Source organism: Salmo salar, chromosome 16 (assembly GCF_965601325.2).
Source record: "Salmo salar chromosome 16, fSalSal1, whole genome shotgun sequence".
In the NCBI taxonomy this organism is placed as follows: Eukaryota; Metazoa; Chordata; class Actinopteri; order Salmoniformes; family Salmonidae; genus Salmo; species Salmo salar.
Genome location: NC_138306.1, coordinates 43,933,189 through 44,043,592, shown reverse-complemented (window position 1 = coordinate 44,043,592; position 110,404 = coordinate 43,933,189). Strand labels below are relative to the sequence as shown.

General features: G+C 42.0%; 6 protein-coding genes across 11 annotated transcripts in view; 4 read left to right on the top strand and 2 right to left on the bottom strand.

The window, feature by feature from the left end:
• Nucleotides 1-1,461: 1,461 nt before the first annotated feature.
• arid3a (AT-rich interaction domain 3A) lies at nucleotides 1,462-62,137 on the top strand. Of its 4 annotated transcripts, XM_014149310.3 has the most exons (10): nucleotides 1,462-1,685; nucleotides 5,086-5,123; nucleotides 24,798-25,528; nucleotides 27,356-27,638; nucleotides 52,176-52,248; nucleotides 54,212-54,395; nucleotides 54,633-54,883; nucleotides 55,266-55,532; nucleotides 57,696-57,785; nucleotides 60,452-62,137. In XM_014149310.3, exons 3-10 carry the CDS (start codon nucleotides 25,179-25,181, stop codon nucleotides 60,544-60,546), a joined length of 1,593 nt encoding a protein of 530 aa, XP_014004785.3. In that variant the 5' UTR covers nucleotides 1,462-1,685; nucleotides 5,086-5,123; nucleotides 24,798-25,178; the 3' UTR covers nucleotides 60,547-62,137. The 4 variants fall into 4 exon arrangements, with proteins under 4 accessions (XP_014004785.3, XP_014004784.3, XP_082818861.1 ...); XM_014149309.3 differs by lacking the exon at nucleotides 5,086-5,123; XM_082962735.1 differs by lacking the exons at nucleotides 1,462-1,685; nucleotides 5,086-5,123 and adding an exon at nucleotides 7,444-7,480.
• A 3,956-nt stretch (nucleotides 62,138-66,093) lies between these two features.
• ctdspl3 (CTD (carboxy-terminal domain, RNA polymerase II, polypeptide A) small phosphatase like 3) lies at nucleotides 66,094-71,202 on the top strand. 2 transcript variants are annotated; one of them, XM_014149314.3, is made up of 11 exons: nucleotides 66,094-66,382; nucleotides 67,557-67,689; nucleotides 67,783-67,917; nucleotides 68,380-68,491; nucleotides 68,863-68,974; nucleotides 69,204-69,290; nucleotides 69,463-69,525; nucleotides 69,667-69,746; nucleotides 69,995-70,121; nucleotides 70,237-70,332; nucleotides 70,747-71,202. In XM_014149314.3, exons 1-11 carry the CDS (start codon nucleotides 66,284-66,286, stop codon nucleotides 70,810-70,812), a joined length of 1,110 nt encoding a protein of 369 aa, XP_014004789.2. In that variant the 5' UTR covers nucleotides 66,094-66,283; the 3' UTR covers nucleotides 70,813-71,202. The 2 variants fall into 2 exon arrangements, with proteins under 2 accessions (XP_014004789.2, XP_082818859.1); XM_082962733.1 differs by lacking the exon at nucleotides 66,094-66,382 and adding an exon at nucleotides 67,260-67,367.
• A 1,279-nt stretch (nucleotides 71,203-72,481) lies between these two features.
• Nucleotides 72,482-76,582, top strand: LOC106573882 (uncharacterized). The gene is made up of 5 exons (XM_014149313.3): nucleotides 72,482-72,638; nucleotides 73,339-73,626; nucleotides 73,761-74,315; nucleotides 75,258-75,471; nucleotides 75,857-76,582. The coding sequence occupies exons 2-5, from the start codon at nucleotides 73,362-73,364 to the stop codon at nucleotides 76,113-76,115; spliced, it is 1,293 nt and encodes a 430-aa protein (XP_014004788.1). The 5' UTR covers nucleotides 72,482-72,638; nucleotides 73,339-73,361; the 3' UTR covers nucleotides 76,116-76,582.
• Nucleotides 76,510-91,623, bottom strand: LOC106573879 (proprotein convertase subtilisin/kexin type 4). Its single transcript, XM_014149305.3, has 15 exons — nucleotides 91,282-91,623; nucleotides 91,066-91,170; nucleotides 90,867-90,962; nucleotides 90,579-90,701; nucleotides 90,123-90,199; nucleotides 89,917-90,005; nucleotides 89,633-89,805; nucleotides 89,269-89,481; nucleotides 88,895-88,995; nucleotides 88,683-88,786; nucleotides 88,316-88,433; nucleotides 87,787-87,966; nucleotides 84,157-84,281; nucleotides 83,606-83,725; nucleotides 76,510-77,158 (listed from the first exon to the last, which is right to left on the bottom strand). Exons 1-15 carry the CDS (start codon nucleotides 91,432-91,434, stop codon nucleotides 76,617-76,619), a joined length of 2,319 nt encoding a protein of 772 aa, XP_014004780.1. The 5' UTR covers nucleotides 91,435-91,623; the 3' UTR covers nucleotides 76,510-76,616.
• A 6,950-nt stretch (nucleotides 91,624-98,573) lies between these two features.
• ndufs7 (NADH:ubiquinone oxidoreductase core subunit S7) lies at nucleotides 98,574-107,834 on the top strand. 2 transcript variants are annotated; one of them, XM_082962732.1, is made up of 8 exons: nucleotides 98,595-98,906; nucleotides 99,645-99,684; nucleotides 100,052-100,120; nucleotides 100,206-100,326; nucleotides 102,556-102,735; nucleotides 102,839-102,885; nucleotides 103,155-103,243; nucleotides 106,539-107,834. In XM_082962732.1, exons 5-8 carry the CDS (start codon nucleotides 102,715-102,717, stop codon nucleotides 106,634-106,636), a joined length of 255 nt encoding a protein of 84 aa, XP_082818858.1. In that variant the 5' UTR covers nucleotides 98,595-98,906; nucleotides 99,645-99,684; nucleotides 100,052-100,120; nucleotides 100,206-100,326; nucleotides 102,556-102,714; the 3' UTR covers nucleotides 106,637-107,834. The 2 variants fall into 2 exon arrangements, 1 of the variants encoding a protein (XP_082818858.1); XR_014380909.1 differs by lacking the exon at nucleotides 102,839-102,885 and having other exon boundaries at nucleotides 98,574-98,906; nucleotides 102,556-102,795.
• Nucleotides 107,835-108,888: 1,054 nt separating this feature from the next.
• The window catches only part of gamt (guanidinoacetate N-methyltransferase), an 8,854-nt gene continuing 7,338 nt past the window's right edge, over nucleotides 108,889-110,404 (bottom strand). Inside the window, exons 5-6 of the mRNA XM_014149304.3 lie at nucleotides 110,280-110,390; nucleotides 108,889-109,159 (exon numbers count right to left, since the gene is read on the bottom strand). Coding sequence (XP_014004779.1) covers nucleotides 109,019-109,159; nucleotides 110,280-110,390 — 252 coding nt within the window. The 3' untranslated portion in view covers nucleotides 108,889-109,018. The remainder of the gene's footprint in view (nucleotides 109,160-110,279; nucleotides 110,391-110,404) is intronic.

Below are 110,404 nucleotides of genomic sequence, written 5' to 3'. Positions count from 1 at the left end.
CTTAAAGTATGTTTTAGCCAGGAGCCTAGGTGCACAGTCACACCTGTGACAGTTGGGCAATTACTTGCAGTAATTACTCCTGTTTTGAAGTGTGAAAATAAACATAATATTTTATGATGGTAATCATTGCAATAGCTAACTAAATTGTTTGCAAGATACAGTAGAGAGTATTCTATTTTGAGAGCTGGCATGATTCATGCATCTATCCACTAGATGGCAGCCTAATGTTAGTAATGCGTCAGTTAATGTGTTATAAGGAACTAGTAAACTACAATAAATGATTTGTGTTTTTTATTTATTAAATGCAGCCAAATATGTAATGGGTAAAGTGTTGATACTGTTTAGAATGAAATTAGGCTTCAATTAGATTCTGTTTATTAATTGGTATTTATAATAACATATAGCTGCATTGTTGCTGACCTTTGCTATGTGATTAAAATGCATAGGCTACCCCTTGATACAAGTAACTGATGCAGAAACGCAAGGTTTCGGCTTATAACTGTTATGCATTAATGATGGTACTAATAGTGATGAATTATGTCATAATAATGACATAATTTTATTTCCCAAGGAAATTCCACCATAACATTTATTACATGGGAATTTTGATGAGGGGAAAAAGCAAACGAGTTGGTGAAATTTATAAGCGATAATTAGGACGCGTGGTCTCATCATCTTCATTCAGTTTGCTTATTTTGTGTGCTATGAGCGTACAGTAGTCAGTAGGGCAGAGCATGCAACTATATTCAGCGCAGGCCAATTTTAGTCAGAGCTGATGGCCGAGGGCCAGAACATAATTATAATAATTTGAACATTGTGAATTGACCACAACTAAGCCCAGAAAGAAATTGTATTTGAAAATTGAGACACGATCACATCTCTTTTTTTATTCGTGGGAATACTTGGCAACACATTTCCTAAATTAAACATAATTTTTACCTGAATTCCTGGTGATTTTAGTCTTTATATATATTACAACAAAAAATCTGCAAAACAAAATAAATTGCTTGTGGGGACGGTTTTGGCCCATGGGCCGCCAGTTGCAGAGCCCAGCAGCAGAATATTCGCACCACCCACACCTGCTGTGGGGTGAAAAGGGATCACTCACTACCAAAGGGAACGTTGCCAAAAGCTCAAATGGGGTAGGTAGTCTTTCATTATAATGTCAAGGGACAATCTGCCAAGTTTCATACTTCGAGATGTGCTTAGGGAGAAAATAGTTTCCCTCTTCCTCGAGGTATAGAACACACCCGTTTCAACAACTCATACATATTTCACCAACATGAAGCTTAGAAGCTATTATAATACAATGCCATTATTTTCCCCCACACTGACTGCACATATATTTACATTTGCCGACATTCCCTTTGTATGTATAGGTTTGCCCCCAATGATTCAGAGGTAATTTGCATCTGATTGCTGTTTGTCAACCAATGATTTGACTCTACGACCGTGAGCACGCCTTAAATTAGTCAAGATACAATGTAACCTGTGAATCAAGCCATACATTGAAATCGGATTAGATGTGTGCAACGGAATAGAAATACCACAATCAATTGATATCAGTTTACTACTATATATGAAAAATACAATCGTTAACCACCAGAACGCCTTAGATTCAGGAGGAAATCAGGAATATTTCTTCCGGTTCCCAAGAATGCAAAAATAAAACGGAAGCTGATTTGGTAAGTATTTTTTTTCTGTTATTGCGACTCGCACGCTCGGTCTGGAATTCATTTTACAAGCAGGAGTCTTATCCTGCCTAATGATGTTTTATATGTTCCTGGGATAATTAAGATACGATATCATGTCTGATTCAACATGATTAATCGGATACAGACCAATGTGCACATGACCCTTTTGATATTTAAGAATATGTTTATTTATATATCACTTTTCATTACACATCGAATCTCAAAGTCGCTTTAAAAACAAAACAAGCAGAAAACAATTTAACAAAACAAAAGTAGGAGGATCTGGCAGTTCTTGGTCGATGGTCTTCCACAGTTTTAGATGATGGGCAGTGCGGAAAGGTAGAATCTTGAGCGGATGGAGCTTTGATAGTACAGTACGCAGGGAGTTAGAGACATCTGACAGACAGGCCACGGAGCTCTTCATCCGGCACCTCGTTTTCGATGTTCACAGCTCCTCCTCTGTAGGTAGGCTGGATCGTCCACCTGGGTGATGCTTTGGCGGCTGTAAAAGCGCCAGTAAGAACACCACTCTCAGTAGTAGTCCTAAAAAGCCCACTACCAGGGGAGCCTCTCTGCAACGCCTCAACCGCATATGTGGCGATGTGCCAAGTAATGAAATTATCGTTTAGAATTTGGGTTGATTTTGCATTTGCAAATAGTATAGTACATCACTCATATAGTTTCTAATATATAAAAAGCTATTATATGTTGTATCGTAGCTTAGTGTGCTATGTTAGGCTACCTGTTGCTCACATTGGCTGTAGGAATTGGGTAGTCGCCAAAAGATTCTGGAAACGGTATTTACATTTCCTAAAGTCAAATTAAATAGAACTGTCAAGCGTTCAATTGACCTGCCTTTTGTGTTGATGTTGTCCACCACATTTAAGACAATGTAGCCTATTTGTTTAGTCAGTCATTTGAGTAGGCTACAGAGTAGCCACAACTCGACTGATAAATACATAATTTTAGTTGCTAATTTCTTGAAACGCATATGATGATCATTCTATATGTGGGCATATATTCGTTTCATGAAAGTTATAAACATAAAAAACGATATACCTATTATATTTATCAGGTGGATTACGTTAGATGGATTGCATAGAACTAATTGGGCCTTTTCAGCATAGCCTTTGAATTTACTTTTTGTAGATGTATAAAAGTTGCAAGGGGATAGGAGGAGCGTCACGTAAAAGGCTTTGCATGGTCAATTTGATATCTGCAGTTGCCATACAGCGTTTACTACGATAGGGGCTCTGCAGAAGTCAGGGCATTTATACTTCTTTGGCTTTGCTGAGCAGAGGTGTTGTGTAGAAGTTTTCAAGAAAGGGAGTTTGTGTTTGTACTGGACCTCCCGCCCCCACCTGTCGTCAACCAATCATGTCAATGCGGAGCTATATGGAGCCCATTTTACAACATTTGGGCGGCGAACGTCGAAGCGGTACGGAGCTGATTTGAATAACTGGTTATTAATATGTCTTAATTTCATATTAACCAGACAAATATCAATACAAAACAGGCTTTTCTCTCCCTATCATACCCAGCCTCCAAGGCAGTATCTCTACTTGAAATTTTTGGACAGCATGGCAAATTATTCTATATTTTAGTGCAATTTTATGACACATTTCATGCAACTCTACATATTTTTCCATGGGGCAGAGAGAGAAAAAAACTTTTACAGCTTAATTCCTGCAATTCTACCCATTTTGCCATGTTAATGATATCTGCCTGGGGCCATAAGAGACTGGAGCCGGCCCTGATGAAACCATAGTGGATCACTTTGTGCCTGTCCATATTGCAGTGGAGGCTCCTCAGAGGAACAAGAGCAGGCCCATCCTCCTCAGTGTATTTAATAAAAAATATATATTTTTAAACATTTAGAAAGTTCTCCTTTTTAGATAAAACTATACTAAATATAATCACATCACCAAATAATTGATTAAAACACTGTTTTGCAATGAAGGTCTACAGTAGCCTCAACCACACTCTGTAGGGTAGCACCATGGTGTAGCCGGAGGACAGCTAGCTTCCGTCCTCCTCTGGGTACATTGACTTCAGTCCAAAACCTAGGAGGCTCATGCCTTCCATAGACTTTCACAATACGCAGCATGAACTGACATGTTGTCCACCCAATCAAAGGATCAGAGAATTATCCTTTGTACTGGATGCATAAGCAACTGTTAGCTAGCACTCCAGTGCATAAAATGTGGTGAGTAGTTGACTCAAAGAGAGAGAAAGACAAGAGTTGAACAGTTTTGAACAAATTCATTTCTTCAAAAATGAAGGAGAAGCAATATAAACTGCTTACTGACTATACAGTGTAAAGTTCCTGCATGATTGTAGTGGGTTTACTAACACGTTAGTTCTGTTGACTATGATGTTACTTTAGCTAATATAGTGACAACAATGTAGGCTGTGTGTAGCGGTTATGGTATTGTTCAGCTTGGAAAGGTTTTTTCGCCTGGTCACATTCAGATTCAGAGAATTTTAATGTGCTCAGAGAGGCAATTCATTTTGCAGCAGCTGATGTGTTGTGCATTGAAGTCCACAAACAAAGGGACAAGGTGAGAGGAGGAGAGAGCATAGAAGGAATACAACGTAGCTGCTATGAAAGTGAACTGTTTTTACGCCTGATTAGAGGTGTAAGTCATTCTGCCAATTCTGTTGAAAAATGTTTCTGTTGGACTAATGATCACACCCTTGATCAGCTAGATGCAGGCGAGAGTGTGCAAGGCTGTATTGAATGTGTCACTCTCTGTCCATGTGTCACTGTCACCTACATTTCTTCTCTCAACCTGTGTGCACCTATGTTGAAAATTTTATTTGTAGACTAGGTTGTAGAAACCTCATGATGGGAATATTCTAGTATCATGTAGTAGCCTAAACCTATTTATGTTACGTTGAACTGGGTGAATAGAATATGAATGGGAGTCATTTATTATGCTGTAATAGAAATAAGTCCATGCTCATGAAAAAAACAAAATCGTTCTCCCTCATCTTAAACGGCACATTTTCCTTATTTGCCTACAATGAGGCCTTTTTAAGAAAAGGGGGATTTGCTCAGTAATTGGACCTCTGTGGATTATAAACGTATGGTAGGTGATCAAGTTCAGGTCTTAAAACCCCAATGTCTTTGCATAATAAATGCAGTCTAATGAATAACATGCCTTGTTAAGGCAGAGTTTACGTTACTGCTGGCCACTGTTGTTGTATACAGGAAATGATGTTTGGAATGTGCTCAGAGTCCAAGCTGGGCTCACCAAGGGAGCGCTTTTGTAGTGTAACTAAAATTGTGAGTAGGAAACAAGCAGGTACTGATGGTTTTACATGTGCCATTTATTATAAACTCAGCAAAAAAATAAATGTCCTCACTGTCAACTACGTTTATTTTCAGCTGTCATTTTCGTTGGAATAGACGGACCAAGGCGCAGCGTGAGTAGCGTTCCACATCTTTTATTAGAAAGTGAAACTTATCAATATACAAAAACAATAAACAAAACGTGACGACAATGCAACTACACATAAACAAACAATACCCCATAACCCACAGGTGGAAAAAATGCTACTTAAGTATGATCCTCAATTAGAGACAACGATAACCAGCTGCCTCTAATTGGGAATCATATAAATCACCAACATAGAAAATAAAGCTAGAACCCCACATAGAAAATATAAACTAGAACAAACCCCTAGTCACGCCCTGACCTAATCTACCATAGAAAATAAAGGCTTTCTATGGTCAGGACGTGACAGTACCCCCCCCCCCCCCCCAAAAAAAAAGGTGCGGACTCCAACCGCAAAACCTGAAACAAAAAGGGAGGGTTGGGGGGGTGTCAAGTGTCGGTGGCGGCTCTGGTGCAGGGCGAAGTACCTGCTCATCCGCCAGCATTGGGGGCGGCTCTGGAGCGGGACGAAGTATCCGCTCATCCCGCGGATCCACCAGCATCGGGGGTGGCTCTGGTGCGGGGCAAAGAACCCGCTCAGCTTTCGGATCCACCATCTTTGGTGGTGGCTCTGGTGCGGGCCGAAGAACCCGCTCATCCCGCGGATCCAGCCATGGACCCAGGCTGAACACTGTACCTGGACTGGAGCTCGGTGCAGAAGAAGACTCCTGCCATGGAGCGGGACTGGACGCCGTGTCTGGACTGGGCATCAACGCAGAGGAGAGCTCCTGCCATGGAGCTGGACTGGACGCTGTGCCTGGACTGGGCACCAGCACAGGAGAAGGCTCTGGCCATGGAGCTGGAGGTTCCAGATCGTTGACCGTCTCAGGAGGCTCCGGACCGCTGGCCGTCTCTGGAGGCCCCGGACCGCGGGCCGTCTCTGGAGGTCCCGTACCGCGGGCTGTCTCTGGAGGCCCCGGACCGCGGGCCGTCTCTGGGGGCCCCGGACCGCTGGCCGTCTCTGGAGGTTCCGGACCGTGGGCCGTCAATGGAGGCTCCGGACCGTGGACCGTCTCAGGAGGTTCCGGACCGTGGACCGTCTCAGGAGGCTCCGGACCGTGGACCGTCGTTGGAGGTTCCGGGCTGTGAAACGTCGCCGGAAGCTCAGGACTGGGAACTGTCGCCGGAAGCTCTGGACTGGGTACTGTCGCCGGAAGCTCTGGACTGGGTACTGTCGCCAGAAGCTCTGGACTGGGAACTGTCGCCGGAAGCTCTGGACTGGGAACTGTCGCCGGAAGCTCTGGACTGGGAACTGTCGCCGGTAGCTCTGGACTGTGAAGGCGCACTGGAGGCCTGGTGCGTGGAGCCAGGACAGGTGGCACCAGACTGGTGACACGCACCTCAGGGCGAGTGCGGGGAGCAGGCACAGGACGTACCTGACTGATGTCAGATGTGCTCAATGGGATTGAGATCCGGGCTCTTCACTGGCCATGGCAGAACACTGACATTCCTGTCTTGCAGGAAATCACGCACAGAATGAGCAGTATGGCTGGTGGCATTGTCATGCTGGAGGGTCATGTCAGGATGAGCCTGCAGGAAGGGTACCACATGAGGGAGGAGGATGTCTTCCCTGTAACGCACTTCAGGGAGAGTGCGAGGAGCAGGCACAGGACGTACTGGGCTGTGGAGGCGCACTGGAGACCTGGTGCGTAGAACCAGTGCAAGATATACTGGACCGTGGAGGCGCACTGGAGGTCTGGAGCGTAGAGCTGGCACAACCCATCCTGGCTGGATGCTCACTTTAGCCCGGCAAGTGCGGGGCGCTGGCACAGGACGCACTGGGCTGTGAAGGCGCACTGGGGACACAGTGCGTAGAGCCGGCGAAGGATATCCTGGACCGAGGAGGCGTACTGGAGACCAGGAGCGCTGAGCCGGCACAACCCGTCCTGGCTGGATGCTCACTTTCGCACGGCAAGTGCAAGGAGCTGGCACCGAGCGCACCGGGCTGTGAATGCGCACTGGAGACACAGTGCGTATCACCGCATAACATGGTGCCTGAACGGTCACACGCTCCTTAAAGTGACTGCGGGGAGTTGGCGCTAGTCTGAAACCTGGCTCCGCCAACCACCCCGTATGCCCCCCCCAAAAATATCGGGGGGGCTGCCTCTCGGGCTTCCCTCGTGGTCGCGAACCCCGGTGTCGTCATTGCTGCTCCCTCGCTGCTTCCGTCTGCTCCCATGGAAGGCGATCTTTTCCAGCCAGGATTTCCTCCCAACTCCAGGATCCCTTACCGTCCAAGATCTCCTCCCAAGTCCAGGACTCCTTCACCTGGTGAACACGCAGCTTGGTCCTTTGTTGATGGGGTATTCTGTCACATTCGTTGGAATAGACGGACCAAGGCGCAGCGTGAGTAGCGTTCCACATCTTTTATTAGAAAGTGAAACTTATCAATATACAAAAACAATAAAGAATAAACGAAACGTGACGACAATGCAACTACACATAAACGAACAATACCCCATAACCCACAGGTGGAGAAAATGCTACTTAAGTATGATCCCCAATTAGAGACAACGATAACCAGCTGCCTCTAATTGGGAATCATACAAATCACCAACATAGAAAATAAAGCTAGAACCCCACATAGAAAATATAAACTAGAACAAACCTCTAGTCACGCCCTGACCTACTCTACCATAGAAAATAAAGGCTTTCTATGGTCAGGACGTGACATCAGCAAACTTAACATGTGTAAATATTTGTATGACCATAACAAGATTCATCAACTGAGACATAAACTGAACAAATTCCACATACATGTGACTAACAGAAATGGAATAATGTGTCCCTGAACAAAGAAGGGGTCAAAATCAAAAGTAACAGTCAGTAGATGGTGTGGCCACCAGCTGCATTAAGTACTGCAGTGCATCTCCTCCTCATGGACTGCACCAGATTTACCAATACTTGCTGTGAGATGTTACCCCACTCTTCCACCAAGGCACCTGCAAGTTCCCGGACATTTCTGGGGGGAATGGCCCTAGCCCTCACCCTCCGATCCAACAGGTCTCAGATGTGCTCAATGGGATTGAGATCCGGGCTCTTCACTGGCCATGGCAGAACATTGACATTCCTGTCTTGCAGGAAATCACGCACAGAACGAGCAGTATGGCTGGTGGCATTGTCATGCTGGAGGGTCATGTCAAAATGAGCCTGCAGGAAGGGTACCACATGAGGGAGGAGGATGTCTTCCCTGTAACGCACAGCGTTGAGATTGCCTGCAATGACAACAAGCTCAGTCCGATGATGCTGTGACACACCGCCCCAGACCATGACGGACCCTCCACCTCCAAATCGATCCCGCTCCAGAGTACAAGCCTCTGTACGGACATTGCAATTTATTGCCCTGGCCACATCTGCAGTCCTCATGCCTCCTTGCAGCATGCCTAAGGCACGTTCACGCAGATGAGCAGGGACCCTGGGCATCTTTCTTTGGACGTTTTTCAGAGTCCGTTGAAAGGCCTCCATTTTCATAACTGTGCCCTTAATTGCCTACCGTCTGTAAGTCTTATCGACCGTTCCACAGGTGCATGTTCATGAATTGTTTATGGTTCATTGAACAAGCATGGGAAACAGTGTTTAAACCCTTTATAATGAGGATCTGTGAAGTTATTTGGATTTTTACCAATTATCTTTGAAAGACAGGGTCCTGGAAAAAGGGACATTTCTTTTTTTGCTGAGTTTATGATTTGAAAATAGTGTAGTTTAGAGATAATGGCGTTTTCTAGAAAGCCGAGGAGTCAGCTGATCTTTCCATTATGGAAAATATTCCTGGCTTCTCCCTTTATTTCTGCACATTGTGTCTTGAATGCTCAATATACAGTTGATGTCGGAAGTTTACATGCACCTTAGCCAAATACATTTAAACTCAGTTTTTCACAATTGCTGACATTTAATCCTAGTAAAAATTCCCTGTTTTAGGTCAGTTAGGATCACCACTTTATTTTAAGAATGTGAAATGTCAGAATAATAGTAGAGAATATGTATTTATTTCAGCTTGTATTTCACATTCCCAGTGGGTCAGAAGTTTACATACACTCAATTAGTATTTGGTAGCATTGCCTTTAAATTGTTTAGCTTGGGTCAAACATTTTGGGTAGCCTTCCACAAGCTTCCCACAATAAGTTGGGTGAAGCAAATAGGCACTGAGTTTGAAGGTAAGCCTTGAAATACATCCACAGGTACACCTCCAGTTGACTCAAATTATGTCAATTAGCCTATTAGAAGCTTCTAAAGCCATGACATAATTTTCTGGAATTTTCCAAGCTGTTTAAAGGCCCAGTCAACTTAGTGTATGTAAACTTCTGACCCACTGGAATTGTGATACAGTGAATTATAAGTGAAATAATCTGACTGTAAACAATTGTTGGAAAAATGACTTGTGTCATGCACAAAGTAGATGTCCTAACCGACTTGCCAAAACTATAGTTTGTTATTAACAAGAAATTTGTAAAACTAGTTTTAATGACTCCAACCAAAGTGTATGTAATCTTCCGACTTCAACTGTAAATTCGGTGTTATAACAGAATTATTCAGTATTTCCACTTAACACATGACACAAATTCTGGAATTATATATATTATATATTTTTGCTGACAACATTCCCAGCATCAATCTGCAGACATTTTATGAAAAAGTATTAAAACAAGGGCAATTTGTAGAACAGCGAGAACGTCTTCATCCTTGTCATTACATTACAGTATCTTAAACCAGTTTAAACTGGCAACTAATCTATGTCTTTAAGCTATGGTTCATCCAATAGTTCTCTTCGACTGTCTCTTTCCAGGCACAGTGAAAGTACACTCACCTAACAGCTTACTTGTTTATGAAAACACAGGCAAGATATGGGAAAAACCAGGGTCTTATGTTTGCTGTCGAAATGTTGTGTTTTTATAGACACGTAAATATCTCAATGTGGTTGAGTTTATATCAGTTGTAGCTATTGTGACAACTCTAGAAATGACGTGTAAAAATATTGATACTGTCCAATCTCACATTTACATTTTAGTCATTTAGCAGACACTCTTATCCAGGGCAATTTACAGGAATTAGTGTTAAGTACCTTGCTCAAGGGCACATGGACAGATTTTCTTTTACCTAGTCGGCTTGGGGATTTGAATCCGCGACCTTTCGGTTACTGGCCCACTGCTCTTAAGTGCTAGGCTATCTACCTATATCTCTACAGTGAAATTACCGTTCTACTTGTGTGAAATAGGACAAATTATAAACACCCAACCAAAAATTATAATAATAACTAGATTAACTTTACAAGTGAAGCTGTGGGGCTTGCTAGAGCTCTTTAAAAGTATTTTTGTTGTAGTGGTAGAAGTTTAAAATATTTAACTTTGAAACTTTTTTGCTTTAAATATGAAAGTATCTAAGTAAAACGTTATAGTAGTGGTAATGTCTGCAGTAGTATTTCTGGTGACTGGTTAAAGTTGGTTTGCTGTATCTAGCTTGAACAGTTCAAGAGTTACTGTTGGGGGGTTATTTTATTGAAATGTATACAAAATAACATAGTTATAGTTGATTTAAAAAAAAAAGAAGAATTTCAAGTTAGGATAGCCTGAACATGTGAAAGTTGGTTTGGTGTCTGTTGCTTGGTCAGTAGTTGTGGTCAGTATTTGTGGTATTTAGTGATCAATAGTTGTGGTCAGTACTTGTGTGGTTATGGTCATAAGTTGTTGTGGTCACTCGATGTAGTCAGAAGTTGTGTGGTTGTGGGCAGAAGTTGTGTGGTTTTGGTCATAAGTTGTTGTTGTGGCCACTCGATGTGGTCAGAAGTTGTGTGGTCAGAAGTTGTATGGTTGTGTTCACTCAATGTGGTCAGAAGTTCTGTGGTTGTGGTCAGATGTTGTGGTCTGTAGTTGTGTTGTGGTCAGTTGTTGTGTGGTTGTGGTCACTAGATGTGGTAAGCAGTTGTTTGGTTGTTGTCAGATGTTGTGTTGTGGTCACTATCTGGTCAGAGGTTGTGTGGTTGTGGTCAGCAGTTGAGTTGGTCAGTAGTTGTGTGGTCGAAAGTTATGTGGTTGTGGTTACTAGATGTGGTAAACAGCTGTGTGGTTGTGTACAGAAGCTTTGTGGTTGTGGTCAGAAGTTGTGTGGTTGTGGTCACTAGATGTGGTTGTGTTCAGAAGTTGTGTGGTTGTGGTCACTAGATGTGGTAAGCAGCTGTGTGGTTGTGTTCAGAAGTTGTGTGGTTGTGGTCAGCAGTTGTGTGGTTGTGGTCGGAAGTAGGGCTGTGGTGGTCACGAAATTTCGTCAGCCGGTGATTGTCAAGCAAATAACTGTCGGACTCACGGTAATTGACCGTTAATTAAGCATCTCCTGGCTTCCACACATAAATCCATGTCTAATAAATCCATGTAATATAGCCTACACCTTGACAATAAATCCATAATTTATTTTAGACTGGTCTAAAGAAGCATGATATGAAGAAAATGTAGTCTATTTCAGAAGAAAAGAATAGCATACTCTGAGTTGTCCTGATGTGGCTATGCCAAATGGCTGTGGGATACACTAGTTCATTAAGCAAACAAGATTTGCTTATAATTCAGTGGCATTATTTTATATTATTTTATAGTATAAAGAATACAATTAAACAAAGCTATTCTGTGTTGAGCGATTAACAAAGAAATAGATACTCGTATATGCTTAATTTCGAGTTCCTAATGTAAAATGCTGACCACAATGGGCGCCTCAGCGAGCGTCTGCGTGGCCAGGCGCTAAAATAGAACATATTTCTATTTGTGACGCTCAACACTCTGCAAGTCCGGCCTCTCCCATCTCCTCGTTGGTCTTTAGGAGCATATACCCACATGGGTGATTGAAAGGTTAACTGACATCCACACTCCAGTCCTTTGTAGTAATGCAATGTAAAGTTGGTTGCCAACAGCCACATAAAGTCCAAAGAAGTAAAAAAGAAGCCTGAGGAAGGAGGAGAGATGACAAAATGGTAAACCGAATTCCTTTCTCATCTGTGGATTAATTGTCGAAGAAGAGGACCTTGTGCATTTCAGGTAAAATAACAACTCAATGTCTATATCCCAGCACAAATTAGCTAGCAACAGCAAGCTAGCTAGCTAAATTGCCATAATTGTTTAATGCTTTTCGACCTGTCTCCAAATTAATATAATTGGTTCAGAGTTTTTTTTGATATTTCAACCTGCGTGTCCTAATCGTGTCTGGTTGTGGGGTAGTTTCCTTAGACATTTTAATGGGGAAGTGTTGTGAGTTTCCTTGTTTTCAGCTGTTACTTTGCCAAAACCCACATTCCTAAGTGTCTTCCTGGCATGGAAGCATTTTCTTTTTCTCCTGCCAAAAAAATAAGAAAATCACTACATCACTCTTTTAGTCTGAGACATGGGGGAATCCCGGCCGGCTGATAGTGACATACTGTAGGTGGAATGGAGCCTTGGTCAGGGTCTTACTGTGAGTTGTCACTAGTTACCACAGCCACAAAGTAAGAAACCCCGCCTATTATTACAATTTATCTTCTTAATCTGATTTTAAACCTAACCTTAACCACACTGCTAACCTTAAAGCTCATTTTTGTTTTTATGAGTTAGTACAATATAGCCAATTTTAACTGTGGCTGTGGTAACTAGTGGAAACCCTTGCTGTGTGAAGAGCCATGTCATTTGTCCACCAATGACATCAAATCAAGTTTATTTATATAGCCTTTCTTAGATCAGCTGATATCTCAAAGTGCTGTACAGAAACCCAGCCTAAAACCCCAAACAGCAAGCAATGCAGGTGTAGAAGCACGGTGGCTAGGAAAAACTCCCTAGAAAGGCCAAAACCTAGGAAGAAACCTAGAGAGGAACCAGGCTATGAGGGGTGGCCAGTCCTCTTCTGGCTGTGCTGGGTGGAGATTATAACAGAACATGGCCAAAATGTTCATAAATGACCAGCATGGTCAAATAATAATAATCACAGTAGTTGTCGAGGGTGCAACAGGTCAGCACCTCAGGAGTAAATGTCAGTTGGCTATTCATAGCCGATCATTGAGAGTATCTCTACCGCTCCTGCTGTCTCCAGAGAGTTGAAAACAGCAGGTCTGGGACAGGTAGCACGTCCGATAAACAGGTCAGGGTTCCATAGCCGCAGGCAGAACAGTTGAAACTGGAGCAGCAGCACGGCCAGGTGGACTGGGGACCGCAAGGAGTCATCATGCCAGGTAGTCCTGAGGCATGGTCCTAGGGCTCAGGTCCTCCGAAAGAAAGAGAGAATTAGAGAGAGCATACTTAAATTCACACAGGACACCGGATAAGACAGGAGAAATACTCCAGATGTAACAGACTGACCCTAGCCCCTCGATACATAAACTACTTTCAGCATAAATACTGGAGGCTGAGATAGGAGGGGTCAGGAGACACTGTGGCCCCATCTGATGATACACCCGGACAGGGCCAAACAGGCAGGATATAACCCCACCCACTTTGCCAAAGCACAGCCCCCACACCACTAGAGGGATATCTTCAGCCACCAACTTACCATCCTGAGACAAGGCAGAGTATAGCCCACAAAGATCTCCGCCACGGCACAACCCAAGAAGGGGGGCGCCAACCCAGACAGAAAGACCACGTCAGTGACTCAACCCACTCAAGTGACGCACCCCTCCTAGGGACGGCATAGAGGAGCACCAGTAAGCCAGTGACTCGGCCCCTGTAATAGTGTTAGAGGCAGAGAATCCCAGTGGAGAGAGGGGAACCGGCCAGGCAGAGACAGCAAGGGCGGTTCGTTGCTCCAGTGCCTTTCCGTTCACCTTCACACTCCTGGGCCAGACTACACTCAATCATAGGACCTACTGAAGAGATGAGTCTTCAATAAAGACATAAAGGTTGAGACCGAGTCTGCGTCTCTCACATGGGTAGGCAGACCATTCCATAAAAATTGAGCTCTATAGGAGAAAGCCCTGCCTCCAGCTGTTTGCTTAGAAATTCTAGGGACAATTAGGAGGCCTGCGTCTTGTGACCGTAGCGTACGTGTAGACCAAATCGGAAAGACGGGTAGGAGCAAGCCCATGTAATGCTTTGTAGGTTAGTAGTAAAACCTTGAAATCAGCCCTTGCCTTAACAGGAAGCCAGTGTAGGGAGGCTAGCACTGGAGTAATATGATACAAATTTGGGGTTCTAGTCAGGATTCTAGTAGCCGTATTTAGCACTAACTGAAGTTTATTTAGTGCTTTATCCGGGTATCCGGAAAGTAGAGCATTGCAGTAGTCTGACCTAGAAGTAACAAAAGCATGGATTAATATTTCTGCATACTTTTTGGACAGAAAATTTCTGATTTTTGCAATGTTACGTAGATGGAAAAAAGCTGTCCTTGAAACAGTCTTGATATGTTTGTCAAAAGAGAGATCAGGGTCCAGAGTAACGCCGAGGTCCTTCACAGTTTTATTTCAGACGACTGTACAACCATCACGATTAATTGTCAGATTCAACAGAAGATCTCTTTGTTACTTGGGACCTAGAACAAGCATCTCTGTTTTGTCCAAGTTTAAAAGTAGAAAGTTTGCAGCCATCCACTTCCTTATGTCTGAAACACAGGCTTCCAGCGAGGGCAATTTTGGGGCTTCACCATGTTTCATTGAAATGTACAGCTGTGTGTCATCCGCATAGCAGTGAAAGTTAACATTATGTTTTCGAATAACATCCCCAAGAGGTAGAATATATAGTGAAAACAATAGTGGTCCTAAAATGGAACTTTGAGGTACACCGAAATTTACAGTTGATTTGTCAGAGGACAAACCATCCACAGAGACAAACTGATATCTTTCCGACAGATAAGATCTAAACCAAGCCAGGACTTGTCCGTGTAGACCAATTTGGGTTTCCAATCTCTCCAAAAGAATGTGATGATCGATAGGATCAAAAGCAGCACTAAGGTCTAGGAGCACGAGGACAGATGCAGAGCCTCGGTCTGATGCCATTAAAAGATCATTTACCACCTTCACAAGTGCAGTCTCAGTGCTATGATGGGGTCTAAAACCAGACTGAAGCATTTTGTATACATTGTTTGTCTTCAGGAAGGCAGTGAGTTGCTGCGCAACAGCTTTTTATAAAATTTTTGAGAACATTGACATGTATTTTGTGTGGACAACTGCCATTTCAGTTGAATTGCAAGTCAGAGTGCCAGTCATCCAGGGCTATCCTTGCATGTCTCTGCCTGGATAACAACACAGCTTCACATGTGTAGGTGTCCATCAAGGAGTTTATTTGCGCTTGTTATAGAGCCCCACAGTGGAGATGTCATAATACCCATAAAATCTAGTGGTCAATGCTAATTGATGTAGACATCATGCAAAACTCAAAACCGTGCCAGATATCTCTAGTTGCCACCATTGCTAACAGGTATTGCATACATTTAAACTTGCACAAGACAGTTCACAGAATTGTCAATTTAAACAAATGTAGCCAATTTATTCATTACTACATTTATCTAACATTAGATAGTTAATCCAGAGATTCTTACTTTTGCCTCAATTCGGCAGTCTCGTCCAGATCATCATGTCATTTGTAGTTCTTTATGATAGCCACATTAGCACCTAATTTGCATTTCATTTTTGGGGGTGAATATATTTATAATAATCACCTTGTCCTAGAAAGATTTACATGGTTATCAGAACAAGCCTCCACAAAACAGAGCCCTGTCATCACTTTCGCCGAAGTCGGTCCCTCTCCTTGTTCATTCGGCGTCACCGGCCTTCTAGCCATCGCTGATCCACTTTTCATTTTCCATTTGTTTTGTCTTACACACCTGGTTTCAATTCCCCAACTACTTGTTCATTATTTAAACCTCTGTTCCCCCATGTTTGTTTGTGAGTAATTGTTTGTATGTAATACAGTCTGTTATTGTGGGCTTGCATTTTTGCGTTGTATTTTGAGTAAATACATTTTTTACTCATATCTGCTCTCCTGCACCTGACTCCTTCACACCAGCTCACACAGACTTTATTACAAGCCCTTATTTTTTTTTATTTAAGTAGGCAAGTCAGTTAAGAACAAATTCTTATTTGCAATGACATCCTACCCCAGCCAAACGATGCTGGGCCAACTTTTTACAATGACGGCCTAAGAAGAGTGGGTTAACTGCCTTGGTCCGGGGCAGAACAGATTTTTACCTTGTCAGCTCGGGGACTCGATCTAGCAACCTTCTGGTTACTGGCCCAGTGCTCTAACCACTAGGCTACCTGTCGCCCCTAAGTGTTTCTAAAATCCCTTATGGGGAAAATTAAATGTGGAGAATTTAATTTATTTGCCAAAGAAAACAAGTGAAAAACAACAATACAGATAAAAACAAATACATTTTTAAAAAAACAGTGTTGTTGGAAGCCCAATATACAATACATAAATACAAAAGGTTTGTTAAAACAAATAATAAAACGTACTAATTATAAGTGTATTGATCAGTAATCACGATTTTGTTTAAATGTGTGTGTGCATGTGAGTGTGTACGAGTTAAGCTATTTGGAGGAAACAACACAATATATTTACAATATTTCTTACTAGTGAAAACAGTAAAGTTTGATTTTTTTTTACATTTAAAGATAATTTGTTTATCTGGAACCATTCAGAAAATGTGGCCATGCCTGAGTTGGCTTCATTAATTAGTGAATCAAAATTCTTGTGTGATAAAATCAAATTGGTATCCTCAGCAAAGAGAATGGGAAGTATGGTAGAAGACACAGCAGCAAGGTCATTGAAATAGATTAGGAATAACAAAGGTCCAATTATCAAACCCTGTGGCACGCCGCAGGATATCTTGGCCCAGGTAGATGCACACTCGTTTGCATAAACAAATGGTTATCTATAATAAATTATGTATGTATAATCATGAAATGCGTAATAATGCAATTTCGAAAGTCATATTTCATGATCAACCGTTTCAAACGCTTTGGATACATGTAAAAAGATGCCAAGAGCGTATTCATTGTTAAGGGCTGTAAATATTTTATACAGAAGTTGCAAAAGAGCCATATCTGTGGAGTAGTTTTTACGAAAACCATATTGGTGCTCATATAGAATGCAGTGTTGATTTAAATGTTTCAACATTCTCTTATACACCAATTTTTCTAGGATTTTAGAAAAACACGGTAGTACAGATATTGGCCGATAATTTGTAAAAGATCTTGGATCCCCAGTTTTATAGATGGGGATAACTTTGGCAATTTTAAAATCTTTAGGAACAATACCATAGATTTGGTGAAGATATACATTAGAGGCTCAGTAATCAAGGAAGACACTGATTTCTCCAAAGAGGCACCACTCTCATCATGACCTGCTGCTGATATCTTTAAGTTACCAATTACCTCCATCACCTCCATTACATCAGGAGGGTCAAACTGAGCAGAGAAGGGAATTGTCCCTTAATATAATCCAAGGGACTTCCATGAGTATTTTATTTTTGTTTTTATTTTTGTATTTTTTTACCCCTTTTTCTCCCCAATTTGCGTGGTATCTAATTGGTAGTTACAGTCTTGTCTCATCACTGCAACTCCCGTACTGACTCGCGAGTGACGAAGGTCAAGAGCTGTGCGTCCTCCGAAACACAACCCAACCAAGCTGCACTTCTTCTTGACACAATGCCCACTTAACCCGGAAGCCAGCCACAGCAATGTGTCGGAGGAAACACCGTACACCTGGCGACCGTGTCAGCGTGCACTGCGCCCGGCCCGCAACAAGAGTCGATAATGCACGATGGGACAAGGACATCCCTACCTGCCAAACCCTCCCCTAACCCGGACAACGCTGTGCCAATTGTGCGACAGAGCCTGGACTCTAACCCAGAATCTCTAGTGGCACAGCTAGCATTGCAATGCAGTGCCTTAGACCACTGCGCCACTCGGGAGGCCCCATTTCCATCAGTTTTGCTAATTTTCTTTGACAGAGATGAACCCACATTCACAAAAAAGTTATTAAATTCACATTAAATATCATCAGGATCACTATAGGTCTTATTTCCAAAAATAGAGATGGGATAGTAGTAGGTGCCTTTTGTCTTATTCAACTGTTGATTAAGGATTTTCCAACTACTTTATATTATTTAAGGTTTCTTGGAATTTGTTAGTCAAATATATTTTTGGGGATATCCAAAGTAGGTGAGTAAATTTGTTCTTATACTTTGTTTTCAGATGTAAGTGTGAGGTCCTTTTTTACAAAGAATTGAAAACATTTATGAACAAAAATGGACACTCATCCTCCCACTCCTGATGTTCTACACTGGTGAACAGCATTATAAGGAGACATGTCATAAAGCATGGTTGTCTCTTCAGTCAACCATGTTTCTGAAAGGGCAACAATGGAGATTTTTAGAAAGACTGCGAAAGTTCACATGAAAGGTAGGAAATAAGCATTTCTTGGAATCAGATAAACTGCTATAAAGGTTGTTAAATTTCTTAACATTATATTAATCGCAAGTGATAGACTTATTTCTGGTCAATTTCAGGAAGTTTGAATCAATCATTATATCTATTGTTGGCTTCATTATTATCTAATGGGTTAAAGACCATGTTATCTGGGTTGATATCCTGCCCAACTAAGAGAGATACACAGTCGGAATAATCCAGAGAGTGAAACGGAAACATGTCCAATACAACCATACATTTGTGTTAGTTTTATCAATAGGGGTGCACTTCCTATGGAATGCACTTGACACAGTCCACATAACACCACTGAAGACTTCAGAGGGTTATGACGTTTTGAGCAATGTGTGTTTTTGGTCATGAGGTTAGGTGAAACACATGAACAAATTATAGTAAATATACAGTGCATTCGGAAAGTATTCAGACCCTTGACTTTTTCAACATTTTGTTACGTTACAGCCTTATTCTAAAATGTATTGTTCCCCCCCCCTCAATCTACACACAATACCCCATAATGACTAAGCAAATGTTTTTTTATATTTTTAATTTTAGCAAATGTATAAAATAAATAAATATCACATTTACATAAGTATTCAGACCCTTTACTCAGTACTTTGTTGAAGCAACTTTGGCAGCAATTACATCCTCGAGTCTTCTTGGGTAGGACGCTACAAGCTTGGCACACCTGTATTTGGGGAGTTTCTCTCATTCTTCTCTGCAGATCCTGTCAAGCTCTGTCAGGTTGGATGGGGAGCGTCACTGCACAGCTATTTTCAGGTTTCTCCAGAGATGTTTGATCGGATTCATGTCCTGGCTCTGGCTGGGCCACTCAAGGACATTCAGAGACTTGTCCCCAAGCCACCCCTGCGTTGTCTTGGCTGTGTGCTTAGGGTCATTGTCCTGTTGGAAGGTGAACCTTCGTCTGAGGTCATGAGCGCTCTGTAGCAGGTTTTCATCAAGGATCTCTCTGTACTTTGCTCCGTTCATCTTTCCCTCGATCTTGACTAGTCTCCCAGTCCCTGCCGCTGAAAAACATCCCCACAGCATGATGCTGCCACCACCATGCTTCACTGTAGGAATGGTGCCAGGTTTCCTCCAGATGTGACGCTTGGCATTCAGGCCAAAGAGTTCAATCTTGGTTTCAGCAGATCAGAGAATCTGGTTTCTCATGGTCTGAGAGTCTTTAGGTGCATTTTGGCAAACTCCAAGAGGGCTGTCATGTGCCTTTTACTGAGGAGTGGCTTCCATCTGGCCACTCTACCATAAAGGCCAGATTGGTGGAGTGCCGCAGAGATGGTTGTCCTTCTGGAAGGTTCTCCCATCTCCACAGAGGAACTCTTGAGCTCTGTCAGAGTGACCATCGGGTTCTTTGTCACCTCCCTGACCAAGGCCCTTCTCCCCCGATTGCTCAGTTTGGCCGGGCGGAAAACGCCCCAGATTCCTCTAAATTTATAGTAAGGAGATCATTGGATTACGATTTTTCTGAATTTTGACCAAAATAATTTATGGCTGCCTTTGCAGATCAAATTTAAGATTTGGGCCACTTTTCGCATGGATTGTGGAAGAGGTTGGTGGAAAGTACGTGTGGCACTTTCTGAAGGATTTTGTTGTTAGTGTAATGGGCTCAATAAAGGCAGTGTTATTCTCTCCAAGGTGACAGTTAGTCTAGCGGTTAAGAGTGTTGGGCCAGTAACCGAAAGGTTGCTGTTTCAAATCCCTGAGCTGACTAAGTGAAAATCTGTTGATGTGCTCTTGAGCAAGGCACTTAACCCTAATTGCTCCTGTAAGTCAACCTGGATAAGAGCATCTGCTCTGGATAAGAGCATCTGATTATTATTATTTGACCATGCTGGTCATTTATGAACATTTGAACATCTTGGTCACGTTCTGTTATAATCTCCACCCGGCACAGCCAGAAGAGGACTGGCCACCCCTCGTAGCCTGGTTCCTCTCTAGGTTTCAGCATTGCTTGCTGTTTGGGGTTTTAGGCTGGGTTTCTGTACAGCATTTTGAGATATCAGCTGTTGTAAGAAGGGCTATATAAATACATTTGATTTGATTTGATCTGCTAAATTACTCAAATGTAAATGTAGGTAAGAAGTTGAGGAATGTGACAGAATACCATATAGTCAAGGCCAACGCCATTGACCAGCTTTCTATAAGAGGGCCATTACGGTGGTTATCTACACTGAACAAAAATATAAACGCAACATGTAAAGTGTTGGTCTCGTGTTTCATGAGCTGAAATAAAAAATCCCAGAAATGTTCCATATGCACAAAAAGCTTCTTTCTCTCAAATTTTGTGCACAAATTTGTTTACATCCTTGTTAGTGAGCATTTCTTATTTGCCACGCTAATCCATTCACCTGGCAGGTGTGGCATATCAAGAAGCTGATTAAACAGTATGATCATTACGCAGGTGCACCTTGTGCTGGGGACAATAAAAGGCCACTTTAAAAAATGCAGTTTTGTCACACAACACATTGCCACAGATGTCTCAAGTTTTGAGGGAGCGTGCAATTGGCATGCTGACTGCAGGAATGTCCACCAGACCTGTTGCCTGAGAATTTAATGTTAATTTCTCTACCATAAGCTGCCTTAAACGTTGTTTTAGAGAATTTGGTAGTATGTCTAACCGGCCTCACAACCGCAGACCACGTGTAACCACGCCAGCCCAGGATCTCCACATCAGGCTTCTTCACCTGCAGGGTGGTGCTGAGTATTTCTATCTGTAATAAAGCCCTTTTGTGGGGAAAACTCATTCTGATTGGCTGGGCCTGGCTCCCCAGTGGGTGGCTCCCCCACCCATGGCTGCACCCCTGCCCAGTCATATGAAATCCATAGATTAGGGCCTAATGAATTTATTTTAATTGACTGATTTCTTATATGAACTGTAACTCAGTAAAATCTTTGAAATTGTTATATGTTGCGTTTATATTTTTGTTCAGTACAGTCTGAAAAAGGCCTCCCAAATGTCCAACTGTATTCTGAGCAAAAATGGAAATGATGTCAAGAAGTGGTCCATAGTCTCAGATATGTTGGAGAGATCCCTACACACTTCCGAACTCAACTAGCTCTTTTCTGTCCATTACCGGCATGCCGGTTAAATATACATTGCACATTTCAAACGTTACCAATGCACAATTTCAATGCTCTGTACTGGTCTTGTTTATTCTTTAGGAGACTACAGTTGAATATTGGAGCACCCCTTATGTGAGGTGGCAGAGACCCTTTATCACTTTGGAATTAGACCCTTAGCGCTTTCCTTATCTCTTTGTCCTGTTTGTTCAGACCTCGCAATCTTCCACCCTCACCCCTCCCTCAGTCTCTGTGCCAGTCGGTAAGTAAAGGATTAACCCAATAACTCATCATTCGTCCCTTATCCTTCATTTAAACCGTCTGTCCACTAGATTGGCTTCGTGACAGCTCCCCCCTCATCCAGTTTCATCTAGCCTACACCAATAACCCTAAGGTCAGATCACTTATGGGTGTCCATTGCTTTGGTTTGAAGCCAAAAGACTTTTGAGAGGAAAGTCATATGAAATGTAAACGGGTTGCAATGATAAAGTGGTTGACTTAAGGTTGTGGTTCACATTGTGTGTAGTGTAGTGAAGTTACTCAATTTGCCCTGGCCGTTCACCACCAGTGGGTTGTGTCTACCTGTGATGCAAAGTAGCTTGTTTGCTCTACAATGCTTACCACACTACACATCAGTATTGCATAACACAGAGAAAATATCATTCCTATGTGATCAGGCTTGTTTTTTCTGTCCATGGCTAGAAACCTATTTTTCAGCCCGTTAGTCTTGGCATTAGAAACTGAGTTAGTCACGACATCATCAGCAATTATACCATCACATGAATCATAGACATAAACTACATAGTCCCAAAGTTGTTGATATAATGGTGATTCATATGATGCAACGCTTCAATGTTCCCTATTAACATTCAGAATGATGAATGGATGACCAAACACATAGTCCTCATTCCTCCCTCTATCTTGCCATTTCTGTGGGAAATCACAGGTGTTGGACACCAAAAAAGGCATTTGAAGCAGAGGAACCACAAACACCTCCCCCAACTAAATGTATTTTGTTCAGGAACAGGAAAGCAGTTTGCTGTTCTGCCATGGTCTGTCTGTCATGGAATATTTCCAAATATAGGGAAGCACATTTTGTGCACCATTGTTGAAAACAGCTGTCGTGAAGCTTAATCACTGGCTTATGAAATTTTATTGTGAAACATTGGGTGCAGCAAATTGGCATAAGATAAATAATTATGGTGCAATGCATCCGACTGTTGGATGATTCAACATGTCTGTTTAACTTGATATTATTTTAAATGTAATATCAACATAGCATTTTTGGTCCATAGCCTGTAATCTTACAGACCAGAATATGCTAACATGTAAATGTCTTGTTTTATGGTTGCAATGAACAGACAATAGTCTTGTTACCATAGTGCAATAAAAGCTGATACAATATGATATGATGTCATATTGCTACTATTTTGGATCCAACAACTGGAGTGACATAGTTGCTCTCTGTGCCAGAAAATTATATTGAGTGAGTCGATATTGAATGACTCACCTCCACTAATAAAACTGCTCATCTTGTGGTTATTTCTTGCACGTCTTCTGAAACACAAGCCCATGGAAGTGACACGTTTTGCCAGTGCCGTTTTTCTTTTGCCAGTGCCGTTTTTGCCAGTGAGTAAAGAAGCGTCATGAACACTATCATGGCTGGAGTCATAGGCCTAGGGTCAAAAGTAGTGCATTATAGTTATAGGCTAGCTAGGGTGTCATTTCAGAGGCAACCTAGTCTGTTCAACACCTGCTTGGAGAATGTGTCTTCATATCCCTGTCAGTGTGTGCTATCGATTCAAGAACACTGTGTTAAGCTTATCTTTTTTCTGACCTAGATGTGACCCAGGTCTTATTCAATCGAATTGTAGACCTTTCCCCTTATAGCATGTACTAGGTCTTTCTAGCTTACATTCATGCCAAGTTTGACATGCCTTCTTATGAATTGCTCTGGTGTGAGTCACTTGAGAATAGTACAAAAAGATCATGGTCATCCTAGAACATGCTCTGAGCAACATTTTCTACAAATTGCATAGTAGTCATGTTAACCAGGGCTGTTCAGTGATGAGTGCCATAGATTTCCCCCTTATATTTGCATTTCTGACTGAAAAAAAAGATGTCTGACTTATGGGTCGTTCCACGAATACGGTGCATTTTACGTTCGTTAGACACAGGCGGCAGCGTAGCCTAGTGGTTAGACCGTTGGACTAATAACCGAAAGGTTGCAAGATCGAATCCCTGAGCTGACAATGTACAAATCTGTCGTTCTGTCCCTGAACAAGGCAGTTAACCCACTGTTCCTAGGCCGTCATTGAAAATAAGAATTTGTTCTTAACTCACTTACCTAGTTAAAAAAATTATGTTAAATAGTTCAAATACATCTATGCTCTAACTCATTCATACTCATTTGGATCAGGGCCAAGACAGGCCCCCCCCCCAAAAAAATTTGTACAATTGCAGGAAATGAGCTTAAAAACGTCAACATTTTCCCTTCGCTCAATGGCATAATGTATAGAATTGCAGGAAATAAGATTTGAGTAAAAATTTTTTTTTGAAAGGTAATTTTTTATTTTTTTATGTGATTTAATGATTTATTCCCATTTGTCCCTCAGGTTTAAGGTCAACCCTGTAACATTTTAATATGGTAAAACTATTCCTTAAAAAATATATCTAAATCAGAACATCTAAATCAAATTGAACATCTAATTGTCAAATCATATTGTGAAAGCAGTTTGCTGGTTCTACTCTTTTTGGCTATTTTCTGGTGTTTTGTTGGGAAAATTCAGTGTGTTGAGCATAACACTTAGTGGGCACACAGTGTGTGTGTTGTGAAATCTGTACTGAATGTATTGTAATTTTTTACAAATTGTATAACTGCCTTAATTTTACTGGACCCCAGGAAGAGTAGCTCATGCCTTGGCAGCAGCTAATGGGGATCCATAATAAATACAAATAACTCGTCAACCCTGTTACCCATAGAGAGATTGGCTAGAAGTCTTTTAACAAGTAAAAAAGGGAAATATATAGAAAATAGTTTATCTATGTAACACACTTGTTACTATTTTTACTTTCTCCTTGAATACTTTTTGAATTTGACACATCAACTGAAACCAGCATGTAGACTGTCTGCAACCAACCAACCATATTGGCTAACCAACATGAGAAACAATGTTGAAGCAGTGGCTAGAGCTTTTTCTCACGTTCGTCTCTTTCCCACAGGCCCTGGTAAAGCCATTACGGTGTGGTCCACATAGAGATCTTCAGCCGCTAGTGTCTAAGTACGGCGCTCACAGGGACTCTCCACTGGCCTTCCCTTCCCTGCACAGAGAAACAGTACTAGAGACTTCTGGCTCAGGAGCTGTGGACAGTGTCCGAGTGAATGTTTCATTGCTCTAAGAACCCCTCCCGCACTTCGAGGACCTAACTTACCTACCCGTCAAGAGAGCGCTCCTGCCGCTGAGTTAGCTGGTCAGGCATTTCATCCAGCCCCTCAGCATCAGGACTTAGCGAGGCGGCAGCCCCCACCAGCCCCTGTGACTGGAGCTATTTAGGGGGAGGAGGGGAAGGAGACCCCCAGCCGGTGCATCACTTTCCCTTGAGATGAAGCTTCAAGCCGTGATGGAGAACCTGCACAGGCAGCAGAGGGCCAAATTGCTGATGGAACTGGAGCAACAGCAGCTGCAGCAGGACGGCGCTCCGCAGGGTCACGGCCGGACCACCGCTGGCGTTGGGGACCAGCTGATGGGAAGCCCCGCCCCGGAGTCAGTGCACGCCCAGATGGCGGCCCTGGCAGCCATGAGGGCGGTGGCGGCCGGGCTGCAGAGGGCCTCAGACAGCCCCATGTCAGAGCGCAGCAGCGGGGGAGAGGACGAGGAAGAAGAGGATGATGACGAGGAGGAGGAAGGGGAGCAGTACAAAGATATGATGGGCTCTGAGGAAGAGGAGATGATGTGAGTAGGACTGCCTCATGCGTATACATGCTTATACCGGGCCAGTATCCGATAGGTCGCTAGTTTGAATCCCCAAGCCTTAACCCTAATAAATCACTCTGGATAAGAGTGTCTGCTAAATGACTAGCCTTGAATGTCTGACTGGGTGCTTTGCTCTGGTCTAGGGTTTTGTTTGACCTTTGTAAGTTAATTAAAATGTTCCCAATTTTCACCATTTAGCCAAGCCTATATACTGTCACGCAACACCTTTTTAAAGTTTCAATAGTGTATTAGCTAGCTTTCCATCAAAATAATCATTGCCCTCGTAATTTCACGAGTGCTTACATAAGTTTTATTTAAATGTTTTACCTTTTATTTATACAGGTAAGTCAATTAAGAACAAATTCCTATTTACAATGACGACCATGTCCAACACATCAATTAACAACAATTACACAACACACATCGATATACTCATCAATTACACAATACACATCTATATACTCATCAATTACACAACACATATCTATATACTCATCAATTACACAATACACATCTATATACTCATCAATTACACAATACACATCTATATACTCATCAATTACACAATACACATCTATATACTCATCAATTACACAATACACATCTATATACTCATCAATTACACAATACACATCTATATACTCATCAATTACACAATACACATCTATATACTCATCAATTACACAACACACATCTATATACTCATCAATTACACAATACACATCTATATACTCATCAATTACACAATACACATCTATATACTCATCAATTACACAACACACATCTATATACTCATCAATTACACAATACATATCTATATACTCATCAATTACACAATACATATCTATATACTCATCAATTACACAATACATATCTATATACTCATCAATTACACAATACATATCTATATACTCATCAATTACACAATACACATCTATATACTCATCAATTACACAATACACATCTATATACTCATCAATTACACAATACACATCTATATACTCATCAGTTACACAACACATATCTATATACTCATCAATTACACAATACATATCTATATACTCATCAATTACACAATACACATCTATATACTCATCAATTACACAACACATATCTATATACTCATCAATTACACAATACACATCTATATACTCATCAATTACACAACACACATCTATATACTCATCAATTACACAACACATATCTATATACACATCAATTACACAATACACATCTATATACTCATCAATTACACAATACACATCTATATACTCATCAATTACACAATACACATCTATATACTCATCAATTACACAATACACATCTATATACTCATCAATTACACAACACACATCTATATACTCATCAATTACACAATAAATATCTATATACTCATCAATTACACAACACACATCTATATACTCATCATTTACACAACACACATCTATATACTCATCAATTACACAATACACATCTATATACTCATCAATTACACAATACACATCTATATACTCATCAATTACACAATACATATCTATATACTCATCAATTACACAATACATGAAAGCAAACGCAAAACATGAAAAGCAAAACACGAAAATCAAAACACAATAATATGAAACAAACACATTCTTTAGTAAAAAGGCCCTCTAACATATGCCTGAATTGCCCTAGAGGCACCAAATCCAGCAGCTTTAAGGACTTTTGGAGATCATTCCAAGTCACCCAAATACCAGTACATTGGTATATACCAGTATGTGTACGGTGTTGTAACTTGGCTGGCATGGCTCTTTCTCTCGGCGGCAGAAAGCAGAAGTGGGATGAGGAGGACTTTGAGGGGGAGATGGAGGAGGACTATGAGGACGAGCTGGTGGACGAGGGGCTTCCCACGGGCCGGGAGGCGCTGGCCTTGCTGCTGCCCCACCGCCAGCTGCACGCCCATTCCCAGCTGCTGAATCAGGCCCGGCCCCGCACCGGGACCCGCCCAGACCAGGAGCCCAGAGTGGCCATCCTCCCCCCACACGGATCCCACAGCCAGCTGGGCGGCCAGGACCACGGAGACTGGACATACGAAGAGCAGTTTAGACAGGTAGGCCCCGGGGGGGGGGGGGGGGGTTATAGTGGGTAGGTACATGTAGGTAGGTATTCTCAGTTGTATGGTGTCATCATACACAGCGGGGGTGACTTCCTGCTTCCAGACATCAACGGAAGACAATATTTGCCAAGAATGCCACTATTAGCTCTTCAGTTCGGCTCCAATTTGAAACCTCCCTCCCTTGAGGCATGCTCACATTGGAAAGGGTCTTAGGAAATGTGAATGCTGTTGATGTAAGCAGGAAGTCGCCTAGCTGTGTATGATGTCATATTGCTGAGTCTACCTTTAACCCTCCTTAGCAGGCTCATATTTACTGTAAACACTGCATTGGTTTTGATATAGTTTGGAGACCCTGTTGAAATTGTTGTATAGATACAGTGGGATTGTTTTTATGTGAAGGATTTCCGTTGTGAGAAGCTGTGTTCAAGCATAGCGATAGGGCTATGTTGAGGTGGACCAGAAAGAAGAGAACATAATACACTGAATACATGTATGTTTCCATTGTAGCTAATGCTAAAGGTTAGGTTAGCTAATGCTTAATGTTAGGTTAGCTAATGCTAAAGATTAGATTAGCTATTGATAAAGGGTAGAAGTGGAAAAAGTATAGGTTAAACATGTGAATTGCATTATTTAAACATAAATTATAATATCTCTTGTGTGAAAACAAAGTTCAACCAACCATAAAATATACCTAGCTGCTATATGCACATTTTACATAAGCCAGCCTCTGTAAAATGCTGCCTCAGGGCGTTTTTGAAAAATAGGGAAATGCAAGTTAAATGTTTGCTACACATATTGTCGTTTTTACACAGACTTCGGAAGTTATGTAATAATGACAATATAATTTCGATACTTGCGTATTTGGTGAAATTATTTAATACATGGGTCTCTCTGTTAAGAGACCCAAGGCAAAATGTATGAAATTGGGCATGTTCTAGCATGTTCTACCACATGTTATCATGATATGTCAGCGTTGCCGTAACAATCTGAGTTATATCATGGTTACCCCAGAATCTATATTATATTGTTGACAGTTATATAATCAATAACTGGGCGGCAAGTAGCCTAGTGGTTAGAGCGTTGGACTAGTAACTGAAATGTTGCAAGATCAAATCCCTGAGCTGTCAAGGTAAAAATCTGTCATTCTGCCCCTGAACAAGGCAGTTAACCCACTGTTCCTAGGCTGTCATTGAAAATAATAATTTGTTCTTAACTGACTTGCCTAGTTAAATAAAGGTAAAAAAAAAAGAGTTCCAGTACAGTACCTTGTCCATTCAGATAATGTTATGCAATCCAGTGTTAATGACTCACTGCGGAATTCAGTTTATTTCTCTGCATAATTCCCACCTACACGGAACTCTGTAAGGAACATGAACTCAAACTTGATGTATTTTCCACCTTCATTTTTATGTTATACAAACACATGTTAAATGTGTTTTCTTGTTGATAGTAGCTGAGTAGAAGTGCTGTTAAGGTCTGGCATGTGCTTCTCCATGGGGAGGAAGGGGTTAAGACTGTACCATTTATTTTGGGCAGGTGGGTGGAGGCAGTTGGAATGTGCCTGAGGGAGAGTGCTAATCTGGCCATTCAGGACCCAGACCCTCTCAGAAATGTTGCATGTCTCTATCAGTCTGTCAGTTGGAACCATTCCAAACAGAAATGTTAGCCCTGCATTAAAAACTAGACATTCAGGTAAGTGCTAGATGACAGCCAGTGTATAACTGCTTTTAGCCAGACCTGGCCGTGCAGCCTAGGAGTGTATCATCTTGGCTGTGGAAAGGTCAGACTAAATTAGCCCACATGTGGTGGGGACGGAGTTCTGATTAAAAATGTGGTCATCAATTAATCAAAATTTTGAGGCGAGGCAGGTTGCCAGTAGCCTCTGATAGAAGATATCTGCCGGCGGCATAAGTTGGCAGCTGAATTACAAAAAGGATTCGTTGGGTGGATATCAAATTATACCAGCAGTGGATACTTTTTTGCCAACGAAACTGATTTGCCCCTGGTAGAGTGCCATTTGAGCTGTGTTATTTTAGTGACACCCATCCCTACCCCCTGGCGCCTGTACATACACCTGCCCCCTGATATTTTGTTATGGCAGCACTTCTTTTATTACTACCCGGACCTCTTTCCATTCACTGTTGTTTACTCCATCAAACACATGAGGGAGGATCTTTTTCTTTTTTCTCTCCCAACCTGTAGGCCTACATGTATCTGTTACAGTTCAACATCTGATAAGGCAGAGGTCATCATACCCGTTCGTTATCACAATAACATGACACGAGAATCTGGTGCTTTCTGGGCTAGCCTACTTCTACTGATCAGCACTGTCCAAAATGTCACCCTATTTCCTATTTGTGATGTTTTATTTGTGCTTTCTGTGTGTGTGTGTGTGTGTGTGCGTGCGTGCGCGTGCGTGTGCGTGTGTGTGCGTGCGTGCGTGTGTGTGCGTGCGTGTGCGTGTGCGTGTGCGTGTGTGTGTGTGTACAGTGCATTTGGAAAGTAATTAGACCCCTTGACTTTTTCCACATTTTGTTACGTTAAAGCCTTATTCTAAAATTGATTAAATAGTTTTTTTCCCCTCAGTAATCTACACACAATAATAAACCCCATAATGACAAAGCAAAAACAGGTTTTATACCTTTTTGCAAATGTATGAAAAGGACATTCAGAGACTTGTCCTGAAGCCACTTCTGCCTTGTCCTGTTGGAAGGTATATGTTCGCCCCAGTCTGAGGTCCTGAACGCTCTTCATCAAGGATCTCTCTGTACTTCGCTCCGTTCATCTTTCCCTCGATCCTGACTAGTCTCCCAGTCCCTGCCACTGAAAAGCATCCCCACAGCATGATGCTGCCACCACCATTCTTCACCGTAGGTGTCACGTCCTGACCAGTATAAGGGTTATTTGTTATTGTAGTTTGGTCAGGACGTGGCAGAGGGTATTTTGTTTATGTGGTTCGGGGTGGTGTTTTATGTAGTAGGGTGTTTGATTTATTATTTCCGGGTTTTTGGGGTTATGTTCTAGGTTTGTATTTCTATGTGGTCTCTAGTCTTTCGTATTTCTTTGTCTAGTTTATTGAGAGTCCTATATATGGGTATGTGTTTGGTTAAGTGTTTGTGGGAGATTGTTTCTTGTTTTGCATGTGTGAGCCTGACAAGACTGTTTTGTTGTTCGTGCGTTCTTTGTTTGTTATTTTGGTGTTCTCTTGATTTAAAATAAATACAAGATGAGCATCCACATTCCTGCTGCGTTTTGGTCCTCCATTCCCGACGACAACCGTTACAGAATCTCCCACCAAATAAGGACGGAGCAGCGGAGGAAGGAGCAACGGAGGGACGATCGTGAGAAGTGGACGTGGGAGGAGATTATGGCCGGAGAAGGTCCATGGAGGAAGTGGAGCGAAGACAGGGAACGCTACAGGGGAACACGACTGGCATTTAAGCCCGAGAGGCAGCCCCAATAATTTTTTTGGGGGGGCACACGGGTAGGTTGGCTGGGCGAGGATTGAGCCCCAGGCCAAATCCCCGTACCTTTTCTGGGCAACCAGTGACTGGACAGGTCCCGTGCTTCGGGGTAATGGGTACTGTGGCGAGGCCAAGTATTTTTAGGCCGGTACGCGCAATACCAGCGCCCCGCATTTGCCAGGGGGAAGTGGGCATCCAGCCAGTAAGAGTGATGCCAGTTCTGCGCTCGAGACCGCCAGTACGCCTCTACGGTCCAGTGCGTCAGCCCTGTCCGACTCGTCCTGTTCCCGCTCCCCGCACTAGCCCTGAGGTGCGTGTTCCCAGGCTGATACCTCCAGTACCAGCACCACGCATCAGGCTTCCAGTGCGTCAGCCCTGTCCGACTCGTCCTGTTCCCGCTCCCCGCACTAGCCCTGAGGTGCGTGTTCCCAGGCTGATACCTCCAGTACCAGCACCACGCATCAGGCTTCCAGTGCGTCAACCCAGTCCGACTCAGCCTGTTCCCTCTCCCCACACTAGCCCTGAGGTGCGTGTTCCCAGGCTGATACCTCCAGTACCAGCACCACGCATCAGGCTTCCAGTGCGTCAGCCCAGCCTCGAGAGTTCGGCAATAGTGTGCAGTCCAGAGTATCCGGCAACAGTGTGCAGTCCAGAGTATCCGGCAACAGTGTGCAGTCCAGAGTATCCGGCACCAGTGTGCAGTCCAGAATATCCGGCAACAGTGTCTAGTCCGGAACCGAGGGAGACTGCCTGTGATCCGGAACCGAGGGAGTCTGCCTGTGATCCGGAACCGAGGGAGTCTGCCTGCGACGCGGAACCGAGGGAGTCTGCCTGCGACCCGGAACCGAGGGAATCTGCCTGCGACCCGGAACCGAGGGAGTCTGCTTGTGACCCGGAGCCGAAGGGGTCTGCCTGCGACCCGGAACCGAAGGGGTCTGCCTGTGACCCAGAACCGGGTGAGTCTGCCTATGACCCGGAACCAAGGGAGTCTATCAGCAACCAGGAACTGAGTAAGTCTGTTGACGATCCGGAACTAAATATGAATAACTGTGTATCAAATGAGTCTGCCTACAGTGTGGAACGGAAGAGGTCTGCCTACGATCCGGAACGAGGGGAGTCTGCCTACGGCCCGAAACTGAGCAAGTCTGTCTGCATTCTGGAGGACAGTAGGCCGGAGCCAGAACCGCCTCCTGTATAGGTGGGTTGGGGAGGGGGGGTGTAGCACAGTGCCGTCGGCAGCCACCCTCCCTTCCCTCCCTTTAGTTTAGGGGGATTTTTGTTGTTGTTGTTGTTTTGAGGTTTTTTATTTATGAGGTGCATCCGGGGTCTGCACCTTTAGGGGGGGGGGGGGGGTACTGTCACGTCCTGACCAGTATAAGGGTTATTTGTTATTGTAGTTTGGTCAGGACGTGGCAGAGGGTATTTTGTTTATGTGGTTCGGGGTGGAGTTTTATGTAGTAGGGTGTTTGATTTATTATTTCCGGGTTTTTGGGGTTATGTTCTAGGTTTGTATTTCTATGTGGTCTCTAGTCTTTTGTATTTCTTTGTCTAGTTTATTGAGAGTCCTATATATGGGTATGTGTTTGGTTAAGTGTTTGTGGGAGATTGTTTCTTGTTTTGCATGTGTGAGCCTGACAAGACTGTTTTGTTGTTTGTGCATTCTTTGTTTGTTATTTTGGTGTTCTCTTGATTTAAAATAAATACAAGATGAGCATCCACATTCCTGCTGCATTTTGGTTCTCCATTCCCGACGACAACCGTTACAGTAGGGATGGTGCCAGGTTTCCTCCAGACGTGACTCTTGGCATTCAGGCCAAAGAGTTCAATCTTGGTTTCATCAGACCAGAGAATCTTGTTTCTTATGGTCTGAGAGTCATTAGGTGCCTTATGGCAAACTCCAAGCGGGCTGTCATGTGCCTTTTACTGAAGAGTGGCTTCCGTCTGGCCACTCTACTATTAAGGCCTGATTGGTGGAGTGTTGCAGAGATGGTTGTCCTTCTGGAAGGTTCTCCCATCTCCACAGAGGAAATCTGGAGGTCTGTCAGAGTGACCATTGGGTTCTTGCCTGCAACGTAACAAAATGTGGAAAAAGTCAAGGGGTCTGAATACTTTCTGAATGCACTGTGTGTGTATATATATATATTTTGGGGGGGGTGTTAGTTTAATGTGTATTTTATATTTTGTTATACACGGCGCATTTGGAAAAGAGACCTAGGTCTCAATATGTCTTCCCTGTCAAAATAAAGGTTAAATAAAAATATAGTGTACTACTTTTGGCCAGAAAGTAGTGCACTGTGTAGGGAATACGGTGCCATTTCAGAAGCAGCTTGGTGCTCAATCACCAGAGGGTAAACTCTATGTTTTACCTCCCATGTTTCATTTACAGTCTTGTTTGTTGTGTTCAGAACTGGCTTTACCCCCTTCAGCTCATTAACCCTGCATCTCATTAACCCTGCAGCTAGCGTGTAGACTTACATATTCACCTCTTGTATTTTGTTTTAACACCTTGAATCATGTACTAATTATTATCACAGCATGCCGTGCATTCAGACCTCTGTAACAAACATGTCCAACTCCAAAAATGTGAGAAAAGATATTGCAAGCTGTTTTTAAATACAGAGAAATACTCCAGTAAAAAAATTGCATCTTTATTGACAATCCACCAGGCCCCTACTTTTATAGCACAATTCCACATGAAACCTCCAATTTTGGGCCTTTTAGGATGACAATTACCATGTTCCTCTTTCCTGAAGTTGACTAACCACAACAGTAATTTTGTTGAAGGGGAATCTGTTGCTCATCCACAAACGAGGCAAAGAGTGTTGACCTCCCCACTGTCCATTGCCTAGCCCTTCTCCTTTCATTACACATTCATCCTCCGGCTATAAAACTCTAAAAGCAGAAAATACTTTGATGTACCCTGTCCTGTTTTTTAAATACAAACAGCAGGGCAGATGTAACACAGATGGACAGTAAAGAGAGTATCTGTTTAAAAATGTATCGCACTCATTATTATCAGGGAGTTGGCATTAAAGATTGATTTGCACGCACCAACACACGGAATGGGGGGGGGCGGTGACCCCAGGAAATGAAGGATGAATTGGAGCCAATGCCACAAAGTGACACTTATTGGGATTGCTCGCCAGCGGGATTCTGCTGATACTACTCCTATATCGATGGCATTCCTTGATGTTCACTCCTGAAATTTGTAACCTATACAGTGGATTCTGAAAGTTTTCAGACCCCTTGACTTTTTCCACATTTTGTTACATTACAGCCTAATTCAAAAATTGATTAAATAGTTTTTTCCCTCATCAAGGTCCCGTGTGGCTCAGTTGGTAGAGCATGGTGTTTGCAACGCCAGGGTTGTAGGTTTGATTCCCACGGGGGGCCAGTACAAAAAAGAAATGTATGCATTCACTACTGTAAGCATCTGCTAAATGACTAAAATGTAAATGTAAATCAATCTACACATAATAACCCATAATGACAAAGCAAATGTTTGCAATAAAAATAAAAAACAATCATGGCATACCCAAGAAGATTGTCAAAGGTTCGTCAACAAAGTCCTGAGTAAAAGTTCTGAATGCTTTTTTGTTTTTTGCAAAAATGTCTAAACCTGTTTTTGCTTTGTCATTTTGGGGTGTGTAGATTGATGAGGTGGAAAAAAATATTTCATCAATTTAGAATAAGGCTGTGACGTAACAAAATGTGGAAAAAGTCAAGGGGTCTGAATACTTTCTGAATGCACTGTAAGTGGAACATCTTTGTATTACACAAAGTCTTGCTCAAAATGTGACTCAAGCCTTTTGCCATTGGTGTAACCACTGTAAAACAGTTTGTCTCTGAAACCATGTAGCCTAAAAGGATTCGCTCGTACAAATGAAGTCCATTGGCCTGATATATAGTGCCCTCCGTAATTATTGGGACAGTGAAGCATTTTTTTCTTATTTTGTCTCTACTCTAAAAGTTTGGATTTGAAATCTAAAAATGACTGAGGTTAAAGTGCAACTGCTTTAATTTTAGGGTATTTTTATCCATATCATGTTAACCGTTTAGAAATTACAGCACTTTTTGTACATATTCCATCCATTTTAGGGAAGCAAAAATATTGGGACAAATTCACTTGCATGCATTTGCTGTATAATTTGGTTGTTTCAGATTATTTTGTGCCCAATAGAAATTTATGGTAAATAATGTATTGTGTCAATTTGGAGTCACTTTTATTGTAAATAACAATAGAATATGTTTCGAAATACTTCTACATTAATATGGATGCTACCATGATTACAGATAATCCTGAATGAATCGTGAATAATGATGAGTGAGAAAGTTAGACGCACAAATATCATACTTCCAAGACATGCTAACCTCTCACCATTACAATAATAGGGGAGGTCCAAATTTTTGGGGGATATTTGTGCGTCTAAAAATGTTTAACTCCTTATTCACAATTCATTCAGGATTATCCATATTCACGGTAGCATCCACATTAATGTAGAAGTGTATTGAAACATATTCTGTTTTTATTTACAATGAAAGTGACTCCAAAATGACACAGTTCATTATTTACCATTAATTTCTATTGGGCACAAAATAATCTGAAACAACCAAATTATACAGCAAATGTGTAGAGTCACAAGCTTGATGTAGTCATTGCGTGTTACGAATATGGGACCAAATACTTAACTTTTGACTACTTTAATACACATATAAGTGAATTTGTCAAAGCTTTTGCTCCCCTAATTTGGGGGGACTATATACAAAAAGTGCTGTCCTTTATAAACGGTTTACCCTCAAATTATAGCTGACAGTCTTCACTTTAACCTCATTGTTCGATTTAAAATCCCAACTTTTGAAGTATAGAGCCAAAATAATAAAAAATGCTTCACTGTCACAATAATTACGGAGGACACTGTAAATTAATAAAATCCAGACTTACAGTGGGGCAAAAAAGTATTTAGTCAGCCACCAATTGTGCAAGTTCTCCCACTTAAAAAGACGAGAGAGGCCTGTAATTTTCATCATAGGTACACGTCAACTATGACAGACAAAATGAGAAAAAGAAATCCAGAAAATCACATTGTAGGATTTTTTATGAATTTATTTGCAAATTATGGTGGAAAATAAGTATTTGGTCACCTACAAACAAGCAAGATTTCTGGCTCTCACAGACCTGTAACTTCTTCTTTAAGAGGCTCCTCTGTCCTCCACTTGTTACCTGTATTAATGGCACCTGTTTGAACTTGCTATCAGTATAAAAGACACCTGTCCACAACCTCAAACAGTCACACTCCAAACTCCACTATGGCCAAGACCAAAGAGCTGTCAAAGGACACCAGAAACAAAATTGTAGACCTGCACCAGGCTGGGAAGACTGAATCTGCAATAGGTAAGCAGCTTGGTTTGAAGAAATCAACTGTGGGAGCAATTATTAGGAAATGGAAGACATACAAGACCACTGATAATCTCCCTCGATCTGGGGCTCCACGCAAGATCTCACCCCGTGGGGTCAAAATGATCACAAGAACGGTGAGCAAAAATCCCAGAACCACACGGGGGGACCTAGTGAATGACCTGCAGAGAGCTGGGACCAAAGTAACAAAGACTACCATCAGTAACACACTACGCCGCCAGGGACTCAAATCCTGCAGTGCCAGACGTGTCCCCCTGCTTAAGCCAGTACATGTCCAGGCCCGTCTGAAGTTTGCTAGAGAGCATTTGGATGATCCAGAAGAGGATTGGAAGAATGTCATATGGTCAGATGAAACCAAAATATAACTTTTTGGTAAAAACTGAACTCGTCGTGTTTGGAGGACAAAGAATGCTGAGTTGCATCCAAAGAACACCATACCTACTGTGAAGCATGGGGGTGGAAACATCATGCTTTGGGGCTATTTTTCTGCAAAGGGACCAGGACGACTGATCCGTGTAAAGGAAAGAATGAATGGGGCCATGTATCGTGAGATTTTGAGTGAAAACCTCCTTCCATCAGCAAGGGCATTGAAGATGAAACGTGGCTGGGTCTTTCAGCATGACAATGATCCCAAACACACCGCCTGGGCAACGAAGGAGTGGCTTCGTAAGAAGCATTTCAAGGTCCTGGAGTGGCCTAGCCAGTCTCCAGATCTCAACCCCATATAACATCTTTGGAGGGAGTTGAAAGTCTGTGTTGCCCAGCGACAGCCCCAAAACATCACTGCTCTAGAGGAGATCTGCATGGAGGAATGGGCCAAAATACCAGCAACAGTGTGTGAAAACCTTGTGAAGACTTACAGAAAACGTTTGACCTGTGTCATTGCCAACAAAGGGTATATAACAAAGCATTGAGATAAACTTTTGTTATTGACCAAATACTTATTTTCCACCATAATTTGCAAATAAATTCATTAAAAATCCTACAATGTGATTTTCTGGATTTTTTTTCTCATTTTGTCTGTCATATTTGAAGTGTACCTATGATGAAAATTACAGGCCTCTCTCATCTTTTTAAGTGGGAGAACTTGTACAATTGGTGGCTGACTAAATACTTTTTTGCCCCACTGTTAGTAAAGTCAGTGATGTATTGTATCCAGTTCTCACAGCATTTATTTGTGTGACCCAACCATTTGTGTGCAGTGCACGACAAACCATTGGAGGATATGCTGAAGGCCTGTTGAAAAATTCTGTCGTCAAACTATCTGCCATGAAGTGCCCTGGGGAACCTTTGGGTGTGTGACAGACTTTGTTTTAACAAAGAAAGAACAGGGTTAATGAAAATAGGAATCCCATAAAAACAACGGCTTAAACAAAACAAACAGTGGCATGGGAAGACCTATTAAAGTCTTCCTGTTGAGTCAAGGAGAAACAGAGGGATGTAACTAAAGGGTGTGGGAGGGAGCGAGGGAGAGAGCAGTTTGAACAGCAGCCAAGCAGTACAAGTGTGGTGAATACTGGTTTTTGGCTGTGAAGTGGAGTCTTTTAAGGTGTCCAGTATCTAGTTGCTGTGCAGCTGATGTCAGAACTCTGCAGCCAAGGGGATTCTGGAAATTGGCAGGCACTCAATATGGTGTTGAAGGGGGGTAGCTAGTAGCAGGAATGTAAACAATGATTGCATAAAGGTCAGCATTTCTTTTTCTGTGTTCCCATTTCGGCATTTGGCCTTTTTTCTATAGTTTCAAGGCATCTACACAGTGTCTTTAGTTATCTGGGAAAACCTAGCTTTGTATTTATTCAGAAAGTGATTTGATTTAACCGTGACTTGTCAACTAATACATTGTCAGGGAGTGGATTGAGATTATACAACATGCATTTGCTTTATTGGCTAAAGCAAAAAAAAAATACGAAATATTTTTGACATTGCTAGACTGAGTCCAACCTCGCAAACCATATATCTTTCTTTGTGGATGACCTGCGTTGTTTGTCGTGTCTAATCTGTACATTTCTATACAAGGCTCAAGCTTCTTACGGTATGAAAGACTAGAATGTAACCTTGTGCCAAAATACTCTGGTACAAATGCGATTACTGTTGAATGGTTACTATTGAAGTGTCAACAAACAAAGTTATGACGTCTATGAAAGAAGTCATCTATAGAAACATCCATATCCTTACAAAGACCATGTTTGTGCTCTGTTGCCTTTAAATACCTTGAAACAGTTCTCCATCAGCCTTGGGCATTAAAGGTTGCATTCTTTAAGAAATCAATGGGAAATAGATCAGACACAGATATAATGTTTCACACTACCTGGTATTTCTGAATCCACCTTATTTGAAATAGATTGGGGAAAATGTCAGTTGAGGAAAATGTAAATGTGCAATTCAATAGCCATGATAAGCGTGACCGTCAAACAAAGAATGATGTGTGAGATTAACCAGCCACACCTTGTTTTGATCCCATCCACTTCTGAAAGATGGTTAGGATTCAAGTCAAACAGTGGGCATTGTCATGACTCCCCCTGGGGTGTATTCATTACGCTGATTCTGTTGCAAAACATTTACTGCCATTTACTGCAAACTGAAAATGTTTTGCAATGAAAAAATGTGTTTCTATTCGACAAATTCAGGTAGGTCCCACAACATGGCAGCTGACAAGGAGAGGACTATTTTAATTTAAAAAATTATATATTTAACCATTATTTAACTAGGCAAGTCAGTTAAGAACAAATTCTTATTTACAATGATGGCCTACACTGGCCAAACCCTTACGACGCTGGCTGGGCCAATTGTGTGCGCCCTATGATCAAGAGTCAGCAGAGGTTAAATGTTTTACCCATCCAACCTATTGATCTGGATGGCCCGGCCAACACGACCAGGGCAGATGTCACTAGTTACCACAGCCACATAATTATGGCTAAGCCCCACCTATTTTGACAATTATCTTAATTAAAATCTGATTTTAAACTTAACCTTAACCACACTGCTAACCTTATGCCTAACCATAACATTAAATGAAGACCATTTCATGAATTTATACGATTTCGCCAATTTATACTTTGTGGCTGTGGTAACTAGTGACAACTGACCAGGACATCTCCTTCCCTAAAGAGCCACATGGAAAGGGCTGCTGAGGGTGGCGTGACCTGGGCTGTCGTTATCCATCACCCTCATAGCCAAGGTCATCAGTCATTCTGATTGACACTCTGCTAACAACCAGAGCCTTTCTCGCCAGTGTCGTGTCTTTGGCTATGCCGGATTAAGTGATATGACATGCTATCCTATAAAATTCTTTCTCTGTAATTAATATCACCTGATTAGCTAATCATGTAAACGTAATTAACTAGAAAGTCGGGACACCACGGAAGAGTGTTTATAGAGCCGTCATCTTCCGAATAAACTCTTAAAGACTTTAATATTTCACATCGATAGCCGTCAATATTAATCGTCATCTTATTTTCAGTCTCATAATGAAAGTTGTAAATTCTTGGTTATCTGCACGAACCCTGGCTAACAAGTTGAATCAGCAATACAAAATTGGGTTTAATTATTTATTTACCAAATACCTAAACTAATCACACAGAATTACATATACACAGAATACAAATTATGTCATACAGAAAACGGCCCTGGTGGACGGAGCCGACATGGCGGCTTGTTACACAAAGAAAGGGGGTTGGGCTTGAATGAAAGAGCGGGAAGACTGAGGAACAAAAGAAACAGCAGCTATGCTATCGTAAATACATTATCGTATGCATTCTAAATTACCGCCCATTTGGAAAATGCAATAAATATTTACTCTGAGCTGCGCTTCGGTATGTTGGTCTTAGATGCTGGCCGGGTTGGCCAACAGAGATCTTCCTGTCCTCGGAAGAATGTCTCTGGTGGTAAATTGGATACGTTGTGGTATCTTCGTCGTGTGTTAGACTGGATCCGTCGTCCGTCCTTTCCCAGCCCACGTCTACAGCGGCCGCTGCTAACTCAACGTCTAGGAAGTATCACTTCTGTAGTGAATAAGTTCAAAGTTCATACCATTCACAACCAAAGCTCACGCCGAGGTTTGCTTAGTTACTTGACATGTGTGTCCTTTTAACGCAGAGGCTGCAGACCTCACGTAGTGGAACCCTGGTTACATTGTCTTATATAGTGGCGAGGGGAGAAGGGTGTGTTTCATCGTTTATAACCCCTGTCTCTTCACAGGCCACTGATTAAGCATGGCACTTTCCTTATGAAAACCCAATTCTCTCATTTTTAAGCTAAAATTACATTTAATCTTTTAACAAACAGTTTCAATATCAAACATTTAACTTGCACAACAATTCCATGTGAATTTGATAACTAGAAAATGTAGACTTTCCCAGGTACAGTTTATGTCGTCCTGTCATCAGTCATAATGTCTCAGATGACAACCGAACTGACATCCATACTCATTAAGTTCCAACGCATATTTTCAACTGGTTATATTACCGAAATATGGTTCCTTTTCCCCATTTGTTTGATGTTCCCAGACTCTCTATATTTAACAAAGGCTATTCAACAGTCCTTCAGTAGGGTCAGAGAGAGAGGGGAAGGGAGAAAGGTATTTATGGGGGGGGGGGGTCATAAACCTTACCCACAGGCCAACGTCATGACATCAGACATGTCTTCTGTTCCCTTCAGATTGTCTGCCGGTCCTGTTTGGTAACGCAGGCACTGGGACCAGTTTGTTTGGTTAGGTGATGTTGTCTTCTTAGAGCCTGTTCTTGTTCGTGCCAATCAAACATTTCCCCATCCACTCACATTGCTCACATGTGAAACTGCAGCTTGCTCAAAGTTCCACCCTACCTTCTTTGGCATTTATAAAGTTGATACTATTCATTAGACTGTGTAGTTAGGTTAGGCCCTTAATACATCGTCATACAGTTAGCAATCTAGACGCTCTCACAAGCTGCCAACTGTTCCACATTCTTATCAAAGTCTATACAGGCTGTATGTACTGTAAGAACAGCTGAGGTTAGTGGGAATGGGATACATGTGTCATTGAATAGTGTTCATTCTATTTCCATGTCATGTATCGTCAAGTGGTGTTCACTGTATTTTCACATCAACTGTAAATATATCCAATGAAAGACATGATTATTACTTTGACGTTGGCCCTATACAGGATTCCTTCATTGACTCCATTAATTGACAGAATTCAAACTTGCTATGCTACCCTTTGCATTGTGTATCACCATATTACTCTTAATCCAAGCAAAGCAGTTTGTTGTTATTTTTTTTACAATCCTCTCCAATCTCTCTTCAGTTCTTAGAAAATGCTGCAATACTCACTGGGAGGAACAGCTTTGTTTTTGCTTCTCTGAGTATTTGCTTGCGTCTAAATCCTTTGATACTGTCCCAAACCACTGTCCATTAGGTGAATCTTGGATTATGAAGTCAGGAATTCAGTCAGGATGTGTAACTTTGTGGGCGACCCAACCAAATTCACATAGAAATGTGAGTTATAGATCTGTCATTCTGAAAGCAAGTCTATGAAGCTTCCCATTCTTACATTTAGTTTTTGATTCGTTTACTTTCGGTTTTGTACACCAGCTGAAAGTACAATATTTTTGGTTGTTGAAAAGATATTTCACAGCGGTTTAGATGGTACAATGATTCTCTACACTATACTTGTTTTGCTTGTTTGTCACATAAACTAAAATTACGCGAAATATTTGAATTTTTGCAACCAGGAAATGAGGGAGCGATGTCTACATAGTGCACCTTTTTTAAATGTGTTGTGCCATGTTCAGCAGTGGTTCTGTCTCTAAGTTTAGTGCTCACGTAGCCTAGTGGTTAAGCGCATTGGGCAAGTAACTGAAAGGTTGTTTGTTCAAATCCCTAAACCAACTAGGTGAAAAATCTATCTGTGCCCTTGAGAAACGCACTTAACTCTAGTTGCTCTGAATAAGTGTGTCTGCTAAAATGTAGAAAGGCTGAATTTATTTTCAGGTTTGAAAACAAGACAAAATGTCTGTGAAGAGGTTTATGTATTTGTTTTCTCAGTTAAATGAGGCATGTTGTGGATTTAAGTGATTGGTGTGTAGAAACAGATAAATCTCAAATGAAAAATTCGGAACATTTTCTCCGTTATTTGAAATGTCGAATAGCTAACTGGTTGTGGTGTGAAGGTTGGTAATGTGTTACAACAGTATGATGTTTGGGGTGAAGAAAGAGGGTAGAGACAGACAGGGAAGACAAAAATATAACTTTTTTTGTCAGACTAGTTTCAGGCTCATTCAAATAGAGAGTGGAACTGCTCTTGCTATTCATTCATTGACGATCCACAGGTGTGAACCGTGTACTTTCTTACTGTGCTAATGTCTTCACACTACAAAAGGGAAACATCCATTTACAAAAAAAGTAGAGGTTGGGGTTTATTTGATTTACATACTACATACTTTACACTTTACTTTAAAAAAAACGACAGTGTACTATGCTGGTTCCCTCTTCTTGAGCTTGTTCAGTGTATTATGTAGTCTTCAGTTCCTGTTCCTACAGCTTATTGAAAGTTTAACATGACTTGTACAAATGATTTTCCTCTTGAGTGGAAATCTTCTCAAGAAGGCAAGCAGTGAAATTGCTTGCTGCGATAAATCTAGCCAGTTCCGATAATGTGGACCTAATTAGCATTATGAGCAATTTTTTCTAATAAAGAAATGTAGGCTGTTGGTTGTGAACGCTCGACACAAATCATGTCTTATCTGTTTCTACACACCAATCACAAATGAAAAATTCTGAACAGTTGCTCCTTTAATTCAATATAAATTTAGTAATCTAGCAAAGTCAGCCAGCATAGCAGGAGCTAGATACCTCTCCTCACTGCGATGCTTTGCCATTACTGTGGTTTCTTAGGTGGAGCTGTGGTTTTATATCTCTTTGAGTTGGAAATCAAAGTATGAGTGTGATAATGAGTCAAAGGGAGCAGTCTGTGCCACATTTTGTTGTTGAATTGTCCTTGTTCACTTGATAACCGTGTGAAAATGCAGCAAACTAGCATGGGAGAGACACAGCTAGGAACTATACACTATTTGAATAAGAGAGATCATGTGCCCAGGTTCACAATCCATATACAGCACCCCCTCACACCGGTGAAGTCAAGCTGCATGCTCGCTTCCTCCCATCCCCCTCCTGGCCTCTCCCTCCCCTCCCCCACTGCCCTCCTGTGTGTGTGTGTGTGTGTGTGTGTGTGTGTGTGTGTGTGTGTGTGTGTGTGTGTGTGTGTGTGTGTGTGTGTGTGTGTGTGTGTGTGTGTGTGTGTGTGTGTGTGTGTGTGTGTGTGTGTGTCAGTCAGCCCTGGCAGGTGTGAAAGGATGGGTGTGTTTCATAGGCAACAGCTCGTGTGACACACCAGCTCCATGCGGTCCCCTCTCAATGTCCATGTGGGGACAGGGCTCAATAGCTATGGCCAATTATGTGCTACGTGACACTTGTTGCGAGGTGCCTGGATGACTCGCATGGGACTCCGATAGCTGTTGTTTTTCGCAACCTCTGAGTAACCGTGACTACTTGTGCTGGAATTATTCATGATGTTTGACATGAAACAGGTGTTTGTGTGTTTCACCCAACAGGGAAACAACAAGCTTGACCTGCATAGTTAAAGCATTCAGAAATGAATACGTTGCTAATCTTGTATCAATGATCCACGAGACACAAAGAAACAAGTCATAAACAGCAGCCTGAACAAAGCTTGCTCAAACCTTTTATGCAGCTCGCACAGGCAATGCATTGAAGTAGTGTCTTTGACTATCTGTTGGCCTTTTCACATTGTAACATTCTGGGTGGATCTAATGAAATCTGTGCTGGCAGGAAACCTGCTCACACTGAAACTCCCTGCTTCTTAAAGTTCACTCTAAAACGCCTGCCTGCTTTTTTTTATCACTCAGACACATGTAAAACTCCTCAGTAGTGGCATGTATGTAACGAGGTTTATGCTCACCGCCAACGTTTTGCTCATTGACACAGCTTTTTGTGAGACAGTCGCACACAAGGAGACGGTCGACGCCCTATCAGTGTGTGTACTATAGATTTAAGTTGCTGTGAAAACCTGTAGCCCCAAACCTCACCCAACCCAGATAAACAGATGTGTTCTGCCAGAGTGATGTCGGGGGGGTTAGAATGAGGGGGTTAGAGGGGTGTGTGAGGGGGTTAGTGGGTGTGCAGGTATGAGTTAGAATGAGGGGGTTAGAGGGGTGTGTGAGGGGGTTAGTGGGGTGTGCAGGTAGGAGTTAGAATGAGGGGGTTAGAAGGGTGTGTGGGCGGGTTAGTGGGGTGTGCAGGTAGGAGTTAGAATGAGGGGGTTAGAGGGGTGTTTGGGGGGGGGGTTAGTGGGTGTGCAGGTATGAGTTAGAATGAGGGGGTTAGAGGGTGTGTGAGGGGCTTAGTGGGGTGTGCAGGTAGGAGTTAGAATGAGGGGGTTAGAGGGGTGTGTGGGGGGGGGTTAGTGGGTGTGCAGGTAGGAGTTAGAATGAGGGGGTTAGAGGGGTGTGTGGGGGGGGTTAGTGGGTTGTGCAGGTAGGAATTAGAATGAGGGGGTTAGAGGGGTGTGTGAGGGGGTTAGTGGGGTGTGCAGGTAGGAGTTAGAATGAGGGGGTTAGAGGGGTGTGTGGGGGGGTTAGTGGGGTGTGCAGGTAGGAGTTAGAATGAGGGGGTTAGACGGGTGCGTGGGGTGTGGGGTTAGTGGGTGTGCAGGTAGGAGTTAGAATGAGGGGGTTAGAGGGTGTGTGAGGGGCTTAGTGGGGTGTGCAGGTAGGAGTTAGAATGAGGGGGTTAGAGGGGTGTGTGGGGGGGTTAGTGGGTGTGCAGGTAGGAGTTAGAATGAGGGGGTTAGAGGGGTGTGTGGGGGGGGTTAGTGGGGTGTGCAGGTAGGAGTTAGAATGAGGGGGTTAGAGGGGTGTGTGAGGGGGTTAGTGGGGTGTGCAGGTAGGAGTTAGAATGAGGGGGTTAGAGGGGTGTGTGGGGGGGTTAGTGGGGTGTGCAGGTAGGAGTTAGAATGAGGGGGTTAGAGGGGTGTGTGAGGGGGTTAGTGGGGTGTGCAGGTAGGAGTTAGAATGAGGGGGTTAGAGGGGTGTGTGGGGGTGGGGTTAGTGGGTGTGCAGGTAGAAGTTAGAATGAGGGGGTTAGAGGGTGTGTGAGGGGCTTAGTGGGGTGTGCAGGTAGGAGTTAGAATGAGGGGGTTAGAGGGGTGTGTGGGGGGGGTTAGTGGGTGTGCAGGTAGGAGTTAGAATGAGGGGGTTAGAGGGGTGTGTGGGGGGGTTAGTGGGTTGTGCAGGTAGGAGTTAGAATGAGGGGGTTAGAGGGGTGTGTGAGGGGGTTAGTGGGGTGTGCAGGTAGGAGTTAGAATGAGGGGGTTAGAGGGGTGTGTGGGGGGGTTAGTGGGGTGTGCAGGTAGGAGTTAGAATGAGGGGGTTAGAGGGGTGTGTGAGGGGGTTAGTGGGTGTGCAGGTAGGAGTTAGAATGAGGGGGTTAGAGGGTGTGTGGGGGGCTTAGTGGGGTGTGCAGGTAGGAGTTAGAATGAGGGGGTTAGAGGGGTGTGTGGGGGGGGGGGGTTAGTGGGTGTGCAGGTAGGAGTTAGAATGAGGGGGTTAGAGGGGTGTGTGGGGGAGGTTAGTGGGTTGTGCAGGTAGGAGTTAGAATGAGGGGGTTAGAGGGGTGTGTGGGGGGGGTTAGTGGGTTGTGCAGGTAGGAGTTAGAATGAGGGGGTTAGAGGGGTGTGTGAGGGGGTTAGTGGGGTGTGCAGGTAGGAGTTAGAATGAGGGGGTTAGAGGGGTGTGTGGGGGGGTTAGTGGGGTGTGCAGGTAGGAGTTAGAATGAGGGGGTTAGAGGGGTGTGTGAGGGGGTTAGTGGGTGTGCAGGTAGGAGTTAGAATGAGGGGGTTAGAGGGTGTGTGAGGGGCTTAGTGGGGTGTGCAGGTAGGAGTTAGAATGAGGGGGTTAGAGGGGTGTGTGGGGGGGGGTTAGTGGGTGTGCAGGTAGGAGTTAGAATGAGGGGGTTAGAGGGGTGTGTGAGGGGGTTAGTGGGGTGTGTAGGTGGGAGTTAGAATGAGGGGGTTAGTGGGGTGTGTAGGTGGGAGTTAGAATGAGGGGGTTAGAGGGGTGTGTAGGTGGGAGTTAGAATGAGGGGGTTAGAGTGGTGTGTAGGTGGGAGTTAGAATGAGGGGGTTAGAGGGGTGTGTAGGTGGGAGTTAGAATGAGGGGGTTAGAGGGGTGTGTAGGTGGGAGTTAGAATGAGGGGGTTAGTGGGGTGTGTAGGTGGGAGTTAGAATGAGGGGGTTAGTGGGGTGTGTAGGTGGGAGTTAGAATGAGGGGGTTAGAGGGGTGTGTGAGGGGGTTAGTGGGGTGTGTAGGTGGGAGTTAGAATGAAGGGGTTAGAGGGGTGTGTGAGGGGGTTAGTGGGGTGTGCAGGTAGGAGTTAGAATGAGGGGGTTAGAGGGGTGTGTGAGGGGGTTAGTGGGGTGTGCAGGTAGGAATTAGAATGAGGGGGTTAGTGGGGTGTGTAGGTGGGAGTTAGAATGAGGGGGTTAGAGGGGTGTGTGAGGGGGTTAGTGGGGTGTGTAGGTATGAGTTAGAATGAGGGGGTTAGAGGGGTGTGTGAGGGGGTTAGTGGGGTGTGTAGGTGGGAGTTAGAATGATGGGGTTAGAGGGGTGTGTGAGGGGGTTAATGGGGTGTGCAGGTAGGAGTTAGAATGAGGGGGTTAGTGGGGTGTGTAGGTGGGAGTTAGAATGAGGGGGTTAGAGGGGTGTGTAGGTGGGAGTTAGAATGAGGGGGTTAGAGGGGTGTGTAGGTGGGAGTTAGAATGAGGGGGTTAGAGGGGTGTGTAGGTGGGAGTTAGAATGAGGGGGTTAGAGGGGTGTGTAGGTGGGAGTTAGAATGAGGGGGTTAGTGGGGTGTGTAGGTGGGAGTTAGAATGAGGGGGTTAGAGGGGTGTGTGAGGGGGTTAGTGGGGTGTGTAGGTGGGAGTTAGAATGAGGGGGTTAGAGGGGTGTGTAGGTGGAAGTTAGAATGACGGGGTTAGAGGGGTGTGTAGGTGGGAGTTAGAATGAGGGGATTAGAGGGGTGTGGGGGGGTTAGTGGTGTGTGTAGGTGGGAGTTAGAATGAGGGGGTTAGTGGGGTGTATAGGTGGGAGTTAGAATGAGGGGGTTAGAGGGGTGTGTAGGTGGGAGTTAGAATGAGGGGGTTAGAGGGGTGTGTAGGTGGGAGTTAGAATGAGGGGGTTAGAGGGGTGTGTAGGTGGGAGTTAGAATGAGGGGGTTAGAGGGGTGTGTAGGTGGGAGTTAGAATGAGGGGGTTAGAGGGGTGTGTGAGGGGGTTAGTGGGGTGTGTAGGTGGGAGTTAGAATGAGGGGGTTAGAGGGTGTGTGGCGGGGGTCTCTAAGAGGTTCACATGAAAAGGATGCAGCTGTATCCAGTAATACAAGAGAGAAGGGGCCAACTAAAGGAACTGGTGGTTGATAGGAGAGCGAGGTGGGGAAGGGAACCTGATTGGTGGGTTCCTTTCCTACCTTGTGTCAGGAACGTCAACCATTTATAGCTCTCTGGCTTTGCCTAAGTAGATTGATACTGCTTGTCACGGAGGGTATCACTAATCTTGTTGACATCTGGTTAAAGGTCTTCCTAAACTATACGTCGGATTCAGTATTTTACGATTATTACATGTCACACTGTGCAATGTTACCAAATTAAAATACTGATATTATTTTTTTGGAATTTTTTTATTTCACCTTTTATTTAACCAGGTAGGCCAGTTGAGAACAAGTTCTCATTTACAACTGCGATCTGACCAAAATAAAGCAAAGCAGTGCGACACAAACAACAACACAGAGTTACACATGGAATAAACAAACGTACAATCAACACAATAGAAAAAAGTCTATATACAGTGTGTGCAAATGAGGTAAGGTTAGGGAGGTAAGGCAATAAATAGGCCGTAGTGGCGAAGTAATTACAATTTAGCAATTATACACTGGAGTGATAGATGGGCAGAAGATGAATGTGCAAGTAGAGATACTGGGGTGCAAAGGAGCAAAAAAATAAATAACAATATGGGGATGAGGTAGTTGGATGGGCTATTTACAGATGGGCTATTTACAGGTGCAATGATCTGTGAGCTGCTCTGACAGCTGATGCTTAAAGTTAGTGAGGGAGATATGAGTCTCCATTAACCTGAACAGATTGTACAATTTGCTTCAGTTCTGTGGTCATATTCTGCGATTGGCTTGAGAGGCTACGTCAGCTGACGTCGTCAACCTCAGGGTGTATTTGATCTGAACATGTGCCAGCACCAGCAGCGCAGCCTCCCTCTACGCTTATGTGCGAGTGAAATGAGTTCAGAAAAACTGAAAGTATGCAATCTTAGAAATACAAACTTTATATGTCCGAACTCAGAATAAAATAGGCTTCCCCAAAATAACATGGTTGCTGTGGTAGAACGTTTATTTTGATTGGGGATTTTGTGCATTTATCAAAATCCCATCAGGTAGCCTGATTTCACGTCATGTAGGGCCTAAACATGATTATTTAGAAAATGTGTTTTTCTTGTAAAGCATGTAAACACTTAAATCAAACTCATATATTCGTTTGACTATTCATAATAATCGCATTATTGTGTGCATACTCAGTGTCGGCCTTGTTCCTATGTGTCTGTTACCGGGATCGGCTCGTTACACCAGTCACACTACACGATTAACACTCAACATTTGGTACTTAATCGGCAGACCTAGACCCTGTCACATTGAACAAGCCAAGATGTCCGACAATCGTTTACCACCTAAGAATTTGCCCATGACAAGGAGTTTATCTGTTCCCAGATATTGTAAGTGGAAAAGGAAGAGCATGATGGTTTCGCTGTGGAGGAGGAGGAGTTGGAGGCAGGGGGGGAGAGAGAGAGAGACACACAAAATTAAGAAAAGCTTTTACTATGTACAGACTCTGTGAGTATAGCCTTGCTATTGAGAGAGGCCGCCGTTGGCAGACCTGGCTCTCGAGAAGATAGGCTATGTGCACACTGCTCACATAATGAGGTGGAAACTGAGCTGTGCTTACTAACTTGCCAAATGTATGACCATATTAGAGACACATATTTCCCTCAGATTACACAGACCCACAAAGAATTCCAAAACAAATCCAATTTTGATAAACTCCAATATTGGCCGGTGTAGGCCTTCATTGTAAATACGAATTTGTTCTTAACTGACTTGCCTAGTTAAATAAAGGTTAAATAAAATATTTAAAAAATCTATTAGGTGAAATACCACAGTGTGCCATCACAGCAGTATGATGTTTTCCATTTTGTATTTTAACTATTTGCACATCGTTTCAACACTGCATATAGACATAATATGACATTTGAAATGTCTTTTATTCTTTTGGAACTTCTGTGAGAGAGAGTGAGGGAGAGAGAGCATTTTGAAGATTTATGGCTTGGCACTCCTCGAAATGCATGCATCCTGTAATTAAGACTGGCCTTGCCTCCAGCCCTACATTTATTACCGCCCCTCCCCCACCTAGTCATCCAGCCTCCCGTCCTTCTGATAATAAGATCTAACTGCAGCTTGGCATCACTAATGGGCGTTAGACGCCACAAAGAGAATGGCATGTTTGTGATTACACAGCAAGAGCCTGCAAAAAGTACTCCCAAGTCCAGAACAAGACTAGAGTTTTACATTGTGTGCTCTGGCCAAACTATTGTATTGATGAAGCATCTTGTGCACTTAACAAAAATATAAACGCATAATGCAACAATTTCAAAGACTTTACTGAGTTACGGTTCATACAAGGAAATCAGTCAATTGAAATAAATTAATTATGCCCTAATCTATGGATTTCACATGACTGGGAATACAGATATGCATCTGTTGGTCACAGATACTGTACCTTACAAAAAGAAGTAGGGGTGTGGATCAGAAAACCAGTGAGTATCTGGGGTGACCACCATTTGCCTCATGCAGCGCAACACATCTCCTTTACATAGAGACATAGAGTTGATCAGGCGGTTGATTGTTGCCTGTGGAAGGTTGTCCCACTCCTCTTCAATGGCTGTGTGAAGTTGCTGGATATTGTCGGGAACTGGAACATGCTGTTGTACACGTTGATCCAGAGCATCCCAAACATGCTCAATGGGTGACATGTCTGATGAGTATGCAGACCATGGAAAAGCTGGGACATTTTCCGCTTCCAGGAATTGTGTACAGATCCTTGCAATATGGGGCCGTGCATTATCATGCTGAAACATGAGGTGATGAATGAAGAGCACACTTCTCCATCATGCCATTGGCCATCGAATGCTGAGCATTTTCCCACTGAAGTCTGTTATGACGCCGAACTGCAGTCAGGTCAAGACCCTGGAGAGGACGACGAGCATGCAGATGAGCTTCCCTGAGACGGTTTCTGACAGTTTGTGCAGAAATTATTTTGTTGCGCAAACCCACAGTTTCATCAGCTGTCCGGTTGGCTCGTCTCAGATGATCCCGCAGGTGAAGAAGCCGGATGTGGAGGTCCTGGGCTGGAGTAGGTTACACATGGTCTGTGGTTGTGAGGCTGGTTGGACGTACTGCCAAATTCTCTAAAACAGAGTTATGGTAGAGAAATTAACATTCAATTCTCTGGCAACAGCGCTGGTAGACATTCCTACAGTCAGCATGCCAATTGCACACTCCCTCAAAACTTGAGACATCTGTGGCATTGTGTTGTGTGACGACAACTGCACATTTTATAGTCCCCAGCACAAGGTGCACCTGTGTAATGATCATGCTGTTTAATCAGATAAAAAAAATATATATAATAATTTAAGCTTTATATAAATATATATAATAATTTAAGTCAGTTAAGAACAAATTCTTATTTACAATGACAGCCTACCGGAACTCCCAATCACAGCCAGTTATCATACAGCCTGGATTCGAACCAGAGTGTCTGTAGTGATGCCTCTAGCACTGAGATGCAGTGCCTGAAACCACTGCGCCACTCAGGAGCCCACTCAGGAGCTTCTTGATATGCCACACCTGTCAGGTGGATGGATTATCTTGGCAAAGGAAAAATGCTCACTAACAGCGATGGAAACACATCTGTGCACAAAATTTGAGAGAATTAAAGCATTTTGTGTGTATTTCTGGGATCTTTTATTTCAGCTCATGAAACATGGTACCAACACTTTACATGTTGCATTTATATTTTAGTTGGGTATATGTCATTTCAGAGAGAATTAAAACCCAATGATGAAAGAAAATGTATTCTTCCGCCTCAGCTATACATTATTGGTTTGATTTGTAAACTACACTTTTGTTTGACACGCTAGTCAGTCAAAAGATACTCTCCACACCAGCAAGTGTGAATCAATCTTTGTTGTGAACAATCTTCATACCGCAATTTAAGTTACCACAATAGCCCACTGTATTCCCCTGAGCCATGTGCTTCACTTTTACTGTTCATTTTCACTGAACTTTCCGGAGCTCTCGGCCATAGCAGCTGGGCCACATCAGGTTTTCATCATACTAGACCTCCTCTCTCGACTTAATGGCATTCTAAAGCTGAGGCTCCATCCTCCATTTTGGGGCAATAATAGTTCTCAACCCCCCTTGGTAATCTACTCCCAGCTGTAACCTGTTTTCATCTCTCCCCCTCTTCTCCTCTCCTCTCCAGCTCTACGAACTAGATGGAGACCCAAAGAGAAAAGAGTTCCTGGATGACCTATTCAGCTTCATGCAAAAGAGAGGTGAGCGAGTATTGTAAAAGGAGTGGCGTATATGCAAGACAGTACTGTACCTTTCTGTCCCAGTATGTCATGCAGCAGAGCCGCATTAATACAAAGGAAAGACATGACTCGATAGAGATTTCACTGTTTGCCTTGGTGGGTTAGTACTGAGAGGCCCTGTTGTGTTCTCTAGCCACCTGCCCCCGCCCCTCCCCCTTCACTGACATAGGAAACACCACTCTCAGCTTTCACCTCTGTGGGTGGATCTTTATTCATTTGCAGATGATTGCTTTATGGTCGGCCAAGCCTTCACTGTTCCCAGCTCGTCTAAAACTAAAGCTTACATGAGACTACATGTGTCAACTTAGGAATGTATTTTGGTATATATTTAGGCGCCGGAGTTTTTAATGTAGCTCCGTTAAGTTATGGTGTTTGGTTTGGTTCAGCATTTGCATCTTTTATTAATGATCGTCACTTCGTCAGACTCTATTTGTATTTAGTCTGGTTGCCCATTACTCTTCCTGGGGTCATGCAAAATTAAGGCAGATATATACAATTAAAAACATTACATTACATTTTTCACAACACGTTAAGTGTGTGCCCTCAGCACAGCACAGCACAATGTATAATTTTGATTCACAAACTAGTTCTACTTTGGAAATATAAGACCAACATGTTTAAGGTAATAGCAATACATATTATTATGTTAAGATAGTAAGTGTGGAAAATCCAGTATTGGGTGTTTAGGGTATGTTTACACTATACACTGTGCCCTCAAACAAATGTATGGGCTGGTCTGCGTGCCTAGTTGCTCAAAGAATTGGACACTGCCCTCTAGGTACAATATAGGGAATTGAAAAGAGACTGAGGAGAACATTTTCCAGTTTTTTTCCCCCCATAGCTTTCTTTCAGAATTATTTTTGAAAAGTCATGTTTTTTTTAAGCACAATTAGACCCAATACCATAACAAGAACAAAACAGACATAGCATTGACAATTGATTATGTATTGAAGTATTGTGTGCTAAGAAAAGGTGTGATACTCTCCATAGGAAAACAATACCGTAGAACCAGGGTTGGGTAGGTTACTTTCTAAATGTAATCTGTTACAGTTACTACTTACCTGTCCAATATTGTAATCAGTAATGTAGCTTTTGGATTACGCAAACTCAGTAACATAATTTGATTACTTTCAGTTACTTTATGATTACTTTCCCCTTACTTTATTATTACTCCCGAGTGGCGCAGCGCTCTAAGGCACTGTATCTCAGTGCTAGAGGCGTCACTACAGACCCTGGTTTGATTCCAGGCTGTATCACAACCGGTCGTGATTGGGAGTCCCATAGGGTGGTGCACAATTGGACCTGCATTGTCCAGGTTAGGGTTTGGCCGGGGGTAGGCCGTCATTGTAAATAAGAATTCTTAACTGGCTTGCCTAGTTAAATAAAGGTTAAATAAAAAATGTAAATAAATAAGAGGCATTAGAAGCAGACAAAAAGGATCCTTCAAATGCATTTGGTGTGTCATCATAGTGATCGCTCAGGTGTAACAAGCTTAAACTTGCGCCTTTTTGTCAGTGCTAAATTGAATGTCAATGAGAAAACAAGGTGTCATAATGTATTTTTTTTAAATCAAACATCCTTTCTGAATTTAAAAGTAATCCAAGAAGTAAGCATCTAGTTTTTCAAAAGTATTTTTAATATGATATTTTTTTTAATTTGCTTGTAATGTAACTGATTACAGTTCATTTTTTGGTAATCCGTTTACATGTAACTGATTACATTTAATCAGTTACTGTCCAACCCAGAATATAGAACATGACATTTCTGAATATGTTTTTGTACTCCTGAAGCATTAAAATGTTTCAGACCACTAGAAAGTTTTCTCAGTTCACAGTCAGTTCCATGACAACTTATCAAAAGGGAAACCTAGAAAAAGAGTATGGTGTTAGCGACAGGCAGTGAGTTGTCTTTTCCTCGTCTTCAGGAACCCCTGTGAACAGGATCCCCATCATGGCCAAGCAGGTCCTAGACCTGTACATGCTGTACCAGCTGGTGACAGAGAAGGGAGGCCTGGTGGAGGTCATCAACAAGAAGCTGTGGAGAGAGATCACTAAAGGACTCAACCTGCCTACCTCAATTACCAGTGCAGCCTTTACTCTCAGGACACAGTGAGTACACACACACGCGTGAGCGCACACACACACACACACACACACACACACACACACACACACACACACACACACACACACACACACACACACACACATGCGCGAGCACACACTTATGCACACACGCACACCGAACACACACACATTCCCCCATATCATTTGTAAACTTGTTTCAAGGTATACTTATCCATTGTAATACAGTGTTTTTCAAATAATTTCATATCTTTTTCACAGGTACATGAAGTACCTGTATCCATACGAATGTGACAAGAGGAGCCTCAGCAACCCCAACGAGCTCCAGGCAGCTATCGACTGTAACCGACGGGAGGGCCGCCGGCAGAGCTTTGGCAGCTCCCTCTTCACCTACTCCCCCAATGGGACCCCCACCATGCTGTCCTCTCCCAAGATGTCCATGCAGAACATGGGGATGAACGTGGCCACCAACGGAGGCCACTCTCTCACTCCCATCCCAAAAATCAAGAAAGGTACATAAAAGGGTTGGGGTTTTGAACTTTGTATGCACTCGTCTAGCCAACGATGAACATAGTGTTGATGGATAGAAAGGTGTTTTGCTATACTCAGATATCTTTAAAGGACAATTATTCTGCATTGAGATGAGGAAGTATATTTGTATTTTTTTATAAATAAAAAAAAGTGGGTTCATTCATATCACAGACATGAATAAAGCCAACGATTGAAGTGAACGTGAACACAACGAGGGTTGGGAGGGTTCATACTTATCACAGAACGGTTGAAGTGAACAGGTACCCATAACATCAGACAACAGATACTTCATTTGAAAAGCTACCACATCCTGGACCAAAACGACCCTGCTCTAAACTTCTCCGTCTCCCCTCTCCCCTGTAGAAGAGGAGGGTGGCCAGCCTGTGTCCAGCTTGGGCTTCATGTCCAGGCACCCTCTGGTTGGTAATTCGGCGGTGGCGGTGCAGGCAGCAGCGGCCCAGTTAGCGGCTCTAGAGCAGCTGAGGGACAGACTGGAGGCAGGCGAGCCCCCGGAGAAGAAGATTGCCCTACCAGCTGAGAAGCACCAGCGGCTGCTGCAGAGAGCGCTGCAGCACAATCTGCTGGCCAGGACTACCCAGATGCCCATGAACATCCGCATCAACAACCAAGGTAGAGCCTGTTGCCATTTTTAAATGCACTTTAAATAATGTTACATTTGATTTGAAAGTACCAAGATTGGTCCACCATTGCTTCCCTTCAGTAAAATAAATGATTTCTTAGTATAGTTAATAAATAAAAAGGTGTGATGGGTTCGCACTCAAAAAGATGTTGCATACAGCTTAATTCATTTTTCTATTTTATTTTATTATTTTCACTTCATCAGGGATTAGCATACACAGACGTTTCAGCTTTTCAGCCTTCTTCAGTGTGTAGGTACAAAGCTTTTTCATTCAAAACAGCATTTGTAGGGAACACAGGTGAGCAACTGATGAGCAAAAGGTGCTTCTAATCAGGTTTGCCACCAATGTTCCCTCTAAACTGCACGCATACGCGGGTGCGCAGTAGCCCCGAGCGCAGAAGAAATATCAGCCCACTGAGAGAAGCACAAGATTGAACTTCACTCAACTTTCTAGAGTTTTCCGTTAGTTAACACTATCAACGTTTTCCTTTACTGTGGCAATTGTGATCGAATCAACGCAATATTAGCTACATTCAATGCAACATACCAAAAAACAAAACAAATTATGCAACAGATTTTGTTGTACGCAAAAGGCATCAGCGTATGATTATTTGCGCACTGACTCAGCCCATACTCTACACAGACCGGTGCATAACCAATCAGAGCTGCAGAAGGCCTATATGCAAATAGACCATTACCATATATGGATCTGTGTCATTTAATTTGAACTGGACTGTGTTTACAGCTGTGGTAGTGAGTAGATGCGCTTGTTTTGAGATCAAAGCAAGAGGTGCATGTAGCCACATGTGCACATTCTGTTCATATCCTTTGCTAGTTACTGAGTTATTAGCCCAGTTATAGATCATTTGTAGTCTCCAATAGGGGCGTGATTGCTTACTACAAGAGCACAAAACATGTTATTTTCTAGACATTTTTGAAAGCGAGTCACAGAGCTTTTTTCTTGTCTTAAAGGGGCAGTGTTATATTTTGAGACAGGCTTGAATAAATTAAGTAGCCAATAGACAGAGGGTAGCATAATTTGTCTGACTCTGTAATAATGGTATGGGAATAATAATGCATTTTATTTTGTCAAGTGGTTTCTTGCATCAAACAACACAACATGTTCAGTCACGTCCTTGTCTGAAGGACAAGTGGATAAACAGGTTAATGTCAAGCCCTGCATGTTTTTTTCCCAAAAGTCTCATGGAATGTAGGCCTACATTGAACACCTACTACTGTAGGTTGAATGATAGAACAGCTATTTCCATGTTAAAATGTTATGGGATGCATTTTCTCTCATGGTAGGCCACTGGTAGGCCTACATTATGATCAAATAGCCACAGTAGCCTACTTGGCCCAAGTTAAAACTAACTTAAAGCGGTTACAGCCTCAGTGTTCACAGTAAACGCGTGCTGGAAGTTGCACAGAATTTTCACAACGTTTAAGTTAGAGGGAACATTGGTTGTCACTCACCTGCCAATCAGGGATGTGGCTTCTCTGGTCTACCTGTATACAAGTTACAGTCATAAACAAATACAGAATGATAGGGTATGGGAGCGGGCACAAAGGGCAACTGAGGACATCAGGTGGGAACCATTCATGAATCAATTGCCTTAGGTGTCCACTCACTTGGATACTTTGGTAAACTATCTCATGAATTGATATAATGTATCCAAGTGAGCGGGGTGGGTTCCATTTGTTTGTTAGGTTGTTCCAGAAGTTAGTTAGTTTATTCAGATATTCCTTATTACAGGTTATTAGATTGTTCAATTAATTAATTTATACGTTTGTTTGTGCAGTTAGTTTAAGATCCTTTTATTTGTCAATTGTACACAAGGTCCGACCGAAATGTGACCAACTCCTCTGAAAGACAAACATACATATACAGGTTGGAGAAGTTAGAGCAGGGGGCTGCCACACTGGTGCAGTTGTTGTGGGGGGGGTTAAGTAACTTGCTTAGACCCAGGATTTGAACTGGCAACCCTCCAGTTGCTGGCTCGCTTCTCGAAACTGTAGGCTACCTGCCGCCCCATATGTTTGTGTAGTGAGATTGTTCATATTTACACATTTTCCTGAGATGTTGATGCTTATATCTGCTGTTAAACATCACCTATGAGTGTTGTGTACATTACATGCTGTGTGTCTTTTCTCAGATGGCCGACAGGACTCAGCTCTCAATCTCACAACTAATGGCATGAGCAGCATCAGTATGTCAGTGGAACTCAATGGAGTCATGTACACCGGTGAGTCACCAGTCACAGAATCAACAACACGTTCTTGTGTTACCATACAGTACCTGTGAAAGTTTGGACACATCTACTCATTCAAGGGTTTTTCTTTTTTACATTTTCTACATTGTAGAATAATAGTGAAGACATCACAACTATGAAATAACACATATGGAATCATGTAGTAACCATAAAAGTGTTAAACAAATGAAAATATATTTTATATTTGAGATTCTTCAAAGTAGCCACCCTTTGCATTGATGACAGCTTTGCATACTCTTTGGCATCATCTCATCCAGCTTCATGAGATAGTCACCTGGAATGCATTTCAGTTAACAGATGTGCCTTGTTAAAAGTTAATTTGTGGAATTTCTTTCCTTCTTAATGAGTTTGAGCCAATCAGTTGTGTTGTGACAAGGTAGGGGTGGTATACAGAAGATATCCTTATTTGCTAAAAGACCAAGTCCATATTATGGCTAGAACAGCTCAAATAAACAAAGAGAAATGACAGTCCATCATTACTTTAAGACATGAAGGTCAGTCAATACGGAAAATTTCAAGAACTTTGAACGTTTCTTCAAATGCAGTCGCAAAAACCATCAAGCGCTATGATGAAACTGGCTCTCATGAGGACCACCACAGGAAAGGAAGACCCAGAGTTATCTCTGCAGCAGAGGATAAGTTCATTAGCGTTAACTGCACCTCAGATTGCAGCCCAAATAAATTCTTCACAGAGTTCAAGTAACAGACACATCTCAACATAAACGGTTCAGAGGAGACTGCGTGAATCAGGCCTTCATGGTCGAATTGCTAAAGGACACCAATAATAAGAAGAGACTTTCTTGGGCCAAAAAACACAAGCAATGGACATTAGACCGGTGGAAATCTGTCCTTTGGTCTGATGAGTCCAAATTAGAGATTTTTGGTTCCAATCACCGTGTCTTTGTGAGATGCAGAGTAGGTGAACGGATGATCTCTGCATGTGTGGTTCCCACTGTGAAGCATGAAGGAGGAGATGTGGGGGTGCTTTGCTGGTGACACTGTCTGTGATTTATTTAGAATTCAAGGCACACTTAACCAGCATGGCTACCAAAGCATTCTGCAAAGATACGCCGTCCCATCTGGTCTGCACTTAGTGGGACTATCATTTGTTTTTCAACAGGACAATGACCCAAAACACACCTCCAGGTTGTGCAAGGGTGACCTGGCCTCCACAATCACCCGACCTCAACCCAAATGAGATGGTTTGGGATGAGTTGGACCACAGAGTGAAGGAAAACAGCCAGCATATGTGGGAACTCCTTGGTTTTGAGAATGCCAAGAGTGTGCAAAGCTGTCATCAAGGGTGGCTACTTTGAAGAATCTAAAATATAATATACACTGCTCAAAAAAATAAAGGGAACACTTAAACAACACAATGTAACTCCAAGTCAATCACACTTCTGTGAAATCAAACTGTCCACTTAGGAAGCAACACTGATTGACAATAAATTTCACATGCTGTTGTGCAAATGGAATAGACAACAGGTGGAAATCCTATGCTTCCTGGCTGATGTTTTGGTTACTTTTGAATGCTGGCGGTGCTTTCACTCTAGTGGTAGCATGAGACGGAGTCTACAACCCACACAAGTGGCTCAGGTAGTGCAGCTCATCCAGGATGGCACATCAATGCGAGCTGTGGCAAGAAGGTTTGCTGTGTCTGTCAGTGTAGTGTCCAGAGCATGGAGGCGCTACCAGGAGACAGGCCAGTACATCAGGAGACGTGGAGGAGGTCGTAGGAGGGCAACAACCCAGCAGCAGGACCGCTACCTCCGTCTTTGTGCAAGGAGGAGCAGGAGGAGCACTGCCAGAGCCCTGCAAAATGACCTCCAGCAGGACTGGCCCGCCCGTTCCCCAGACCTGAATCCAATTGAGCACATTTGGGACATCATGTCTCGCACCATCCACCAACGCCACCTTGCACCACAGACTGTCCAGGAGTTGGCGGATGCTTTAGTCCAGGTCTGGGAGGAGATCCCTCAGGAGACCATCTGCCTCCTCATCAGGAGCATGCCCAGGCGTTGTAGGGAGGTCATACAGGCACGTGGAGGCCACACACACTACTGAGCCTCATTTTGACTTGTTTTAAGGACATTACATCAAAGTTGGATCAGCCTGTAGTGTGGTTTTCCACTTTAATTTTGAGTGTGACTCCAAATCCAGACCTCCATGGGTTGATAAATTGGATTTCCATTGATTATTTTTGTGTGATTTTGTTGTCAGCACATTCAACTATGTAAAGAAAAAAGTATTTAATAAGATTATTTCATTCATTCAGATCTAGGATGTGTTATTTTAGTGTTCCCTTTATTTTTTTGAGCAGTGTATATTTTGATTTGTTTAACACTTTTTTGGTTACTACATGATTCCATATGAGTTATTTCATATTTTTGAAGTCTTCACTATTATTCTACAATGTAGAAAATAGTAAAAATAACGAAAACCCCTTGAATGAGTAGGTGTGTCCAAACTTTTGACTGGTACTGTATGTGTTACTTTTACTTTATCATTCCTGAATTCACAACATTGTTTGTCAACATTTGAGTTTTTGTAAGTCAGGTTACTCAGACCAACTTGCTATCTTTTATTTTTGCAATGACAGAAGTCTCACACTGGTGTTTCTGTTTTCTGTTCCCTTGCAGGTGTACTTTTTGCTCAGGCAGCAGGGTCAGCCTCGTCAGGCCCCTCTGGATCATCAAGTAACAACAAAGCCCCTGGTGGGCACAGTGGATCCTAGTGGCTCCCCTACACACCTACCTCATCCACCTATCTTTGATGCTAACTAAAGCCAAAAATAAACCTCATTTTCTACTTAGCCTATGCCAAAAAAAAACATATATATGGCAACACAAACTGAAACTCAGACCACTTGAAGTACACTCTCAGGTCCTCTCATATATTCTTCCCTCTTTTGTTCTTTAGCCTAAATAAGTTTGAATAACCCAACAAGGAGCCAGTATATGATAGATATTTGCACAGCCTATGAATAATTTATTTCTACATAAATGTACAGATTATCTGAGAACAAAAGAAAAAGAATACATTGGAAGGGTAATGCACTGTTTAAACATTTAACACAGCTACTGACTGACAATGAAGCTTCTTCTCAAGAGGAAAAATAAGTTGTTTGTAACATTATCATTCTCCTCATTGTTATTATTATCATCATCATCACTAACAATATACTCATTGCAAAAAATATATATTTAGGATTCTATAAAGCATTTTACATTTCTTGTATTTTAAGTAGAAAAGCTTTAAAGTATGTTATTTCTTCAGGGTATAACAAAGTATCATTGTGACCTCATGTTATAGAATTCCTCTTTTACGTTTGCAGGATGCGGTCGGAAACAAATCAATCTTTGCTGAGATTTTCTATTAATTGCTCAGACACAGGTTTTGTCTTGCATTTTTTTCTAGTAGAAGTCACAGGAATTCTTAATGCTCATTGGGCTTTAGAATATGTGCAGGTTTTTCTCAGGTGTCCGCCAGATTGCTGTGAAACAATATCATTGTATTTAACTGCTATATGTTTCAGTCATAGCCACACATTATACAAACGTATTTCCTGGTTTGAGTGTTTGTTTCTCTCATGACACATTTCAACCATATTTTTTGGATTTTCATGTAGAATTTAGTTTTCTATCAGGTTGTCTCATCAATTACCCAGGGTACTCTGTCCTTTTATAAGAAGTGGGATCATCTTCACTCTACTTAAAGCTTTTAGTTTAATGGTTGATCACTCTGAGATGACACAGGGTAGGGATTGATATGTGCAAGAATTCTTAGCTCTGCCGTTGTGCGCCTTTAAAACTAAGGTTTGGGGCTGGAAGTGACTCTATTTAGAAGCTTGTCATCATAATGTCTCAAGAGTGCCTACACCTTGATATGTGAAATCTTCATAACGACAAAGCATTAATGAATTTAGCTACATGCTTGCATTATATAGTGCTGCTTATATCCAAGTGCTTCTTATATTCACAGCTATACCATTATCTTCAATCTGTTGAGGAGTCAGAGGAGGCCAGTTTAATGACAATAGAAGATGTTACAAAGAATACTGTGGGATTGACAGATATCTGTTTCACCTGCTGGCATTTGCTTTACTTAATTTCAATTATCAGAAGTACAGTTTTTTTTTGTATATAACACAGTTGCAGAGTAATCATGCTCCTGTAGCAACACAACAATGGTTGTTCTATTAAACAATTTTCACTGAAGCGTATGAAGGAGTCTGTCCTCGCCAGCTAGACCCTGGGGGGAAAAGCTCTCTCAGAGAATAATAAAAGTCATAGCCAATTATTATCCCAATAAATGGCTAACGATAACATAGAGCTGTGTTATGGTTTAAAGGATGGGTGGAAACACCCAATCAATTCCTGACTTTTGGGTCAGCACTGCTCTTCAATTTGATATTTTTACCACTTTGTCCCCAAGGCAAGCATCCCCATCCGAGCATCTTCTCATTTAAAAAAATATAAATTTCGATCAGATATCCATTGATTTGCAGCTCTCAGAGATATTTGCATTTTAACTGCTAAGGTGTATTCATCTTAAGATAGCTAGGTGGGATAACCACATATCACAGTAAGTACATTTTTCCTAAATAAAGTAGCTATCAGCAAGTCAGAGCTAGCAAGGGGGGAAAAGGTAATGTGTTTCAGATGTTTGCAGAAGATGGGCAGGGACTCTGCTGTCCTAGCTTCAGGGAGAAACTTGTTCCACCATTGGGGTGCCAGGACAGAGAAGAGCTTGGACTGGGCTGAGCGGGAGCTGCCCTTCAGTAGGGCCAAGAGGGCCAAGAGACCAAAGGTGGCAGAATGGCGTGCTCAGGTTGGGGTGTATGGTTTGAACGTAGCCTGAAGGTAGAGAGGGGTAGTTCCTGTTGCTGCTCTGTAGGCAAATACCATTATCTTGCTGCGACTGGAACCCAATGGAGTGTGCTGAGGAGCAGAGTGACATGGGAGAACTTGCAACGGTTGAACACCAGGCAGGCTGCAGCGTTCTGGATACGTTACAGGGGTTTGATGGCACAAGCAGGGAGCCCAGCCAACAGCGAGTTGCAGTATTCCAGATGGGAGGTGACAAGTGCCTGGATTAAGACCTGCACCGCTTCCTGTGTGAGGTAGGGTCATACTCTGTTGTAGAGCATGAACCTGCAGGAGCGAGTCACTGCTTTGATGTTTGCAGAGAACGACAGCATGTTGACCAGTGTCGTGCCAAGGTTCTTTGCACTCTGGGAGGGGGACACCATGGAGATGCCAACTGGGATGGACAGGTCTTGGAGCGGGCAGACCTTCACCGGGAGGAAGAGCAGCTCCATTTTGTTGAGCTTGAGGTGGTGGGCCGAAATCCAAGCTGAGATATCTGCCAAGCAGGCAGAGATATGTGTTGCCACCTAGGTGTCAGAAGGGGAGAAGGAAATAGTAGTTGAGTGTCATCTGCATCGCAGTGAGGGGAGAGACCACAGCCTTCTGTCAGATTCTCCTCTCCACTCTCTCAGGGCTGCGCGTCTCAAACTCTTGGGACTGCTTCCTACCTGGCAGGCTGCTCCTACCAGGTGACGTGGAGAGGATCTGTGTCAGCACCATGTACTCTCACTACTGGCATGACCCAGGGCTCTGTTCTAGGCCCTCTGACGGAGCTGAGTGAGAGAGAAGAGGAGAGGGCCTAGAACAGAGCCCTGGGTCATGCCAGTAGTGAGAGTACATGGTGCTGACACAGATCCTCTCCACGTCACCTGGTAGGAGCAGCCTGCCAGGTAGGAAGCAGTCCCAAGAGTTTGAGACGCGCAGCCCTGAGAGGGTGGAGAGGAGAATCTGACGGAAGGCTGTTTCTGTATCTTCAAGAAACCGCATCGATTCACACTCGGTACTTTTCAGAATCCTCAGGGAAGGTCGATTTTGACTTTATTGTAGTAACAATAAGGAGATGTTACACACATTGTATACCTCATGGTCTTTTTTCCTGCAGATCCATTTGACCTCAATGTAGGCCAGCTGTGACACAGCCTGGGATCGAACCCGGGTCTGTAGTGACGCCTCAAACACGGCGATGCAGTGCCTTAGACCACTGCGCCACTCGGGAGGCCCCACAAATTGATTTTAATAAACATTTGGTCCCCCCAAAAATGCAGCCCTCCGTTGAATTTGAAAATCCCGATGTGGCCCTCGAGCCAAAAAGTTTCCCCACTCCTGGTCTAACGCCGTTAATAATTTATTTATCATAATTGATGACAATCCCTTTGGATTGTTTTGGCAACATGCAATGAGACCAGGGAAGCCTCTGTCAGCAATACTGACTTTATGCCTTGGTGATGCTGCCTCCTAGTGGATTTATTTGTTACAGCACACAATCAGATACAGTTTGGGATGCATAGCTGTTCATAGCTTCCGTGGTAGGCCTAATCTCTGCCTTTACTCTGTTTCTATTTGATTGCAAGGCCCACAGTTTAGATTTCAACTTGATTTTGAGGAGAATTCTATCATTTCTTCATCTCAACAGAAGTTAGGAGACCTACTTATCATGGAAGAGGCTTGCTTATAGATTTCTATTCTATATCCTTTAGATTTTAGAGAGATTCTCATCAGAATCTTTCCATGAATGTTCAGCCTTAAGACATTATAAGACATACCACTTGCTTTAGCTATCTGTTTGGTAGATTGTACATGGCTGGGACAACCAAAACATATGTGAAGATGAAATAAAATACAATGTTATTGTGAATGAAAACATATAGTTCTATTTACAGGTTAATTCATAGAATTGTCACAGCATAAGAAATCTTGTAATTATAGCACTTCTGAAAAGTAATTATACACTTCTGAAAAGTAATTATACACTTCTGAAAATTCTTTGGATGGCTCTAGATTATATTACTTTGTTTTTACATTGACGTTTTCTTTAAAAAAATATGATATAGCAACCTAGCACAGACATTACATTTACAGCTGATGACATTTATTATCATGATATTAATAACAATAGTTATTATATTAATGATAATAATATTGTGATTTGGGGAACCGCTGGGTTGATTTTGTTAACTATTTTGTTGTCATGTGCAGTACTTGGAAATTTAGAATATAAATGAGGCTTTTTTCTTCTACTTCTCAGGAATATACTTCTACCTCCAGTTTTTATGGATGTATCCCTGCTAGGGCTAAAGTTACAGGTTAGTGTGTGCACATGGTGTTGCGCTTTGTATTTCTCTCTTTCTCTTCATTGGTGTTACAGATTATTTTTCATGTTGCACTTTTGCATTTTGGTCGGTTTTACCCCTAGGCAACAAACTGCTATATTGAAACACTATTGCTGCAGCCTACAACTACTTCTTATAGGTACAGGCACAAAAGTAATTTTCAGTCCGTTTTGTGCATGTGTGATATTTATTCTCAATATTTTCTATGATGAACCTTTTTTCCACTGAATGGGATGTTTCCCAAAATACAAGGAAACAAGTGAAGTTCAGGGGTGGCATTTTGTGCCTCTTCAGTGACCAGTTTTTAGCAAGGTGTAGTGCCCAAACAACAGATCAACAACACGCTTTTTAGAACGTGTGATCTCTTTTTAATGCTTTTTTCTGAGGGGTGAAGAACGATTCTTGCCTATTTAATCAATGTGTTTGTGTGAATACATTCATTTTGGATATAAATAAATATAACATTTTCTTAGAATGTCAGCTGAGGTTTTACACCACAATTGCATTGATAAATACTTCAGCACAAAGAGACAATGAATGTTTCAGGGTTTCTTTAGAACAGATTACATTGAATGTTGGTATCAACTGAATGGCATGGTTAAACCTGGAAAGATTACATTCTATATCTTTAAACACATTTGTAAATTGTTATCCATCAGCCTTTACATTGGAAAAGTTTAAGACATGATTTATCTGATGTAGGCCTATCTGCCTGGATTTTAAATGGGGGGAAAAACATAAGTATACAATCTTAAATAAAATGGGTGTGTTTTATTGTATTTTGTATTGAACCTTGTCTTATTACTGATGTACATTATGTACATTGTTACTCAATTTTTACAAAACATTTTAGGTATACCAATGGTTCGCAAAAATACACCTCGAAAGTTTACACTTTGTCATACACCATCTATTCATCCACAAAACAATAAAACATCGGGAGTTAACTGTAAACAAAAAGCCATACAAATGGAATATGAATAGAATATGACTATTATTCCCCTATCTAGAAATGGTCTGCCACCACCAGGCTACCAGCTGCAACGTGACATGGGTATCACGTTGACTGTTTTTTTCAAAAGCACCGCCCCTTGATTACAGCTAGCTACAGCAGTAGACCTTCCCGGTAGATTTAAATGAACAGAAACTAAACAGCACGAAAACGAATGGAATAAAGGACGAAAAGCAACCACAAACAGGAACTGATCTGTCCTCGACTTTTTTTAGTAGGTACAAGGATTATTGTCCGTGTACAACATTTCATTTTGTGAAGATGAGACTTCGGTCTCGAAGTATTGCTGACCCTTCATCAGCACCGTTTAACGGTCGGCGGTCCTCGAAGAGAGCGGCTCAGAGCGTAACTCCGGAAAAGGTAAATCGATGAGCTTGTTTTGACCAAATATCTTGGAATAAGCTGACTTTTGAATGCGTATTACGCATTATCGTTGGCTTAAACAAAATTGCTAGCCGAATTCACAATCGCTTGCTAACTAGCTAGCCGATTTGACAACCGTAAACAATGATGTTGTAATAGTTAACTAGAAAAATGCTCTTAGTCGCTAGGACACTATTTTCACGCTGCTTCGATACAGCTACGACTGGAAGTGATTTTCATGGCAGGTTATGAGAACATTTTCGCTAGCCCTAACCTTTTTCCTAACCTAACACGTTAATTATCATAAGCTGAATATGTTCATTCTCAACCTGCTGCATAAATTCTCCTAACCTACTACGAAAAAATTAATTCCGGTTGTAGATGTAACGAAGAGGCGTGAAAAGAGTTTATCCTCACTCGCTGGCAAAACTGGCTAACTACAACGGACAATGTTGCAATGGGTTCTTGTTCACAGTTCCAACTGACCAGTTGGCCACCCTGAATGTATTTGTCGTTCTTACCCAAAACTATATATGCAATATTTTATCTCATTTATAATAACTGAACATAACCTGTCCGTAATATAAAACGGTGACCCATGTTTTTTGTTTAACATCACACTGGTTTTATCATCAACTCATGTTGATACAGGCAGGTAGGCATGTCTTGCATTTCGCCTGAAATAGCTCCACGGATGTAGTGTCTGGCAGAGAGGATACAGATTACCCATCACAAGTAGGTCGAGGGGGAGGGACTTGAACTAGTATCTATGTCGCCATGCGCTCTGTTTTTACTATCACTGTAGCTAGATGTTGTTAAATGTCAGTATACACACTTGATTGAATTGAATCCTCCATAGGACAAAGACTCATAATAATGTGGTCATTAGTAGGTCAGTTGGTAGATTGTGGTGCTTGGAACTCCAGGATAGTGGGTTCGTTTCCCAGGACCGCCTGTACATACAATGTATGTATGCATGACTGTAAGTCGCTTTGGATAAAGCCTTTTTTGATCAAGGTTTGGGTCAGCCTGTATGTGAGACAACTTGCAAGTTGTTATACTAGTGCCCAATACTTTACTGACATACAGTTGGTGGGGGTAATTCTGATCCTTTTTATGTGAGCTTTTAGCTACTTTTTCAGACTGTCACAATGATATTTTGTGTGTGTAGGATGAAGATGTACAACAGCCAGATAACCAGTCACTCTACCCTGATGATGATATCCCCACAGCTACAAAGCGCCCTCTTGTACAAGGGCGTGGGAGGAAAAGGGTGGCAGCCCCTGCCTATGAAGACAGAGAAGGTACCCATTTATTTTGGTGAATGCAATTGCTCTATTGTTGTTTATTTCAAGATGGAAACTAAATACTGACAATCATTCTGTATTAATTTCTAGATCTGGGCTTCAAGACCCCCGTTAATGTGCACCATCACCGGGTGCTGTCCGAGCTAAACCCCTCCTCTCCCCTCAATTCCACTGTGCGAAATATCTACTCCCCCATGGTCCGGTTCCTCACACCTACCAAGGAAAGTAAGTACATCAAAGGTGGATTGGATGGGCTATGTTTGAAATGGTGTACTTGCACACTATTTAGTAAGCAATCCCGAGTGTGTGTGTGTTTGGCTTTTGTATGTATTTTACAAGTAGGGTAGCCTGCTTGGAAGGCCAGGGGCTAATTCATGGGTGTGCAGTGTTTGTGTTCAGATAGAACTGTATTGTGTAGAACAGACATTCTTCTGTCTTGGAGAATATGCCATCATGGTTTGGCACTTTCCTGAGTCCATTGGGTAGGCCTATTTGTTTATAGAGAAACTGTCACTTTCGGTTTCTAATAAACAAACTACTGTATAGGCTAGCAAGGACTTGCATGTGATTATTGAGGCTAGAGTAGATGAGGTCAGCACAGTAATGGCTCAATTGGTCCAGGGTGAATGAGTCTTATTCATTTGAATCAAGGCTGTTTTTTTTGGTGTTTTTTTTTCATCTATTCAGATGCGAGAACCCCCAGCAGTGGTGATGTGATGAGCCCAGAGCAGTGTGTGTTTGGCTATGGTTCCATCAGCCTTCTCACTGGAGATGAGGACAATGATGACGTTTTCAGCCCGTGGGTTCTTCCGTTTTTTTGTTCTTGGTTCTTTGGAATACGATTATAAGGCTGCATGCCATAACATATTATGAAATACAATGTGTCTACTTGACGAATTAGATCACCTCAGGATCATCTTGGGGCTATGTCATAATGCAGGATCAAAGAGTTACCAGCAAACCATCCATTGGTGTAAAATAACTCTGATAAGATAATCAACAGCTGGGCATCTAAAGTAAGCTGGCCAGCCTGGCCAACATAATTGTTCCTGGTTTGTGATGCACTTCTGCTGAAATAATCCACTGCCCATACTTGCTTTCCTAATGTCTGTGGTTCTCAAGGACTCCCTTTTCCTGAAAGTAATGAATCCATTGCATTGTGGTATTTAGCTTTACCTTCATCAAGAACATTCCATCCAAATCCCAGCAGTCCAAACCGTGCATACGAGACATCCCGCCTAAGACGAGGAGTACGCCCCAAGCCACTCTAGTTTTAGATCTGGTGAGTGTTGGGTTTACCTTTGAGATTAGTGACTAATCAAAGCATTTACTTTTGTAATTCCCATGCAAAGTATAATATATATTTTTAGGCGGGTCTAGTTTACAGTCTGATATTTACTTAGTATATTAATGTATTGGTTGTATTTCCATGATGATTACCAAGTTATATTATCATTCCATCAAAATTAAACACTATGGGGTACCAATTGCTTGGACATTTTTTGTTCTAGGATGAAACGCTCATGTACAGCTCTCTGAACCGGATTGAGGATGCAGAGTACACCTTTCGCACATGTTTCCAGGACAATCATTACAAAGTTAGTGAATCAATCTGTTCATTTCAGACTTCTAAGGCCTCAGGAAGGCAGTGAAAAGGGCTTTTAATATTTGCTTGAATGACCAGTGTTTATTTTTTTTTAATAGGACGAATGTCTGTCTAATGACAGTAACATAAAATATTGTAATATTTTAATTTTCTTACCTCAATAGGTCTACATGATTCTACGACCACATGTGAAAGAATTTCTGGAAGCCATGACAAAACATTTTGAGGTATGTTTTCAAGTTGTTGTTATGTGTGCAGTAGCCATTTGTTTTTATTTTAGCTACATGTTTAACTTTCCCCCATTTATGTGTAATATGTTTATTGTTAAGAAGCCAGTTAATTGAATGACTCAAATGTGTTTTTCGCAGATGTTTGTTTATACATCTGCAAAGAAAGAATATGCAGAGAAAATACTGGACATCTTGGACCCGAAAAGAAGGCTGTTTCGGTATGAGAAGTAACATTTTTTTTACTTTGGTTGCTGTCCTTTTGCCATGCTTGTTTTGCTGTATTGTTTTAGTGATATTGCAGCTGCAGAGTTCTGTGTACCAGAGACAGGCTGACAATCTCATCTACTTTGAATAATTTGCGGAATAGATTTCAGTTGATAAGGTTGTACTTTAAATGTGTATAACTGATATCTCCTTTTGTAGACACTGTTTATATCATGTACATAACTGATATCTTCTTTTGTAGACACCGTTTGTATCAACAGGACTGTACCTGTGTTCTTGGGCACTATGTCAAGGATTTGGGCGTACTTAAGAGGGACCTTGCTAAAACGGTGGTTTTGGACAATGCTCCACACACATACCCCTACCATGTGTGTTTACTGTGATGTTGTTCACTTAATTATACGATGCATATTTTTTTTCTATATTTTTTTTTCTTTAGAAGCAGAGTGGAGTTTTATTAAACTTCCTGCTTTATTTCTGCAGCTGATGAATATGCTTCCCATCAAGAGCTGGTCTGGGGATAAGGAGGACAAAGAACTTCAGAAGCTCATCCCGTATCTTGAGAGAGTGTCCGGAACAGTACGTTGACAGTGTTTTGGTATCTAACCTCCGGTGGCATACAAAGTATTATTTTCATGAAATTGTAGTGTTTCTTTTTTTGTTGTTGCAATTTCTATAATTCACGACCTAGTTAGGTGTCTTCTAGGATTAAATCTCGTTTGACAAAACAAACATCACACATGCAACAGAGATCTCATTTGGAAAGTGGGTATACCCCTGGGGTGTGGAAAAAGCTGAAAAACTAACCTTGAGTCAATCTCAAACACTTGGCTAGTATTCTACAAATACCACAAGTTAAAACCGTTATCTTATGTTTGGAAATGTAATTCAGAAAGACTGGGCCACAACTTGTATTCCACAAGAAACAGCACCAGTGTTCTACAAAATAAATAGTGGATGTTTTACTAACTTGAAGGCACCATTTTTCTGTAGGATGATTGCCGGGAGGTACTGAAGAGGAGGACAGACCACTTTCACAGACTGCTCTCTGAGGATTGAGAAAAGGCTTCTGATCATCCTTCCATAAACGTTTTAATTGCAAACATGAACTAGATCTACTATTCTAGTCTTTCTGTATAATCCCTGAATGACCAATGGGTTTCTGTTAGTGTGTCAATTTAAAATGCAGAGATTCTATATTGTTCCCAAACATTTCTCACTCAGCCCAGCAATAAATTGCTAATAGTTGAAAAATGAACTATTTAAATATAATGACGCAACTTAAAATATGTTCTTCATACATAATAATCCTAATTTATTGACAGAAAATAGCTTTTTAGAAGCTGTTATGTAAATATTCTTTGATTATTTTAGTGACATGATTAGATTTTTCACCTCAACAAAAGCCAGAACAAGTTTATCTGTAAATAATAAAACAACTTAAACCATGCTGGTATTTTTCAGAATCATTTGAGAAGTGTCCGATGAATTTAGTCTTATTTGTCTGGATGACCTCTTGCATTTTCGTGCATATCTCCCTTTACGCTTGTCAAACTAGATTCTGACACTACTGCTTACATCTGCACTGGGGTCGGACAGGCTTCCTGTTTAGGTTAAGACACTACGGAGCTGGTGTAAGTTATGGCTCGGAAAACATAACTCAATCCAGGGATGAGAAATGCGTTCTCCGAATTGTCCCATTATCCAAACTGTTACACTGAGAATCATTGAATGACTGCTAGTTTAAGTAAATTGTTACTTGTCCTCATTTTAGCTATTGGTACCCACCGCAGTCATTATGGAATGGCACGTAGCGTTGAACAAAGGAACTGATTAGCTGACACTGCCATTCCAAAATGGCTGCTTTAGCTTCTACTACTTAGCATGAGGATTGAAAGGGCCATTTTCTGGAAAAACTAGTGGTCATTCAATTTCGATCTAACAATTGGGATAATGGGACAATTTGGAGTACAACGTATTTATCATCTCTGGACTAAGGTATGTTTTTTGAGCCATATCTCACTCCGGCTCCACGGTGTCTTAATCTAAATAGGAATCCTGTCCGACCCCAGTGCAGCTGTAAGCAAGCATAGGGTCAATCTATTCTGGCTACCTTTACAGTGCCTTTAGCACACTATAGAAATGTCATGTGTCCTATGACTTCCATGGTTTAGCCTATTTGTTTTGTTTTTGTACATGGAATTTTGACAAGAATGAATATTCAGAAACTAAACTTGTCAAACTTGAACATACCCCTCCCATTAAACAGACCTTCCCACCAAAGCTATAGTGAAATCCTACTCTAAAGCCAGTTTCCCCCACATGTGGCAGGAACACAAAGACTGCTATTGTCTGTGCCTATTCTCTTACCTTTCTAAAGTTTCAACATGCTTCACAAATCAGTCTCAGGGGTTGGCACCTGGTCACCTTTCAGTCGACACTAAGGTCTGAGTGGGTTAATTTCATACTGCTTTTGGAAACCCGTCTAGAGTTTGCAAATCTGAGTTGAAATAACTTTGCATGTGATTTGTTTTGAATTCTCTGTGTGTACCATAACACTTTACAGGAGGCTGATTTATTTGATGATCAACTCCAGGTGACTTCCTGTTTAAGTTTTAAGTAATGTTTTATTTTCTAAATATCTGGACCCAACAGCAGAGCCCCAAACCCCCCCGTGTATCCGCTTTGGATTTATTTGCTCCATATGGTCTGTGTGACATGGTACCCAGAAAGTGTGTGGGCGGGGGCTAAAACGTAGTATTTTGTCCGTCTTGAAATTTGATTCAGAAGTTGAGACTGTATACCAGATTCTAGAAGACAAAAGTTGGGGGAAGGAAAAAAAACGAAGAAATTGAAACAATAGTAATTCTGCATCCCTAGAAAAAGTAAGTATATTAAGCATCTTTTAATCGAATAGAAGTGTGTAGGCTACTTTCTCTGTATGGATTTTGACTGTCTGTCCATATGACTACTATTTATAAACTAAGCTATTGAATAGTGGCTTCATCAGACCTAAATGATGAGGCTATCGTTTATATTGCTCCTCTTGTTATTATTAGTAATTTGATTTGGGAATATCAGATGTATGTACTATTTATGATCAATAGACTACCATTTCAACCATCAAGTATCCTATTCAAAGAAAAATGGTAATATCCTAATCAATGAATGCAACTGGCAACAATTAATCTGCAACAGAACAGCAAATGCACATTTTCTCTTGCGTGCGCGTTCCGTTTGAGTCAATTGGTCATTTCAATTCGATGGCTCACTTTCCAAAATCTGAACAAAATGTTATGATAGTCTAGTAAATCCGTCTTTTGTTTGGAGAATGAACCCCAGTCGTGACGTGTTTGGTTTAGTTGCGTGTCAGTCCTAAAATCAGACGACTAGCCGCCCTTCACGATTGGCGCTGCCCCAAGGGCCGATTCCAAATTCAATCCCCAGATGTTCATAATACAGCCTGTCGCGAATGCGGTGGACCCTTCGAACCTCGCGTGCGGAGATGCAAACAATATCAATACGACCGATATTGTCATGTTATTGTAGGGTTCACATAGTAAATGTGAAATTGTCTATCTACAGTTAGTTCTGTAGGCTGTGCGACGATGTCGGGGCGTCAAGCCACCAACCCAGAAGATGGCAAAGAGATTGACAGTGTGAAGGAGTCCATCAGTGACATCATCAATCAACTGCAGGATATTGACCCAGCCAGGCTGTCATTCTCTCCATTCCTCGACCTGGACACTCAGATCTCTTTAGCACCAGTGTCTGACAGTCCTGAATCTTCAGTGGAGGAGCTCCACTCCTCTTCTCACTCAGTCATTGGCTCTCACCACTCCCTGGAAGCCCTGCCAGCCGATCAACTTGTCCGTAAGTGATAATAGAACAAACACATTTTTTATTTGAGTGCCACTAATTAAATGTGCAGATTGGGTGACATTCATTATTCACAACATTGAACATATGGTGGCAGAAATATGTTGATTATGCTTTGTTTTGTACAGAGCTTGATTCCTGCCACCAGCAACCCAGCGAGGGCTTCAAAGCAGAGCGAAGACCGCAAGAGGGGAAAGAGGGAGTTCAGGATGGAACTACTTCAAGTCCGATTGCTCCTGTGCACAATTTGGAAGACCCGGTGGAAAACTGCATCAGCACTCCAAATCCAGCCTCTCGCAGAGACATTCCCAATGGCACAGACACACAGAGATGGAGTCCAGAATCCAACAATCTGGAGTCCACCATTGATGAAGGCCAACCGTTGCTCGGCTTGCCACCGGAGAGCATAGAGTTGACTATGTGGAGTTCCCAAGATCAAGAGACTTGTGAGGCTGTCCCAGAGGTGGCAGACAAGAGACTGTGGTGCTGCTGCTGTAGATGTTGCCAAAGTGGCCGCGTTCCTGCTGTGTGCTCAGTCCTGGCCTCCCTTCTGTTTACTGCAGGGCTTCTCTATGCACTTTATTTCTATGTTCCCATAGATTCCCCAGACTGCCCTGACATGGTCAGCCGCCTCACTTTCACACTTTGCTGCTGTGCCGTTGCTGCAGTCCCCATCTTGTTGGGTATGTCTGAATAATTGTTTTCATATGCGACTCAAACAACACAACTGTCACACTGGGCACAGACATTAGTTGAACATCTAGTTTAGATTTACATTTGGTTGTTGTCAACAAACATGAAATCAAAGAAAATGTCACGTCATTGGATTTAGGTAAAAAGTTGGGAGAAAAGATGTAATCCCCTTACGTTGATGACTTTTTGCAAATCCAATCATTTCCCCACATTGATTCAAAGTCATCACATTTTCTTTTTTGTTGTTGAAATGACATGGAAACAACGTTGATTCAACCTGTTTTTGCTCAGTGGCACCCCACTTTTATACTGAGCTCTACAAACCTACTTATTTAGTTGGAGCAATCAATCTCCCAAAAAGCGCTTGAATGCAGTATTAAGTGATTTTAGGTTTTCTAGTAGTCCACGTCTCATAATTTGTCTAAGGCTTAGTCTTTGTCAACACATTCAACCTCAAGGCAATGCAAGTCTTACTGAAGCACTGGCAATTTCCTCCCCTTTCTTATAAATAGCTTAACATGGAAACTAGAATAGAAAAGATGAGGGTAACTAGTTCTCCAGTCTCCTGGGCAGTGTCCCAATAGTTTCTCATTACTTTCCTCATCTCCTTTTCTTTCTACTGAAAGGACTTGACTGTAGAAAGCAACATGGCTAAAAACAAATCCTTTCACATATTTGGTTTTCGAGTTTTATTGGTCGAATGTTATATGTTCAAGCAGGAAAGATCGGTTTTCAAGTATTAATAGTCATATGTTCAAGCAGAAAAGGAGGGTATTATCAAAGACTGGACTAAGCATCAGTTCAAAAGCAGTTTTTCTTCAAACTAGGATGCTGAAGACTCATAATGCCAGACAAAATCAAAACAGACCATTAGGTGTTTTGTGTTGTGTTTCCAAATTTCAATACTAACATACCTATTACTCCCCCTCTAGCTATGCTGATTGGTGCTATGTGCCAGTTCTGCACTGGGTCTTTAAATCCAGTTGAGGCTCTCCACAGAAGACCGGCCATTCAGCAGCTGTTTGTCTCCGCGTCTATGGAGCAGTTGTTTCTCTACGTTCTCAATCTGTTGGTTCTGGCTACATTCCTGCCTCAAGACCAGCTGCGGGTGGTGCCCATTTTGACTGGAGTTTTCGTTGGTGGGAGGTGAGTGGTTTCAAAGTCATTGATTGCTCAGTGAGTGAAAAGAGTGACGTGTCACTATGCTCTAGAATGGACGGCAGGTAGCTTAGCGGTTAGGAGCATTGGGCTAGTAACTGAAAGGTTATTGGTTCAAATCCCCGAGCCGACTAGGTGAAAAATCTGTCTGTGCCCTTTAGCAAGGCACATAACCCTTATTTCTCCAGGGTGCCCATGAATAATGGTTGATCCCTGGCTCTGACCCCATTCTCCAATGGTGTCGGGGGATTGGGATATGCAAAAATCAAATATCCAATTCACACATGCACATGTTTGAAATAGGACAAATGTAAGCACCTAATTATTATAAAGCTGAACATGTTTTAAGTTTATCCTCATTTTATTCCTATAGGCTTATCTACTGGCTCTGCTTCCACATGTGTAGCCCCTGGAGAGGCTTTGGATCGGGGATCACTGTTTTCCCACTCCTTGCCATGGTGGCTTTCAATCTGTACTGTCTGTACGACTTGAGCCTCAGACAGCTGCTCTTTGGGTCGGAGGACAGACTCTATTATGAGACCACCCCTTCATCCTGGCCTCTGGAGGTGTCACAGAGCTCCAGTGGCAAATCAGATAGTGTCATACCCACGGACATCTTGGAAACTCAGTAAGGAGGAGAGCACTGTCCCTTATAACTTAAAGAGAAAGCTTAGAACCCAGAAATAGCCCATTCCTGTGGTCTGAAGTTCAGCAGAGCTTCACAGAATGCCACTAACCTCTAAGTCTGTAAAGGCTTAAGTTGTATTTTGCTCCTCATATACAGGACCTTTTTATGTGGATTCATGCTTATTATCTGAAATGCAAGAGCCGTTCCTCCCTTTAGTTGTGGAGGAAGTCTTTGAACAATGTTCTACTTCTAAATGTGTGTCCTTTTAAGCTATTCCAGTGCCTATATTTAATGTTCTGTGAAGTATTTTGACTTAAAAGTTATAATTGCAAATGGATGGATATTCTACCAACTGATGTGTTCTTATAAAAACCACTGAATGCAACTTGGGTCCAAAATAGACATTTATTTTATCCATCTAAAAGTTTGTAAATGATACTGAAGTAACAATAAAAGCTATTTGGAAAATAATTTCTTCTGTTTGTCTACAGAATTTTATTATTGGCTACTTTAATGTTGACTGAAGCGTGTCAAATTCCTCTTGAAGTGAAGTATTGGGAATGTTGGTGAATGTAGATGCTCTGTCGCTGTTCTCTGCCTGGTCTTCTGTAATACGGAAGACCACCATCTCCACATCCCTGGCCTCCTCACTGCTGCTATGACTGGTGCTGCTGTCCACTTCGTTCCTGGCAGCGAACGCCCTGCTCACCATCCATGTAATCGCCCACATGATGCACAAAATCACCAGCGGCCCTCCCATCAGGATACCAAGAACTGCTGCCGTCCGCTCCATGCCACTGGTCACTTTACCTCTGTGGTCCCAGGGGTAAACAGGGGGGCTACAGGTACCAAGACGAAAATCCAGGATGGAATACGGAGGGCAGTCCAGACAGTTTGTGTCCTGTTTCCCAAAACAAGTGTGGCAGCTGTGATGGCAGGGTAAGCACTTCCGATGGGAGCGGGTGCTGTTTCCATCTGACTCATAGTAGTGAGGTGGACAGGACATCAGGCAGATGCTCTCAAACACGTACAATGGGTAGACACACTCTAAAAAAGGAGGATCCTTACTTGGTTAGTAACATTTTCAAACTGTCTTATAGAATGTGACATTACAGTGTGCAACTGTTTCATTGTAAAATATACTGAACAAAAATATAAAAACACAACATGTAAAGTGTTGGTCCGATGTTTCATGAGCTGAAATAAAAGATTCCAGATATTCTCCATACACGCAAAAAGTGTATTTCAAATCAAATTGTATTTGTCACATGCGCCGAATACAAGAGGGGTAGACCTTAGTGAAATGCTTACTTACAAGCCCTTAACCGACAATGCAGTTAAGAACAATAAGTGTTAAGTAAAAAAAAATGGATAAATAACAATTAAAGAGCAGCAGTAAAATAACAGTAGCGAGGCTATATACAGGGGTTACTGGTAAAGAGTCAATGTGCGGGGGCACAGGTTAGTTGAGGTAATATGTACATGTAGGCAGATTTAAAGTGACTATACATAGATAACAGAGTTACAGCAGTGTAAAGGGGGGGGGGGGGGGGGCAATGCAATAGTCTCGATAGCCATTTGATTAGCTGTTCAGGAGTCTTATGGCTTGGGTGTAGAAGCTGTTAAGAAGCCTTTGGGACCTAGACTTGGCACTCCGGTACCGCTTGCCGTGCGGTAGCAGAGAACAGTCTATGACTAGGGTGGCTGGAGTCTGACAACTTTTAGGGCCTTCCTTTGACACCGCCTGGTATAGAGGTCCTGGATGGCAGGAAGCTTGGCCCTAGTTATGTACTGGGCCGTACGCACTACCCTCTGTAGTGCCTTGCGGTCAGAGGCCGAGCAGTTGTCATACCAGGCGGTGATGCAACCCGTCAGGATGCTCTCAATGGTGCAGCTGTAGAACCTTTTGAGGACCCATGCCAAATCTTTTCAGTCTCCTGAGGGGGAATAGGCTTTGTCGTGCCCTCTTCACGACTGTCTTGGTGTGTTTTGACCATGATAATTTGTTGGTGATGCGGACACCAAGGAACTTGAAGCTCTCAACCTGCTTCACTACAGCCCAGTCGATGAGAATGGGGGTGTGCTTGGTCCTCCTTTTCCTGTAGTCCACAATCATCTCCTTTGTCTTGATCACATTGAGGGAGAGGTTGTTATCCTGCCACTACACAGGATAGGTCTCTGACCTCCTCCATTTAGGCTGTCTCATCGTTGTCGGTGATGAGGCCTACCACTGTTGTGTCGTCTGCAAACTTAATGATAGTGTTGGAGTCGTGCCTGGCCATGCAGTCATGAGTGAACAGGGAGTACAGGAGGGGACTGAGCACTCACCCCTGAGGGGCCCCCGTGTTGAGGATCAGCATGGCAGATGTGTTGTTACCTACCCTTACAACTTGGGGGGGCACGTCAGGAAGTCCAGGATCCAGTTGCAAAGGGAGGTGTTTAGTCCCAGAGTCCTTAGCTTAGTGATGAGCGTTGAGGGCACTATGGTGTTGAACACAGAGCTGTCGTCAATGAATAGCATTCTCACATAGGTGTTCCTTTTGTCCAGATGGGAAAGGGCAGTGTGGAGTGCGATTGAGTCAAACTGGACTGGGTCTAGGGTTTCTGGGATAATGGTGTTAATGTGAGCTATGACCATCCTTTCAAAGCACCTCATGGCTACAGATGTGAGTGCTACGGGTCGGTAGTCATTTAGGCAGGTTACCATAGTGTTCTTAAGCACAGGGACTATGGTGGTCTGTTTGAAACATGTTGGTCTTACTGACTCAGTCAGAGACAGATTGAAAATATCAGTGAAGACACTAGAGGTCGACCGATTAATCGGAATGGCCGATTAATTAGGGCCGATTTCAAGTTTTCATAACAACCGATTTTTTTGACTATTTAATTTTTTATTTTTTATTATACACCTTTATTTAACTCGGCAAGTCAGTTAAGAACACATTCTTATTTTCAATGACGGCCTAGGAACGGTGGGTTAACTGCCTTGTTCAGGGGCAGAATGACAGATTTTTACCTTGTCAGCTCGGGGATTTGTTTTTGCAACCTTCCGGTTACTAGTCCAACGCTCTAAACACCTGCCTTACATTGCACTCCACGAGGAGCCTGTGTGGCAGGCTGACTTCCTGTTACGAGAGGGCAGCAAGAAGCCAAGGTAAGTTGCTAGCTAGCATTAAACTTATCTTATAAAAAACAATCAATCTTAACATAATCACTAGTTAACTACACATGGTTGATGATATTACTAGTTTATCTAGCGTGTCCTGCGTTGCATATAATCGATGCGGTGCCTGTTAATTTGTCATTGAATCACAGCCTACTTCGACAAACGGGTGATGATTTAACGAGCGCATTTGCGAAAAAAGCACTGTCGTTGCACCAATGTACCTACCCATAAACATCAATGCCTTTCTTTAAAATCAATACACAAGTATATATTTTAAACCTGCATATTTAGTTAATATTGCCTACTAACATGAATTTCTTATAACTAGGGAAATTGTGTCACTTCTCTTGCGTTCCGTGCAAGCAGTCAGGGTATATGCAGCAGTTTGGGCCGCTTGGCTCATTGCGAACTGCGAAAGTCCATTTATTCCTAACAAAGGCCGTAATTAATTATGACATAACATTGAAGGTTGTACAATGTAACAGCAATATTTAGACTTAGGGATGCCATCCGTTAGATAAAATACGGAACGGTTCCGTATTTCACTGAAAGAACAAACGTTTTGTTTTCGAAATGATAGTTTCCGGATTCGACCATTTTAATGACCAAAGGCTCGTATTTCTGTGTGTTATTATGTTATAATTAAGTCTATGATTTGATAGAGCAGTCTGACTGAGCGATGGTAGGCACCAGCAGGCTTGTAAGCATTCATTCAAACAGCAGCTCTTTGCAATGCTTCAAGCATTGTGCTGTTTATGACTTCAAGCCTATCAACTCCCGAGATTAGGCTGGTGTAACCGATGTGAAATGGCTAGCTAGTTAGCGGGGTGCGCGCTAATAGCGTTTCAAACGTCACTCGCTCTGAGACTTTGAGTAGTTGTTCCCCTTGCTCTGCATGGGTAACGCTGCTTCGAGGGTGGCTGTTGTCGATGTGTTCCTGGTTCGAGCCCAGGTAGGAGCGAGGAGAGGGACGGAAGCTATACTGTTACACTGGCAATACTACAGTGCTTATAAGAACATCCAATAGTCAAAGGTATATGAAATACAAATCGTATAGAGAGAAATAGTCCTATAATTCCTATAATAACTACAACCTAAAACTTCTTACCTGGGAATATTAAAAGGAACCACCAGCTTTCATATGTTCTCATGTTCTGAGCAAGGAACTTAAATGTTAGCTTTTTTACATGGCACATATTGCACTTTTACTTTCTTCTCCAACACTTTGTTTTTGCATTATTTAAACCAAATTGAATATGTTTCATTATTTATTTGAGGCTAAATAGATTTTATTGATGTATTATATTAAGTTAAAATAAGTGTTCATTCAGTATTGTTGTAATTGTCATTAATACAAATTTTAAAAAATGGCCGATTAATCGGCATCGGCTTTTTTTGGTCCTCCAATTATTGGTATCGGCGTTGAAAAATCATAATCGGTCGACCTCTAGAAGACAGTTGCCAGTTGGTCAGCGCATGCTCGGAGTACACGTCCTGGTAATCCGTCTGGCCCCGCGGCCTTGTGAATGTTGACCTGTTTAAAGGTCTTACTCGCATCAGCGACGGAGAGCTTGATCACGCTGATGCTCTCATGTATGCTTCAGTGTTGCTTGCCTCGAAGCGAGCATAGAAGTAATTTAGCTAGTCTGGTAGGCTCGTGTCACTGGGCAGCTTGCGGCTGTGCTTCCCTTTGTAGTCTAATAGTTTGCAAGCCCTGCCAAATCTGATGAGCGTCGGAGCCGGTGTAGTAGGATTCAATCTTAGTGCTGAATTTACACTTTTGCCTGTTTGATGGTTCGTAAGAGGGCATAGCGGGATTTCTTATAAGCGTCCGGGTTAGAGTCCCGCTCCTTGAAAGCGGCAGCTCTACCCTTTAGCTCAGTGCCGATGTTGCCTGTAATCCATGGCTTCTGGTTGGGATATGTATGTACAGTCACTGTGGGGACGTCGTCATCAATGCACTTATTGATGAATCCAGTGACTGATATGGTGTACTCCTCAATGCCATCGGAAGAATTCCGGAACATATTCCAGTCTGTGCTAGCAAAACAGTCCTGTAGCTTAGCATCTGCGTCATCTGACCACTTCTTTATTGACCGAGTCACTGGTGCTGCCTGCTTAAGTTTTGCTTGTAAGCAGGAATCAGGAGGATAGAATTATGGTCCAATTTTCCAAGTGGAGGGCGAGAGAGAGCTTTGCTATCCATCTCTGTGTGTGGAGTAAAGGTGGTCTAGAGTATTTTTTTTCATCTGGTTGCACATTTAACATGCTGGTAGAAATTAGGTAAAACGGATTTAAGTTTCCCTGCATTAAAGTCCCCGGCCACTAGGAGTGCCGCCTCTAGATGAGCATTTTCTTGTTTGCTTATGGCCGTATACAGCTCATTGAGCGCGGTCTTAGTGCCAGAATTGGTTTGTGGTGGTAAAAGACAGCTACGAAAAATATAGATAAACCCTCTTGGTAAATATTGTGGTCTACAGCTTATCATGAGATACTATACCTCAAGCGAGCAAAACTTTGAGACTTCCTTACTATTAGATTTCGTGCACCAGCTGTTGTTTACAAATATACAGACCGCCACCCCTTGTCTTACCGGAGGCGGCTGTTCAATCTTGCCGATTCAGCGTAAACCCCGGCAGCTGTATGTTATTCATGTCATCGTTCAGCCACGACTCAGTGAAACATAAGATATTACAGTTTTTAATGTCCCGTTGGTAGGATATTCGTGATCGTAGTTTGTCTATTTTGTTATCCAATGATTGTACATTGGCTAATAGGACTGATGGTAGAGGCAGATTACCCACTCACCGACGGATCCTTACAAGGCACCCCGACCTACATCCCCGATATCTCTGTCCCTTTCTCATGCGAATCACTGGGATTTGGGCCTTGTCGGGTGTCTGAAGTAAATCCTAAGCGTCTGACTCGTTAAAGAAAAATCTTCGTCCAGTACGAGGTGAGTAATCGCTTTCCTGATATCTAGAAGCTCTTTTCGGTCATAAGAGACGGTGGCAGAAACATTATGCACAAAATAAGTTTCAAATAAGGAGACTGTAAAACGGCAGCCATCTCCTCCAAATTTCTTGCACAAATTTGTTTACATCTCTGTTAGTGAGAATTTCTCCTTTGCCAAGATAATCCATCCACCTGACAGGTTTGGCATATCAAGAAGCTGATTAAACAGCATGATCATTACACAGGTGAACCTTGTGCTAGGAACAATAAAAGGCCACTTTAAAATGTGCAGTTTTGTCACACAACACAATACCACAGATGCCTCAAGTTTTGAAGGAGCGAGCAATTGGCATGCTGACTTCAGGAATGTCCACCAGAGCTGTTGCCAAGAATTGCATGTTAATTTCTCTACCATAAGACGCCTCAAGTCGTTTTAGAGACTTTGGCAGTACGTCCAACCGGCCTCACAACCGCAGACCACATGTAACCACGCCAGCCCAGGACCTCCACATCCGGCTTCTTCTCCTACGGGATCGTCTGAGACGAGCCACCCGGACAGCTGATGGAACTGAGGAGTATTTCTGTCTGTAATAAAGTCCTTTTGTGGGGAAAAACTCTTTCTGATTGGCTGGGCCTGTCTCCCCAATGGGTGGGCCTATGTGTAACCGATGTGAAATGGCTAGTTAGTTAGCGGTGGTGCGCGCTAATAGCTTTTCAAACGGTGACGTCACTCGCTCTGAGACCTGAAGTGGTTGTTCCCCTTGCGTTGCAAGGGCCGTGGCTTTTGTGGCGCGATGGGTAACGATGCTTCGTGGGTGTCAGTTGTTGATGTGTGCAAGGGTCCCTGGTTCGAGCCCAGGTGGGGGCGAAGAGAGGGACGGAACCTACACTGTTACATTGGTGCCGTGACCCAGATCATTGGTTGCTGCGGAAAAGGAGGAGGTCAAAAGGGGGGTGAGTGTAACCGAGGTGAAATGGCTAGTTAGTTAGCGGTGGTGCGCGCTAATAGCGTTTCAATCAGTGATGTCACTCGCTCTGAGACCTGAAGTGGTTGTTCCCCTTGCGTTGCAAGGGCCGCGGCTTTTGTGTAACGATGCTTCGTGGGTGTCAGTTGTTGATGTGTGCAAGGGTCCCTGGTTCGAGCCCAGGTGGGGGCGAAGAGAGGGACGGAACCTACACTGTTACATATGCCCACCCATGGCTGCGCCCCTGCCAGGTCAAGTTAAAATCCATAGATTAGGGCCTAATGAATTTATTTAAATTGCCTGATTTCCTTAAATGAACTGTAACTCAGTAAAATCATTAATTGTCGCATGTTGAGTTTATATTTTTGTTCAGTATAAATTCAGGGTATGGTTGATGTTGCTGCCTACCTTCACAGCTGCCATTAGAGTTCCCCACTGCACACTGCTGTATCACTGACCTCTCCATGCGACGGCCTGCCATGTGTTCATCTGTCCCATGCAACTCCAGATGAAATTTCAACAGGACGCCTATGGACAAAGAAAAAAAATGAGTTTGTGCTTGAGTACATTGTAGAAAATGTCCATTGCACAATCTAAAGCATACAAATCCTGTCCTAAATTGTAACTGTGTGAGAAATTATGGAACAAAAACAAATAATTTTCATGTCATGAGTACATTGAGTAGTATCTTTTGATGAGGTGTGCGCTTGAACGGGAAGGACTACAAAAGAAAGCGAGAGCCAAACAGTGCCAGCCTCCGTCACATCAGCTGCAGCACTGAGTTCATTTGATTTCTAATACTAGTTAAAGATGACAAATGTTCTGTTTCTAATTAATGTTGTGTACTATTTCTTTCTGTAACTAATTTAATTGAAATACTAGAGATGAGTTTTAAGACACTCGCTGTGTTATTGAAGTTGACACCTTAAATTGAAACATCTTTGTTTTTGTCAGTGTACCTCTGTTGGTTGAATCTCCGTTGTTTTCTATCCGTAGAACCCAATATCCGCAGGGATCCTCATCCCAGCAGTGTGTACTCATGAAGGCCCAGTCTGAGAAACCTGTAGACATTTTATCGTAAGGCCTGTGAAGCAACATTGAATTAGAATATTTTAGTACACTGAAGACCTCTTGTTGCATATTGAAACCCTGATACTTCACCATTATGCCATATATATATATATATATATATATATATATATATATATGAACTCAGCAAAAAAATAAACGTCCTCTCACTGTCAAGTGCATTTATTTTCAGCAAACTTAACATGTGTAAATATTTGTATGAACATAACAAGATTCAACAACTGAGACATACACTGAACAAGTTCCACAGACATGTGACTAACAGCAATTGAATAATGTGTCCCTGAACAAAGGGGGTGTCAAAATCAAAAGAAACAGTCAGTATCTGGTGTGGCCACCAGCTGCATTAAGTACTGCAGTGCATCTCCTCCTCATGGACTGCACCAGATTTGCCAGTTCTTGCTGTGAGATGTTACCCCACTCTTCCACCAAGGCACCTGCAAGTTCCTGGACATTTCTGGGGGGAATGGCCCTAGCCCTCACCCTCCGATCCAACAGCTCCCAGACGTGCTCAATGGGATTGAGAACCGGGCTCTTCGCTGGCCATGGCAGAACACTGACATGCCTGCCTTGCAGGAAATCACGCACAGAATGAGCAGTATGGCTGGTGGCATTGTCATGCTGGAGGGTCAGGATGCTGGAGGGTCATGTCAGGATGAGCCTGCAGGAAGGGGACCACATGAGGGAGGAGGATGTCTTCCCTGTAACGCACAGTGTTGAGATTGCCTGCAATGACAACAAGCTCAGTCCGATGATGCTGTGACACACCGCCCCAGACCACGATGGACCCTCCACCTCCAAAATCGATCCCGCTCCAGAGTACAGGCCTCGGTGTAACGCTCATTCCTTAGACGATAAACGCAAATCCAACCATCACTCCTGGTGAGACAAAACCGCGACTCGTCAGTGACGAGCATTTTGTGCCAGTCCTGTCTGGTCCAGCAAAGGTGGGTTTGTGCCCATAGGCGACATTGTTGCCGGTGATGTCTGGTGAGGACCTGCCTTACAACAGGCCTACAAGCCCTCAGTCCAGCCTCTCTCAGCCTATTGCGGACAGTCAGCACTGATGGAGGGATTGTGCGTTCCTGGTGTAAATCGGGCAGTTGTTGTTGCCATCCTGGACCTGTCCCGCAGGTGTGATGTTCGGATGTACTGATCCTGTGCAGGTGTTGTTACACATGGTCTGCCACTGCGAGGACGATCAGCTGTCTGTCCTGTCTCCCTGTAGCGCTGTCTTAGGCGTCTCACAGTACGGACATTGCAATTTATTGCCCTAGCCACATCTGCAGTCCACATGCCTCCTTGCAGCATGCCTAAGGCACGTTCACGCAGATGAGCAGGTACCCTGGGCATCTTTCTTTTGGTGTTTTTCAGAGTCAGTAGAAAAGGTCTCTTTTGTGTCCTAAGTTTTCCTAACTGTGACCTTAATTGTCTGTAAGCTGTTAGTGTCTTAACGACCGTTCCACTGGTGCATGTTCATTAATTGTTTATGGTTCATTGAACAAGCATTGGAAACAGTGTTTAAACCCTTTACAGTGAAGATCTGTGAAGTTATTTGGATTTTTACGAATTCTCTTTGAAAGACAGGGTCTTGAAAAAAGGACGTTTCTTTTTTGTTTCTGAGTTTATGATTTGTACATAGTCTAGTTTAGAGATAATGGCTTTTGTAGAAAGCCAAGGAGTCAGCTGATCTTTCCATTGTGGAAAATGTTCCTGGCTCCTCCCTTTATTTCTGCACATTGTGTCTTGAATGCTCAATATACAGTTGAAGTCGGAAGTTTACATACACCTTAGCCAAATACATTTAAACTCAGTTTTTCACAATTCCTGACATTTAATCCTAGTAAAAATTCCCTGTCTTAGGTCAGTTAGGATCACCACTTTATTTTAAGAATGTGAAATGTCAGAATAATAGTAGAGAGAATGATTTATTTCAGCTTTTATTTCACATTCCCAGTGGGTCAGAAGTTTACATACACTCAATTAGTATTTGGTAGCGTTGCCTTTAAATTGTTTAACTTGGGTGAAACGTTTCGGATAGCCTTCCACAAGCTTCCCACACACACATACACATACAGTACCAGTCAAAAGTTTAGACACACCTACTCATTCCAGGGTTTTTCTTTATTTTTCTATTTTCTACATTGTAGAATAATAGTGAAGACATCAAAACTATAAAATAGCACATATGGAATCATATAATTACCAAAAAAGTGTTAAAACAAATACAAATATATTTCATATTTCATATTTGAGATTCTTCTAAGTAGCCACCCTTTGCCTTGATGACAGCTTTGCACACTCTTGGCATTTTCTCAACCAGCTTCATGAGGTAGTCACCTGGAATGCATTTCAATTAACAGGTGTGCCCATTTAAAAGTTAAATAGTGGAATTGATATCCTTCTTAATGCGTTTGAGCCAATCAGTTGTGTTGTGACAAGGTAGGGTTGGTAGACAGAAGATAGCCCTATTCGGTAATAGACCAAGTCCATATTATGGCAAGAACAGCTCAAATAAGCAAAGAGAAACGACAGTCCATCATTACTTTAAGACATGAAGGTCAGTCAATGCGGAAAATTAAGAACTTTGAAAGTTTATTCAAGTGCAGTTGCAAAAACCAAGCGCTATGATGAAACTGGCTCTCATAAGGACCGCCACAGGAAAGGAAGACCCCAGAGTTACCTCTGCTGCAGAGGATAAGTTCATTAGAGTTACCAGCCTCAAATTGCAGCCCAAATAAATGCTTCACAGAGTTCAAGTAACAGACATCTCAACATCAACTGTTCAGAGGAGACTGTGTGAATCAGTCCTTCATGGTCGAAATGCTGCAAAGAAACCACTAAAAAAGGACACCAATAAGAAGAAGACTTGCTTGGGCCAAGAAACACAAGCAATGGACATTAGACGGGTGGAAATCTGTCCTTTGGTCTGATGAGTCCAAATTAGAAATGTTTGATTCCAACCGCCCTGTCTGAGACGCAGAGTAGGATAATCTCCGCATGTGTGGTTCCCACCGTGAAGCATGGAGGAGGAGGTGTGATGGTGTGGGGGTGCTTTGCTGGTGACACTGTCAGTGATTTATTTACAATTCAAGGCACACTTAACCCTACCATCCCTCCCCTAATTCGAGTAAAGTAGTAGACGAAAACACTTAAACTGGAAGTAGAAGCCTATACATACTATATACATTTTACAGACACAGTATGGTTTACAATAGTTATCTTTTGTTTGTTTTTAGTCCCATCCTTCAGCTCCACTAAACCCCTCCCATCTATCTCTGAACACCATCAAGTTCTATTTGCCATATATTTTTCCACTGTGCTGTGATGTTTCACAAAAGTTCTGAACCTTTCTATTCTCATAGATTCTACATATTGTAAATTAAATACCTTTTTTTTTCTAAGAGTATTATAATATTATTAATTGATTGACTGACTTTTTAAATCACTTCTATGTATTGCTTTCAATCTTTCTGTCCATTGACTTGGCTGTGCCTTACCTGGTTGTGAGTAAATTGGAGATGGTCTTCTTTGGACTAATGAGGGTGATGGAGAGATCTCCACGTCTGCTATAGCTCAGTGTAAGACGGGCCTGGATGTGCTCCAGAGACCGAATCCAGTTCCTGGTGCCGTGACAAGCTGTCACATTCCACCTCAATGTCAGTTTCCTGCGGAGTTCACTATCAGACAGACATAGCATCAGGTATAACAAATCTAACTGGCCAAGTTGGCATTATGAATTAGTGGAATTACTTTATCGGTAGTGGCTGGTGGGAGGAGCTTATGGAATGGTATCACACACCACACAAATGGAAACCACATGTTTGACTCCGTTCCATGCATTGCATCCCAGCCATTACAATGAGCCCGTCCTATAGCTCCTCCCACCAGCCTCCACTTCTGTTTATGCTCAAGAAAATCTGAAGATCATGTTTATGTTTACTGTAAACAGCTATAGAACACACTAAGTGGCTGTTTTCCTACTAACTATCCATAAGTGAGATGAAAGGACAAGGATGTTTTCCTTACATGGCTCTAGTAATGAGCTCAATGGTGCATTTCCTTTTAGGTTTGACTGCTTTCCATTTACTGGCCAACTCCACCAGTCTCCCTGCATCCAGTAGCCCATATCCATAGTAATGGCTGACTACAATAAAGCAAATCAGGTGTATGATGCTATAGCTGTACATAGGCAGCCAAATTCTTATATTCTTTCCACTAACTTGTCTTTTGACCAATCTGATTGAAAAAAATATCAGAATTGGGCTGCCTGTCAAAAAGCAGCCCAGTTCATTCATTTCAACTCAATTTCTGGCCCTACAGTCTAGCAAATCACATCCCAGTTTCCCTAAATGGTCAACTATCTACCACTAGAAGGTAGTGCTTTATGTCTCACCAGGTCTTCCAACACCATTAGTCCGCCAATCATGCGTTCGAAGATCTACCGGTCTAGATGCTCGCACCACGAGGTGTTGCACATCACGCCAGTTGAGTGTCGGGCTGTGGGAGAAGTTGGGATATTATCTTCTTTCTCGATGACTCAAAGCCTCAAACTTACAACAAATAGGTTATTGAGTTACAGGTGCACAGAGACAAGAGAATGGTTACTTTGCCTCCAGAGCCAGTGCAATGATTCCAGCAGCCAGAGGGGCAGAGGCAGAGGTCCCAGTATGGTCTGAGGTGCAGGATTGATGCAGGTCGGTGGTGACCTAAAAGGGAAACAACATCCAGGTATTTTGTTGAGGCTTTGCTTACTGTTGCTGTAGGTGGTAAATGTCAGATAAATATTGACCTTTTTCAGAGTTCCACACATCTTCAGCAAACCTTTGCATTCATGTGACTACTTTGTTAAGCACAATTAAACTAAAGCTAAACTAGTCAGATTTAACAGAATGCTTTGTCATTCTAAATGCATATTTTTAAAGAAATATATGAATGTTAAAAACACTAGTGTGGGATGAGTTGGGGACAAAGAGACTTACAATACTGCGGTGATGAAAGCTGCCACCACTGTAGGTCGTTGTTAGAATGGCAGAGCAGGGTTCACTGTAGAAGGGCAGCGTTCCCCTCTCAGTGGTACTACCAACAGACAACGTGTAAATGCTGTTTGTGTAGCCATCGCAGTTGCAGTTGTCAAAGCTGGCGCCCCCATTGCCTGAAGCCCAAACGTAAATGGAACCCAAGCCACCTCGGCCCTGTAAGGTATTGAATATGTTTTTTAAGACTCATTGTATGATCTTACCGGTTTAGTTGCCATGCCGATTACATTGTTTTATCTTATCTAACAAAATGGACACTACTGATGAAACAGGTAATATAGGATAACCAGTACAAGTTGTATCATACATTAGTAATGCCTCTGATAAAGGCTTCTTGGGCCAATGTGTTTGGCCCCTCCAAATTTGTCCCCAAATCTTCAGGTCCCCAGCTGGAGCTGTAGATGTCAATGTGTTGCTGATTCAAATTTAAGGACATGGCTTCTATCAGGTCAGTCACTTGTCCATCCAACATCCGAACTCCTGGACAAAACAGAACAAGTAACAGGATGCAAATTAAAGCAGGATAATTGCAGTACAGTTCTATATGCTATTAAAAGAGACCGAATGACTGAATGTATGGGTAATACTTGCCTCCGATCTTGGCCTGATATGCCACTCCAACCCCACACACCCCATTATTTGCCACTGCTGCCACCACCCCAGCACACCGTGTTCCATGCCTATGGAACAGAAGACAAAAGGGGTTCATCCATACAGAATGTTCTCACATAGTGCACTTCATTCATGATACATGATGTAATATCTTGCATTAAAATGTTAACATCACAGCAAATTACCTCTTCGGTCTGGTCAGAGAGTATTGAGTGTCTGGGTTGGGGTCATTATCGTTCATGTCATAGCTAGCCTGTGGATCCTACAGGTACAATACATTAGGTCTTTATAAGGATCATTTGCCACTTGTATTTTTATTTTTTTTTAAATAATATTTGTCTTTTTCAAAAAAAAATCCTGCACTGTATTGCTGGAACAAAATTCTAAATACATTTCATATTGATGTTCTAGTGCCATTCGGGCAATTTAAAGTATTGATTGGGGACATTTTTGTGGAGGAATGCAACTTTTTCTGGGTGATTTGTGCTTCCCATTAATGTGTTTTTGTATTTTAATTTATATAGGGTATAATCTGTATATTTATGTTGTATTATACAAGGCACATTTGTAAAAGAGACCTAGGTCTCAATGTGTTCCCTGTTAAAATAAAGATTAAATAAAAAATGATAATAACAACTCACATAATTTTCAGCAATGTCTGGGTGGCTTGTCTCTAGGCCATCATCTAAGATGGACACCACCACCCCTTTTCCTGTGTAGCCTTGAGCCCATGCAGCCACCACATTCTGATCAAAGGCCTCACTCTGGAAAAGCAGTTTGAATAAATTATATTTTTTTGTTTTAAAACAAGGATAACCATTTCTTTTCACTCAAGGCAGAAAAAACTAAAACAGGCTGAATAAAAATGTAAAGAGCTTCTATTATGGAAATATACTTCAAACAAAAATGGAAGCTTAATGTTGACATACCAGGTACCACTGCTGATTGAAAAATGGATCAGTTGGTACTGTGAAAGAGTGTCTTCTCTTTCTACTCCTACCAGATTGTTGTGCAAACCAAAGCACCTAAGAAACAGAAAGTACATCATCACACTCATTACAATAAGAGCAATGCTAGGACTGGTTATTCCAGTCAATTTTGGATAGTATTGACCTATTGGCTATTCACCTTAGGGTCCATTTTGAGTCGAAGATTATGCAAATGGTGTGCCTGCAATGATTGCTTTGCCAGCTGTCTATGCTCCATATGGTAATAGTTGCCATCTGGAAATATCTACAAATATAATATGCCAGAAGAAATGAGCTAGTCATAATATGCCAAAAGATCAACACATAAAAATACAAATTATTATATGACATCAACAGTGAACTAACATTGTTTTACCTTTCCCATGTTATGGAAACCATGCTTCTTTGCAATCTTGTTGATTTGTTCAGGAGTGCAATTCAAATGTAGAGCCCAAATGTTGGTGTAGATGACCTCGGCATACATTGTGCACACATACAACATACATAAAAAGCAACTGATATACCTCATTCTGTCTGTTGTTTGAACTGTTCAGCTGATACATTGTTAGTCATCGAGAAGCAACCCTTTCATTTCGCTAACTCTCATGTCTGCAACTTGATTTTAACTGATGTTGACAGTTTCATCACTAACGGTTGTAGCTTGACATTCGAATAGGTCTACTACACGAGCGTGAACAATAACTAATATTCCCGCCACAGATAATCAAGACTGCCGCGCAAATATATGTGCATTGTTTGGTAACTTTTGCGTTGTGTAACATCATTGACAAGACTATGATTTGGGACCGAGGTAAAGACAGTTTCAGATTGGATATTCGACAGATATTCGCCTGTAGTTTTCCTTACGTCCACCAACAGCAGTTAGGGACAATCAACATAGTGACAAATCAAATTTTTCAAATTTCAAACATCTTGGCCATGTTCTGTTATAATCTCCACCTGGCACAGCCAGAAGAGGACTGGCCACCCCTCATAGCCTGGTTCCTCTCTAGGTTTCTTCCTAGGTTTTGGCCTTTCTAGGGAGTTTTTCCTAGCCACCGTGCTTCTACACCTGCATTGCTTGCTGTTTGGGGTTTTAGGCTGGGTTTCTGTACAGCACTTTGAAATTTCAGCTGATGTAAGAAGGGCTATATAAACAAATTTGATTTGATTTGATTTGAAATTTCAATAGCTCTTTAACCATTACTCCTAACACTTTCAAAACTGGTTGAAGCTAACCCGATGGCATAGACACACATTGCACACCCTTTAGTTTGTCCATATTCATCTCACATGATTATACATGAAGTTTTCAAAATGTAACATTTCAATATCTCCTTCGTCATTTGACCTAGTGACTTCAAATAAGGTTCAGAATGTCCACTCAGTGGCCCTACACATTGCACACCCTTTAGTTTGTCCATTTCTATCTCACATGGTTTAACATTAAGTTTTCAAAATGTAGAATTTCAACAGCTCCTTGGTCATGTGACCTGGTGACTTCAAACAAGGTTCAGAATGTCCACTCAGTGGGCCTACACATTGCACACCCTTTAGTTTGTCAATTTTTATCTCACATGGTTTCACATGATTTTTTTCAAAATATAGAATTTCAATAGTTCATTGGTCATGTGACCTGGTGACTTCAAACAAGGTTCAGAATGTCCACTCAGTAGCCCTACACATTGCACGCCCTTTAGTTTGTCCATTTTTTATCTCACATGGTTTTACATGAATTTTTCAAAATGTAGAATTTCAATAGCTCCTTGGTCATGTGACCTGGTGACTTCAAACAAGGTTCAGAATGTCCACTCAGTGGGCCTACACATTGCACATCCTTTAGTTTGTCAATTTTTATCTCACATGGTTTTACATGCACTATTCAAAATGTAAAATTTCAATAGGTTCTTGGTCATGTGACCTAATGTCTACTGACTACCCTTCTATATTGCACACTTTTGTTTGTGTACTGTAAAATCATGCGGTGTAACGTATGATGTAACGTATTTTTCATAGTTTCAAATTTGCAATAGCTCCTTGGTCATGTCAATTACACACCTAAGAAGCATGCAGTGGATATACATCCATATTGCATAACCTCTAGTTATGTATCTTCTATATTGTTGTACATTAATATTAGTTTGACAATTAGGGGGTTCAGTCCAGTGTTGTGTTTACCCTTTTCTTTAATATTTATCTACAATAATTGGTAGTTTTAAGTACTAATTTTCCCTGTTTTTTATTTTTCCACAGTATTTAACAGCGGTACACAATAGGAGAGAGACAGATAATCTCTCCTTTCGTCGTTAATATCAACCATAAAGGGATTTTATTTAATTCATTTAAAAAAAAAAAAATTTAATCTCTTTTAGTCCCCATTTGGACTAATCTTCCAAGAGTCCTTAAATATTAAAATACAATTTATAATACGAACACATTTTCACATATAACACACTATTACAAACATACATAATATACTAACATAATGACCCAATAAATACTCAATCTAAAAAATATTGATTCTTCATCTATTATAGTCCCACAACATTTCTATGTATTATATTTAAATCGTTTTAAAATAATGTTTACATTTATATATTGAAAGGTTTCTGGTTTGCTCAGTTCATTTATTCAATTTCTTTATTGCTCTAAATTGAAATGTTCTTTTGCCTATTACTCTTTTCTGTCTGGATAACGCATAGATGGTGGACAATCTATTCCTAGTATTTATGGAATGTCTGTCTCTTACCAACTGAATACCATTGTGAATAGAACTTGGCCATTTTAAATGATGTATATTATGAAATAAAATAAGCATGTTTTTTTCAATTATCTTGTCGATTGATGGCCAACCAAGAACATTGCGCATGTCTGCAACAGAAGAACCATATCTCCACCTTAAAACAATCCTTGCTGCTTTGTTCTGTGCAATCTGTAGCCTCCTAACTTCACTTGATGATGCATTTCCCCAGACCACAGAACAGTAGTTCACCTGACTCTCAATTAATGTTTGTGTTATTTGCTGAATAATTTTTCCTGGTATAAATATTTAGCTATCCTTCTGATTATGCATGCTGTTTTAATATTTTTTTTACATAGATTAGTTATTTGAGACGACCATGATAAGCAGTTGTCTAGCTGCACTCCCAATAGTTTGGTTTCTGCCACTTCTTCAATTAGTACTCCTCCCATACTTAATTGTATCCCATGCTGATTTGGGCATTTCCTAGTGGAACAGACCAACATAACTTTGGTTTTCTTGGTGTTTAAAACAAGTTTGTTTTGGCAAACCCACTCCCTGATATTCTCCAAATCTCCTTGTAAAGCTTGCTGTACCTGTTGAACCGATTGTCTTGCTGCATAAATTGTAGTATCATCTGCAAATATAGTAGCTTGAGTTTCAGCTAAGGCATAGGGAAGGTCGTTGGTACAGTGGGGGGGAAAAGTATTTGATCCCCTGCTGATTTTGTACGTTTTCCCACTTACAAAGAAATTATCAGTCTATAATTTTAATAGTAGGTTTATTTGAACAGTGAGAGACAGAATAACAACAAAAAAATCCAGGAAAACACATATAAAAAATGTTATAAAATGATTTGCATTTTAATGAGGGAAATAAGTATTTGACCCCTCTGCAAAACATGACTTAGTACTTGGTGGCAAAACCCTTGTTGGCAATCACAGAGGTCAGACGTTTCTTGTAGTTGGCCACCAGGTTTGCACACATCTCAGGAGGGATTTTGTCCCACTCCTCTTTGCAGATCTTCTCCAAGTCATTAATGTATGTCAAGTAGAGGCACTATGGGCTCAGGTACATCTGCCTCACCAGGCAGCCATATTGGTAGGATGTGTGTATAGACCTCCTAGCTCTAAGGTGTCCTATCTGGATGACTTATGTACTGGGTTTGAACAGGCCACAGAAAGCAACAGAGATGTATTTATCTTGGGTGATTTTAATATAAATTGGAAGGATCACAATAATTTGAATAGAACAAAATTGACGAGATATGCCATGAACTGTGGTTTGAAACAAATGGTTAATGATACTACTAGATCATCAATTAAGTTGGGTCATCGTTCAGACACATGCATTGATCTGATTTTCTGTAATATACCATTGCAATGCTTAAAAGCCAAATCAATGCCAGTGGGCTGGACAGACCATAATATTGTGACCATAACCATGAACACCAAGGTTCCAAAGAAACCCCCTAGGATTGTGGTCAAGAGGAATTTTAAAACATTTAATCATGAGCTATTTCTAAATGATTTGGCTGCTGTACCCTGGGAGCTGATTTATCTAGAGGATGATTTAAATCACGCTACAAAATGTTTTATTGATTTGCTCACTGAGGTAATGGACCATCATGCCCCAGTAAGAAAGAGTACAGTTGGTGCTCGTTCATCTCCATGGATTGATGATGAACTGGGTGAGGCTTTTTCTCAAAGAAATATGGCAAAAGTCTTAGCAGCCAAGTCAAAATTATAAATTGATGAACAGAATTATAGAACATTACGTAATTATGCAGTTAAATTGAATTGAAAGAAAAAATGTATTTTACAACAATGTTTTTATTGATTGTAAAAATGATTCTTAAAAGGTATGGAACACAGTTAAGGGCTTAATTGGTACATCTATCTCATCATGCCCATCTAGTGTGGAGGTTGACGGGAGAATAATAACAAAACCAGTTGATATTGCCAATTATTTTGCAGATTCTTTTACAAAGAAAATTAATTTACTGAGCAACAATGTAAACATACATTCTTCCAAACAAGCTATTGTCCAATGGATTAATGATCATATTATGAGCATCAAGGTCTGCTCTTTTAGTCTGCAAACGGTGTCAGTGGAGGAGGTGTTAAACCTATTGAAGTCATTACCTGATGGTAAATCTACAGGTTATGATCTTATGGACAATTTTTTGCTTCGCTGTGCTGCTCCCCAAATTGCAGTTCCACTGAGATACATATTTAATTGGGAAAGGGGATGTTTGCAAATGTATGGAAGCATGCGAAACTGTGTCCTATTCCGAAAGACTGCAAAGAACCCATTACTCCTGCCAATAGTCGACCAATTAGTCTACTCCCTACACTCAGTAAGATATTGGAGGGTATTGTGAGTAGACAAATATGGGAGTACATGGAAAAGAATGATCTGATTACAGCCAATCAGCATGCTTATCGCAAAAACCATTCCACTACCACTGCATTGGTTGACATGACTGACCAGTGGCTCAATGCTATGGATAATGCCAAGTTTGTGGGTGTACTATTTTTAGATTTCAGTGCAGCATTTGATTTAGTGGATCATGAAATAAATTTGACAAAATCAATGCATTATGGTTTTAAGGAGGTAGCATTGAATTGGGTACAGTCATATCTAACTGACAGGAAACAGTCACCTATATCAATGGTTCATTTTCTTCCCCTCATGTGTTAAACTGTGGAATACTGCAGGGCAGCTGCCTTGGGCCACTTCTTTATTTAATATATACAGTGGGGGGGAAAAGTATTTGATCACCTGCTGATTTTGTACTTTTCCCCACTGACAAAGAAAGGATCAGTCTATAATTTTAATGGTAGGTTTATTTGAACAGTAAGAGACAGAATAACAACAAAAATATCCAGAAAAACGCATGTCAAAAATGTTATAAATTGATTTGCATTTTAATGAGGGAAATAAGTATTTGACCCCCTCTCAATCAGAAAGATTTCTGGCTCCCAGGTGTCTTTTATACAGGTAACGAGCTGAGATTAGGAGCACACTCTTAAAGGGAGTGCTCCTAAACGAAGCTTGTTACCTGTAGAAATGACATCTGTCCACAGAAGCAATCAATCAATCAGATTCCAAACTCTCCACCATGGCCAAGACCAAAGAGCTCTCCAAGGATGTCAGGGACAAGATTGTAGACCTACACAAGGCTGGAATGGGCTACAAGACCATCGCCAAGCAGCTTGGTGAGAAGGTGACAACATTTGGTGCGATTATTCGCAAATGGAAGAAACACAAAAAAACTGTCAATATCCCTCGGCCTGTGGCTCCATGCAAGATCAAACCTCGTGGAGTTGCAATGATCATGAGAAGAGGAGGAATCAGCCCAGAACTACAAGGGAGGATCTTGTCAATGATCTCAAGGCAGCTGGGACCATAGTCACCAAGAAAACAATTGGTAACACACTACGCCGTGAAGGACTGAAATCTTGCAGCGCCCGCAAGGTCCCCCTGCTCAAGAATACATATACAGGCCCGTCTGAAGTCTGCCAATGAACATCTGAATGACTCAGAGGACAACTGGTGAAAGTGTTGTGGTCAGATGAGACCAAAATGGAGCTCTTTGACATCAACTCAACTCGCCGTGTTTGGAGGAGGAGGAATGCTGCCTATGACCCCAAGAACACCATCTCCACCATCAAACATGGAGGTGGAAACATTATGCTTTGGGGGTGTTTTTCTGCTAAGGGGACAGGACAACTTCACCGCATCAAAGGGACGATGGACGGGGCCATGTAACATCAAATCTTGGGTGAGAACCTCCTTCCCTCAGCCAGGGCATTGAAAATGGGTCGTGGATGGGTATTCCAGCATGACAATGAACCAAAACACACGGCCAAGGCAACAAAGGAGTGGCTCAAGAAGAAGCACATTAAGGTCCTGGAGTGGCCTAGCCAGTCTCCAGACCTTAATCCCATAGAAAATCTGTGGAGGGAGCTGAAGGTTCGAGTTGCCAAATGTCAGGTTTCGAAACCTTAAGGTCATCCCTTCTCTTAATGTACAGTATATGAAAGTGATGCTATGAAAAGGATTCTTTCACATTATCAAGCTCACTGTGACTGACAAATCATTGGCTATTACTGTGATTAAAAAGAGCATATGAAACATAGTTTTTCATGAGGCCTACCTGTGCGCCTTCCTTTAAGCACCTCTGTTTGAACACCTCTCCTGTCCTTGATCCATACAACATACAGCCATTTGCGGATGTTTTCAGTGTCCATGTGAAAGATAGTTATTGCGAGCATGGAACATTTGTTGACATTAAAAATTTGTTTTTAACACCCATGTAAAATGAAGGCCTGCAAATCTTACAGATTTAAGTCTAATAGCATGAGATGAAAGTGTATGAAATGTATGTAAAACCATGTGAGATGAAAATGGACAAACTAAAGGGTGTGCAAAGTGTAGGCCCACTGAGTGGACATTCTGAACCTTGTTTGAAGTCATTAGGTCACATGACCAAGGAGCTATTGAAATTCTACATTTTGAAAAATTATTTTAAAATCTTGTGAGATGAAAATGGACAAACTAAAGGGTTTGCAATATAGAAGGGTAGTCCGTGGACATTCTGAACTTTGTTTGAAGTCAGTAGGTCACATGACCAAGGAGCTATTGAAATTTGAATGTAAAAAAGGTTTGTACTTTGTTTATGCTCCCTAAATAATTGAACTTGGAAACCAAAATGCTGCTCACATTTGCACATGTTTATTAGCATTGGAAAGCCGATTAATGTCCAAATCGTGAAAATAAGGCCTGTGCAATGTTGTGAGCAATTTTTACAGCATCATGACATTTATTTGGAGTCTGTGGCTCAAGTGGTTTGAAAGCGCGAATATCCAACTTCAAACAGTTTTTACCTCGGTTGATTTGGGTTCGCTAAAAATGAGAAGACTTGATAGATACGTGATAGAACGGTTCGTCCTATCTGTGATCCTTGGGACGTCCCTACTTCTTTGAAGTTGACATTTAAAACGGTTAGGTTCAGGGTTGGGACGTCCCAAGGATTCATTAAATTAAATATAGCAGTTAATTATAGGGGCCTACCGGTATATATTTTTTTGTTGACAGGGAGGGAAAATGTAAGAGTTAAACGTATTGATTGGTCTGAACTTAAATACCGAAGATGTGGGAAATAATTTCACATTTGCAAGTGGTTCCATGGCGTATGACGTAGCTCAGAGCAGATCCAGGATCACTTTGCGAAAGATGGCGGCGTTGGTTGGTTGGTGAGTGATGTTATGGCTAATATGCAACGTTCCTAAGTTATTGCGACATATCATTCTGCTAAATATCCGACTTATTTATCCCACTAACGTTACAATATTTCCTATGCCACCTGATTAATGTATTATCTCGGATTTGTTGTCATTTTATGCTTCCACCATCGGTTGTAATCACTGACCTTGTTATCTAGCTATAACTAGCTAGTTGCTATATCTGGCCTAAATCTGAACAGAAACGGCTCTGGCTAGGTTAACTAGCTAACGTTAGCTAGCTAGGGAAAAAATGTTTGTTTTTAAATAGCTAACTAGCACGCGTGGAACGTTAAGTTCCTCAGTCAGACGTGCAGTGTGATCAACCTCTTCGCTAATGGTCATCTAATGGCAAATACATGTTAATATTTATATAAGTACTGCCGTACAAGTCAGTTTGGCTAAGTTACAACTAGCCATATCACAAACGTCTGTTTGTTATGCCACTCAAGAAATGCGCATTGACTGCCAGTCAGTGGGTTTCCACTAGTTACTGCAGCCACAAATGTCAATATTGTCTCTCGTAATGATTCATTCAAACAAAAAAAACGCTTTTTGGTCGTGATTTTGGGTTAGGCTGTGGTAACAAGTGACAACCTGTGCAGTAACGTTATCCCCCAAGTAAATTGTGTTAGCTATTGAGTTTGGTGTGGCATAATGGTTTAATTGCATTTGTTGAAATCTAGCTATGCTTTTTTTGTATTTTCTTAGCAGTCCCTCGCCTCGCCGCGTTTGGTAACTTTTCATCAAGGTAAGGATGCTTTTTAAAGTTTAATCTGATATTATTTAGGAACGGTTATCTGCTGTCTCTGGCAGTCTGGTTTTCATTTATCACCTTATCAAGTGCGTAATTTGTCCAAGACAGGTCTGGCATTTACTATAGTTAGCAACATAAAGGTTCTTTCTGTTTTGGAATCACCAGTAGTCTACATTAAATTTGTTTGCCCCATTTGTTATAGTTTAGAGTATTGTGTTATTTCTGTGCAGTGCCATTGTGCTTGTGTTGATGGCCAGTAAGTCAGTCAGTCAATCAACTTTATTTTATAAACCTCTTTTACATCAGCAGTTATCACAAAGTTGTCGGTGCCAATCCAATCTTGGTCTTTTTTACCACACAGACCCATTTCAGTATTTGCGATACGACAGAGGTCGCTACACCACATTGTTAAAAGCGACAATGCTACAAGGTAATGGAAATCCAGTGAACATCTGAATTTGTCAAGAACTATAAAGAAGATTTGCTCCAGTACTTAATATTCCTTTTTCCTCCAGTGTGGTTCCAGTCAGAGAGAAAAGCACAGCGGTGGCTGCTGCCAAGCCCGCTGCAGTAGCAAGCAGCAAGGGAGAATATGTCATCACTAAACTGGATGATCTGGTGAACTGGGCACGCAGAGTAAGTCAGGGCTCAGATTCAATGCCACACAATATCTGTTTTGCAGTGGCATACGGGCATACGGTACATTTTGTATGTTTTGAGTGTATGTTTTTGTACATTTTGTATGTTTTGACTGACACGCTGACCGTGTCAGCGTGCACTGTGCCCGGCCCGCCACAAGAATCGCTAGTGCGCGATGGGACAAGGACATCCCTGCTGGCCAAACCCTTCCCTAACCCGGACGACGCTGGGCCAATTGTGCACCGCCCCATGGGTCTCCCGGTTGCGGTCGTCTGCGACAGAGCCTGGACTCGAACCCAGAATATCTAGTGGCACAGCGATGTAGTGCCTTAGACCACTGCGCCACTCGTGAGCCCATCCCCATCCTTCTTTACTTCTCTTTGTAATCTACTAAACAAACAGTATGTGGCCAGCTGACTGTCAGTCAAGGAACTGTCAAAATGATTAAACTAACTACAGAGGGAAGTGTAGTCTGGTCTCACTTTTTCCATATTGAGTGTCCTTTGCTGGGGGAAAATTAAGAAGTTGTCTCTGACTCCTGTAATTCCATTTAATTTGAAGTAAAATTCCAGCCAATGCCTTAACAAATAATAAAAACATTTTTTTGGGGGGGGGGGTCATTCCTCTAAACCAGGTATTCCCACACTGGGGCAATTTAAAAAAAAACAAAAAAAACATAGTAATAATTCTTCACATTTTCAAACGGTACATTTTATATTTTCCAACGGGGCTATATTTGGGTGAGTTTTTCTTGCCTGAGTAGATTTGTTTCACTGCCAAAAATAAAATTTAAACCAGCTACTGTTCTGCGAAATAACAACACAATGTCAAATACAGGTAGCCTAGTCAAATAATGAACATCCAATCACATTAACCGTTACTCTCTTGCGGGAAACCTTCACTCTTGCGCTGACATTTATAAACCAAACATGACCATTTGAAAAATAAGCCGCGGGAGTTTTTTGAGCGAGAAGAATAAAGACACACTCTGTATTTTCTACATTATGCAATGATATGGGCAGTGACCATGTAACGCTTTTACAACATACAGAAGTGTACTGGTTATCAGGGGGCTTGCATGATGAGTTTCTCACACGACTGGCCTATCTGGGTGATGTTTATTCTCGCCTGAAAAATCTGAATCTAGGATTACAGTGACTCTCCGCAACTATATTCATTCTGCCGGACAAAATTGAGGCTATGATTAAGAAGTTGGAGCTCTTTTCTGTCTGCATTAACAAGGACAACACACAGGTCTTTACATCATTGTATGATTTTTTTTTTTTTTTTTTTGTGTGTGTAAATGAATTCAAGCTTACGGACAATGTCAAATGTGATATAGTGAAGCACCTGACTGAGTGAGCTGGGTGCGCAATTACACAGGTGTTTTCCCGAAACGGACGACACAAACGACTGGATTCGTTATCCCTTTTATGCCCTGCCTCCAATCCACTTACTGATATCTGAAAAGGAGAGCCTCATTGAAATTGCAACATGCGATTCTGTGAAAATGTAATTTAATGAGAAGCCACTGCCAGATTTCTGGATTGGGCTGCGCTCAGTTTCTTGACTTGGAAAATCGCGCTAAAACACTGATGCCCTTTGCAACCACGTACCTATGTGAGAGTGGATTCTCGGCCCTCACTAGCATGACAACTAAATACAGGCACAGACTGTGTGTGGAAAATGATTGAAGACTGAGACTCTCCAATACAACCCAACATTGCAGAGTTATGTGCATCCTTTCAAGCACACCCTTCTCATTAACCTGTGGTGAGTTATTCACCATTTTTGATGAACTAAAGGTTTTATAAGTAAGATAGGTAAATAAAGAGAAATTATTGATTTATTATTTGTTCCCTGATCCTATAAGAGCTCTTTGTCACTTCCCACGAGCCGGGTTGTGATGACAACTCGCACTCATTCTTATGTTTAAATGTATCATATTGTGTGTGTGTGTGGCAGGCTTACAATGATGGCAAAAAACAACATTTGAGTGTGCTGACCCTGATGCTAAAGATACTGCAGCAGGAGGTTGAATTTTTAAAGGGGTACGGGACTATAAAAAGTTTTGAGAACCATTGCTCTAAACATTATTCCTTGACCTTTTCACCTTTCTCAAGATGAGCTGAGGATTGTTAGGGAAAAACATTGACTGACTGAATGATCTTTGTTCAGTTTGTTTTGTAGACCAATCTAATCTGTTTTTGTGGATTTCTACATTAGAGCTCCCTGTGGCCCATGACCTTTGGCCTGGCATGCTGTGCGATTGAGATGATGCACATGGCGGCTCCTCGATACGACATGGACCGGTTCGGAGTGGTGTTCAGAGCCAGCCCCAGACAGGCTGACGTCATGATTGTGGCAGGCACCTTGACCAACTAGATGGCCCCCGCTCTGCGCAAGGTATTTGACTGAAGAACATGTTTCTTTGGAGAAAGGAGTTCCGCATTTGCTTGAAATCAGGTTAGTTTTTGACTATGAATTCAACATGCTTATTTTCCCATAGGTTTATGACCAGATGCTTGAGCCAAGATATGTAATTTCCATGGGCAGGTAAAGTTTTGTTCTAATATTAGATTCAAGCAGAAACATGTTAGTGGTTGTCTAGTTTGAAATGGATCACATGATGTCCTTGTAACGTTTTCATTTAAGAATGCCTGATTATTTATTTTTTATGAAAGATTACTGCCAACCGATTGGGATTTAATTCCCCAAACTGTTTTAGCATTACACACACAGTGCTTTTACAGTGTCGGTTGACGTTTTTCATATTCAGCAGTTAGTTGATCCACAGTGTATCTTATTACTCTGTCCTTATTAAGCTGTGCCAATGGGGGTGGCTACTACCACTACTCTTATGCCGTGGTCCGAGGGTGTGACCGCATTGTACCAGTGGACATATACGTTCCAGGTATGTATCATTCTGTTATTTGTATTTAATTTTTTTACTGTTCTAAAACAAATAATTTGTTCTGGCCCTGATATACAGTGCCTTCAGAAAGTATTCACACCGCTTGACTTAATTCCACTTTTTGTTGTTACATCCTGAATTTAAAATGGATTTCATTTAGTCACTAATCTACACATAATACTCTAATGTCAGTGGAATTAGAAATGTTTACAAATTAATTAAATGAGAAGCTGAAATGTCTTGAGTCAGTAGTTTTGTTATGGCAAGCCTAAATAATTGAAGGAGTAAAAATGTGCTTAACAAGTCACATAGTAAGATGCATGGACTCACGTTGTGCAATAAGTGTTTAACAGGATTTTAAATTGGGTAGTCAATCTCTGTACCCCACACATACAATGATCTGTAAGGTCCCTCAGTCTAGCAGTGAATTTCAAACACCGATTCAACCACAAAGACCAGGGAGGTTTTCCAATGGTTTGGATAAAAGGGCCCCCAATTGGTAGATGGGTTAAAAAAAAAGGGGGGGGGTGGGCAGACATAGAATATCTCTTTGATCATGGTGCAGTTATTAATTGCAATTTGGATGGTGTCGCTACAAAGATACTGGCGCCCTTCCTAACTCAGTTGCCGGAGAGGAAGGAAACCTCTCAGGGATTTCATCCTGAGGCCAATGGTGATTTTAAAACCGCTAGTTTAATGGCTGTGATGGGAGATAACTGAGGATGGATCAACATTGTAGTTACTCCACAATACTAACATAAATGGCAGGGTGGAAGGAAGCCTATACAAATATTCCAAAACATGTATTGTGTTTGCAATAAGGCACTAAAGTAATATTGCAAAATGTGACAAATAAATGAACTGTTTGTCCTGAATACAAAAGTGTTTTCGTTGGGCAAATCTAGCACAACACATCACTGAGTACCACTCTTCATATTTTCAAGCATGGTGGTGGCTGCATCATGTTATGGGTATGCTTGTCATCTGCAAGGACTAGGGAGTTTTAGGAGAAAAATGAACAGAATAGAGCTAAGCACAGGCAAAATCCTAAACTTGGTTCAGTCTGCTTTCCAACAGACACTGGGAGATAAATGCAGGCAAACCTAAATCTGTTTTACCTAATTTCTACCAGCATGTCACGTGCGACCAGAGGAAAAATTACTCTAGACCAACTTTACTCCACACAGACGCATACAAAGCTCTCCCTCGCCCTCCATTTGGCAAATCTGACCATTATTCTATCCTCCTGATTCCTGCTTACAAGCAAAAACTAAAGCAGGAAGTACCAGTGACTCGCTCAATACGGAAGTGGTCAGATGAAGCGGATGCAACGCTACATGATTGTTTTGCTAGCACAGACTGGAATATGTTCTGGGATTCATGCAATGACATTGAGAAGTATACCATCTGTCACCGGCTTCATCAATAAGTGCATCGACGACGACGTCGTCCCCACAGTGATCGCACGTACATATCCCAACCAGGAGCCTTGGATTACAGGCAACATCCGCACTGAGCTAAAGGCTAGAGCCTCCTATTTCAAGGAACTGGACACTAATCCAGACGCTTATAAGAAATCCCGCTATGCCCTCAAATTGAACGATCAAACAGGCAAAGCATCAATACAGGACTGAGATTGAATCCTACTACCCCGGCTCTGACGCTCGTCGGATGTGGCAGGGCTTGCACTATTATGGACTACAAAGGGAAGCATAGCCGCGAGCTGCCCAGTGACGCAAGCTTACCAGACGGGCTAAATGCCTCTTATGCTCGCTTCGAGGCAAGCAACACTGAAGCATGCATGAGAGAACCAGCTGTTCCGGACGACTGTGATCATGCTGTTCGTAGCCAATGTGAGCAAGACCTTTTAAACAGGTCAACATTCACAAGGCCGCGGGGCCAGATGGATTACCAGGATGTGTACTCGGAGCATGAGCGGTCCAACTGGCAAGTGTCTTCACTAACATTTTCAACCTCTCCCTGACTGAGTCTAATACATAGGTTTCAAGCAGACCACCATAGTCCCTGTGCCCAAGGAAGCGAAGGTAACCTGCCTAAATGACTACTGCCCCGTAGCACTCACGTCGGTAGCCATGAAGTGCTTTGAAAGGCTGGTCATGGCTCCCATCAACACCGTTATCCCAGAAACCCTAGACCCACTCCAATTTGCATACCGCACCAACAGATCCACCGACGATGTAATCGCACTCCACACTGCCCTTTCCCACCGGTACAAAAGGCACACCTATGTGAGAAGGCGACTCATTGACTACAGCTCAGCGTTCAACACCATAGTGCCCACAAAGCTCATCACTAAGCTAAGGACCCTGGGACTAAACACCTCCCTCTGCAACTGGATCCAGGACTTCCTGACAGGCTGCCCCCAGGTGGTAAGGCTAGGCAACAACACATCTGCCACACTGATCCTCAACACCGGGACTCCTCAGGGGTGTGTGCTTAGTCCTATCCTGTACTCCCTGTTCACCCCTGACTGCTGTGTGACCAAGCATGACTCCAACACCACAATTTTTAAGTTTGCTGATGACACAACGGTGTAGGCCTAATCACCGACAATGATGAGGCGGCCTATAGGGAGGAGGTTCGATACCTGGCAGTGTGGTCCCAGGGCAACAACCTCTCCCTCAACGTGAGCAAGACAAAGGAGCTGATCGTGGACTACAGGAAAAGATGGTCCGAACACTCCCCAATTCACATCTATATGGCTGTAGTGGAGCCGGTCGAGAGTTTCATGTTCCTTGGTGTCCCCATCACCAACAAACTATCATGGTCCAAACACACCAAGACAGTCGTGAAGAGGGCACGACAAAGCCTATTCCCCCTCAGGAGACTGAAAAGATTTGGCTTGGGTCCCCAGATTCTCAAAGTTATACAGCTGCACCATTGGGAGCATCCTGACCGGTTGCTTCACCGCCTGGTATGGCAACTGCTCTACAGAAGGTAGTGCGTACGGCCCAGTACATAACTGGGGCTAAGCTTCCTGCCATCCTCTGACACTGCCCAGTATATAGGTCCTGGAAGGCCCAAAAAATTGTCAGACTCCAGTCACCCAAGTCATAGACGCACGGCAAGTGGTACCGGAGCGCCAAGTCGAGATCCAAAAAAAAGTCCAGGGGTGTGAATAGTTTCTGAAGGCACTGTATGATCAGCAATGTGGAAAAGTAACAAATCACAATAATAGCTCTGTGACGATCATCTTATTTACCTTTTTTTTTTTTTGAAATTATTTTTATAGAAAACATTTGACTCTAAGTGACTTTTACTTGTCCTCCCATAGGCTGCCCACCCACAGCAGAGGCCCTTCTCTACGGGACGCTACAGTTGCAAAAGAAAATAAAGCGAGAGAAGAAAATGAGGATTTGGTATCGCAAATGAAATTATGTACGTCTGGCAGGAATCATTCTGGGTTGAGCTCTGGCTCCTCTCTAGAAACAATAAAGGAATTTCTTGTCATTTGTATCACTGTTCCTGGCTTTGCACAGATTATGATACTGGCAGGGACTTAACTAAATTGATCAATAATCATTTTAACTGAGCATTTTAAACATTTATGGTCATTACTATGTAGATGGAAGTCACCTCAGGTTTCTTTAGTAGTCCATTAGTTTTTGTAATGTATGTTGGTGTACTTTTTTGTTTGAAGACTTTCTATGTGTGTATATTCTGAACCAGTAGATGGTGCACTTGGCACCCCAAAGGATTCTGAGTTTAGACATTTACTTATATTAGCTCTGGGTCTACCAAAGAGAGAGTAGAGTCCTTTTTTGAACTACTCCTAAATGTTTCCTTTTTTCCTTGAAGTAATCACTGACCTGACATTGAATTGGTGTAAGAATGCTTTCCTTTTGCATTGCTTTGACCAATTATGTCAGATCAGTGTTTACTTAGAGTAAATGAGGATGGATACAATTTACGACTATTGTCTCAGGGCCAGTCTTTGGTTCTACTCACCAACACTCAATCCCAAATTGACCCCGGCCCTGTATGCACTTGTGTACATCTTAGACAATTGCCTACCAGGAAGCAGGGTGTAGCTGTTCATATTTTATAGGAAAGTTGATAGGTGTAAACCGTTTTAACATTTTATTTGCACAAAGACGCTCCCTTTGTGTGATTTGTCACTATAAATTACATCCAATCTACATTTAAAATATATAAAACACCCTCTAATTCTGCAAGAAATTTAGCATGTATCATGAATACAATTGATGTGTTTTCAGTAACTCATCTCACCAGGCTTAAGGATTTGTGACCCAATAGTAAATGTGTATAGATTGAGTTAAATTCTTGTGAGAGATCTGCTATGACGGTTGGCCAATATTCAAAGGTCCTACGGTTCTTTATTTTTTATTTTTTTTTAACTTCATAGTTTGAGGTTAGATATGACTAACACTTATCTACCAGCTGCAATGAGATCGGCAATGTGCCATGACAACTTATCAATTAATGATTAACAAGTTCTAACCAGATAGGGACTTTTTACATTCTTTTCTTTAAGCTCCCATGCAGTCTGTTTAAATCACTGTATGTATAATAAATGACTATTTAATTAAAATAAATGATTTTGTTGAGACTCCTTTTGCCATTGAAATGCTCAGTCCAATCGTGGGTGTACATGCACAGCCCTGATTGTCGGATAGGATCGTCTCAACTCTAGAGCCCTCAAACTAAACTCTGGACCTCGAAGTCAGTTCCACTGCATTTTTTTTTTCATTGTTCACCTCTAATCAGAGACTGATTTAAACCTAGGACACCAGGTGGGTGCAATTATTTTAAGTAGGCAAGTCAATTAAGAACAAATTCTTATTTACAATGACAGCCTAGGCAGAGTGGGTTAACTGCCTTGTTCAGGGGCAGAACGACAGATTTTTACCTTGTCAGTTTGGGGATTTGATCTAGCAACCTTTCAGTTACTGGCCCAACACTAACCACTAGGCTACCTGCCACCCCAATTAACAGGTAGAACAGAAAACTAGCAGGTTCCGGTCCTCGTAGGGTAAGGGTTGAATACCCCTGCTCTAGAGCCTACCCACATACTTCCCAAACTAGGAGGATACATATAAAAGATGACTGGTCATTGGTCAAAATCATCTGATCTCATTGTGATATGCTGTGGGCCAAAACTCCATCCCGGGTGAACAGGCTGAAATTCCAGGCATGTTTTTCAAAAGCTGACACTGAAAGTGCATTGGCATTTTCACAATTTGAGTGTTATTTCATGCTCCTAGTGTGGAAATATTGAAAACAGGAAAATCATGTTTTTTACTTATTCTGCAGCCCCTCAGGAAATAATTGTTCTCCTTTCAGAAGTGAAATATGTTAATGAAATTTTGATTCACATTTAGTCAAGTGGCCAATCAAAAGCGTTTCCACAGGCAGCCTGATTGTGATATGTTTCCCAATTATTGGCAAAAGATTGGTCTAAAGACCAATAATTAAATCTAAGATCAGAATTGGGCTGCCTGTGTAAACGCAGACTTAGTATTATGTAAAATATAGTGCTCATTAACATTGCAATGAAGTTCAAATATAAAGCATTCTGTAACAAATTGCAAGAGGTTCCATAGCAAGAGGTGCAAAATTGTTTGAGGTGATACCCAAACAAATTCATTTTCAGAGTGGACATGTTATTGCAATTGGTTTATTGTAAGATGGACATCGCTGAGTGCTTATGGATTTTTGACAGTAAACCAATGTGGCTTTTAAAATGCAGGCACTTGAGAATTAAAGGAATAAAAACGGTGGCATCAAGCCACTTCACTCTTTCAGAATGGTAGGTGTAATCATCTTGCGGAAGGCATAGTATTTGCATTCGCTTGGGGGAACAATATCCATGGTTGTGGTGCTAATCTTCTCCCTCTTGAAGCCAGCCTCGAGCAGGTGAGGCATCTGGGTCTCCTGAAAAATCATCATAGGAGAAATTTACATTTTACAAATGTATATGGCATGTTATAGAAGGGTCCAGATACTTTGTTGTTGCGATTTCACTTGTTTTTGAGAAATTTATCCCAACCAGCGAGTTACTTGATGCAGGTATTCAGATGAACTTGTGTACATCATGTACACATGAACTTGTGTCATTCCAAACTTTATCCACAACGCTATACTCCATTTTGTGCGACAAACGGTTTCCCCTATTCAGCTATTCTCTGTGTAGCCTGCAGCTAGAATGGACGTAGAGGTATTGCTCGAGTCGCAACAAAATGGAATGACACAATTTCATGCGTACAACATCTGAAGACCTGCATTATTATACTGAGAGCTTTTCCGTTTCTAAAAGGACGTTTTTGGAGCCTTTGTTAATGTTTTTTTCAGAGCCCCGTACTGCACAACGAGGATGAAAGTGTCTGGACCTGTCTATAACATCCCATTTACCTATCCTTGGGGGATTTGGTTGTAAAAAAAATATATATATATATATATATATATATATATAAGTTGAATTCTCAGATCTTGTAGTTCAGGTCAAATGTATTATTACCTTTGTTTAGTCAAGAAAGGTCATTGAGGACACATTAACAGTGCCACAACCAAGTGCAATAAAAATGGTAATAGTAAATGGCAGACGCCGGTGATAGATAAACTAAACCAATTACTGTTGTACTGCAGTGAGTAAACCAAATCCAATGTACTATAAAGAAATGGTGGAAGCAGGTAGCAGGCAAATTAGTTAGAATTGAAGCTACAGACAGACCAAATAAGCAAAATACAACAGACAAAAATAGTCACTGCACATGAATGAAACAAATGGGTTAATGATTTAATGAACATCAAACCAAACAAAATGCAGGGCCACACTTTAAATGACATCCTATACCACAGTAACGATTAGCGGTATAACATCACATATGCAATTACACTATACCAGACTTGTACTGTAAGTGCAGTACTATCTGAGACAAGGACAGAATACGTGCAAAGAAATGAAATGTGTCGTGGCCGAGAGGACACGTGTACACAAGCACCTCACAGAGAGATTAGGTGTTGTTGATCATTGATTGGCTGAGAGCCGGCTCACCTGGAACATGTTGTCGATGTTGTCATATTTGGACTTGAGAAGTTCACCCCAAGAGGTTAGGTTGCAGTAGGTGAGGACACCACCGGGCTTCAGCAGCCTATGGGCATGGCCCTATAGAGACACAA

Coding starts and splice junctions, on each gene's coding strand:
- arid3a (XM_014149309.3), top strand. CDS start 25,179: ATGAAGCTTCAAGCCGTGATGGAGAACCTGCACAGGCAGCAGAGGGCC. Junction 52,249..54,211: donor CAGCTTCATGCAAAAGAGAG/GTGAGCGAGTAT, acceptor CCTCGTCTTCAG/GAACCCCTGTGAACAGGATC. Junction 54,396..54,632: donor GCCTTTACTCTCAGGACACA/GTGAGTACACAC, acceptor TCTTTTTCACAG/GTACATGAAGTACCTGTATC.
- ctdspl3 (XM_014149314.3), top strand. CDS start 66,284: ATGAGACTTCGGTCTCGAAGTATTGCTGACCCTTCATCAGCACCGTTT. Junction 68,975..69,203: donor CCACTCTAGTTTTAGATCTG/GTGAGTGTTGGG, acceptor TTTTTGTTCTAG/GATGAAACGCTCATGTACAG. Junction 69,526..69,666: donor CCATGACAAAACATTTTGAG/GTATGTTTTCAA, acceptor TGTTTTTCGCAG/ATGTTTGTTTATACATCTGC.
- LOC106573882 (XM_014149313.3), top strand. CDS start 73,362: ATGTCGGGGCGTCAAGCCACCAACCCAGAAGATGGCAAAGAGATTGAC. Junction 73,627..73,760: donor GCCAGCCGATCAACTTGTCC/GTAAGTGATAAT, acceptor TGTTTTGTACAG/AGCTTGATTCCTGCCACCAG. Junction 74,316..75,257: donor TGCAGTCCCCATCTTGTTGG/GTATGTCTGAAT, acceptor CTCCCCCTCTAG/CTATGCTGATTGGTGCTATG.
- LOC106573879 (XM_014149305.3), bottom strand. CDS start 91,434: ATGAGGTATATCAGTTGCTTTTTATGTATGTTGTATGTGTGCACAATG. Junction 90,963..91,065: donor GACTCAAAATGGACCCTAAG/GTGAATAGCCAA, acceptor TCTGTTTCTTAG/GTGCTTTGGTTTGCACAACA. Junction 90,702..90,866: donor TCAATCAGCAGTGGTACCTG/GTATGTCAACAT, acceptor CTGCTTTTCCAG/AGTGAGGCCTTTGATCAGAA.
- ndufs7 (XM_082962732.1), top strand. CDS start 102,715: ATGGCCCCCGCTCTGCGCAAG. Junction 102,886..103,154: donor TATGTAATTTCCATGGGCAG/GTAAAGTTTTGT, acceptor GTCCTTATTAAG/CTGTGCCAATGGGGGTGGCT. Junction 103,244..106,538: donor AGTGGACATATACGTTCCAG/GTATGTATCATT, acceptor GTCCTCCCATAG/GCTGCCCACCCACAGCAGAG.